The following is a 144,179-nucleotide window of genomic DNA, read 5'->3' as shown; positions in this document are numbered from 1 at the left end:
ACTTATAAGAAAATACATGCTTGCCCTAATGATTGTGTCTTATACTGGAAGGAGTATGAGGATTTTACCGACTGCCCTACTTGTGGGTTGTCAAGGTGGAAGTTGGCCAAGAATTCTAGGATAATTGAAGGAGTCCCTGCAAAAATTTTATGGTACTTTCCTCTTATTCCTAGATTTCAAAGAATGTTTCGGAGCAAGGACATATCTAAGGAGTTAATTTGGCATGCTAATAAAAGAGTATGTGATGCCTATATGCGACATCCAGCTGATGCACCTTGTTGGAGACTTGTGGATCATAATTGGCCAAATTTTGCTTCTGAGACAAGAAATCTAAGGTTGGCCATAGCAGCTGATGGGATCAATCCTCATAGTTTGATGAGTTCTACATATAGTTGTTGGCCAGTTATAATGATCACCTATAACCTTCCTCCATGGTTGCGTATGAAGAGAAAATATATGATGCTCACGTTGTTGATTTCTGGTCCTAAACAGCCGGGAAATGACATTGATGTGTACTTGGCGCCTTTGATTGACGATTTAAAAGAATTATGGGAAGTTGGTGTTGAAGCATATGATGCACACGGAGAAGAAAGATTCTTGCTTAGAGCTGTCCTATTGTGGACAATTAATGATTTTCTGGCATATGGAAACCTGGCAGGATGCACTGTAAAAGGATATCAAGCATGCCCTATTTGTGGTGAGAAAACTTGTGCAAAAAGGTTGAAGCATAGTAAAAAAATGCATTTACAGGTCATAGACGGTTTCTTCGTAGAGATCATCCTTATCGAAGGCAGAAGAAGGCATTTGATAGGACGCAAGACTTTACTATGGCCCCAAAACCACTAAGCGGTGATGAAGTTTTAAAAAAAGTAGAAGGAATTACATGCCGATGGGGAAAAATTAGAGCAAATCTTCAATCAAAGGAAAATGATGGTAAGTCCTGCTAGAAAAAAAAACGATATTCTTTGAACTTGAGTATTGGAAAGATCTGCATATTCGACATGTTCTTGATGTGATGCACATAGAGAAAAACGTTTGCGAAAGTTTGATTGGTACATTACTTGATATGCCAGGAAAGACAAAAGATGGAATTGCAGCAAGAAACAACCTAGTGGATATGAAAATTAGGGGAGAATTAGCACCACAAAAAGGGGAGAAAAGGACATTTTTGCCCCCAGCATGTTATACATTAAGCAAGGATGAGAAAAGAAGACTTTGTAATTCATTGTTCGGAATTAAGGTTCCCACGGGTTACTCCTCCAACATCAAAAACCTTGTCTCAATGAAGGACCTAAAACTGGTTGGTCTTAAATCACATGACTGCCACACCTTAATGCAACATTTGCTTCCAATTGCCATCCGTGGTGTTCTACCCAAGCATGTCAGAAATGCTATCACAAGGTTTTGTTTCTTATTCAATGTGTTATGTAACAAAGTAATAGATGCCTCAAAGTTGGATAATGTACAAATAGAAATTATGACGACGTTGTGTCTGTTTGAAAAGTATTTTCCACCTTCATTTTTTGATATAATGGTTCACTTAACAGTTCATCTCGTGCGTGAGGTCAAGTTGTGTGGACCAGTTTGGTATAGATGGATGTTTCCATTTGAAAGATATATGAAAACATTGAAAGGTTATGTGCGGAATAGAAATCGACCAGAAGGAGATGTACACATTATCAATCTGTTGGTTCTTATCAATCTGTACACTTGAATTAGAAGGAGCAAATTATCTATGTTATATTCTAAGCAGCATATACTACGTGTCATATATGAAAGTTTTATATTCTATGTTATATTCGTTATCTTCCACAGCAGCCTTTAAAAACTCAGTATTTTATTTTATTTTATTTGATACATGTACACATTTGTTTTAGTTATTTGACATATGGTGGATTATTGGGTCCTGATCATGAATTAACTTTGTATAAAGTATTGTAGATTATCTTTGTTGCAAGTATCAATTAGAAAGGGACTTTCTTTGGTTTAGATATTTTGCATTCCAAATTTAGCTTATTGGTAGTTCTAATCCCAAAATCAGATCACTGAAAAGCTTTCAAAATGCTTGATTTCCAGCTTTCAAAATTGCATCTTTAGACTGGCCTCGTAAGAGCTAGAGCAGATATTTGGAAAAAATAAATAAATCAAAATTGCATCTTTACCATTTCCAGCTTTCAAAATTGCAGCTTTATCATTTCCAGCTTTCAAAATTACATCTTTACTAATATATTATTTATGTGTTTTTACAGTTTACAAATCTCAAGTACTCCAGAGTTGAAATTGATGAAGTGCGGTTCGAGTGGGCTGAATGCATGCTAGATTACATTTGAAGTGCGGTTCTACCTTGATGTGTTGTTAAAAGAATGTTCTGCCTTGATTTTGATATCTATTAGCTAGCTTTTGATGTAAAAAGAATGTTTGGGTATTTTATGGATATTGTTGTAAGAAGATTATTTATATAATTTGTGAATATTTGTGTATTTTATGGATATTGTTGAATGAAGAATATTTGTATAATTTGTGAATATTTGTGTATTTTTTTATTATTGTCGATTTTTCATTGTTTCGGAAATCAAATTATTAAAAAATATCCATATTACATCGGTTTTCCACCGCTGCAAAATCGGTGTTATTAACTAATATTACATCGGTCGTTTACCGCTGCCAAAACTGGTGTTATTAACATACAATATTACATCGGTTTTACACCGTTGATGAAACGGTGTCGTTAAATGATACTACACCGGTTAATAATCGATTCGAAGATCGGTGTCGTTAAGTGATACTACACCGGTTTTAAACCGATGTCTAAAATGGCAGACCTTTTACATCGGCTTCATAGACATCGGTCGAAAATGAAATAGACACCGGTGGAAAATCGATGTCTATGGGGGGTTTTTGTTGTAGTGCCCTATGTCAAAATCATGCTCTTGGAGATAAACATAATCACGAGAATTCGTGGTTCTCCGTTCCCTTGTGGATCGACTTAAAGGCATTTGTGTTTGAGATGATTGAGGTACTTGCTCATCAATATGAGGCAATACTTCAATTTCAATGGTAGATTCCTCCAATTGTATTGGAGATATTATAGAAATATCTTGGTTCACTACGCTAACGGATGTGTGATACTCATAATGTGCAGTATGATAACTATACCACTACTGATTGCACTAGTAGTGGCCACAGGAGGATCACCAATGCTTTCATCAAAAGATACTTCCCTGACTTTATTACTCCCACTGTCCTCAATGAACTTGACATTTCCCATTTCGAAGAAGGATCTATTAGAGGGATCATAAAATTTATACCCCTAGTCTTCTCAGAGTAACCTACAAAATTGTAGCTAGCTGTTCTTGAGTTAAGTTTTCTTTCATTAGGTCTGTAAGGCCTAACTTTAGCTGGACAACCCCAGACATGTAAATGCCTAATGCTAAACTTTCTACCTGTCTACAACTCGAATGAGGTTTTAGTTACTGTCTTATTAGGTATTTTATTGAGTAGGTAAACTGTAGTCTTGAGTGCTTTACCTTACAAATAATCTGGTAGAGAAGTGAAAGTCATCATACTTCTTACCATGTCTTTTAGAGTTCGATTGTGGCGCTTAGCTACACCATTCTGACTAAGTGTACCAGGTATGATATATTGAGGCACAATCCCAACTCAGTAAGGTAGTTTGCAAAATGTCCTAGATGTTGTTCACTTGATCCATCATATCGACCGTAATTTCACCTCCACGGTCAGATCGGACGACTTTAATTTTCTTACCTAATTGAAGTTCAACTTCGTCTTTGAAAATTTTGAACATGTCCAAAGATTACGATTTCTCATAAATAAGGTACAGATAGCCAAATCTGAAATAGTCGTCCATGAAGCTAATAAAATATGTGTGTCTATTCCAAGATGCCTTAGGGAATGGTCCACAAATGCCCATATGTATTAGCTCCAAAACATCACTACAATGGCTAGCCCCCTTATTTCTTTTGTTAGTGGTCTTCCCCTTGATACACTCTATGCAGATATCAAAGTCTCATATGTCAAGGGAATCGAGAATTCCATGTGCTATTAACCTTTCTAAGCATTGTTTAGATATATGTCTTAAACGCTTATGCCACAACATGGAAGAATTCTTGTTAGTCAATTTACATTTCGTACCTATATTATGCATTATCACGTTGTCAACTGTAGGAGTAAAGGTGTTCAATTTATAAAACTTATCAACCAAGGAATCATTGCCAACTAACACTGAATTAAAGAAAATACTAAAAATTATATTTCTAAATGAACAAGAATAACCTTATTTGTCTAAACAAGAAATTGAAATTAAATTTTATCGAAAAGATGGTACAATAAATATATTTTCTAAATCCAGAAAGATATTGGTTCCTAAACAAAGCCTAAAAAGACCAATCGACTCGACATTAGCCTTCTTTCCATTTCCTGTATAGATGTATTTTTCACCATCAAGCGGAAGTTGGCTCCTGAGACAACCCTGCATAGTAACACTTATGTGAGTAGTAGCACCGGTATATATCCACCAAGTGTCAGTGAGTATAATAGCTAAATTGACTTCCAAACTAAAAAAGTTGAGAAAACTCCCAGAATCTACAATTTATTTTCCTTTTCCTTTGTTATTGATCCTCTTTCGTTTCTTCCTCGCACTTTAAGAACTAGATGCTAAGTGAACACTCTTAGATGTCTCAATCTTTAGTCTCTTTTCCTCTTGCACACATTGAGCTATGAGCTCATTCAATGTCTACTTTTCCTTTTGAGTATTATACGATATCTTAAAAGGAGTGAACCGTGCAGACAGAGACATCAAGACGAAATGCATTAACATACCCTCATATATATCGAGTTTTAGTGCTTTCAGACTTGTCGTTATATTGAACATCTTCACAATATACTCCTTTATGTTTCCTTTACCATTGTACCGCATGCTTACCAACTTCATAAGAAGTGTGGTAGTCTCGACCTTTTCATTTGAGGTGAATCGGTCTGCCAATTGCTTTAGAAAACTTCTAGCATTTTCTCCCTCAGTTTGTGCATGATCTGAATAAAATAATATCTTGTTCCATAATTGTAAGCTACCTTATACATATATCTAGCATAAAATTAATCTTCCTTTGGACTGATTACTTTTAGCATAGATATACGTCTACCAATACAAAATGTGCTAAACCTACCTAAGGTGTCTTCTTTTTGAGCTGACATAATAGTTCAGCTTAGTAGCACGTTATGTAGATAGACTCAAGAAAATTCTAGGAACTCAATTCGAATAGAAATTACTCAATCAATCTTAACAACATAAAATTAGACATATTAATCGATTGATACCTTATGGTAATTGATTGGTATAATCCAATCAATTATTCCAATCAATCCGAAAGCCTACTATATGCAACTACATGATTATATATAGAACTCTTCCTTAAGAAACTAAAATTTAATTCTATAATTAAATAGTATTATTTAATACTATTTAATCCCTTAATAATTACATCAAAATTTATTATATATATATATATATATATCTTACTATTTTATTAAAAATCTCCCCCTTTACTAACGAACTTTGGTGAAGCCTAAAATAAATTTACGTTAATATCCTTTTTTCTATTCACACTAAAAATAATTCCAAGCGAAACAATCAGTGATCTAGAGTTCGAGACTCAGTTTCGGCATATTATTATGAATTTTTCTCATCATTAATTTTCTTTGGTTGTTTTATATAAAAAAATATAGTTCTCTTTAGTCCCACATTTTAGAATTGACAACACTATGATCAAAGAAGCTTTTATAAATATTTTAGGCCGACAATGTTAAAAAATATACTTTTCCTATTTTTTTACTAAGATAAGTATAATATTAAATTAAATTATTTTTTTCCATAGGGAAGCCGTAAGGATGACACTCGAAAATCCAAACAATTCGAATTTTCAAAAAATCAAATAATTCAGATTTTCAAAAGTTAGGTACTTTACCATAATGACTCTACTTTAGTATTTTAATGCTAAAATACTTTAAGGGTGCGTTTGGTTGGGGGTTATCCCTGATAACCTTGGTTATCCATCCAAGGTTATCAACAAAAACCCTGTTTGGTTTAGGTAATCGATGATTCCTGAATAATGTTCTATGCCCGACACGTCAGCAAAAGGGGCATGCAACCAGGAATCGGAAAACTGAGGTTTTTCTTGATTCCGGGGTTATCAAATTTTTTTTACCCAAAATACCCTCGGATAAAAAAAAATGTGAAAAAAGTAAAATGTAAAGAAAAAAAATGAAAAATATAAAAAATAAAATAAAAAAAAATTAAAAAAAAACGTAATTTTTTTTTAAAAAATAAAAAAAATAAAAATGGTAAAAAACTTTAAAAAATAGAAAAAACATTAAAAAATTAAAAACAAATACAAAAAAAATAAAAAAAATAGAAAAAACGTAAAAAATTTTAAAAAGTAAAAAATAATTAAAAAATTTAAAAATAGAAAAATGTAACACACCCTAAAAAAATAAAAAAAACTTAAAAAAATATAAAAAATTTAAAATTAAAAAACATAAAAAAAAAATTAAAAAAATATATATAAAAATAAAAAACGTGAAAATATAGTAAAATATAATAGAGTTTAAATATTAATAATAATAATAATAATATTAATAATAATAATATTATTATTATTATTAATTAATATTATTATTATTATTATTATTATTATGTATAGTTGGTTTTGTAACTAAGGGTAATATAGTAAAATACTAAACTAGGTTATTTATTAAAACCTTCAAACAAACATGTTTTTGTTGCATTACCTAGATTGAACCAAACAACATTTGATTATATTTTATTCCCCATAACCTTGGTTATGTGATTACTTGTAATCACATAACCAAGTTATATATGATTATTTGAACCAAACGCACCCTTATAATTAATATAATTTCATTATAAATGGTCAATATAATTTCAATGTATTATATTACACACGCGACGTGTGTGCACGATCACTAATGTGTGTATATATATATATATATATATATATAGAGGAGTGATCTCCTGCGCGCTCGCACAGTGCACGACTGTGCGCGCGCGCTTGTTTTTTTTTTTAATTTTTTTAATATTTTAAATTTAAAAAATCAATTAAAAAATTTAACATTTCCTTATATAAATTTTTAATACCTTAATATATCCCCTCAACATATTACAATACTCAATAAATGCTTAAATTAATTTAATTTATTTTTTTTTAAAACCAAACACTATAACCTAATTGGGAAGCCTAAACCCTAGAGGTAAAATCTAAAAAAAAATAGCTTTAACACTATAACCAAAACCTGAACCCTAGAAATAAACTCTTAAAAAAATATTTTATTTTTTATTTTTATTTTTAATTATTTTTTAATTCATAAATTAAAAAAAATTAAAAAAAAAAGAAAAAACAGTTGTTATCCTGCATGACGTGCACAGTCGTGCACTGTGGCGTCGCGCAGGATAATAAATTTGTATATATATATATATATATTTTAATGAAATAATGTTTATATTGAAACAGTTTGTTATCAAATACTTTTTGACGTTAAAACAGTAAGAACAACTGTTTCACGAAGAAGAGATTGCATTAATAAAAAAAATAATCGATTAAAATTAAAATTTAATCGATTACTAATGAATCCCGTCAAGAGTTTAGACGGAATCGATTAAGAAAAATTTTCAATCAATTTATATTGATTCTAGTCAAGAGTTTAGACGGAATCGATTAAGAAAAATTTTTTAATCAATTTATATTGATTCTATTCGATATTTTAAACCCTACAATTGATTGTTTGAATAAAGTAATCAATTGAACTAATTTTATCTAAAATTAGGTTAAATAGTGATGATTTTTTTTTGTAGTCTTCGTATTCTCCACATAAACACAAAAAAACTAAAAAAAAAAAAAAAAAAAAAAAAAGTCTATGCTAGTTTTCTCTTATATGATTTTCAACAATTAAAAATTTATATTAAATAGGAAAACTTGATCTAACATACAAATAACAAATCAACGAAAAACTTAAACTTTATTGCCAATGAAAATGACGAAACAGAAACATGTGGTTATGATACCAATTAATAATTCTCGTAAAACCTAAATCGCATGGATTCTAAGAACCGTATAAGAATTCACATATAGGAAATACAAGAATATATGATGATGAATCTTCGTTTCATCAATTAAACATGATATAAGAAAAATAAATACATAAATATAATAGAGAACTTGATTGAAGAGTCATATTCTTATTTTTAGCGTCGCCGACTTGATTTCTGTGGAAGAAGATGTAGCGGAAAGGAAAGTCTTCCAAGGGGCTTGACAGATGATGGCGTCGTAAAACTTCTTGTCAATGGGAAACAGGAAATTATGTCAAGATTCCTTCCTAAACCTTGGGGACCAACCCTATATATAATGGACATCTATTATCAACCCATAAATAATAATAGATGCGAAACTATAAGTCCATATATATATACTGAACATCTATTATCAGTATATAGATGATAATGAATGCGGGACTATAGGTTCTACACATGAAATCCACATCCAATTACTCGAACCCCACTAGACATAAGTTAGATCACTTTACAAGATTCAGATCGTATTTATATGTGCAATTTATAAATAAATCCACCTAATAAAGATAATTATATCCAACAATAACTTATCCAAGTTTCAAACCTTCGAGGAGAGTGAAATCTTGCTTTTCAAGATCAAAGTGTTAATAGCTTTTCAGTAGAATGTTTTTTTTTCACCCACACATGTATAGTTGAAGTTGATATTCAAGTGGTAAATTTACATCACAAGATTAAGGGTTGATTTCTGTTGAATTAAAATGATCCTTCCACTTAGAAGGTCGATCGGTACTGTAATTTACCTTCCTTCATCTAACTATGAGGTCATGAGAAACGCTTAGGGTGAGCGTAATTAAATTTTTACATCACAGTGTTAATAAGCATAATCAAGCCTCTTAAAGTCAAATAGCTTTAAGAGGCTAAAAATTTTGTTGTTGCATAGATCTTAATTTTTTTCCCAAGTCAAATAGCTATAGTTTCTTCAACAAGCACATGAGACATTTCTCATATAAGATTTCGTTTTCCTCTTCTATCAAAAAAAACTTAGACATCCCTTTGAAGCTTTATGTAAAGTCTAACTAATTCAGTAAAAAGAGATAACCAGAGAGTAGAATAATAACTTGTATCTCCTTTATGAAACATCTAAATCTAGATAAAATGATTATGAAAAAGGCTACAAAATCTAATAAATTTATTAAAACTTGTAAAATTCACAACATTTTTTTTTTCAACAAAGACATCCTTGAAAAAAATGTGCCAATTTACAAACTCGTATCATACAGTACCAGTGTCATGCTCTTCAGAAAACATATTAAAAGGATATAAAATTATAGGAGTCAGATCAACAAAATCTGATAAGAAAAGGAACCACTGCCGGGAAACATCCTCCTTATTTGCCCTCCCATTTGACTGTCTTGCAATCACATAATTCAATCATATAAAATAAATTTTTTCCCTTTTGTAGGATAAAATACCAAAAAAACAAAAGTGCTGAAGGTAGTAGAGACTAGAAATCAATGGCCGTTACTTTAAAAATATGCCACAGCAGATGCTAAAACGCATTAGAATATTACTTGTTCCAACTCTGAACAACCTTCCCTCTGACTCTCCCAAGAACAGAGAAGGAAGAAAGCACCCTTCTTTTTTCTTCGAAAAGGATCTAACCTCCTTTTGACAAAAGCATGGCTGCTTGCGGTGAGATCATGAGCTTTTCCGAGACTTCATTCCTCACCATCAGTGGACCTCTTTTGCGCAGGGGGAATCACAAGAAGCACTGTCTTGCCTTCCCTGTTCTCTATCCCGATGAACCAGGAAGGGGGAGAAGGATAAGGCCTGCAAAGACCATGCCAACGCCAGTGAAAGCGGCAACCAATGAGGATGTGGTCAAGATGATGGCTGGGAAGCAGGCTAAGATGGATAAAGTCATGCTCAGGGCTGCGTTGACCGTGAGAAGGAAGCACAAAGAGGACATAAAGGAAGCGGTTGTTAACCAGCTTGATGCTCTTACAGATAGGATTGGCTGGAATGTGGCGTTGGAGCTCATCAGCACTGAGATCAATCCGAGTAAGCCTTGCGAAATCTTAAGATGTTTGTTCCTCAATCATAAACCACAGAGCTGCTTGATCTACTGCCTGATGATTTAACAAACAAACAAAAAAAGACAAAAAAAAGTCAGCTCTTTTTCATAAAAAAAAGTCAACTTTTTTCACAGTATATATTTGATAGTAATACAGATGTTCAGATAGAATTGTATCTCTAGAATAGTTCTTTTACAAACTAGAATATCATCCCTGTCCATAAGTTGTATATGCTTTGCTACCCCTCTAGAACAAACAACCATTCTCTGTATTCCAACCTCATAAATACTGAAGCCTTTTTCCTTTCTGCTTCCTCTTAACTGACAAATCTTGTTTCATGTCTCCCTTCAGAAATTTGCTTATTGTCCTTGGACTTGCTTTTGTAACTTAGGAACTAAAAAGCCAAAGACAAGCAGAGAAACGGTGATCAAGGATTGGTATGAGAAGAAGAATGCCAAGGGAGAGCGTGTAGTGTATACTGCACACTTCGAGGTGGACTCTGGTTTCGGTGAGCCCGGAGCAATCACAGTGATCAACCGCCACCAGAAAGAGTTCTTCTTGGAGAGCATAGTTGTTGAAGGGGAAGGCTTTGCATTTGGACCAGTTAATTTCCCCTGCAACTCTTGGGTTCAATCCAACAAGGACCTTCCCAGCAAGAGAATTTTCTTCAGCAATAAGGTCAGGAACAATTTTCTTGCTTGCTATTGACAGCCATTTGAAACAGCCTAGGCGTTGGCATGTATATCAACAATGACCTGTTCATATTTGCCAGGATTCTCAAAATCACAACAAAATCTTAAAAAGCTATTTTGTCCCTATTTGCCAGGATTTTTAGATCAGAATGAAGCACAACTAAATCTTAAAAGCTATTTTTCCAGTGTAGAGCAATTGCTGACATCCATGATTTATAACAGGAAGTATTCTATGAAAATAACAGGAAAATGATAATTGAATAAGCATACCCTCCATGTTTTCCATGCCAAAAAAATGACTGATAAAAAGATGAGATAATGTTGTTAAAGTTCATTAGAACGATCACATTTAAGCAGCTATAACTTTGCAATTGAAGAGATTAATCATAAAGAATTATCTTCTTGTGCAGCCATATCTACCGTCCGAGACACCGACAGGACTTAAGGAACTCAGGGAAATGGAACTCAATGAGCTAAGAGGGGATGGAAAAGGCATTCGGAAGTTATCAGACAGAGAATATGACTATGCAACATACAATGACTTGGGCAATCCTGACAGAGGATCTGAGTTTGCCAGGCCGACACTTGGAGGTGAGAAGATCCCATATCCAAGGCGATGCAGGACCGGCCGTTTGCCGACCGACACAAGTGAGTTCTAACTGTAACTTATTCTGCAATTTAACCACAAATTATTCCACAAGACAGGAAAGGAATGACAGCTATTAGTGCTAGTATGATCCTGCAATCATTGAGTGTGGTGATCGGTATGACAGAACAAATCGAGAATCCTTCAGGATATTTCTAGGAATGCTAGAGAAGCATATTGATCAATGGATTATTGACTTGATCCACCATGGATGAATGACTAAATTATTGTCTTAGAAAGCAACCTTTTTATTAGCAAGTGCATATCATCTAGAAACAACCATCACTTTCAGATATGTGGTGGTGGAAGCAACAACTAATGTTGATGCCTAATTCAGCTAATTTTATAACTTGAGATTCACAAAACCGGGTATTCAGTCACAATAATTTGATTCACTTCCTTCAGAATAAAATGTAGAGTCCATGAAGAAAATTTCCTTGATATTTTTGCATGTACCAATACTTAGGAAACAACTTACAATGAATCATCTCATGGTCCAGACATGCTAGCTGAGAGTCGAGTTGAGAAGCCACATCCAATCTACGTGCCACGTGATGAGGCATTTGAAGAGCTAAAACAAGGAGCTTTCACTGCTGGAAGGCTAAAAGCCGTGCTGCACAACTTCATTCCATCACTCATTGCATCCATCTCTGCTGATAACCATGACTTCAAAGGATTCCACCACATTGACAACCTCTACAAGGAGGGCCTCATCCTGAAGCTTGGCCTCCAGGAACATCTCTTCAAGAAGCTCCCATTCGTTAAAAAGATACAAGAATCAAGTGAAGGTCTGCTCCGATATGACACCCCAAGAATCCTTACAAGTAAGTGAAATAGCATGCTACTTTTTCTCAACTTATCTCTTTTTGACAGTCAAAGTAACTGTTAAATCAACTAAAAATAAGTGAATTGCAATCAAAAACAATCTAAGGATTGTTCATCAGTAGCTTTAATGAATTAGAAAAATGATTTTGGTGCATGAATTAAAATTTTCAAATGCCAAACCAGTATGTTTGATCATGGAACAAGAACCAGTTCTGATGCTCACTTGTGGTTTACTCTTTAGAGGACAAATTTGCATGGCTCCGAGATGATGAATTTGCTCGGCAGGCAGTTGCAGGGATCAACCCTGTCAGCATAGAAAGGCTTCAGGTAATCCCGTCACCCTCTTCAGTCTCACATAAGTAGGGTTTCTTCATCACTTGTATATTGAACTGAGTTGCAAACAATAACAAGGATCTTATGGCGCAGGCGTTCCCTCCAGAAAGCAAACTTGACCCTGCAGTTTATGGCCCAGCTGGATCAGCAATCACAGAAGCCCACATAAGCGGTCAACTCGATGGGTTGACAGTTCAACAGGTGAAAAAACTCGACTACCTGTTTATCCTTCACAGCATTTTGCTCACAGTCGACCCTGTCTCGTTGTTGACGCAAAAAGGCGGTGGAGGAGGCGAAGCTGTTCATGTTGGACTTCTACGACATATGCCTGCCATTCGTCGACAGAATCAACGTAATGGATGGCCGAAAAGCGTACGCGACGAGGACCCACTTCTTTTTGACTCCGATCGGAACGCTTAAGCCGATAGCGATTGAGCTTGGACTCCCTCCCCAGCAACCAGGCGCATCCCGTCCCAGCGTGGTGCTGACGCCGCCTCGTGACGCTACTTCCAATTGGCTGTGGATGCTTGGGAAGGCCCACGTCTGCTCCAACGACGCCGGTGTTCACCAACTGGTCAACCACTGGTATGTCTGCCGACTTAATTACTCAAACAAGCAGCAGCATCACATTTAACAGAAGTGATACCTGCTCCTGGTGCAGGCTGAGGACGCACGCCACCATGGAGCCTTTCATAATCGCAGCTCACCGGCAGCTGAGCGTGATGCACCCGGTGTTCAAGCTTCTGCATCCGCACATGCGGTACACGTTGGAGATCAACGCGCTGGCGCGGCAGAGCCTGATCAACGCCGACGGCGTCATAGAGTCCTGCTTCACTCCCGGCCCCATAGGCATGGAGATGAGCGCCGCCTTCTACAAGCACCTTTGGCGATTCGACCTCGAAGGGTTACCGGCTGATCTCATCCGAAGGCACGCCCTCTACCTACTATTCTACATCGCCAGATTTTTTCCGATCGGACTTTTGACAAGCATTTGCGCGACATTTCAGGGGCATGGCAGTGGCCGACGCCACGCAGCCGCACGGCCTCCGCGTCATCCTCCCGGATTATCCCGACGCCGACGACGGTCTCCTCCTCTGGTCCGCCATCGCCCGCTTCGTCAGCTCCTACGTCCGGATCTACTACCCGGATTCGGAAGCCAGCCGAGTCCGCTCCGACTCGGAACTCCAGGCGTGGTACCACGAGTGCGTCAACGTGGGCCATGCGGACCACCGCCACGCCTCGTGGTGGCCGCGGCTAGACACCCCGGACGACCTCGTCTCCTTGCTCACCACCCTCATCTGGCTCGCATCTGCCCAGCACGCGGCCCTAAACTTCGGCCAGTATCCCCTCGGCGGATACGTACCGAGTCGACCTCCGCTGATGCGGCGACTCATCCCCGATCCCGAGCGCGACGCAGACGAATTCAGAGCCTTCCTCGCCGACCCGCACTGCTTCTTCCTCTCCGCCCTGCCCAGCGTCCTGCAGGCGACCAAGTTCATGGCCGTGGTCGACACGCTTTCGACGCACTCGCCGGACGAGGAGTACCTTGGAGAGACAAGGGACGGCACCGCCCCATGGACGGCGGACGAAGAGGCCGCGGCGGCGTATAGGGCGTTCGCAGCGGAGGTGGCGGCCGCGCAGGATGAGATCGATCGACGGAACGCGGACACGAATCGGCGGAATCGGTGCGGGGCCGGAGTGCTGCCCTACGAGTTGATGGCACCGAGTTCAGGACCCGGCGTTACGGGACGTGGCATAGTTTGCAAAATCGCGATTCGGATCGTAGGATCGTACGATCCTACGATCCTAAGACCCAAAATCGATCCAGGATCGTGCAGAATCGAGTTTTGCAGCAGGATCGTAGCAGGATCGGTAGGATCGGTAGGATCGGAACAGGATCGGTAGGATCGTAACAGGATCGGAACAGAATCGGAGCAAGATCGGTGGAAGCTTTGAGAGGTCATAACTTTTGACTCGGATTGAACCACGTGGCCTATAATATATCAAATCGAAGCTCGTTCAGAGATCTTTAATAAATTTCAAAGTTTATCCTTAACCACCCTATTTCAAACCCAAAAAATATTATTTAAATCCTTTTCGGATGCCTAGAAGATTTTATCTTTTTTTATTATATTTTTTTCATCTTGTTAGGGTTTTAAATTATTTAAACATATATTTAATTATTTTTGAGTTAGTTTTTTATCAATAATATTCTGTCATTTTTCCCCCAAAATGATGAATTTTTGGATGTCTATTATCTAGTATTGTGTGATATCAACCAATCTTTAGAAGATTATTTTCGACGTTCATATTTGAATCAAAGGATCCAATAACTTTTGTTATGTACGTTAGGTGCTTTATTGGCCTTTAAATTGGATCATCTTATAAACCAAGGAAATATTTTTGACGTTGAATGTGTTATTATTATTGTGTTAATAGAAATTTTATATTCTTTCATTTTATGATATGAAAATATAAATATTATTACTATGTGAGAATAGTAGTTAAATTACTAGTTAATTTAAATTTGTACATGTAGTAATGTAATCTAAGGTGTTGAGTGTAAATGATTGCATATATATGCAAAATTAATTGTCTATTTATATGTAAATGAGTTTTTTAAGTATTTTTTCTAATTATTAATCATGTATGATAATATTTTAAGGGTTTTTGGTAGGATCGTACGATTCTACGATCCGATCCTGACCGATCCGATCCTGACCCTAAATCGATTCTACGTAGAATCGCGATTCTACAAACTATGGGACGTGGTGTACCCAATAGCGTGTCCATATAGTGGAAGGTAACACTTACCGGCATGTGGCTGGAACATCGGTCTTTGTAATTTGTTTGACAAACCAGTGCGATCTGAGATCGTAAAGCACCAAACCAACTGTTCGATGTGATCCTATACGTCGAATACCTATAAAAATAATTAAACTAATAAAATTTAATTATTATGAGAATAAATTAAAATCTAATTAATTACCACCTCCTCTGCTCCAGACAGCTCTTGCAGAAATTGTCAGGCTGCAAAAAGTATCATCTTCCAAGTTTATTGACTATTATTACGTGCGAATGGGAAGAGACGGAAGGGAAATAAGATTTTATTACGAATGAGATTTTAATTTTATATTAAAAGTTTTAAGGTATATGGTTAGTTTAAATTAATTTATATATATTGATGATGTTAATAAATATATAGGGAGAGATTTGTTTATCCATGCATATATAAAGATGTAAATTCAGAATTCAGATTATATTAAATTAAGTTGACTCGTGTGCTAGTACGATCTACGTGTGCTGAATACTAGATCGATCAGGGTAAAATTTATGAATAACAAATATTTTATCATATAAGCTTTTTTATTATTTATTTAAGTGTGTAATGGATGTATTAAATTAAAGATTGGATAATTTTACATGCAGCTCCTATTGGCAAACAAATCTTTACATGCAGTCTCCATCCATGAAAATCTTTATTTTCATTCCCAGTCAAACATCTTTACCTAATTGCCCATGATATTTTTAGGTAAAAAAAGTCTAAAATTAGTATAAATCCTCTTAAATTGAGTATATTAACTTAGAATCTAGTATATTTTTTTTATCAAATTGAGTACGATTCTTTTTTTCACCTCAAAATATACTCGATTTAGTTTAATGTGCTGAATTTAATAGGAATTATATTTATTTTTAGACTATTTGTACCGAAAAATATGAGGATTAATTTCGATAGAAAATATACTCGATCCTAGTATAGAGTACTAGATTATAGTGTAAAGTGCTGAATTTAACATGAATTATACTTATTTTTAGACTTTTTATACCTAAAAAATAAGAAAGACAATTTTGATAGAAAATATACTCGATTTTTAATATAAAGTACCGACTTTAAGAAGAATTATACTCATTTTTGGACTTTTTGTACTCAATTTTGGAATTTTTGTACTTAAAAAATTTGAAGGACAATTTAGGTATCAATATTTGCATGAGGGAGTTGAAACAAGTAATACTTTGCATGCAGGGAGTGGAAACAAAGTTTTTTGGACATGGGGATTGCATGTAAAGTTAACATTGTGATTGGGGATTTTTCTGTAATTTACCGTTAAAGATTATTACACAATATAAATAACTAAGTGAAACATTGACGTTTCACAACTCGACGAGTAATGATCATTAATCGATCATTAACGTTGACCATTCCGTGCTCACATATAAGGAGTCCACGATCATTAGCAAAAGAGGTTACACACACAGAAAAGAAGCAGTAGCTCTCTATCTCCGTCCCTCTCCTCTCTTGTTGTACAACTCTTGCTCGGTGAAGTGTTCGAGATAGCAGTCGGATACCATTCAGTTCGCTGTGACCATTAGTGTTGGGTGGGAACCACGGTTAACTATTGTATCATGAAAAATAGACGACTCGAGTAAACCTTGAAGCACATCCAGAGGTGGGGCGAATATATTTCAAGAAAACTGCAACCATCGCAGGATTCGGTCCATTCGACCGCTCACTCGCACAGCTGCTTGTTTTTTTTGCTCGGTCGACCAATTCTCGCTCGGCCTCTTCACTCGCTCAGCTTCTCTGCCAGCCTGACCACCTATTCGCTCATTCGTTCAGCCTCTTCCTCTGCTACACACCCGTCCGACCGCTCAATTTTCTGCTCAACCGACCGAATACTCGCTCGCACAACAACTCGATCGCTTGCGCGCTCGGCCGCTCACTCGCTCAGCAACTCAATCGCTCGTTCGCTTGGCCGCTTGCTCGACAACTTGACCGCACATTCGCTCGACCGATTTGCCCGTTCGATCTCTCTGTCGATCTACCCGTTTGATCTCTTTGCCTGCTCAATCAGTCTGTACTTAGTATTTGATAAATATCAGTCTCCACTAATAATTTAAAATTATGCTAAGATAATTTTGATAGATAAATTAAATTTAATTGAATGTAGTTTAAATTGAACTAATTTTTATGTCCAACCTATATTGCATTCTCGAGAATCATCGAACAGATCACTTTTTCTGACAAAAGAAATTTATCTTTCTGGCACATTTTAAAGAAGGGAAAATCATGAAAAAGGCATCTACAGTCTGTAATCTAGCGAGCATGTCGCACATTCAACTTTTATCTCTGTGTCGACGATCGACTTCTCCCCCACGACGTTCTCTGTAACATGAACATTTGCTTTAATTTCGGCTTCCTTTCGTGTGGGAGATCGCAACGAAATGTGATGTAAGGACTCTTGTATCTTGTTGACACTCTTCTCTACTGGTTCCATTGCTTGCGATATGATTGATGCTACATCCTTCACCACCTGCACGGAAGCTAACATCTCATTTCTAGCTACAAAAGAGTCGAAAGCTACAGCAGTGAACGGATTCTCTTCAAGAAGAAACAATGCCAATCAGATAAAACTCCCTTGTTAGGATTGGAGAACTCACATGCTCACCGCCTCCTAGAACAACGTCCTGAACACTCTCGGCGATTCGTGTTCGAGGAGATACAGCCTGTGCTTCCTTCTGCTCAGCTGCAGATGATCCATTCTTATCTAACGTAACTTCAGTCTTAGAATCTACAGATGCGAATCTGCAATGTTCAGAAACTGGCAGGTATTTGTAAGTTTCTGCAGAGAAAACAAATACATGGGCAACTGCTGCGATGGCCATCTGCAAAAAAGAAATTCGAACTTTTGTTTGAAGTTAATAAGCTTGTGGATCTTCATCTCATCAAGAAAATGAAAAAAAAAAACAATTTGCGACTTCAGAACTCACTTCAACACAAATAAGAAAATCCTGGATACCATTTTGAACTTTTCCTTGCTTTGGCAGAATGTCGAAGTCACATATCAAAGCTATGCCGATCCCTTGCCACCAAGTCGCAAACACAATGGCTTTAAAGCTTATGAACTTTGACAATGGTTTAATAGCTTGCAATCTATGATGTGTGACATTGTAGAACTTGATGAGGCAGTAAAGAGCCCACATCTGGCTAAAATTGATTACGATTGCAATGTATGGGTACCTACAAGCATATGAATTAGCAGGTGAAATGATGCGTCATCCTGTTGCGAGAACAAGTAAACAACTTGATAAGTTGCTATGTATAGGCGGCGATTAGGCAAGGAACAATAAGAAAGCTCTTCCAACATGAGCCATACCCATAGTACCACTTGAATTCTCCATCTCCATATGCTCCGAAAATCTCCAGAAGCAATGCCAAGAAGGCGCACAGAGTCTTCAGTATCATCTACAAGTACTTGCACATTTAGATGCCATCGTAAATAGGCAGAGCATGCAATTGCAGCAACTTACATATTGAACAACACCAAACTTTGCTATTGTGTATAAATATTTGCCATCCAAAGTTGGGCGAAACACAAAATCACCAAGTGAATGCTGGTGCTGAGCTTCTTTATCTTCTTCCTCAAGTAGTTTCTCAGAAATCTCTTTTCTAGCTGCATTGTCGAGTAGTTCAACCACCCTTTTTCCACCACCTACAATCATCACTTATTTAATATACATCTATATATGTATGATAGTGAGCAGAGAGAAATATGGCATGGAATTTCTATAGTCTGGTCAGTTTAATTTGGTCCAGTTTGCAGAGCCAAATCCAATTTCAGATTTGGCAATATTCCAGTGATGATCCAATGAGGATTTGTCTTCTCGCCTCGCGATGAATATTTGAAGATGTTCTGACCATGATGGCCAATATTCTATCACAGCAGAAAATTGTGAACCAAAAATGCAAGAATACAAAACATTTGGAATAACTAAAATATTAGAATAACAGAGGATCGTATCTTTTCCGGTTCTTGTAATCACTCTGCATTTTAAAATCGAGGGTAATTTCGGTGGTTTATAACTTTTTTGGCTGAATAAGCTAATTAAGAATCAGAAAATAACAAAGTAGAAGAAACCTTACCAAGACATGCAACCAAGTAGTGCCAGAAAGAATACAAGGCAAAGGCTTCATAGCAATTCCTCAAGATGTCACAAACTATTGAAAACCTAGAATTCCAAAGTGATATTATCTGGAAAACAGACAGTGTTTCTATGTTATGTAAGAAAGTGAAGCAGCAGAGATGACATAAAGCTCTTTGATGTCTGTAAAATGGACAAACTGCTTGTAAACACATCACCTTGCAGCTCTATAAGCAACAAAAGTGAAATGTACTAGTAATGGCATACTATGCTCAAATGAGTAACTTGGCTTTATTAATTTGATTGACCTAAACCACTAGAGAAAAAAAAACTGAACCCCATGTTATCGAATTTAGCCTTATACCATCCTTTAATTAGCTTGCAACATCAAATGAGGGACTAAATTGGATTGTCTTAATTTCCACCATTGAAGACTAAATATCCTGTGTCAAAGCTAGATGTATAAATCTTTGACAAGAATCAACCTTACAATGTAAGGCTCAATAGTGGCCTTGCCATCACAAATAATCCCCTCTAATTGGATGAACTCTGCAAGCTTAGGACCTATGCTACTCGGACGTGAATGAAAGAGAGGAAAGACAAGTCACACAAGTATGAGAGTGAGGAAAGATGAGTCCAAATAACACAACTTAGGACTAGGCTTATTGGATTCATGCACTTTCCTAAATGTTTTAACTTAACAGCAATTCTCTTTTAGTGAGATTAAACTAGCATCACAAGACAAAAAAATTGTTTGATCAAGTAATCAACCCATTAACCTATTAAACTTAATCATCGGGCAAAAATATGTTTTAAATCTAAATTAATAGTGACTAATCATTTAAACTTAATCATCAAGCAAAAATATGTTTTTAAATCTATTAGCCCATAACTAACCATGTGCAACTAAATTAAGGTGTTACATTGGTAGTCATCTATATTTTCCATTTGGAACATCAATTTGGTGTCCTATAAATAAGAGACAGAGACTGCAAGACAAGCCGAATAATAGTGATTTCGAGGACAAGCCAACTGTGCATGAAGATTACCAGTATAAAAACTACGACTTGTTGCAATGGTCAAGTCACCTATTTATTTTAAGTGTTTTATTCTTCTGTGTTGAACAAGATGCTTAAAACGAGAATTTGTATATTCTTCATTACATGCTACTGCAAGTTGCCACCATTCTTTCTCTGTTTACTCAGTGATTCAATAGAATACATGTTGATGAACAGAGGAGTCTATAGAGCAGGTGGATGATAAAATGTTTGATTGAAGATCAGATAACAGGCAAAACAAACATATAGCCACATAAGATCAGGCAATGCACTTGAACAGACCAGAGATATGCGAAGAGAAACACTTACAGATTCAGTGGCATATACAGGAACCATGAACAAGATACCAATGATCCATTTCTGTTCCTAGAAATATCAAATGCAAAAACATAGGCTAATTTGTTTTTTTTTTGGGAAAAAAGGCTTTGACTAAAGTACAAACGTAAAGGCATAAAACCTTGGCAATTCTAAACGTACATTTGAATTAAAAACAGAATTCAATTACGCCAAATGTCAAGAAAGAGAAAGCATTCGATTGCATGAAATAAATTCTTGAACATACGTAATGAAACATTGATCTCAAATGTCTTGAAGGAAAACATTCATTCTTTAAGGCACTTAACAATTTTAATATACTCCACAACCAATTGTTAATCAAATCTTTCTTGAAAATTTTAACCCGTCAAAAAAAAAAAAAATTATGCACAAACATATAACTACAAGCCTGAAAGCTTCATTACTACTAATGGGATCAAACAATTTTGTGTAGGACTGGACTGAAATTTATTAGGCTACTAGTTATGTCAAGTGTTACTAAGAAGAGGGGGAAAAAGAATAGCATTTTCAAGAAAATGAAAATTTGAAACCTGAAACAAAGAAAAGTGTAACTATTTCTTGGGCCAACAATGTGACAACTTACTCTCATGTGGTACATATTGTGGGATAGTGATGAGAATTTATAAGCTTACATGGGTGATATACAGTTAACATTGGCTTAATATTTCTATTAACTATTCATTTGCAGTCAATTCCTTGTATGCAAAATTATTATCATCTCTGCTCCTTTCTAGCTTGGATTGATTGCTTATTGCTAAAAAATTGATATCTTTTGAGGAGTGACTTTTGCATATGTTCTGATTCTGTCCAAAAACGGTGAAAACAGTTAGCTGGGATGTGACTCTGCGGTTGAACGTGTGAAGACTCCACTTCGTCCTGCAAAACCAAAAACGTCAGTGCCGGATCAGGAAGGAGTCTCGGCGTAGGTCCTCGGACGCTCAAGTCAGTCATCGACAACAGTAAAGCGTAAAGAAAACTGTAGCGGCAATAAGAACATAATCACAAATAATGCATACCTCCGCTGGTACATGGATTCCCCTTTATATAGTGCTCCAGTAGCGAATGCGCACACTTCCCAAAGCACGTGCACACTTTCCCAATGGTCCTATGAAAAGACAGGTCAGAAAAGTGTCCTTGACATTTTTCCTTAATAGGGCGTGCAAATCCCTGATATAACAATAGAAGCTTCCGCCGTACGATATGTCCACTGACCATGGCATGTTGTCAGCGGTACTAACTCCCAGAAAGATACGATGAGATAAATGAAGGGGTCCCACTGTTTGGCTGAGCGGGTGAGTAGCTCGGCCAGGATTCCTCGCCAAGTCGCTCTAGGCTATTCTTCTTCACGGTCAATCGGCTCAGTCGGTTGTTCCTTGTTCGGCCGGACAGGCGGTCCGGTCGAACTAGCCTTCAGTCGGTCGTCTCAGTTGTTCATCTAAACTCCTCGCTTTAGTCGTCCAGCTATCGGGGCTGCCGAGTAGGAGAGCCGCTTGGCTGGGATTCCTCGCTCGACCGGATGAGCGATCCAGTCGACCCGTTGCCACCCGCAAGACCAACTTTGATGACCTAGCGATTCACTGCCTTTGACCGCCTTGACTTTGACTTCCACGTCGATCGTTCATCCTATCCTTGACCAGCACTTGGTGAGCCCCTCTTTATCGCCGTATCATGCTCCAAAATCCATCCATAAGCTATCCATTTGTAATTACTCACATCCATGTCTGCTTCTTTGTTAGTGCCTTGTTATTGCTAAAAGATTGATATTTGAGGTGATCATGCTCTATCCAAACCCTCAGTGCATAAGTATGATTATGAAATGTTCTATAGGTACAGCGGAGGCCGGCAAGAGGGGGGTGAATTGCTGAAATCAAAAAATAAAACTACCCTCCTCGGATTTCAACTTAGAAATTAAATCAGCAATAAAATAATAGCAACTAAATTAAGGAGACAGAAAAAGAAACAGGAACAGAAGAGACTCAGGGATTTAACCTGGTTACAACCAATGAGGTTGTTAATCCAGGACAGTAGAAAAAGCGCAGTAAGAAAAATCTCCTTCTCTGAAGGCGGAGAAGCCTTTTACACTTTGGAAGCTCACTAGTTGCTTAGGAATTGCTTACAGATTGATTGCTTGAGTTGTTGTTGAATTCCTAGCTCCAGGGGCCCTTTTATAGCTCCTGGAAAGTCTATCCCGAGGGTCCAAGGCGCCTCCAACAAGGTTCAAGGCGCCTCCTGTTGGAGTGTATACTGAAAGCCTAAGCTTTGTAAACATTCATTATGAATAAAGAATCACATTTGGTCAAATTGTCTACATTTGTTTGTAGTTGTTCATATAATTTATATTGTAGATAACATAGTATGTGGTGTCACATGCAGAAGATGATGTTATCAGTACCTTATAAATTATAAACAGTAGCTCACGACTAAAATGGAAAGGAACAAACCATTAGAAGGTCGTAGTGTAATTAGGTATTAGTTTATCTTGACTATATAATTACACTAGTACACTCAGAGTGTATTGAGTAGGACCATTAGAGGTCGTTTCTTTTATACTGACTTTATAAAGGAACAAAGACCTCAGTTATTATGGAAGTGTGTGCTCTTAATCCTAATATAATAACAAGCACATATGTTTGATATTTATTTCTTTAATTTATCAATGGGTGAGATTTAGTTCGATGAATCAATAAACCCGATAAGTTGGGAAATGGTATCACTTATAGTGTGTGTTGTTGATTATAGAAGGAAACTGTGTCCTAAAGATACTAGGTTGATAATGTCCTCAAGAGGAGCTCATAAAGATTGTCATATTAAACCCTGCAGGTGGACTTAGTCCGACATGATAATAAGGTTGAGTGGTACTACTCTTGGACTTAGATATTAATTAAATGAGTTGTCAGTAACTCACTTAATTAGTGGACATTCGATATCTTAAACACAGGGAGACTAACACACTCATAATAAGAAGGAGCCCAAAAATGTAATTTGGGATTGGTGCGGTAGTTCAATAATAGTTCTATAGTGGAATGAATTATTATTGATAAAATTAAGTTGTGTGTTTGGGGCGAACACGGGATGCTTAATTTTATCGGGAGACCAAAACCAATTCCTCCTCTCGGTCCCTATCGTAGCTTCTTATTTATAGAGTTCTATACCCACCTATACCCACCTTCTATACCCACCCAATAGGGGCCGGCCAAGCTAGCTTGGGAACAAGCTAGGGTCGGCCTAGGTATAATATTGGGTGGCCGGCCCTAGCTTGAACCCAAGCTAGTGGGGGCCGGCCAAATTAAATTAAAAAGGGATTTTAATTTTAATTTTTATTATGTGGAAGAAATAATTTATTAAAGAGAATTAAAATTAAAATATCTCTCTTGTAAAAGATCTACAAAAGATTAAAGAAAGAGATTAGATCTCTTTCCTTATTTGTAGATTGGTGAGATATTTTATTTTCTCTTTAAAATTATTCACATGTTGATAAAATTAAAATTATAGAAATTTCCTTTTATCAACCATGAAGAGATTTTTAAAGAGAAATTTTATTTTTAAAATTTCCGGAAACAAATTAGGAAGTTTTAATTGTTGATTAAAACTTGTCTAATTTTTCCTTCATTGATGTGGCCGGCCATTGGTTTTAATTTGGGAAATTTTATTTTATTTTTCTCAATTAAATCATGTCAAGGAAATTGAGGAAATTTTATTGTAATTAAATTTCCTAATTTGCCTAGGCCAAGGAATATAAAAGAAGGGGTGAGGTGCCTTCATGAGATACAACATCTATTATTTCTCTTCCTCTTTTGTTCCTTGGTGTGGCGGCCATCCTCTCCCTCTCTTCCTCTTGTGGTGGCCGAACCTCTCTCTTCCATTGGAGCTCTTGTGGTGGCCGGATACTACTCGGAGAAGAAGAAGAAGAAGGAGAGAAAGCTAGCATCTCTTGGAGCTTGGTTAGTGTTTTGATTTTCTTCCTTGGTGAAGCTTCCTCTTTGTTGGCCGAACCTAGCTAGGAGGAGAAGAAGGTGATTGGTGGTTTCTCGTCTCGGAAGATCGTTGCCCACACAACGTCCGAGGTTAGAAGAGGAATACGGTAGAAGATCAAGAGGTTTTTCTACAAGGTATAACTAGTAATTTTTCTTTCCGCATCATGCTAGTTATTTATGGAAATAATACCAAATACAAGAGGCTTACGTTCTAGAATTTTGAATATGTTTTTCGATGTTGTGTTCTTTTGTTTTTTCTTTTCCTTGTGATTTGATTGTTCTCTTTGGTTAACCTAAAGTTATTTTAGGAAATTAAATATTAGATTTCTATAAAAGGTTTTGTCTAGTCGGTGGTGGTTGCTCCCATATCCAAGAAGGCCATGTGCCTCGCCACGTCAGTACGGGGAACCAATTATGGAAATTAATATTTAATGGAATTAATAACTTAAGGAGACTTGGGTCGAACGTGTTAAGTTCCGCAGGAGATCCAAGTCAAAACCTAAAAGAACAAATAGATTAAGTTTTGGATCAAACGTGTTAAGTTCCGCAGGCGATCCAAAATTTAATTTAAAAGAACACATGGTAGCTAGGAAAAGGTTCAGACCTTTGTACAAAATTTTTGTACAGTGAAACCTATAGGTTTTCCGAGTAGCAACCAACACCTCCAACCAAGTCAAGCGGATAGAACTCTATCCGCGCATAAACGGTCATTTTGACCTGCTTGGAGGTGCCTCCAACAGTGTTGAAGGCGCCTCCATTGTTGAAGGCGCCTTCAACACTGTTGAAGGCGCCTCCAATGTGGAGGTCTAGGCAGGCGCCTCCAGCACTTCTTTTAAGGCGCCTCCAAGTTGCTCTTTAGCTCCTTTTGACTTTGTTTCAGCTTCCGAAGCTTCGATAACTTGGGTGATTGCGGCCAACCGGAATAGGGCTCACCCGAACCCAATTCCCGGCCTTCTCCTCGAGCAGGTTTCCGTCCGACTTCTCATCCCTCGAACGCCGCGCACGTTCTTCTCGCTCCACCGGAGTACTCTTCCGCAGCTCTCTCGTCCTTCGGACGCACCGAGCCCGTCGGCTCTCTCCCCGTGCCGTCCTTCTCGCTAGCTGCGTCTTCCGCTCGACTTCCTGCGCTCCTAAGCTCCTACACACTCAGACACAGGGATTAAACACAACGCAGGACCTAACCAACTTGGTTGATCACATCAAAACTACCACGGGGTCTAACAATCTCCCATTTTTTGATGTGCATCAACCCAAGTTCAAGTTAGGGTTAAAATAGACATATATAGTAATTTAAAAAATTACTAAACTAACATATAAAGCATAAAATTTGCAATAAATAAAATTGCAGCACAATTTAGAAAAATATTAAAAAATTTAATTTTCCTAATTAAAATCTTCTCTCTTAAAATAAAAAAAAACTAATTTTCTTAATTCCCCCTAAACTTGTATTTCTCTCTCTCCCCCTTTGATCACAGAAAAAATGGGGTACCAATAAGAGAATATTAAGCATACTAAAAAGATTCTGAGCAAAAATGAATTTTAACAAAAAAAAATTTCTAAGTTAAACTGAATTTTTAAAATAAAATTCTAAGCAACAATGATTTTTTAGAAAAAAAATTCTAAGTTAAACTGAATTTTCAAAAAAAAACTTTCTAAGGCAAAAAAAAATAATCCTAAGTAAACTTTTTGACTGTTCCCAACAAGAAATTTCTAAGTCAAATGAAGTTATTTAGAATTTCTCCAGAAAAAAATTTTCTAAGTTAGAAAAGTTTCAAAAAAAATGTTAGATAAACTTTCAAAGAATTATTATATTCTTGTTTTTAATGCTTTTTCAGAAAGTTAATTAAACATTTTCTTTCAATACTTTAGCTTCCAGGTCGTGGCGAGGCACTAGGTCTTCTTGGTTATTGGAGCAACAATCACTTCCTTAGACAAAACTTCCATAAAGAATTTCAATGTTTAATTTTCTCACTGTAAGCTTTTAACTTAAAAGAGAAATTTAAACTAGCAGAGATTTTGGAACCCAATAAAGGTTTCTTCCTACAAGATTATTCAAAAATTTAGGGGGTACATAGTTTCTTAGTACTTTTCTAAGTTGACTCTGATGGTTTCTAATGTACCAATTTAATTTACCATAAATTCTAATTTTTGAATTTGGAAACTTCTTTAAGCATGCATCATTTTTCAATTTTTCAATATCATTTTTTAATTTTGTATTTTCTAATTTCAAAATTTCATTTTCCTTTTCAAATTTATCTAATTCTTTAGAAAGTGCTTTTATAAATTTAAAAGACTGAGTCGGGGTTAGATTGCGTACCTTACTTACCTGACTCGATGATGCTCCCCCTTCACTGCAGCTTTCCTCTTCTGACGTTCCTCCCCCTTCGTCGATGCTCATCTCTGAGCTGGACGTTTCTTCTAGCTGATGGTTGGCCATCAATGCTAGTCCCGAGAATTCTTCGACTTCCGATTCGGAGGAAGACGAATCATCCCACGTGGCCTTTAGGTTGTGTTTGGTTCGAGCTGGCTTCTTGCTCCTTTCCTTATCCTTCTGTTTGCTCTTCAATTTTGGGCAGTCGTCCTTGATGTGCCCTTCTTCGTTGCAGTTGTAGCAACGGACCGTCCTTCTCTTTTGACGATGTTTACTTGACTGCGATCTAAATTTGTTAGATTTAAAAAGCTTATTAAAACGTCTTACCATTAATGCAGCTTCGTTTTCGTCGATTGTCGCTTCGGAGTCAGGATCGTCTTTTTCGGCTCGTAGGGCAAAGTTGGGGTTTGACTTCTCTACTAGATTTTCTGCAAGTCGAGATTCGTGAAGTTCGAAGGTTGAAAACAATTGTTCCAATGTAATTACCTTGAGATCCTTAGAGATGTAGTAAGCATCTACTAAGGAGGCCCACTCTGGAGTTCTCAGGAAGGCGTTGAGCGCGTATCGAATTGAGTCCCGGTTCGTTACTTCTTCTCCAAGGTTGGTGAGTTGAGTGATCAGCTCTTTGATCCTCGCTTGGAGTTGTGCTACCTTCTCGCCTTGGTTCATCCGGAGGTTCGTCAACTGGGTCCGGAGGATGTCGCGTCGCGCCAACTTTGCTTCGGAGGTACCTTCGTGAAGCTCCAGGAATTTCTCCCAGAGATCTTTCGTGGAGTCGTAGCTTCCGATTCGACTTACCTCTTGTGGTGGCAGCACACTGAGCAGGTGGAACTCTGCCTTTCCGTTGGCGACGAAATCGGCTTGCTCCTTCTTGCTCCATGTGTTTTCTTCTTTGTCTTTCGGCGCTGCAAAACCATATTTCATTGTAATAAGAATATCAAAATCTTTTTTAAAAAATACCTCCATTTTGCGCTTCCATGTGGCGAAGTCTCCGTCGAACTTCGGGGGATGGATGTTCGCTCCGGCCATCGTCTTGATCATAGTGCTTCAGTTGGCGGTTAGTCCTTCTGAGGCGATCAGGCTCTGATACCAATTGTAGGTGCAGCGGAGGCCGGCAAGAGGGGGGTGAATTGCTGAAATCAAAAAATAAAACTACCCTCCTCGGATTTCAACTTAGAAATTAAATCAGCAATAAAATAATAGCAACTAAATTAAGGAGACAGAAAAAGAAACAGGAACAGAAGAGACTCAGGGATTTAACCTGGTTACAACCAAGGAGGTTGTTAATCCAGGACAGTAGAAAAAGCGCAGTAAGAAAAATCTCCTTCTCTGAAGGCGGAGAAGCCTTTTACACTTTGGAATTGCTTACAGATTGATTGCTTGAGTTGTTGTTGAATTCCTAGCTCCAGGGGCCTTTTTATAGCTCCTGGAAAGTCTATCCCGAGGGTCCAAGGCGCCTCCAACAAGGTTCAAGGCGCCTCCAACCAAGTCAAGCGGATAGAACTCTATCCGCGCATAAACGGTCATTTTAACTAGCTTGGAGGCGCCTCCAACAGTGTTGAAGGCGCCTCCAATGTGGAGGTCTGGGCAGGCGCCTCCAGCACTTCTTTTAAGGCACCTCCAAGTTGCTCTTTAGCTCCTTTTGACTTTGTTTCAGCTTCCGAAGCTTCGATAACTTGGGTGATTGCGGCCAACCGGAATAGGGCTCACCCGAACCCAATTCTCGGCCTTCTCCTCGAGCAGGCTTCCGTCCGACTTCTCGTCCCTCGAACGCCGCGCACGTTCTTCTCGCTCCACCGGAGTACTCTTCCGCAGCTCTCTCTCCCCGTGCCGTCCTTCTCGCTAGCTGCGTCTTCCGCTCGACTTTTTGCCCTCCTAAGCTCCTACACACTCAGACACAGGGATTAAACACAACGCAGGACCTAACCAACTTGGTTGATCACATCAAAACTACCACGGGGTCTAACATGTTCAACCTCCCAACTAAACTTACATGATGCTATATACATTCTTCAAAGAATATATATATATATATATATAAAATGGAGGACAAATGCACAATGGATCTCATTATCATCATCAAAAAAACAAGGGCGTATATAAACCTGCAAAATGGCATAAAAACATACACATAACTTACTGCAGGTTTTGAATACGATTGCAGGTGTTGCAGGATGAGTATTGTTGACAGCACCAATGCAATAAGAACGCAAACTCCGCCAACAATGACTGCCGGAGTGTGCAGATTTGCATACACTCCTTCGAAGTTGGAGATGCGATCAAATGCCATGCGCCACTAACAAGTAACCTAGCTGAGGCTCCAATATCTATTACCGAATGCCGTCTCTTGAAGAGACAGTCTCCTGTAAAAATCAACACTTATTTTTTCGTTAGCGTGATGGATTAATACGTGCTTGGTTTTGAGAAAAACATCGATCTTATCAACGTAAAATTTCGACAGGAATGAAATGAGGACGAAAAATACTCACCGCAACAGGGTGTTCATCTGCAGATTAAGTACCTCAGAAAGCGAAAATTGCGACTTAGCAGGACACTTGTTTTAAATAGAACTGGGGCTCCCCCGCTGTTAACACGTGGAAAAATAGTGGGCTACGTGTCAAGATATGAATGGTGGAGTATAATATGTGCCGCAGGAACCTTGTGCTTAGCGTATTTCAACAGTCGCGACTAACCGTCCATTGTTGTTCTTCCTGGCTCAAATCGACGGTTCTGATCACCTTTCAATTAGACTTCCCACTCGGCAGATGCTGTCCCATGATTCGCATCCAATCAGGACTGATCTCGCGATCTTGCTTATGTATTGGTGGGGGTGGGTCAACTCTCAAACTCGGCTTCCGCTACTCTCGATGGGGCGTCAAATCTCCGTCTTTTACTCGGATCGCAGTGCCAGATCCGCCGATTAGGAGAGTTCAATCAAGGAGCGGCCTAATACGCCGTCGTTGCGTGCAGTGCCACTTTCCTGTCTCAATTCGATCGATCTCTTCCTTCGAGAGATAAAGAAGCCTCCGTAGCCCCGGCTAGGGTTCTGATTTCTTGGTTGTTGGGAATTGCGATTTGGCTGAAGTTGCGATTGCGGCCGTTGGGTTTCGGAAGGGAAGTGGCGAGCGAAGCTGTTGAGAATACGGGCTGCCGATGCTATTTGCGGAAGTTTTTGAGCGAGCCGGAAGGGTTGGGGCGCAATGTCGTGGGCGGGGCCAGAAGATATCTTCCTCTCTACATCTCTCGCAAGCTATCTTGACAGTGAGTCGTCTTTTATTGCTTCATTGTTGTCTACAAACTGTTTTTAGGGTTTCTCCATTGTGAAATACTGTCATTCAACACAAAAGTGTGAGAGTGCTTAGGCTTCCATAGCTATTTTTCTAAAGAAAAAAAAATGACATTTGGAATATTTAGCTTTGATTGATTTTGGTTGGAATCATTTTACGAAGCAAAACTTTGTTCCGTATGATCTAATGAAGACACTGATATGTAAACTCTGCTCTGCATGATTGTATATCGAGGCATCTTATGAAAGTTGTATCCATGAGGCTATGTTCGATGTGTTTTTTTATATTTCGTATAACTTTCCATTCTGAGGATCCATGTGGTAGTTTTGTTCTCGTTAAATGGATTTGCAAATAATCTTTTCAATGAACAAACTCTTTTGAATTTCAACTCGAAGAGTGAACTTGATCATTCAGTGGATTAACTGCTCAACTAGTGCACTTTAGGATGAGAAGTTGGCTTAGAAATTGTTGGGTGAATAATTGGAAATGGCACATGATGTGGGATGAAGATGAAGCCATGTGGATAAGGGGGTTTGGGTATTTCATTGCTTTGGCTTTTTGAGGCTTTTCTGCCGAAGGAGGTTTTTCTTTTTCCTTTTCTCTCTCACAAGCGCCGCCTCCCTCCTTTTCACTGGGGCTCTCGGGCCTCTCGTCATCTCCTCCAACGGACCACCACCCTCGCTGCTGGCTAGCCCTGCCCCGACCAGTCTACCAGAGCCGACCGGCCAGTCTCCCAAGGCTAACCCGCCAGAGCCGACTGACTAGTCTCCAAGGCCAATTTGCCAGAGCCGACCGACTAGTCTCTAAGGCTGACCCGCCAAAGCTGACCGACCAGTCTACCAGAGTCGACCTACCAGTCTTCCAAGGCCGATCCTTCAGAGCCGACCAACCAGTCTTACAAGGCCTATTGGCTACTCTTCCAAGGTTGACTAAACAACACATGGGCCCCATATAGATTGTCAGAACATGTAGGTTGTTAGGACACATGGGTTGTTAGAACACGTGGGTTGTCCAAACACGTGCAGTGGTATGAGTGATATATCGTGATCCCCACAAGATCTACAAGACATGAGCGACATGACGCTTTGACATATGTGACATGACATTTTCTCTATTACAAATGTGACATCTAATTAATGCGGGGATTACAAAGTGTTATAAAAGGACTCTCCCCCACAAGTATAGGTATATTGATCATCCACACACAAACTCAACACTTGTCCATTGGCCATTTTTCATTTTTCTCCTCTATTGCACTGACTTGAGTGTTGGAGTGTATGTGCCACGCCCCCTGGCCTGCTTATTGACGTTATTCTTCCTCTCTTCTTCGTGTGTTTGCAGGCGCTTCTTGTTCGAGGTCTTCCTCCAATCAACACACCACCAACACCTCACCGGTAGCCCAGCTTTCACCAATTTCATACAGGATTAAATTTGTTCCATCTATTGGAATGTACGCTTGATCTGAAACGTGAGAATGGATGACATTGGAAGACTCGTTACCATTACCTTATCACGAAAAGACTTTGATATGTTGGTAGCAGCTAAAGTACAAGAGATTATGCAAAAACAACAAGTGACAAATACTTCATCTTTAAAAGTGCTCGTGACCTCAACCGAGGAGGCCCAATTCGCCAGAAAAGAATGCACCGACTCCTGTCATCACTTGGACATGACACAAGGCTCTCTGTCCACCCTTGCGAGATGCAAATTGGCATCCGAATCGCCCACATGAGCCAACACGAAGGGAGAAGAGAGCAGTGCAGGAAGTGAAAGCCGTCCTAGATCGGCTGTTGTGCCAAATTGACCCCTTCCTGAAGAGCACCGACGTTTTTGTGATTACCATCACTCCCATCATCATTCTACCAATGAATGCCATTAGTATGCTAAGAGGCTCCGTCAAATGACAGAGTTAGGAGAAACGAATAAATGATCACCCTCGCTCCCTTCCCGAAGGTCTCCTTCAAGAAAATAACATAGCAGGAAGATCCTAACTGACGCTCAAACCAAGCACCGATCGGCAGCCTTAGTCGGCAGCTTCAAAGTGGTGGTCGGCAGCTTCAAATTGGTGGTCAGCAGTTCCAAATCGACAATCGGCATCCCTCTTGGAATAAGTCTCCAATGGAAAAATGTATCCAATCCCCCCCCCGGAAAAAGTTCTTCAAAATTAGAAAATCCAATCGGCCTCATTCAGCGAACAAGGAAATTCCAATTAGAAGGAGCATTTTTGCCCAAATCTTATCGGCAATACCCAATCGACAATTCCAACGGAAATGCCGATTAGCATCAATTGGAAAAATCCCAGGAGCAGAAGTCAATCAGTTGACAACGACTTCAAATAGAAAATTTGAATTTGAAACAGCAACTTAGCTTCAATTGGCCGCTCGACATCAATCAAGTACTTAGAAAGCTTCTCAGCAATTTGAAACTCCATTTGGCTGCTCGGCTTCCATCTCCCATTTCCAATGGGAAATGCCAATTGGAAGGAATAATTGGAAAATTCAATTGGCAATGAATTCCAATTCAAAGAGGCAAATTTCGAAGTCAAATGGACAAAATCCGCCCAGCAATTCGAATCCCTCCAAGTGACCAAACTCAACTTGGGCAAAAATTCTAAGTGACCAAATTACAATGGCTTCAAAGTGGTCCAATTCCAATCACATCTAGAATCCGATTGGTTGCAATCCAATTCAAATGTGGCAAAAGATACACTCCATTCGTCACTTTCAAGATTGGCGTCCGATTAGCAACTCAAAGGACTGACTATTCAAGACTGGTCAATTTCAATTGGCAGTCGGGCATGACAGCTTCACTCGGCAACTAATTGCCAAGTCCAATTGATAAATTCCATTCGGCTAATCCAATCAACAATAGCTGATCGACAATTAAATTCTGAGTGGCAAATTCAATTGGCAGTCTTCAAATTCAATTGGCAACTCTCCATTCGACATCTCCAATTGGACAAATCTAACGGAATTCCAATCTGCTTCAATTGAAAAAGTCAATCTCCATTCGACAATCAGCATTGGCAAATGAAACAACGCTCCAAATTGGTAGCTCCGATCGGCCGTCCAATCGACAACTCCAATAGGCAGCTCAACCATCCCAAGTAGCTCATTCGTCCCTGCTTGGCAGTTTGAGATTATCAGCTCAAGTCATTTCAACAGATAAGTCTAAACTTGACTTTTACAATTTCAATTCAGAATATCTCTCTTTTATCAATGTAGAAAGTTCAGATCATGTCAGCCTTCAGGTCAAATACCATATCGTCCAACTCCAAGGCATTCACCATGTCTCCAAGCATCGATAGGCATTCGGGTTATACACCATGCTTCCACACTCCAAGGTGCCTCCAAGCTTCAAGGCATTTGGGTCATACACCATGCCTCCAACCTCTAATGCACTCAGATCATACATTGTACCTCCAAGCCCCAACGCATTTGGGCCATACACCTTGTCTCCAAGCACTAGGGTATTTAGGTCATATACGATGCCTCCAAACTCCAAGGCATTTGGGTCATACACCGTGCCTCCAAACTTCCAGGCTCTACTCCCACTGACTCCGAGCTAAGCTCCCACTAACTTCAAGGCTTAGTTCCATTGACTTCAGGGCTTAGCTCCCATTGACTTCAGGTCTTTGCTCCCTTTTTACAGTCGCTCGCTCGACATCGACATAGTTGCTCCCTTACGCTATCCTCCCCAAGCCTCTCGTTATCTCCTCCGACGGACCACCACCCTCATTGTTGGCTAGCCCTCCGTCGACTAGTCTGCTAGAGCTGACCTAACTGGCAGCTAGTCTTCCAATGCCAATCCACTAGAGCCGACCGGCCAGTCAACCAAAGCTAACCCGCCAGTCTCCTATGGTCGGCCTGCCAGAGCCTACCGGCCAAACTAGCCAGTCTTCCAAGGTTGATCCGCTAGAGCCAACCGATCAGCCTCCCAAGGTCGACCCGCCAAAGTTAACCAACCAATCTTCCAAGGCCAACCCGCCAAAGCGACCAGTCTTCCCGCCATAGCCGATCGGCCAGTCTTCCAAAGCCGACTCGTAGGTCTGACTAAACAGCACATGGGCCCCATATGGATTGTCAGAGCATGTGGGTTGTTGAGACATGGGTTGTTAGAACATGTGGAGGGTATGAGTGACATAGCGTGATCCCCACAAGATCTCTACAGTACAAGACATGGGTGACATGATCCTTTGACATCTGTGATGTGACATATTCTTTATTACAGATGTGACATCTAATTAATGCAGGGATTGTAAAGTGTTATAAAAGGTCCATCCCCCATAGACACACGTATGTTGTCCATCCACACACAAACTCAACACTCCTCCACTGCTCATTTGCCATTTTTCTCCTTTATATACTAACTTGAGCGTCGGAGTGTTATGCCAAGGACCCTGGCTTGCTTACTGACGTTCTTCTTCCTCCCTTCTTCGTGTGCTCGCAAGTGTTTCTTGTTTGAGGTATTCTTCTAGTCAACACACCACCAACACCTCACCGGTAGTCCAGCTTTCACCGATTTCAGACGGGATCAGCACTGTTGTATGATTGTTCAGTAGTCAACCAACCTAAGTTGCAACTAAGCAGTTAAATATTTGTTAAACTTGAATGTTACTGCTTTGCCAAAAAAATAAAAGAAGAAAACCCCAAAAGGGAGATGTAATCATTCATTCTATGCAATTGAAAGAATTCTTTATTGGGCAGCATACTAGTCCAAATGAACTCTCTAGTTTTGGCAATGATATGGAGTAATGCAGTTTCTCCACTAGATTGACAGTTAAAACATTTGTTGAAGATGTTATAATAATACGTTTAGGGGGCTCCGGTTTACATTTGCAACCATGTAGTATTAAGACCACGTCAAGTTCCTTGATACAATTCTATGGCTTGCTTGGCTGATTGAGTTCCTACTTGGATGCCAAATTTGTTGTGTGCTTGTTGCTATTGAATGTCATAGGAGCTGACTTAAGCAAAGCTTTCTTATTTCAGATGACAAGAAAAAAAATGATTGTTATGTAGTGCCTAGTCTGTGGCTTTGACTGTTACCTGATGGAAGATAATGGTTTATGTGTTCTTTTAATCTTAGTTCAAACCATTGGGGCACTAAACTAAATATAAGTTTCTGATTTTTTTTTTTTGCAGAAAAACTCCTTGTATTGTTAAGAGATGGGAGAAAACTTCTGGGTATCCTTCGTTCTTTTGACCAATTTGGTATCCATCTATCCTTTGTTGATAAGTATGTGCTAAATTAGCATTCACAAGCTGCAATAATATGCTGATTAATGACTATCTTCATGTTTGCAGCGAATGTAGTTCTTGAAGGTGCTTGTGAACGAGTAATTGTTGGAGACCTATATTGTGATATTCCGCTTGGACTCTATGTGATTCGCGGAGAGAATGTTGTTTTAATAGGAGAACTGGTAGTGATTTATTTGATTCCTAATTATTTTAACATGTTTGGCCATTGAATGTTGATCCCATTTTGTTTGCTTTTGAATAAGGACTCAGAGAAGGAGGAGCTTCCAACTCATATGGTTTGTGTTTCAGTACCAGAAATTAGAAGGGTAAGAACAAACTTATACCTCATTTCATTCAAAACTCGTGATGCATGAATCCACCATGCACGTATTCAATTCTCATTATCTTTAAATTGTAATATGTGTTGTTTCTAGGTGCTTCTGCATATGTTATTACTCTATTTTTATGGTTTCATGCATTGCTTGTTTTTTTTCTGCTGTTTACTGTCTTTTAGTTGTCGCAGTAGCATAGTTGGGTTAAATACTTCAAATTCCATATTCTAATGTGGTTGTTTCCTCGACAGCTAATTATTGTAGTATTCTCCATTTTCAGACACTTTTCTCATGGCAATGATGCTAATTAACTGACATTAGTTAGGAAAAGAATCTCAAAAAAGGTCATTGCAAGTTCAGATTTCAAATATGTACTATATATTTCTATTTATGCAAGTATGTATTTTGATGAAGAAATTTTTAATTTTTTATTTGAAAATTTCTCTTTTGGCTCTTGATTCGAATGAAGTTCCCTTATTGTTGGGCAATAACTTGGAGAAGTAAGAATTCGTACTGACAGTTATAAATGACTGCTTACTTTTTTGAATTGCTGTAACTCTCTGTTACTTTTTTGACAGTTATGTTTATTATGAAAATATCTGTGTTCTTTCCTCGAGGTAGATCTTGTGTGCTGGGTGCGCGGAGGCTTTAGATGACATGAGCTCTAGAGTACTCTTGTTGGTCTTAGGAATTTCTATGATCGTGAATTTATAGTAATTTTTTGTTTCCTACATCTTTTGCTTATATATGTAGTTTAAAATTAGTACTCAAATAACTTGTGCTTCAGGGATTAGGGAAATCATTGTCTTTAAAAGTTAAAACTTTAAAAATGCGAATTATTTGGCTAAAATTTATCAGGGATCACAAGTTTTGCCAAAGCTGTAGCTCTTGTATTATCTATCCTATTCCAGTATTGGAGTTATAAAATAGTTTACTTCCCATCTGACTATAAAAAATGTAACTATTTGATAATAAAAAAGCAAACTTGTATAATCAAATTCGATCCTTGAAAATGGTTATAATTGATCTCAGTTCAATTCCTAAAGCTTGGCGACTGTTAGATCAGAACTCATGCCCCATGAGATTAATTTTTATGACAATGTCTGCTGTTGTAAAATGAGTTTTCTGCCAGGTTATTATTTTTGCCATTGTTGTTGTCCATTATTGATGTAAATTGTAGCGAACTTTGCTAGAATAACCACTAAACCTCTTGTTGATGGCCAAGTTTTTTGCACTTTTTGCAGGCTCAAAGGGCAGAACGGGATGCTACTGATCTGAAAGGCTCCATGAGAAAGAGAATGGAGTTCCTTGATCTGGATTGATAGGGTTGTTTGCCCACCCATATAATCATCATCATTTATTGTGGTTAGTTTATCTCGCCTGGTACTGACTTGGAGACAACCTTTTTCTCATCCTTCATTTCTTTATTTCTGCTGATAAAATTGAAAACAGGTCTGTAGTACTTTTTTGTTCTCCTCCATTGTTTCTGATCAATGACTAAAGTTTCATTTTCCACCGATCTCTCTCGGATTATATTCCACATTGAAGTTTATAAAAAAAAAAAAAAATTACAAGACAAGGATTTCTAAAGGTCACATGCATTTGATTTGGATGATATCAAAGATAAGTTATCTCAAAATTCTAAATGGAAATTGATTTAAATAACTGCGAGCTTGCATACTATTTCGTTAGTGCCTGAACGGCCCCATTGATTTAATAAAAGCTGGAATAGTGGATCGACAACTATGATGAGCATGGCCGTTCTGACTCGCTGAATTTCTTCAAAGAGCCCACCCACAATAATTAAATACTATTCATGTTTCATTTATGCATTTAACAGATCTTGTCTTTAAAAGTGATACAAGTGGTCCAATTTCATATGCACACAAGTGGCGGTGAAAGAATGGAAGATGGAAGGAACCAAACGAGTCTGTGCCAAGACTGTCAGTCTCGTGGATGCTGATCTTCTTGTTCTGCTCGGCCTTCAACCAAAGGAAAAGGGAAAAAATCTAGCAACTTTTGTGTAGATAAAATTTAAGTCACTGATTGGAAAACAAAATAAAAAATTATTAAGTGGTGGGAGATGATACAGTCTCGATCCAGGTCGGTGTGGTCTGGTTCTCGGTTCCTTTTGGAACTCTAAAATGTTAATCTAGTTCAAAACTGATAAGTGAAAATTTTGAAAACTTTCTCTACAGCTCTCGACGTATTAACTGATGCCGATCTCGCCGCCTGTGTATGATTCTCTTGTGGAGGCGCAGTGTTTGCGCATATAATTTATGTGACGACGATGCCGGTGAAGAAGAGTTGGCCGCCGGAGCAGGGGGAGCTGGCGATCTCCGGCGATCGTTTGCGGGCTTTTGCGCCGTGTTGTTCCTGGTACTCATCGCTCGCCATCTTCTCGTAACGACACTCCATGCTGCAGAATGCCTTCTCTCTGCTCCAAGATCAGATTTTGCATCTCAATTAGTACGAAAATGATGTGCGATGATATGATTTGTCGGGAAAAACACAGTTTTTTGAGTTAATTTTCTCAACCTGTACATGAAGATATCTTTCCCGTGAAGTTTCTTCCTGCAGAGGTAGCAGTTGCTGAGGAAATCAGCAGCGCATGCGCCTCCCGCCGGCAAGTCGCGGCCTTGAGCCCTCGATTCGCCGCAGAACCCCACAACGAACCCCGCGCGGCCCGTAGAATGAGAAGAGACGCCGCTCACTCTCGTGGAACAGATAGCAATCGGCGCCGTAGCGTGGAGCTTCCTAGGGCTGGGGACGTCGTCGTTGAGGGCGACGGCGATTCCGAGGCCGACACGGCCGCGATCGCGATCCTGCCACCTCCGGCCGATCGGCTCGGGCTGATGCACCATCGCGATCGATCGGGCGACGAAAGGATGGGACGGATTGGGGGGGAGGAGGAGGAAGGGGAGGAATTGGGGAGTTGCCTCTCTGCTTCTTTAAAGTCTTCCACTTTGTTGTCGACTGACGTTGTCTTTTTCCCATCCCATCATTTGAGTACCCATTTTTTTACTGTCCACGGGAATCAAAACGGCTGCAACCTGTATTATTGTAAAATAAAAAAAATAATAAATAAAGAAATAATGAATCAGGTAACCTCCGAATTGAGTTCAATTCTATAATTTTTTTTATCCAGGATAAATCAGAAAACATGTATATAGAGATTCATCTTCACTATCAATATTTTTAGAGTCACTGTCTATTAAAAAAAAATCTTAATAATATACCATAGCAATCTCAAACTTTATAATTTTGATATATGACCTAACCATCACACCTAGCCCGTGGGACCGCAACATGCATTATAACGAGTCTATGATTGGGTGCGCAAAACCAGGGTCTTAGCAAAAAATAATGTGGGCGATACTGCTGGAAAATCCAGGCCGTCAAAGCACCCGATCGACGGTCAAGAATGAAACTGGGTATGGGAAAGCGACGAGGAGGCGTGCCGAGTCATCTCGATGGCGACCGGGTAATGGCGAGATGCTTCGGTGCCGGAAGATCATTGGTGGAGAGGTGGGTCCGCCTATAGTGACGGACACGCGTCCATCTCACGGCGCTGGAGTGGAATGTGGGGGGGCTTTCATGAAAAGTAGCGTGACTAAGTTGCCCTCTATCGAGATGATTGATTTTAATCATTGAAGCTTGATTGAGAAGCAACAATTGGAGGGCGTTTTGGTCATTTACAAGGGCTCCTTAAGCTAATAATACGAGGACAGGACCAAAACTGTCGTAGTGACGTGTGAGGTTGGAACCACCGGCGTAACACGTGCCGGTCTCTTGGGTCTAGCCCTGCGAAAGCCACGTGACAGTGGTGGGACCAGTGTTCTTCGATGGAGACGCACTATCTGTGGGCCCAGCGACGTTGACCGCTGCGGACCGCGGTTGGGCCCACTCAGTTCATAAATAATCTATTTTAAGATCGAAAAAATATTAAAGCAAAAATTAGAATGGTGCTCACGCTCTTTTTTATTTTATTATCAAAAAAAATACTTCATCTCTAATTTAGACGCCTCTCCCTAATTTACTATTTATCCAGGTTTGAGTTGTTTTAAGACCCATGTAAGACTGGTCCGGATGGGCGGACAGGGAAAAAATCAATGCATTTAAGTTTTACTTCTTTAAAAAAAAAATCAATATCTTGTTCACTCTTCCCACTGTTTTGCCGATCAACTCTCTCGTTCCTACCTTCGGAGCTTTCTTTATAAGTTTGTCTAAAGCTATCAGACATTCAAGAAAAAAAAAACTCAATAAATTTAGGTTTTGTATTTTTCAACAAAATTTAAACATTTCAAATTCTTCTCCTTCGAGATCTCTAGTTCATCTATAGTGTGCTCCCTAATGTATTTGATAATCTTCTATTGTTTATTTTTTAACTACTTGATATTGCCTTGTTTTGTTCAGTTCAGTTCTCATTCAAATGCCTAAACATAAAAGCACGTTGTAGTAGTTATAATTGTTAGAACTCTAAAGTTATTTTGATGTGATTAATAAATTACTCTAAAATTATTTTGGTATGATCAATAAATTACTCTAAAGTTATTTTGGTATGATCAATAAATTAAGTTAGGTCATGTGATGTTTTAACCTTGTGTCTAAGTGTGCAGGAGCTTAGGAGCACATAGAGTCGAACGGAAGACACAGCTAGCGAGAAGGATGACACGGGAGACTGCGTCTGAGGGATGAGACACTGCGGAAGAGTATACCAGCGAACGAGAAGGAAGCGTGCGGTGTTTCCGAAGGACGAGAAGTCGGAGCGGAAGATTGTTCGGGGAGCAAGAAACGTAGGTAGCGAGAAGGTCGGCACGGGGTGCGACCGAGGGACGAAGAGCTGCAGATGAGTACGTTAGCGGACGAGAAGGAAGCACGTGACGATTCCGAGGGACGAGAAGCCGGAACGGAAGTCTGCTCGAGAAGACCGAAATTAAGTTCGAGTGAGCCTTATTTCGGTTGGTTGAAATCACCCAAGCGAGCCAGAGCGGAAGATCTGGACCGAGGCGAACGGAACCGGAGCAGAGGGTCTGGACCAGAAAAAGTCAACTCTATTGACTTTCCTGGTCCGGGCGTCTGGAACCATTCCGGGCGCCCGGACCTGGAGTTTATCAAGATCGTGATCAAATATGATCTATGCGAGAAGGGATAAAGTTTTATCCCCTCCCAGGTACCTGGAACTCTTCCAGGCGCCCCGACCAAGGCTATAAATATAACCTTGGTCTAAGAAGCTATATCAACTCAAGCAATTAGCATTTCCAACACTTGTACGTTTTTTTTAGAATTTAGCTTCTATTTTTCTGTGTGTCATTGCTGTAAGAGGCTTCTTCGCCTGAAGGAGATACTAGTGGACATATTCCTTGGATTAACAACCTCCCCGGTTGTAACCAAGTAAACCCTTTGCCTCCTCTTTTAGTTTATTGCTTTTATTTACTTTATGCAAGTGTTATTCTGAGAGTTCGAGAAGGGTAGTTTCTTTTACTTTTGCAGGGCTATTCAACCCCCCTTCTAGCCGGCCAACGCGATCCAACAAATGGTAGTAGAGCAAGGACGCTTCAGGAGGACTAACCGCTGAACGAAGCATCGAATCAATGGCGGGACCAAGCATCTACCCGCCAAAATTCGAAGGGGAATTCGTTAGCTGGAAAAAGCGAATGCAGATATTTTTCAAGATAGACTTTGATTTACTTTTAATTATGGAATTCGGTTTTGTAGCACCGGAGGGCACAGAAAAATACCAGTGGACGAAAAAAGAGCAGGTCGACTATGTGGCAAATGGCAAGACAGAATTCCATCTGCTGAGCGTTCTTCCGTCACAAGAAGTTAATCGGATCGACAACTACTAATGGGACCGATTATGTAGCTAGAGGGGGGGGGGGGGGGAATAGCTCGGTGCGCTCGTCGTGCTCTTCGTTTCTTGTTTCTTTAAAGATGTGCAGCGAAAATACAAAGAAGCAAAATACACAATGCTAATAAGAGGATTTACTTGTGATCCGGCGATAAGAACAGGGACCCCCCCTCTGAGGGAAGTCAACGCCACGTGGAAGTCAAAGGGCCGAACGACCGACCGGAGAAGAGGAGACCGGTCGGCCAAACGGGGTCCCATCGGAGTCAAAGGCACCCGGCAAGGAGGCAGGGTTCCGACGCTCGTTGAACAGGATCGTACGGCCGAGCGGGTGTCCCACTCGGCCGAAGGCATAAGGTAGCAATACTACGATCAGTCTCCACAGAGCACACAAACGATCAAATATCCTAAGTGGACCAGCACGTATGACCAGCCGGACGCAAGGGGACTGCCGACCGGCCGAACACTCGGCATGTAGTAAGAAGAGAACAGGACAAGGAAACATCCTCTGACAGCGGGCATGTTCGAGGAGCAGGCCATACGCAGGATCTTATGACAGGGGTTCGCTGTCCCATCAAAGACGTGCTCGGACTGTAGCAGTAAGGGGTCAGGTAAGCTTTTCTGACAAGCCTATATGGAGGTATGGGCTGAGGACACGTATTCGCCTCGATCTGTGTGCGTTAGTCCCTTTCCAGCCCTATATAAAGGGCCTCACCCTTCACCGGAGGTACGCGTGCTATGATTTTCGGAGCCACTTCTTTGTTGTCTGCTTGCCTGACTTGAGCGTCGGAGGGTCGTCGCCGGGAACCCCCTCCCGGCCCGACTTCCTTGCAGGTTCGCCGGAGCGCCGTACGACCGGTCGGAGATCTCGTCAGCGACAAGGAGAGCGCCACGTGCCCAGTGTCCGTTGATTCAGCGATTCGGACAGGATCAATTTGGCGCCGTCTGTGGGAACACTCCTGAATCCGATCGGAAGCAATGGATGAAGCTGGACGACCGCACTCGGTGATGCTCTCGACAGAAGAACTAGACGCTCTGATCGAAACACGAGCAGCTAAGCTTGTGCAACAAAGGCAGAAGTCGCAGGCCGAGCGGATTGAGCAGCAAGCAACATCAGCATCAGGAGGCCGAGCGGAAGCACCGCAGGCCACGGTTCCATTTCATCGGGCCCTATTCCGCACGCCTCCAGAAGCAGCAGCAGTTAATCGTGATCGAGGATCTTCATCGGACGAAGTGCCAATACGAGACAATAGAAAAGGTAAGGCCCCCTGAGCGGATGTTTCTCCCGAGCGGATCAACCTTCAATTCTCAGAGGCTATTCTACAAGACCCTCTGCCAAAGCATTATGTGCCCCCGGCGATCGGTGAATACAATGGGACTACCGACCCGGATGATCATTTGGGTAAGTTCGACAACACGGCTACCCTTCATCAATACACAGATGGGGTGAAGTGTCGAGTTTTTCTAACCACCCTCTCGGGATCGGCTCAACGGTGGTTTCGGAGATTGCCGGACGGATCTATCTCAAGTTTCAAGGATTCCCGCATGACCTTCCTTCACCACTTTGCAAGCAGTAGGCGCTATCAGAAGACTAGTGTGAGTCTGTTTGCCATCAAACAAGAAGCCCGCGAATCGCTCCGAGCCTATATCCAGCGGTTCAACAGGGTGGCCATGGATATTCCAACGGCCACCTCGGAAACCATGATGAATGCCTTCACGCAAGACCTCGTGGACGGGGACTTCTTCCGATCGCTCATTCGGAAGCTGCCCCGGGACTACGACCATATGCTACACCGAGCCAATGAATACATCAACGTGGAGGAAGCCCAAGCGGCACGAAGAAAGTAAACTTCCATTGAGCGGGCTCTTCCTGCCGAGCGGAAGCCGCACAATGCTCATCAGCCGCCTTGAGGACCGAGGGCCGAAGCAATCCGCTCCCCCCATACTAGGGCCCATGTGCAAGAGGTAGCTGTCGGGCGACACAAGCAAAAGAAGAAATGGAGCCCAATGTTCTGCTCATTCCACCAGACGGATACGCATAACACCAGAGATTGCCGGAGTCTTCCTCTAATCGCCCACCCCGTTCCCCGGAGTGGCGGTCGTCGATCTCCATCATCCGACAGGCGACAAAGACCTCGTGAAGTCGAGCGGACGATACCCGACAGGCGACAAAGACAGACTCCCGAGCGGCATCATACTCCGAGGCGTGAAGACAATCCCCGGATGTCTAGGGAGCTGCCAAGGCCGTCTGCTCGGGAAGAAGAAAATAGAAGCAACACTGCCCAGGGTGAAATCAACATTATTCCTGGGGGGCCGACCGGAGGCGACTCCAACCGAGCAAGGAAAGTGAGAGTCCGGCAGCTCCAGATCCATGCGGTCGGCTGCAGCCAGGAACTGGCGAGCGGACCCGAAATCAGCTTCGGGCCCAAGGACTTGGAGGGAGTCGAAGTGCCGCATGACGATGCTCTCCTCATCAAAGCGGTAATAGCCAACTACACTATTCACCGCGTTTTTATTGACACAGGAAGCTCGGTCAATATCATATTCAAAAAGGTCTTCGATCAATTACAAATTGATCGAGCCGAGCTGCTGCCCATGACAATCCCCCTCTACGGGTTTACGGGCAATGAAGTTCTGTCGGTCGGACAGATCCGACTGGCTATTTCGCTGGGAGAGGAGCCGCTCAGAAGGACGCGGATTGCAAACTTCGTCGTGGTGGACTCTCCGTCGGCATACAACGTCATCTTGGGACGACCGACTCTCAGTGAATTCCGAGCGGCCATCTCCACCTTCCACCAGAAAATCAAGTTCCCGGTTGAAGACAAAGTGGGAGAAGTACAAGGAGATCAATTAGCAGCTCGGCGATGCTACGTCGAGATGGTCCGAGCAGAAGCCAATTCCGCTCGGAAGACGCCACGGATCGAGGTGAACGCTATAACTGAAAAACCTCCCTCTTTGGTTTATGAAGAAAAAGGGGAAGTGCAGATTCACCCGACCCGATCGGAGGCCACCACGTTCATTGCGGCCGATCTGGAGGCAAGCCAGAAAGAAGAAATGATCAAATGCCTCCAGAGAAACTGTGATGTCTTCGTCTGATCAACGCATGAGCTGCCCGGAATTTCATCGAGTATAGCGCAGCACAAGCTCCACGTCCGACCGGACGCTCGACCGGTGAAGCAGAGAAAAAGGGACTTCAGCGCTGAACAAAGTGCAATCATCTGAGCGGAGGTCGAGAAACTTCTGCAGGCCGGCCACATACGCGAGGTCCAGTTCCCGAGCTGGCTGGCGAACGTGGTACTAGTCTCCAAGCCGGGGAACAAATGGAGAGTGTGCATCGATTTCCGGGATCTTAACAAGGCGTGCCCTAAAGATTTTTATCCTCTGCCCCGGATCGATCAACTGGTGGACTCCACAGGCGGTTGTGAGTTAATATGCATGCTCGACGCTTATCAGGGCTACCATCAAGTGCCGCTCGCCCGAGAAGATCAAGAAAAAGTCAGCTTCGTTACAACCGACGGTACTTACTGCTACAATGTGATGCCGTTCGGACTGAAGAACGCTGGAGCAACTTATCAGCGCTTGATTAACAAAGTGTTCAAGGAGCAGATCAGGCGAAATCTGGAAGTATATGTGGATGACATTCTCATCAAGTCCGTCCGAGCGGTCGACCTCTTTAAAGACATGGAGGAAACTTTCCGAACGTTATGGAAATATGGAGTTAAGCTGAACCCTCAGAAGTGTCTGTTCGGAGCAAAAGGCGGACGTTTTTTGGGATACATAGTGATCGAGCGGGGCATCGAGGTAAATCCCAGCAAGGTGAAAGCATTACAAGATATGCCGCCCCAAGAAATCTGAGGGAAGTGCAGTGCTTGACCGGTCGGATAACTGCTTTGTCCAGATTCATCTCCAAGACAGCCGACCGGAGCTTACCTTTTTTCAAAATCTTGCGCAAAGCCACTAAGTTTCACTGGGACGAAGAATGCGATCGGGCGTTCGAAGATCTGAAAACATACTTGAACTCTCTGCCTGTGCTAGCCAAGCCAGCCATGGGTGAACCACTTTGTATCTATTTATCTTCAACTGAGCAGGCAATCGGCTCGGCACTAGTAAGGGCGAGCGGAGAAGAACCTGTATATTTTCTAAGCCATATTTTAAAAGATGCTGAATCTCGCTACACTGGGCTCGAGAAGTTGGCTTTCGCTTTGGTCCTCGCCGCTCGGCGACTCCGTCCCTATTTCTTGGCTCATACTATCATCGTCCGGACAAATAGCCCATTGGAAAGAGTGCTGTTAAATCCAGAAGCGTTCGGGCGGCTCATCAAATGGACAACGGAGTTGAGCGAATTTGACATTCAATACCAGCCCCGTTCGGCGATAAAGGCTCAGTCCTTGGCAGATTTTATCACCGAAGTGCAAAGGCCAGAACCCGAAACCATGTGGAAAATATTCATGGACGGATCGTCCACTCGGCTCGGAAGCGGGATTGGCGTACTATTACTCTCTCCTCAAGAAGAAAAGATGCACTTATCCGTCCGGCTGGATTATAGAGCTACAAATAACGAAGCAGAGTATAAGGCCCTTATAGCCGACTTACAGGCCGCCCGGCATGTGGGAGCCGGACGGGTGACGCTGCATTCGGACTCTCAGTTGGCCGCTCAGCAGCTCTCTGGTACTTTTGAGATTAATAACGCTCGGCTCAAACTCTACGCTGAAGCCTTTGAGAAGCTTAAAGCCAATTTCAAAGAAGTCATTATCCAGAAGATACCCCGAGCGGAAAACCAAGCGGCCGATGAGTTAGCCAAACTCGCAAGTTCAATAACGTCAGTCGTCATCCAGCAGCCAATTGAACAAGTATCTTTGGTGGCGCACGTCGACCGGATGGAGGACCTCACGTTTCTGAGCGATTGGAGGACACCCATCATGGAATTTCTCCGCTCGGGTGATACACCACCCGATCGGGATGCTGCCTAACTATTAAGAAGGAGAGCCGGTCGGTTCACACTCATTGGGGACCAACTCTACAAGAAGACTTTCTCTCGCCCGCTGTTGAAATGCGTGAGCTCGGAAGACGCGGCATACATCCTCCAAGAAGTGCACCAAGGATCGTGCGGAGGGCATCCGGGCGGACGATCGCTGGCTAAGAAGATCCTGCTGGCCGGATACTTTTGGCCAACCCTGCAAGCGGATGCCGCTCGGACCTTCGCGACGTGCCTTTCTTGCCAGAAGTACCATAACTTCTCCCACCGACCGGCGGAGGAAATGAAAGCAGCTACCGTGTCCTGTCCCTTCGACCAATGGGGAATGGATATTGTGGGTCCGTTTCCTATGGCGACCGGGCAGCGGAAATTTCTACTAGTGGCGGTCGATTACTTTTCCAAATGGGTGGAGGCCGAGCCGCTAGCCAAGATCACCGAGCAGATGGTAAAGAATTTTATCTGGCAACACATCATCTGCCTGTTCGGCATCCCTCGTCGACTTGTTTCCGATAACGGGCGGCAATTCGCGGGAAAGTTGCTCGAAGATTGGTGCAAAAGCTATGGCATCGAGCAACACTTCACGTCCGTGGCGTATCCCCAAAGCAATGGTCAAGCCGAAGTAGCCAACCGGAAAATTTTTCGCATTCTGCGCTCGGCTCGACCATTTGGGAGGAAGCTGGGTGGATGAAGTGTCGGGCATCCTATGGGCCATCCGAACAACCCCAAAGGAAGGAACGGGCGTCACGCCTTTCCATCTGGTGCATGGTGGCGAAGCGGTTATTCCTGTCGAAGTTGGCGTCGAGTCCATCCGGATCCAGAACTATGATGATGACAACGCCGAGCGGAGGAACATGGAGCTGGATTTGGTCGACGAAGAGCGAGCCAAGGCGTCCGTCCGGCTGATGGCATACTGGCAAAGAATGAAGCAGAATTACAACTAGCGCATGATCCCTAGGGCATTCCAAGTGGGCGACCTTGTCTGGAAGAAAGTAAAGCCGGTCGGCGACGTCGGCAAGCTGGAGGCTCCTTGGGCGAGCCCCTTCAAAGTCATCGAAAAGCTCCGCTCGGGTGCTTATTATTTGGAGGATGAAGACGGACGACGGCTAGATCGACCATGGAGAGCGAATCATCTCTAGCCGTATCGAGCTGGGTGAGAGGTGCGCTGATGTAATTTTATATATGTTTTGGTCTCCTGTGTCCTTGTAATGCAGGAAGTAGAAATGATTAAAGGATGACAAATGACTTCACCGAACTGCAGTGTTCAAATTAGCCTTAAAGACCGTCGAGCTCCGACGTTAAAAATCGAGAGACGAGCCGGTGTCTATAAACCCTCCGAGCGGAAGATCGTCGAGCTCCGACGTTAAAAATCGAGAGACGAGCCGGCGTCTATAAACCCTCCGAGCGGAAGACCGTCGAGCTCCGACGTTAAAAATCGAGAGACGAGCCGGCGTCTATAAACCCTCCGAGCGGAAGACCGTCGAGCTCCGACGTTAAAAATCGAGAGACGACCAAACCCTCCGAGCGGAAGACCGTCGAGCTCCGACGTTAAAAATCGAGAGACGAGCCGGCGTCTATAAACCCTCCGAGCGGAAGACCGTCGAGCTCCGACGTTAAAAATCGAGAGACGAGCCGGCGTCTATAAACCCTCCGAGCGGAAGACCGTCGAGCTCCGACGTTAAAAATCAAGAGACGGGCCGGCGTCTATAAACCCTCCGAGCGGAAGACCGTCGAGCTCCGACGTTAAAAATCGAGAGACGAGCCGGCGTCTATAAACCCTCCGAGCGGAAGACCGTCGAGCTCCGACGTTAAAAATCGAGACGAGCCGGCGACTATAAACCATCCGAGCGGAAGACCGTCGAGCTCCGACGTTAAAAATCGAGAGACGAGCCGGCGTCTATAAACGTCCGGCGGAAGACCGTCGAGCTCCGATGTTAAAAATCGAGAGATGAGCCGGCGTCTATAAACCCTCCGAGCGGAAAGCCGTCGAGCTCCGACGTTAAAAATCTAGAGTCGAGCCGGCGACTATAAACCCTCCGAGCAGAAGACCGTCGAGCTCCGACGTTAAAAATTGAGACGAGCCGGCGTCTATAAACCCTCCGAGCGGAAGACCGTCGAGCTCCGACGTTAAAAATTGAGAGACGAGCCGGCGTCTATAAACCCTCCGAGCGGAAGACCGTCGAGCTCCGACGTTAAAAATCGAGAGACGAGCCGACGTCTATAAACCCTCCGAGCGGAAGATCGTCGAGCTTCGACGCTAAAAATCGAGAGACGAGCCGGCGTCTATAAATCCTCCGAGCGGAAGACCGTCGAGCTCCGACGTTAAATATCAGGTCACATTAACTAAGATAATAAAGTCGACTGAGGGATCGTTTTGCCGAGCGGCCAAGTAACCAAAGGTACTTGGCGAATAGCTTGTGAAAAATTCCATTTGCGAAAAAATATACATTCATTCGAGCAGACTATCCACGCGAAATATTTCATAAAAACCCCTTTCGAATACAAGAAAGGTGGGATGAAAGGGAGAACTACGAGGAGAAGCAGGCGAATATAAACGGTAGTTAGCGAGCCGAGTGGACAACACGCATATGGATTAGCAAAGGGAAAGGCATAACATTATAGAAACTAAGGCCGAACGACCAAATTACATAAAAGGTAGTCTTCGCCTGAGCGGTCGAATTACATCTAAATTTCTTATTCAAGATAATCGTACAGATCCTTAGGGATATTGTCAAGAAGAGCCACTTGATCTGCGGCCGGGATGGCGGCGGACTCGGGAAGTTGCCCCTTGGACTTCAAATATGTCATCGTGACGGTCATAGCAAGGTCAAACGCAGTATACATCCGCACGCAGACCTTCTCCAAAAATTCGGCCGAACGGATGTATTTCTGTTGCAGGGCAGCGACTCGGCTTGGTTCGGCCTCCTGGTATTCTTTAAAGGCCGGTCGGGAAGCATCGACGGCTGCCTTGTGCTCTTGTAAAGCCGCCTCGAGCTTTGCCACCTCGTCCGTTCGGGAGACCTTTTCTTTGGCCAGTTGGTCCATGAGCTCCTTCACTTTCTGCTCCAGCCCCCGAGCTTCGACATTCTTTTTCTCCAGATCGGAGATGGCCGTGTTTTTCCGAGTGGTGGCCAAGGTTATCTTTTGGTCGAGCGTCTTGACTTGCCGCTCGAACTCACCCAAGGCATGGGCCTGATCGGCCGTCTTCTTCTGCTCGGCCGCCAGCAAAGCTTGAGCCTTCTTCATCTCCTTCTGCAACTCGGCAAACGAGGGGCCTTGAGAGCCGGACGGACCGCTTGCAGCCTTCAGTTGTCTCAATTCTGCGTCCACCATCGCCAGACGACTGCAAACGACGATCTCCTCCACCCATCTCTGTCACGAGCAAGGTGTTAGAAGTCGATCGGAAATAATGCGTAACGGGCTATATGAAATAAACTTACCCCCGTGGCCTGTTGCATATGGTTGTTGGCCAGATTACTGAGGGGGATCAGGGCGACGCGCGCCCGAGCATCGGCCCACATTTCGGCTAAGGGCCCTTTCATGGTAATTGTGTGCTCGGGCGCGGTTGGGCGATCGGCCTCGGGTAGCAATTCTTCAGTCGGAAGGTGAAGTGTAACCCGGACAGTGCGGCCATGACCGGGGGTTGTCCGAGCGGATGACGGGAGAGGATCGGAAGCTGGCGCCGAAATTTGAGATAAAATTGTTGAACGCTGGACTTGACGGGGAGCGGGCGGAAGGACGCTGACTGGAACGGCCTCAAGAGGGTCCGCCTGCGCGTCCAATTGAGATGGAGTCCGGTCGGAGGAAATAGCCTCGACCTCTGGAGCCTTGTCGCGAGCGGTTGCAGTAACCCGCTCGGATGGTTGGACCGCAGACGTGGTCGATCGGAGTGGAGTCTCCACTCGGCGCCTTTTCTGTCGGGGAGGCTGCTCTCCTGCCTGAGCGGAACCTTCCTCTTGGCCAGTTGGTCCTCCGCTGGGGGTGGCTCCGCTGGCCACGTTCTGATGAGAGGCCTGAGCGGCCGACGCTTCCTGAGTCTCGCTCTCCCCTTCATGCGACCCGACCGGTTGGATGCCGAGCGTCTCCATTTCTTTGGCTGCCGTGACCTCGAGCACCGCCGCCCTCTTCTTCAAGATGCCAGCCATCACCGACTCCATGACGATGTTCGCTGCAAAGGAAAACAGAGAAAATCAGTTAGCAATTAAAATGAATTCACCAAGTAAAATTCTTACCGAAGCCGCTCGGGAGGGGGGTTCTGATCGGACTCAGCCCGAATATGTACATAACCCCTTCTGGAAGGAATTTGATGATGTCGACCCGCAGACCGGCAAGCATATTGGCAGCGTGTAGATAATCCGGCTGGGTCTTAAATCTTTTGAGCTATGGGGAGGTTGGTGGTCCGATCTGCCACTTCGTCAGGAAGGGGGCCCGCTCGGGCATGCGGAGGTAGAAATAAAATTCCTTCCAATGCTTATTGGAAGAAGGAAGTTTATTGAAGAAAACTAGGCCGAGTCGAGCCTGGAACATATATGTTCCCAGCTCGGACTGTTTAGGGTAATAAAAATAATAGAAAACCTCCGGTCAGAGGGGGATATTGTGGATTTTGAACAGGACAACGACGCCGCATAAAAGGCGGAAGGTATTGGGGACTAGGCTTCCGAGCGGAATGCCGAAAAAGTTGCAGACGTCAACAATGAAAGGATGAATGGGAAATCGCAGACCGACTGTAAACTGGTCGCGGAAAACACAAAAGGCTCCACGCGGCGGTTTATGAGGCCGAGCGGAGGGACCGGGTAAGATGACTTCGAAATCAGAAGGGATGTCAAAGTTTTCGATCAAAAGATCGGCGTCGCGCCGATCGAAGCGTGACTCCATGGTAGTGTACCATGGGCCTAGGGTTTGGTCTTCGGGTTGAGGCGATTGGGCCATTATCCGAGCGGACGAAATCAAAAAAGACGATGGCAGAAGATAAAAGCAAGATGACAACGGAACAGTATCCCGAAGATGGAAACTTGGGAAAGAAATGCAAAGAAAACGCCGGAAACAAAGAGGGAAAGAAAGAGAACCTTGCAACGAAGAGGAGGATCGAAGAAAGAGCACCGGAGATCGCCGAAACCAGAGGAATGAGATCGCCGAAAAGCTGGAACGCGAGAAGTTGGGAGGCACGCAAGAGCAAGAGTGCGACGAAGGAAGAAAACGGAGCTTTTTATAGGGTGGAGCCCGAGCGGCCTCCACCGTTGGATCCAGGTCGCGAGAATCGGAGCACTCATCGTGCCGTTCATTTCGAACCGCCTCGATCCCATCAGAACACCACGCCACCGCCGTACGATGACGACAGCATCACCACGTGGCATTCAACCACTGGAACGCATTTAATGAGCGCGTGCTAGACCTTAATGATGGAGATTGACGGAAAATTCGAAGAGATGCTGAGTAATTGTGGCGTTGACTGGCGTTCTGGATGCCCCTGGTTTCCGAGCGGATGGTAGTTGCAGCACGCCGTTCGGCCCAACTGACGGTCCAGTCAGTCGGACTAATCGCCTCCTTCGATTAGACTTGAAGGGAAGGCAAGTGATCCGACGATAAGAACAGGGACCCCCCCTCTAAGGGAAGTCAACGCCACGTGGAAGTCAAAGGGCCGAACGGCCGACCGGAGAAGAGGAGACCGGTCGGCCAAACGGGGTCCCATCGGAGTCAAAGGCACCCGACAAGGAGGCAGGGTTCCGACGCTCGTTGAACAGGATCGTACGGCCGAGCGGGTGGCCCACTCGGCCAAAGGCATAAGGTAGCAATACTGCGATCAGTCTCCACAGAGCACACAAACGATCGAATATCCTAAGTGGACCAGCATGTATGACCGGCCGGACGCAAGGGTACTGCCGACCAGCTAGACACTCGGCATGTAGTAAGAAGAGAACAGGACAAGGAAACATCCTCTGGCAGCGGGCATGTTCGAGGAGCAGGCCATACGCAGGATCTTATGACAGGGGTCCGCTGTCCCATCAAAGACGTGCTCGGACTATAGCAGTAAGGGGTCAGGTAAGCTTTTCTGACAAGCCCATATGGAGGTATGGGCTGAGGACACGTATTCACCTCGATCTGTGTGCGTGAGTCCCTTTCCAGCCCTATATAAAGGGCCTCACCCTTCACCGGAGGTACGCGTGCTACGATTTTCGGAGCCACTTCTTTGTTGTCTGCTTGCCTAACTTGAGCGTCGGAGGGTCGTCGCCGGGAACCCCCTCCCGGTCCGACTTCCTTGCAGGTTCGCCGGAGCGTCGTACGACCGGTCGGAGATCTATGTCAGCGACAAGGAGATCGCCACGTGCCCAGCGTCCGTTGATTCAGCGATTCAGACAGGATCAACTCGGTATCCACCTCACAAGAGGTGACTAATCAAAGGATCCACGCACTCACACACCCTCCACTATGAATAACACTCCTTTATGGTAACTACTAAAGGCGGAGAAGCCCTACAAGTTCACACTACAAGAAGAAAAGGAAAGGGAACAAAATACAAGCAAAAGCTTACAAGTTTGTACAAGAAAACTCTAACCCTAGATTTCTTCTTCCACTGTAGATCCGCCTCTTGACTTGGAAATGCCTCCAAGAACCCTCAAGATCTGGTGGTGAGAACTTTGTGGAGTTGCTGTTGAAGCGCTGAAATGATCGGAAGTGAACAGTGCAAGCTCTACCGAAGGAATCGAACGCCTGCAGCTAAATATGATGCCAACGGTTGGATCCCGATCGATTGGATTGCTCCCAATCGATCGGGGAGGCTTTGGATCGATCGGCTGATCGATCCAGAGCGCCTCTGTGCTCTCAGAAATTGCTTGGATCGATCGGCTGATCGATCCAAGGCTTATCATGCGAAGATCGCACTTCCCAATCGATCCACTGATCGATTGGCGGCTCTTGATCGATCGGCTGATCGATCCAGAGCTGTTCTGTGCGATTGCGCACTCGTCCCAATCGATCCACTGATCGATTGGGAGGAGGCTTGTCGCGAAGACTCATCCAATCGATCGGCCGATTGATTGGGCATGAGCCAATCGTTCGGCTGATCGATCCAGCTTATGATTTTCTCCCAAAATCAAGTCTAAAGCCTCCTAAACCAACATCTGGTCAACTATGACCTGTTGGTTCATCGTGCCTAGCATCCGGTCACCCTTGACCTGCCAGGACTCCCTCACCAAGTGTCCGGTCAATTCCTTTGACCCACTTGGACTTTTCTCCTTGTGTCAAATATCCAGTCAATCCCTTTGACCTACTTGGACTTTACTCCTCGTGCCAAGTATCCGGTCAATCCCTTTGACCTACTTGGTCTTTCCATTGCCCAGCTTCACTCACTGGGACTTCTAACTGTCTGGCTTCACTCACCAGGACTTTCTTCTGCCTAGCTTCACTCACTAGGACTTCCTTCTGCCTAGCTTCACTCACTAGGTCTTTCACCTGGCTTCACTCACCAGGACTTTCTTCTGCTTGACGTCACTCACCAGGACTTCCATCTGCCTAACCTCCCAGTTAGGACTTTCCATTTGTCTGGTTTCACTCACCAGGACTTTCACCTGGCTTCACTCACCAGGACTTTCACCTAGCTTCACTCACTAGGATTTCCAGTCAAGTATCCAGTCAACCTTGACCTACTTGACTCTCCTTCACAATCTCTCCACATGAACAATTGCACCTGCAATCTTCATGTATTGTCTACGTTTATTGTCAAACATTGAAACCCACACATCATGATTCGAGCTTGACTCAATTCAAGCTCAGTCAACACGGTCAACCTTGACCTAGGGAATATTGCACCAACAACTACGACTCAGCAAAGGAACCGTGGGAAAAGTTCCTTGAGCTGTACGAAGGAACGCCCGAAGCCAAGCTCTCAAGACGGGATTTACTTCGCAACCAACTCACCAACCTGCGGCTTGAAGAAAATGAAACAGTCGCACATCTGCACTCGAAGATTAAGGAAATCATCACCGAACTTTCGAATCTCGGAGAAAAGGTAAGTAACCGAGATTTGGCACTCAATTCATTTCCTAGAAATTCAAAATGAGCATCATTAGTAGATGCATTTTATATTTCGAAAGACTTAGAAAAAATTACATTAGAAGAATTATTTTCCACATTTGAAGTGCATGAATCAAGATGTGCAGGTACGAAGGAGCCCAGGCAAATCATCGCCCTCAAAGTATCGAGAGACGAACCTGAGTCAGAGTCTTCCCTCGACACGAGGAAATGGTTATGATGGTAAGACGCTTTAAGAAGTTATCTAATTCTAGAAAAACAAACAATCCGCAGGGTAGAAAGAAAAGGACGATCCGCTGCTACCACTACAATGAAGAAGGGCACGTCAAGGACAACTGCCCCAAGCTAAAGAACAAGGACAAAGACAAAGGCAAGAAGTTGATGTGCGTAAATATTATGATGGTTTATGTATGTTTTTACACATATTTACTTGCTTTATACGTACATATTTTTTATATGATCACCTCTTTTATCATGTACTCATCATATATACTCTTTTGTACGGATATCTGCTCGTTGTTTGGTTTTGTGTTGACAGGGACAACTTTCGAAGCGAAAACAACGTTTGTCGACGCATCGGAGCGAGCTAGAGAACACGGTCGTGCAAACCTTGCACGACCGTGTGGCCACACAGAAGAGGAGAAGTGCATGGTCGTGCGACCAACCCAGAGACGGATCAGAACACGCTCGTGTGACCCTGCACGGCCGTGCCCCCCATGACCGAGACCAAGCAGCATACGACCGTGCAACCCTGCACAACCGTGTCCCCAGAAGTCAAGTCCCAGCATCACATGACCGTGCCAATTGGCACGGCCGTGCAGCACATCTAGAGCCAAGAAATGGCACGACCGTGCCATCCTTGCACGACCATGCCACCGCGCCGCATCCTAGCCTATAAAAGGGATTTTAATCTTTTTTCCGAGGGGGAGAGTCGAGAGGCGAGCCGTCAAGAGGAGAATCATTTTGGTGTCGTTCCACGCCGTCCAGGACATCGATCCAGCGACCTTTCTGTAGGTCCTTTTAGAGGCCGGCAAGAGGGGAGGGGTGAATTGCCCTACAAAATAAAACCAAAAATCCTTCTCGGATATTCAACTAATTTAAAAGAACTTGTAATTAAAAAGGCAGAGACTAATTAAAACAGAAATAGACACAGAGGAATTACTTGGTTTGCAATCAGAGGATTGCTAATCCAAGGCAAAGAAGGCGCACTAATCGATTCTCCTCTGGGCGGAGTAGCCTCTTACAGCGTTGAAAGCACAGAAAGAAATAACACAAATGAAAGCACTGATTACAAGTAGTTGTTCTTGATTCATTATTGCTTCTGGACCAAGGCTATATTTATAGTCTTGGTCCGGGCGCCTGGAAGGGTTCCGGGCGCCCTGAGGGGGATAAATTTTATCCCCCAACGGTCGGATCGAGTCAAAACTCGATCCTGTTGAAAAGTCGATTTCGGGCGCCTGGAAGGGTTCCGGGCGCCCGGAGCCCTAAGGTCAACATAAGTTGACTTTTCGACTCCGGTTCAGCTCGTCTCGATCCAGCTCATCTCGGTCCGGGTCTGTTCGCTCCGGCTCCGTTTGCTTGGGTGATCTCGGCCTTCCGGAATAGGGCTCTCCTCGAGCAGCCTTCCTTCCCGGTTTCTCGTCCCTCGAACGCCGCGCACGTTCTTCTCGTCCGCCGGTGTACTCTTCCGCGGTCACCTCGTCCCTCGGACGCACCGAGCCCGTCGACTCTCTCCCCGTGCCGTCCTTCTCGTTAGCCGCGTCTTCCGCTCGACTTCCTGTGTTCCTAAGCTCCTGCATACTTAGACACAAGGGTTAAACAACGCAGGACCTAGCTTAACTTGTTTGATCACATCAAAACACCTCGGGGTTCCAACACTTTCATCACCACATCAACTCCAGTAGCAAAGGATTGGATTCGAAAATCACTCATCGTCATTGGATAAACATACTTCTTCTTTCTCTCTTTGTTTTTGAGGATTGTATGTTTAGATTCACTATGTCTTCGGGTTTTTCTCCGGCGTCTATAGAGTAGAGTCTGTGTTCTAGGATGAGGGAGTAATTGTGAATTGGATTTGATGTAAGACTCATGTTACACTTATATTCATTGGATGATTTTGCTTGCTTTGTTTTGACTACTCGATCTCTTTGTCGTGTTGATTGATTGTGTAGGAATTGCCAATCTCGTAGAGGGAATGCCTTAGATCGTACACCCAAGGGGCCCTAGTGACATGGGTAACCCGTTCACGGACATCTAGGATATTTCCTTGAAAGGAGAGGCGACTCCTCCACAAGGAAGTAAGAGACCAAACTAAGCTTCTTAATTTTATCCTTGATAACATCAATAAGAGTCGTGTCCTTGTGATCTACCGAGGCACCCTAGTGACAGAGGTTAACCGTAACAGGATTTCATAGGGATCGTCTTTGTTTGGTGCTCAAGGATAGTTGCTTTAGCTTCCGACAAATGCATGCTGATGGACAATGAGTATAGGATAGTATGAGATATATCAATACCACCACAATGAAACTGAACTCCTATAATTCTTCATTAACCAGGTTGATTTCTTCTCGTTGCTAGTTCTCATTCCCCGCTTTCTAATATCTTTTCTTAGATTACTTACAACCATCGATAGTGTAGTTAATCCTAAGTGTGTCATCACTAGTGCTTATAATCAGTCCTTGTGGGTTTGACAATCTTTTATATTACTGACGACGAATCCGTGCACTTACGGAATCGTAACAAGTTTTTGGCACCGTTACCGGGGACTGCGTCTATAATATTGGTGATAGTCATATTAGATTAGACTAGACTTTGTTTTCTTTTCCTTTATCTTTCCTTTAGTTTGCATTTAGAGATAAATAATTTTATTCTTGTTTTTCTTTATCTTCTGCATTTTTTTTTTTACATTTTGCATTTTATTCCATATATTATTTTTGCATTCAAAGCTAACCTTGCAGGAGATTCAATTACCCTCCATGTCTGTTTACTTCGCGCTCCCGGTCTATTCGGATAGGACATGATGTTAAAACCCTTAAAAGATTATGGAGCACCGAAGTCTGCTAAAGAGCTGGGACTCATTTTGTTTCCAGAAATCCTTGCAAAGAATTTTATGCTCAGACCATCATTCATCTCTAAAGTGCAGGAAAATCAGTTTGGGGGATTAAATTCAGAGAATCCTTACTTGCATCTCCTAGATTTCCACAGCTATTGCAACACACTGAGAGTTGAGGGGGTTCCGGCTGATTTAATACAACTTATAGTTTTTCCATTCAGTCTCAGAAGTAATGCAAAGGTTTGGTTCAATACTCCGCAGCCGAGAAGCATCAGGGCGTGGGATGAATTAGAAAGAAAATTTCTAAACAGATACTTTCCTCCAAAAAGAACTGCTCAATTGAGAGATCAAATTCTGCACTTCAAGCAACGTGATGAAGAAGCATTGCATCAAGCTTGGGATAGGTACCTGTCAATTCTATATCAGTGCCCACATCACAGTATTGAGAGTTGGTTGGTTCTTCACATATTTTACATTACACTCTCGTTCCAGAACAAGAGCCTTCTGGACACAGCAGTTGGGGGGGGCACTCATGAAAAAAAGTTTGGATGAAGCACAAGAAATAATCCATATGATGATGTCAAATCTCAACGAATGGTTAGGACAAGATGTGCTAAACTTATCTATACACCCGATCAAAGCAGAAGAGGATAAGGAAGTGTTGATGGATGAAAATAAATCAAGACACATAGAGAACGAGGTTCAGGTAGAATTAGAGGATTCCATCAGTGTGCAGTCCAAGGATGTATAAAAAATATTTCCTTGGTGTGGAGAGATCTTACTAAAATCGTCGGGAGGTTTGATATCTATCTCAACATCATGTGTAGAGGATGACTTGGATGATAACAATGATATTGAGGGAATGGTTCAAGAAATCGAGGGAGCGCCAGAAGAAGTCGTGGTAAACAAAGAAATACGGCTACTAGAACAGGAACTAGCATTGCCTGAGATTGCACCACCTCAAGTGGAGTTAAAACCTCTGCTGCCTAACCTTAAATATGTTGGTTGCTACTCGAAAAACCTAATGGTTCCACTGTACAAAAATTTTGTACAAAGGTCTGAACACTTTCCTAGCTACCATGTGTTCTTTTAAATTAAACTCGGATTGCCTGCAGAACTTAACACGTTTGATCCTAAGTTTAATTTATTTGTTCTTTTAGGTTTAGACTTGGATCTCTTGCGGAACTTAACACGTTTGATCCAAATCACCTAGGTTATTAATTTCATTAAATATTAATTTCCAAAATTGGCTTCCAGGACTGCATGGCGAGGTACATGGCCTTCTTGGATATGGGAGCAACCACCACCGCCTAGACAAAGCCTTTTTAGGAAAGCTAATATTTAATTTCCTTAAATAACTCTAGGTTAACCAAAAAGAACAATCGAAGCACAAGTTTGAAAAGAAAACAAAAGAACACAACATCGAAAACTAATTCGAAACCTAGAATCACATGCCTCTTGTATTTGGTATTTTTACAAAGAAATAAAACTAGTATGATGCGGAAAATAATTACTAGTTATACCTTTCTTTGTGAACTTTTAATGACCTCTTGATCTTCTACCGTATTTCTCTTCTAACCTCGGACATTGTGTGGGCAATGATCTTCCGAGATGAGAACCACCAAGGCACCTTCTTCTACCTTCCTTCAAGTTTCGACCAAGCATATCTTCTAAAGGATGAAGAACTTTTTCACCAACCAAGCTCCAAGGGATGCAAGCTTTCTCTCCTTCTTCCTCAAGCTAGATCCGGCCACCTCCTCAAAGCTCCAAGAGATAAAGGATTTCGGCCACACAAGAGGAAGAGAGAAAAGGAGAAGGGCCGGCCACACCAAGGAAGAAAAGAGGGAGAAAATAGAATAGAGTCGTTCACCATGAAGCATCCTCTACCCCCTCTTTTATAATCCTTGGTCTTGGCAAATAAGGAAAATTTAATAAAAACTTCCTTAATTCTTTTGCCATTGAAAAAGAAAATTTATTTAATTAAAAACAATTTTCTTCTCATCAATACATATGGCCGGCCACCATAAGCTATAAACAAGGAGAGTTTTAATTAATTAAAATTTCCTAATTTGTCTCTAGAAATTTATAAAATTTCTCCAATAATTTAATCCCTTCATGATTGGCTAATAAAAAGAAATTTTTATAAATTAAAATCTTTCTTTTAAACATGTGGATAAAAAGAAAGTTATCTCTAAAAATTAAAATCTCTTTTAATCTACAAATAAGGAAAGATATCAAATCTTTTCTTAATCTCTTGTAGAAACTTATAAAATAGAATATTTAATTTTTAAACTCTCTTTTAAATCATGAACATGATTAAAAAGGAAAGTTTTCTTAAAATTTAAGATCCACCTTTTAATCAACAAATAAGGAAAGATTTCAAATTTTAAACTCTCTTTTAAACATGTAGATGATTTACAAATAAGGAAAGTTTTTACCAAAAAATTAAAACCATCCTTTTAATCTACAAATAAGGAAAGAGATTAATCTCTTCTCTTAATTTTTTGTAGAAAGGTATAAAAGGAATTTTTTAATTTTTAAACTTTCTTTTAAAAGCATGGTATCCACATAAGAAATAATTTTAATAAATATCCTTTTTAATATTTTAGTGGCCGACCACCTAAGCTTGAGACCCAAGCTTTGGCCGACCACCAACTTGGCTCATCCACTTGGTCTTGGCCGCCCCTAGCTTGGGTTCCAAGCTAGCTTGTTCGGCCCTATTGGATGGGTAAGAAGGTGGGTATGTGGTGGGTATAAATCTCTATATACAAGAGGCTACGATAGGGACCGAGAGGAGGAATTGGTTTTGGTCTCCTGATAAAATTAAGCATCCCGTGTTCGCCCCGAACACAACTTAATTTTATCAATAATAATTCATTCCACTAGAGAACTATTATTGAACTACCGCACCAATCCCAAATTACATTTTGGGCTCCTTCTTATTATGAGTGTGTTAGTCTCCCTGTGTTTAAGATGTCGAATGTCCACTAATTAAGTGAGTTACTGACAACTCACTAGAAATGAGTCCAAGAATAATGACACGCGCAAGCTTGTTTGCATCACTTACAAACCAGTAATGGAGACCATGGGATTTACTTAAAAATCCCTCTCCCACTTAGTTATTTATAAATGAGGAATTTTAACTATGTTAGCCTACTAAACTTGTAAACTATGTTAGCCATATCCAAGATGCAAACAACTCTGTTCTAGTGATCCACAAACAAGCTCATCTCTTAATTTAAGCTCAAGCTCATCTGTTCCACAAACAATCTTTGTAGATTGGTGAAATCATTATATAGCTTGAAACAAGCACCAAAGCAGTGACATGAAAATTTTGATAATGCCATAAAGGGATGTGGATTCAATATCAATGAATGTGATAAATGTGTCTATATGAAAGCCACAGAGAGTGACTATGTCATCTTGTGTCTCTATGTAGACGATAAACTTATCATTGGAAGTAATGATAAGATAATACAATCCACAAAAGTTATGTTGAGCTCAAGATTTGATATGAAAGACATGGGTCTAGCTGATGTGATTCTAGGAATCAAAATTCTTAGAACAACAGAAGGACTTGTTCTTAATCAGTCTCATTACGTGGACAAAATTCTTAAGAAATTCACCAAGGGTGATACTGGGTTGGCACGAACGCCGATAGATACGAGTCAACATCTATCGAAAAATCGAGGTGAAAGTATCTCTCAGATAGAGTACCCTCGAGTGATTGGAAGTCTGATATACTTTATGAGTTGTACACGACCAAACTTAGCCTACACAGTAAGCAAACTGAGTAGATACATGAATAATCCCGGTGTTGAGCACTAGAAAGGGATAACAAGACTTGAGGTATACTCGTGAATATGGACTGCATTATACAAGATATCCTGCTGTGATCGAAGGATATAGCGATGCAAGTTGGATATCTAATATAAAAGACTCTAAATCTACGAGAGGATATGTCTTCACTCTAGCAGGTGCAGTCATTTCCTAGAAATCTTCTAAGCAAACCATAATAACCAGATCCACGATGGAATCTGAGTTTGTAGCTCTTGACAAATGTGGTGAAGAGGCTGAATGGCTACGACAATTCTTAGAAGATATTCCACGATGGCCGAAACCTGTGCTAGTAATTTGCATACATTGCCAATCAGCAATCGGTCGGGCACAGAGTCATCTGTATAATAGTAAGTCTAAACATATACATCGTAGACATAATACCATTAGACAACTACTCTCAACGGGAGTTATCACTGTTGACTATGTGAAGTCAAAGGATAACCTAGCGGATTCGCTAACCAAAGGATTAAATCGAGAGTTAGTTGCAAGCTCCTCACGAGGAATGGGCTTGATGTCGTTGTTAGCGATCAGTGTAGAGGACACCCCACGTATGCTGACTGGAGATCCCAAGAACTAGGTTCAAAGAAACAACTAATCTGCACTGACTAGACACACTATGGGGAATAGCCCAATGAAACAGTGACTAGACCAAGGTATGTCGATGGTCTTTTAATGATCAAGAAAAGTAGATGACAACTCTTAAGGGATCACCTATGTGAGAAAGAAATGTGCTTGCTTCAAAGAGAATTGGGGGCACAATTCTTAGAGCTTCTCATAGAACTAGGCGTGTTCATGGACAAGAACGAACACACTTATGAGAACTGAGTTGTATCAAGGAGAGTCTTGGGGTGAGATTTGTCACTGCTTACACGGACAGCAGTATAGTTCGAGGACATCGTGTCTACTATCAGCCAGTAAGCAACCAAATCTTCACAAGGAAAAGTTCAAAGGGTAAAACCTACCTATCCTATACTTAACTCAACTGCTGAATGCTATCACATACCCTATCTCTATTCATCTGGGGGATTGTTGAATATAAGTGAATGGAGAAGAGGTGCAAGAGGAAAGAGATTCCATTGTGAATGAGACTTTAGTCTCACATTGAGAGTTTCATGGCATGATAGTTGGTTTATATCGATTCACATGTATTGAGGATGTGAACAAATGCATAAGGAGAGGCTCTCTCTCACACATGGGTGCGCAGGGGGTGCAAATCCAGAGCCCGGATTGCACTGAACCATGTCGACTAGTGTGCTGGAACGACCTGTGCGCGCCGAATGCCGGATTAGTCGGGGCAAAATTCGCCCAAGTGGAACAACAAACGTTTTGCCACGTAAACCTTTCGCTGATGTAACGAATGCATTAAGTTTGAAATTAATGCAGAATCTAAACGTTCGAGTAATAATGAGTGAAACAATAGACGTTTCACTGCTCGGCTAGTAATTGTCATTAATCGACCATTAACGCTGTCATTGATCTGAACTCCTATATAAGGAGGTTGCGATCACAGACAGAGAACACACACGCAGCGAAGCAAGCAAAAGTTATCCACCTCATTCCCCTCCTCTGTCGTGTTATTCCTACTCGACAAAGTGCTCGTGATAGTGATCGGGTGTCACTCAGTTCGCCGTGACCACTAGTGCTTGGTGGGGATCACGGTCAAACCGTTATATCCTGAGAAACAGACGATCCGAGTAAGCCTCGAAGCACAACCGGAGGTGGGCGTCAATCTGTTTCAAGGAAACTGCGACTCTCGTAGACCTCAGTCAGTTTTCCGGATCGGTCTCTTCATCCGCCCGGTCGGCCTGTGTACTCGCCCGGTCTGCCTTTCGCCAGATCTGTCAAGACCTGCTCTGTCAAGACTTGCTCTGTCAAGACTTGCTTTGTCAAGACCTGCTCTGCCAAGACTGCTCTGTCAAGACCTGCTCTGTCAAAACTTGCTCTGTCAAGACTACTCTGTCAAAACTACTCTGTCAAGACTTGATCTGTCAAGACTGCTCTGTCAAGACTGTTCTGTCAAGACCTGCTCTATCAAGATTACTCTGTCAAGACTGCTCTGTCAAGACCGCTCTGCAGACCTACTCAAGTCGCTCTGTAACACAGACCTATAGCTCGGCTATCTACCCACTCGGCGACTAAGTCCGCTCTTCTGTACATAACAAAAAACAGCCCCTGCTGACAGCCTGAGATCATCCACTCAGGTCATCTCTATTGTAAATTGAATTTAAATTCTGTATAATTTTAAAATTCAACTAACTCTCCAAAATTTCTGGTAACATATTGTTTGGTCCAAGAGTATTCACTTCCTATTTTGTTTTAGAATGCTTAACTTTGCCATTGTAAAAAGCTTGATCCATAAATCAAATATATTTTGTTTAGAACAGCATAGTGGACACTAATTCATCACCTATTCAGAGCAACACAACATTGACTGCTAGTCCAAAGTAAAATGTCAGCAGTGCTCCAAGCGGCGTGAACAAAGCAATTTCAGAATTTTTGCATATACAAACTAAATAAACGTGCTTGCATTTTACTGGGGCATGATCTGTAGGGGAAAGTTCTTTAGAACAGCATAGTGGACACTAATTCATCACCTATTCAGAGCATCACAACATTGACTGCTAGTCCAAAGTAAAATGTCAGCAGTGCTCCAAGCGGCGTGAACAAAGCAATTTCAGAATTTTTGCATATACAAACTAAATAAACGTGCTTGCATTTTACTGGGGCATGATCTGTAGGGGAAAGATGAATAATCACCCAGCATATATTAATTCAGAACAATATCAAAACTGAAAATGGACCTACGGTACAGAGACTCTGATTAGTAATCAGACGATACTAACCGCCTTTTGCCAACATGTGTTTTAAGGCAAGGTTTGATTACTTGTAAGGTGCGAACAGGATGGATGAGTTGTGGCCGCCGAAGCCGAAGGAATTAGATAGTGCTACCTTCACATCTAATCTCTCCTTTTCTTGACCCACTAGCAAACTTGCATCCTGAATTTAACAAAAGAAATTCCACATATAAGTCTATAATAGTATTGATTGATAACATATTTTTTGAGGCACTACAGATTAGTATCACATCTACTCTATAAAGCATATTGAATACCTATTTTGATCCTTTACACGGGGTGTATTCTACAAAGGTCCCTACGGAGAGACCTTTCACAGGATATCAAATAGATGGTCTTTAATTATCTGGAATATAAAACTAAGTATGGGTTAATATATAGTTTCAAATAGATCTCTATTTATAAATAAAACCAGGTTTCCACAGGGAAGCCTAAATGGATAAGTCCAATGTCCACATGTCTAGTTGCCACAGTCGGCTACTACAAACACCGTCGTCATTCATCAACCACCCGAAACCATTGAGCACACATATTATCACATATGCAAAGCCCTAGTCACTGCTCCCCTCATCCTTTGCCCCAAATTGCCCCTTCCGCTACTCCCATTGCAATCAAGGGCACCAAGGACCAAGGTTGTTTTTTGTGTCTTAAGGAGTGGTGCACCCTTAGGGAGGAGATGCGGGGGACAAAGAGGCGGGAGAGGAGAAAGGGAGAGGAAGGTGAGAACAATGTGTTGAAGATGACCGAGATTTGCATTTCCACACGAATCTCTTAGAGGAACCAGTGGTAGTCACCATAAAAGTAGGAAGGGATAACAAGGTACAAGATCATGACCTCACTATGGGCAATTGTTCGTCAAGAATTGTTCGAAATGCATGGTGTGATGCATAGACACACCAAGGAACTCGAGGTTAATACTAAAGAGGATGTGGCCCGTAACCCCCAACCAAACAACTTCAACGGAGAAGTGGGAGATGGGGAAGTTGACGACGGTGGTGCCAAAGGGGGTGGCATAGTATATGTGCGTAAACAGTGGGCGATGTGCACAGAGTTGTGAATCAGCTTGGATTATTCTGTTGGGAAGTTTGAAGGTTGATTATCGTTCAATATAGGAAGGAGGGGCGGGGCGTGAACCAATTGACGGTGACAAGGATGTATCGGCAGAGGAAACAGACGAAATCCTGGATATCATCTAGCATTCTAAAATCAGCCAGCAAAAGGATCTTGGAGTAGGTGGCCAGATCAATGACCTAGTCGTGGATCTCAATGTTTTAACAATCTTAGGTTTTAAAATTGTCCTGTTTTTTTGCTAGCAAAGAATCTGACCATATCCACTTCACGTCCAGCATAGGGGTTATACTAGGTGACAACTGGCCACACCCACATGGATGTTAGGCAATCACTTTAATGGAGAGATAGAACAGAGTAATGGCTAATACTATACTATACTTTAACTCGAAACTATTATGATTGGAAATCCAGATAAGTTTCGAATTTAAAATATTAAAGAGGATATACCACAGTTTTCTCAGGATTATCCAGATTGATATTGGGATGGATCCAACCTGTCCGAATAGCCTGCAAAATCACCAAAAACCCAAAAATAAATAAATAAATAGCAGCAAGAAAGGCATAGAGGCATCATATATTTATCTATCTGTTCAGATGCCAAGCACATTTCTGAAGAAAAGAAACGACAGGACATATTTCTGAAAAAAAAAATAGAATAGCACAAGCCACTAAAATGACATGTTTTTCTTTAATTTTTTAAGGACAGTGTCATATGAACCTGCGTGGGAAAAAGTTGCTTTTTATAACTCACAACGAAGGTCATCGGATTTGCACATGTATCCAATGTGATAATATCACGATCTTCTGCAGTCTGAGCACTAAGCTAAATAATAATTACATAAAATACCTTAAGTTGAGGAATTCTGAGTGTCCACGTCTGAAGTTTGCTACTACAAATTAAGTGAAGAGTTAATACTATAAGAAAGACAATGAAAATGCAACTACAGGCAATCCTCCAAAAATAACCAGCTGTCCAATAGGAACAAATTGTGGCATCTAAAGTTGTTAATGTGTCTGGGCTGACACAAGTAGAGCCTGCTCAAACTACGACTGACTTGATTTCAACTATGTCAGGAGATCCAATGCGGAAAATGCCCAGTGAAATTAGCGGGGCACAGAGTCAATTGGTAGGCTCTGCTATTGTATAGCCCGTACTATGAGGCAGCCATTTTGTATTTATGTGGAAATATGCAAATATACAAATAAAAGCACTAAAACAGAAAGAACCTCAGAGAAAACACTCAATGTATATTCCTTTTTATATTCAATGACTTAATACATGCTCATATATTTATAGTTATTAGTTTATAAGAGATAAAGATGAAATATACGATAAGATAAGATATGATAAGATATGGTAAGATAAGATATGATAATATAGTAAGATAAGATATGATAAGATAGTAAAATAAAACATGATATTTTCTACTCCCGTCAAGCTGGATGGCATATGTTATACATCCCAAGCTTGCCTATTAACCAGTCAAAAATAGGGAGAGCTTTTGTAAGAATGTCTGCAACCTATTGTGTGGTAGGTACCTAGATGCCACAATTCTGTGAACTTTAAGGTATGCCTTGAGTTAGTACTAATCATCCACTGTGGGCATCTATAGTGGATGCCTATAAAGTTTCGAGAAATTTAAATAAATTAAAATTAGATGACTTATTTTGTGAACTTAGAACTCTACGAACAAACTAACTCAAAACAGATGGAGAAAGGTGTGACTTTTCTTGCAGGTTCATCACAGGAAGACAAATCCAAGAAGACAAAGAGGAAGAAGACATTCCAAGCCACCTGGGACGAATCTTCCTCAGAAGAATCGGACACCAAAGATCGAAAGCAAGCAATCTACCTCGCGCTTATGGCAATCGGACCCGAGTCCGAAAGTGAGTCAAATCAAGACGACGAGTCCAAACATAAGTCAAGCCATGAGTCCATACTGGTTTATAAAGGTTCCAATGAGGTATACCTAAATTTGTCTGCTAACTTTTTCAAAATTATTACATGCATGAATAGGAAATTGTCTAGATATGAAAAATAAAATGAAACACTCCTTAAGGAAAATCAATACCGTAAGGAACAAGTTATAATTCCCAAACAAGAAACACTAACTCAACTCAAGTCAAAAACCTTGAGGAAGAAAACTCCAACCTAGAAACTGAAGTAATTAATCTAAAAGACCTACTAGAAAAATTCACAACCATATATGATACTCGAATCGCAACAAGTTATATACTTACTACAAATCCGGACTCAAGTCCAGCTCAACAAACAAAACTTTTCTCACTAATAAGCCAAAATAAAAATTAAACTAAAGTTTAGGTGCCAAAAGCTTGTCTAACCAAGCAAATAAGACCAAACCAATATTATATACTTAAAAATAAAATACACTACCTAAAAACAAAACAAGATAAACCTAATAACTCAGATCCAAAAATAAACTACAAACTCAAATCTAACTTAAGCTCTAACAAATCAAATCCAAACTTAAGTTACACATTTAAATCTAATAAATCAAATCCAAACTTAAACTATAATCAAGTCTACTACAACTACAAAACAAATCGACATAAACCTAAACTTAAAACAAACGTTAGTTCAATAATTCAGGGGAGGCACCAAATTAGTTGACACCTTCAAAACAATAGTCTACCCAGTTGAGTAAATAGGTTTAGACTATAAAGAAAATTTAACTCTTATTCAACCATAGTACCACGGTGGGGGCGAGATAATAGTATGTTAAGAAAACTTGATCTAGGGAGTAGTGTGGTAAGACATACCCTTCTTAGTCTACTTAGTTAAGTGAAACTAACCAAAACTACCTCGTCACATCCTAAACTAATTAGACCAGGATTTTTCAGTAAGTTAATTAAATGAATAATTTCATTAAAAGACTTTGTCTTAAAAAGTGGTCGTTGCTTCAATACCTAAGAAGACCCTTGTGCCTCGCCACTACCTGGAAGCTAATTTTTGAAATGTAAATTTAATTGACTGAATCTAAATTTATAACTAATCATCTCACAAAATTATAGGATACCCTTAGTTGAAAACATAAGTTGAGTGAGATGAATAAGGGTTAATTTAAACTTTAAAATTTTATTAACTTCAAGATTAAATAAATTAAACTTTTGAATTAAATTAATTAAAATTTTCTAAAAATCATTTTAAAATTCTTTCAAAATTTTCTCTTAAAAATTATTTTAAAAACCCTTTAAAAATTATTTTAAAAACCCTTTAAAAATTATTTTAAAAAAAACCTTTAAAAAATTATTTTACCCTTTTAAAAATTATTTTTTTAAAAAAAACCTTTAAAAAATCATTTTCAAAGCCCTTTAAAAAATTATTTTAAAGCCCTTTCAAAAATTATTTTAAATCCTTTTAAAAATCATTTTAAGATCCTTTAAAAAAAAATTTAATCAAATCCTAAATTAATTAAACTTCAATTAAAACTTAAAAATGAAGTAAATTAAAATTAAATTAAATTAAATTAAATCCTAAATAATTAATTAATTAATTAATCTGAAATTCAATAATTATTAATCTTAATTTACTATATCTATCTTAATCAATTCTAACTAACTCAATTAAATCTAAAATAATTTAATTAAAGATTAATAATTCAATAATTATTAATCAATTCACCTAAATCTTAATTAATAACTAATCATTATCAAGCCAAAATAAATAATTAATTAAATAATCCTAATTTAATCATTCTGAAAATTAATTAATCACAATTAATTATTAAAACGTAACCTTTAATTTAACTTAAATTAAAATTTAATTAAAAGTTTAATTTAAATTAAGACTTAAATTAAACTCAACTTAATTCAACTAAAATTAATTAAAAAATAATTTAAGTTAATTAACTCTAAACAAATAAGTACTAAATTATTGAATTGAGTTACGTAAATAATAGTTAATTAATATTGATAATAATCAATCCAACTTAATTTTAAGTAAACTATCAATCCAAAAATAACCTTATTTGTTAATCCGAATTAAATGAACTTAATATGAACTTAAACTTATTCTTAACTTAATTGATAAAACATTAGTAACCAATTATTTCATTTAGCTTGAAATTTAATGCTAATTTAATTAACTCAATCCGAGATTAATTTTTCAGGAATAATTGATTAATGATTAATTTAAATAATTTTATATCTATTACAATTAGAATTAGAATGGATGAAGAGAAAATATTAGCTTTTCAACATAATATATTTTCTGAAAATTAGTATTTCCAACACTAGTCCCTTAGACACTTAGGTAGAGCTCCTTGTAGATAACAAGGGTAACTAGAGGTGTCAGGTTAATGGGAAGTGTCAATTTAAGGAGAATGAAGTGTTCTGAAAATATATTGAGCAGGTTAATTAATATACCTTAAACAAACCCAAAACTTAGTATCAAATTAAGGGGAAGAAAATGTTTTAAAAATATGTTGAGAAAGTTAACTAAGTGTCAACTAAAAGGGGAGAATATATTTGAAAACTATTTGTTTAGAAAAATATTTTTCTAAGCAAATAATCCTCTTATCTGAAAATTCTTATCAAATTTGTTTGTTAAAATTTTTCTACTTGAAAACCATTTGCTTAGAAAAAATTTTCAAAATTCAAACTTTTAAAATTCCCTTAAAATTACTTATTCTAAAAATGCTTTGAAATTCGTGTAACAAAATATTTTGAAAATCTTATCTTCAAAAGGGCTGAAAATTTATATTTATTGAAAAACTTTATTTTGAAAGAAATTAAAAATATTTTGAAAATATCTTTGGGAATTTTGAAAAATATATTGAAAATATTTTTCCTTAAAACCACTTTTGCAAAGTTAAACATTGAAAATTCATTTGAAAAATTGTTTACAAGATTTATATGCCAAATTTTCAATACTTATTTATAAATTTTTAACATATTTGCAAAACTATATATTACACTCAACTCTCTTATTGGTTTTCTGAATGTAACACTTAAACTTTACTTTAATTCTTTTTTATATATAACAAAAGGAGAGAGTAAGGGTAAGGCTTAAAGTTAAGAAAATCAAATTATATATTTCTTATAACACATAATCTTTTACTTAGGGTTTAGGACTTAATGTATATTTTTTAGGACTTAATGCATAGTCTTTTACTTAGCCAAAAATGACTTTATTTTCCTAACTTTAACCTAAGTTGACATTACATCAAAAAATAGGAGATTGTTTGTGCGGGCTGAACTAATAATCAAACTCAGATTTTTTATATATGACAAAGGTTAAAGTTAGATTATATTATTATCTAATCCTTTTACCAAGTTTGTAGGATATGAACTTGATGGGTCTAGAGGACCGAAACACCAAGCTAAAGCCTAGCTAGGTTGATAGCTGGCATGAAGTCTAGATTGGTTGAGATTTGGCAAGAGGAAGACTAGTTGGGTTGATAACTGACTAAAGTCTAGATTGGTTGAGATCTGATAGGAAGTCCTAGTAGATCAAGGGACTTGACATCAATGAAGTATGCGATTAGTAAGTGGAGGTAAGCAACTGGAGGAGAGATCTAGTGAGAACGCATTCCCAATTGAGGGAACAGTAGGCGTCGGTCCGACCTACGATTTTAGCGAAACTCAAAGTCAAGATCAAACAGTTCGGAGACCGTCAAATATATTGCTCTTGTTATGCTAACTTTATGATACAGGAAAGCAAAAGGCTGAAAAAATGGTTTCAGACGTCCGAAGGTGGTCCAGGCGCCCGAGCAAGGGGTGAAGCTAACGAGCGACCAACTGACATGGCAGACGCTAAGTGGACAGCATACGTCAGGGTCTAGACGCCCGGACCGGTCCAGGCGCCTGGAGATGGATAAAAGTTTCGGAGATAAACTTTCGATGAGGTGCAACCACATCAACACTTCAGGTGCCCAGGGGTGACCTATAAAAAGGATTTCGACTAGCAACTCCAGCATAATATTCGCTCCGACTTTCGTTCTTACGTGCTGCTCTGACAACCGATGATCAAACAATTGTGTTTATACTTCTTTCTTGGTAACATTTATTTTATAGTTCGTGTACTCAAATTTAATAACCCTATTGTCGAACTGATAGTGATTGCCCAACGAAAGCACTCAACGAGTGCAAGTCTTGGAGTAAGAGTTGTCAAAGGCTCCAAACCAAGTAAAAATACTTGTATTACCGCTTGTTCTTTATTCTTTCTTCTTTCTCTTTTCCGCTGCGTTTGTTTTAACTCATTATAATTGAAAAAGCGGTAAACGCTATTCAACCCCTCTAGCGTCTTTTCAATCCTACACAACAGACTGCTTCTTACTTCGCCAAGTGATCATATTTCTAAAAGAATAATAACCCGAAGTAGATCTCTGATCATTCAGACACCCCGCCCAATCAGCATCAACAAATACTTCAAGATTTCTTGTGGTGTTTTTCTTGAACATTAACCCTCTGCCAGGAGTTTCCTTTAGATACTTCAAAATTCTGTTTGCAGCATTCAAATGACATTGATATGGTGCGTGCATAAATTGGCTAAGACAACTCACCGGAAATGCGATGTCAGGTCTGGTGTGTGCAAGATAAATCAATCTGCCAACGAGTCGTTGAAACATGCCACGATCTACTGGTGAATCTTCTAGATGAGTCTCAAGCTTTATATTTGGATCCATGGGAGTATCAACTGATTTACATCCCATTAACCCAGTGTCTCTTAGCAAGTCAAGAATATATTTTCATTGTGAGATGAACATTCCTTCCTTGCTTCGAGCAACTTCCATTCCAAGGAAAAATTGTAGTTTCCCAAGATCCTTCATTTCAAATGTTGTTGCAATATGTTTCTTGATCCTTTCTATCTCTTGAAGATTATTCCCAGTGATTATAATGTCGTCTACATAAACAATCAATATGGCAATCTTATCCTTTACTCTATGGTGAAATAGAGTATGGTCAGTGTGAGTTTGTTGTAATCGAACTGTTTAACCATCTTGGCAAACCTGTCAAACCAAGCCTTAGGAGACTGTTTTAGAGAGCCTTCTTTAGACGACAAGCTGAGACTTCTTTATTCTTGTTGAACCCAGGTGGCAGATTCCTGTACACCTCTTCCGCTAGATCACCAGAAAGGCATTCTTAACGTCCAGTTGGTGAAGTGGCCAATCTAAGTTTGCTGCAAGAGATAGCAATACCCGAATAATGTTAATCTTTGCCACAGAGCGAAAGTCTCTTGATAGTCAATTCCGTAAGTTTGAGTATACTCCTTGCCACGAAACGGGCTTTGTATCTTTCAACCAAACCATCGCTTTTGCACTTAATCGTGAAGACCTATTTGCAGCCAACCGGGTCCTTTCCTGCTGGTTCATTAACTATGTTCCCTGTACCATTTTTTTCTAAGGCTTTGATCTCTTCATGGACCGTTGTATGCCAATGTTTGTGTTGAAGAGCCTCGTCAATATTGGTCGGTACTGTTGTTTTTGAGAGATTGGTTACCAAAGCACGCATATATCTAGATAGATGAGAGTATCCTAAAAAAATCTGAGATAAGATGTCAAGTGCACAGACAGGTACCTTTGCGAAGTGTGAGTGGTATATCCAATTATGGCAACTTAGTATCATTAGGAACAGAACTTGAGCCAAACAAGTGAGGCACTGGAGATATCAGATCAATTAAGATGTTCCCAATTAGTTAGAGAAATATGAGGTAGGGTCAGAGACTCCCCCTGGTAGAAGACTTCGAATAAAAGGATTGATGTTCAAAAAAGGTGACATCTCTAAAATATTTTCTTTTTGAAGGAGAATAACATCTATAACCTTTTTTGGTGGAAGAGTATCCTACAAAAACGCTCTTATGACTTCTAGGATCTAACTTAGACCTAAGATGATTATGAATATGAATGAAAACCGAGCATCCAAATATGCGTAAAGGAAGATCGGAAAAGATATGAGATTTTAGAAAACATTCTTGAAGAGTGAAAATCGGGATTTTAAATTTTAACACCCAATATGGTAATTAATTTATCAAATAGCAAGCAATTCAAATAGCATCATGCGTTTATGTAAATTGCAAGAAAAAGTAGTGTGTGAGCAACTTCTAAAAGATGACGAACTTTTCTTTTAGATACACCATTTTGTTGTGGTGTATCGACACAAGAGCTTTGATGAATAATACCCCCTTTTTGAAAAAAAATATTTAGTGAGGAATTAATATATTTGGTTCCATTAGCAGTTCGAAAAACTTGGATACGAGAGTTAAATTGCGTGAGAATCATATTATAAAATTGCTCAAATACATGTGCAACTTCAGATTTTTCACTTAAAAAAAATATCCAACAAGCACAAGAATGATCATCAATAAAGGAAATAAACCACTTTTTATTTGAAATTGAAGAAATTCATGAAGGACCCCATAGGTCAAGGGAAAAAGGTTTTGAAGCGTGATATGAATGAATGGAAAAAGGAACCCTAGTGTGTTTAGCTCAAGATTTAAAATTTCAACCCGTGCCGAGATTTCGATCTTGGACCGGAACGATACGATTTCAATACCGTATCGTGTCGTACCGATATAGTTTCGATATTTTTTAAATATAAAATATATTAATTAAAAACTAAAATATTTAACATAAATATTTAAAAAAATAAATAATATAAAAAATAATCTTTTAAAAAAGGAAAAGAATACGGTACCGATATAGTTTCGATATTTTTTTAAATATAAAATATATTAATTAAAAACTAAAATATTTAACATAAATATTTAAAAAATAAACAATATAAAAAATAATCTTAAAAAAAAGGAAAAGATATGAAAATAGATAAATAAATAAATAAATATATTATAATTTTTAAATTAAAATAAATGAAATATAAATTAATTAGATAATTTTATTAGGGTTTAATAAAGTCTCTTTAGATTATCTCCATCATAGCTAGGAGTTGATTAAAATAATTAACCTAAGTTTAATTTTAAAAAATCTAAAATCCGACACCACTCACGAGCCCGCACGACTGCGGCATTGTCGCGAGATTGCACAACCAGCCATGGCCGCGGGGATTGCGTGATTCCTTTGGTGCGACCGCGTTGGCCGTGCGACCCCTTTGCAACGACCGCAAGGTTGCACGATGCCTCCGCGGCGGTAGCGAAAGGATTATGCAACCCCTCCACTATTATTGCAGGGTCAAGCGACCCCTTCGCTGTGACCACACAGTCGCACAACACGTCGCACCTGTCGCGGGTCTGGTGTCGGGGTCGTGTCGGTGCCGGTCATCGAGCGGAACGAGAATGTTTCGCCCGTTTCGACCGTCTCGGCACGACACTTTAAACCATGGTTTAGCTAATTGATAGATTTCACACACGAAGTGATTCGAAGAAAGAAACAATGAAGGAAATAAGCGACACCTATAAGAGAAACTAGGATGGCCAAGGTGGTGATGGAGTAGTTTTATTTGGTGGTGGTGATGGGAAGAGATTGAACCACGAACAACTTGACAACAACGTGCTTGAGAGTTAGCACATAGAAAGTAGTGCAATCCAACCACCTCAGCAGCATGCCCAATCGTCCTCCCCTAATCCCGAGTTTTTGGAAAAAAATAATTAGTCACACAATCAGAATCCCGAGTCAGTTTACTAATTGAGAGCAAGTTATATGACAACTTAGGAACAAATCAAACTTTATGCAGCAAAAGATTGGGACTAAGAGTCACAGTTCAAATTCCCACTACTGGTGAAACAGATCTAACCGCCAAAGTAACAGTACGAGTACCAGAATATCGATTGTATGAAGAAAAAATAGTACGAGCACCCGACATATGCACCAGAATCAATAATCCAAGATTCACCCAATGTGGCTGACTCATTCATAGTAGAGGAGGAAATATCGTGAGCCATCAAGGATGTAGAGGATGAGAACATTTGACCAGTCTGATCAAGTTGGGTCTGAGTGAAAGTCAAAGATGAGGAGGACGCTGCATCGGATTTGCCTGCAGTCGGAGGCTTGGATACATCACTCTTGCATTGGTTGGTGGGACCCAATCTACAGGTTTGTTGTGAAGCTAGCAGGTTTCTTTGGTGTGGTGGGGATGGTTACAATGATCACACCAAAGAGACTTGCAAGTGTCATGAGAGTTCGAGTACCGAGCAACCATGGCAGAGGCATCGGAGTTAATGGATGAAGCAAAGGCCATAGAGGAGCCACCAAGCATGATGCGGCAGCGTTGTTCTTCACGACGAACCTCTGAAAAATAGCATCAAGACTCGGGAGCGGTTTAATGCTTAAGATGTGACCACGAGCATCATCGAGAATAGGATTGAGTCCGCTCAAAAAATCATAGGTTCGTTCTTTTGCAAGTAATTTGCGATAGATCTTGTTGTTGGCGGTGTCAGTCCAGGCTCACTGAGTAAAGAGATCAAGTTCCTGCCAGAGTTTGGTTAGAGAACTAAAATATTGAGTGATTGTACTGTCATCTTGACGCAGATTTATGAAACGATGTCGCAGATCGAACATTTGTGAAGAGCCCTCCAAATCTGAATAGGCAAAGGTGACTGCGTCCCATATTGCTTTCGCAGTCTGGTAGATGAGATAAATCTCAGCAATGGCATCATCCATCGAGTGTAGGAGCCACGACATTACCACGGAGTTCTGGATGTCCCAATTAGCAAAGGAAGGGTCGGTTGAAGATGGCTTGGGAATAGGACCATTAAGATAGCTGGCCCTTCCCTCGAATGATAAGTTGGATGGATCTAGACCATTGAAGGTAATTCTAGCCAGAGAGCTTAAAGCTAGTGATTTAGAAGGGTAAAGAATTATCAGAAGCAGTGGGAACAAATAAAGGGTTTGATTGACCAGCGTTTGAAGACATGTTAGAATCATTCATCCCACTCACTCCCAAAAACCGAGTTTCCTCAGCAAAAGAATGTTTTTATCACTCTGATACCATAAAAGCACTAAAACAGAAAGAAACTCAAAGAAAACACTGCAATGCATATTCCTTTTTGTGTATATTCAATGAATTAATAAGGCTCATATATTTATAGTTATAAGTTTACAAGAGATAAAGAAGAAATATACAATTAAGACATGGTATGCCAAGATATGATAATATAGTAAGATGAGATATGACAAGATATGATAAGATAGTAAAGATAAGATATGATATTCTACAACAAATTTTAGTGGCAATCTGAAATTCCAAACATTAATATACTATGGCATACCAGAATTCCAACTTTAGAGGAACACTAAATTAACTGAGGGCAAACATTAAAAAAAATCTATTTTTTTTAAAGTATGATTTTGTTTTAGCATATGATATAAAGGTGTAGGTACGACCCCTCCCGGCCTCCCCTTATATACATGTGCACAAGGTGGGAAGCTAAACAAAACTTGTTTCCATCATCAAATTTAGCTTTCCCTTCAGTTGCTATTGTTTGGAACTACACAACATTTTGTAGTGGCTTATAACTTATTAGCTCTCTTTCTAAATGGCTAACAGAGGTCCGTAGCTGAGCTTCTTCCTTCTGCAACACCTGACTTTCTTCTTTGAGAGAGTAGAAATATTTTATTGAAACCTTTGATAGTAAAGAGACTATCATAAATTACTCCAAGGTTATTTGCTAACTCCGAGACTTTGGGTTTTGTTGTTTTAGCAAGATCTAGGTATTCAAGGTTTACGGTTCGGGACTTGTTGTCTCATTCTCTTATATTTTGCTCAAATCTTTCAGACATAGGCGATACATCAGATATGCATACTTATAGCTTAGGAATTCATAAAACTTTCATGCTCACCTAACTGGTAACGGCTCCGTCTGGAGGCTTATGCACACGGCAGTCTTTTGCATTCAGTTAACAAATTCGGTCGCCTTATCGTATGTCTACCGATATATATCCCTAGTCCTCAAGGAGTAACCTCTATTAAGGCCTTCAGGCTTACCGTCTTACACACTTACTAGCCTTGCGAGATTCCGGACCAAGGATGTTTGACGAGTCTCCACCTTTCAGCCCTTGCGATTAACTCCTTGTGAATAAGTGTGAGCTTGAATGCAAACCAGATCTATTGGTCTTTTAGCCATATGTCAGCTGGCGATAAAGCTAAGCCATATCTAAACTCAATCCAAATGATCTTTGCAATGATTGAGAACACAATCCATATTTTTAGACACGTTAGAAGCATTTAGTACAGTTAAATATTCAATACTAACTCAGGAGTTTATATTATTTGTTTTTTCATACAACCATAATTAAAATTCTGAGTTAAATTATGTTAATCAATTTAGCCCACAAAACTTTCTTTAGAAATTAAGAAGGATTTGTTTGTTTATTCTTCTAAAATACTTTGTCATGGTTGCTTAAGCAACGCAAATGCTAATGACGTAGAAAGAATGGCTTTGGCCCAACCAACTGTAGTTAGCCTACTCATAAAAGTACTTTCTCATACTTGATATATTTATAAGAGTCATAAGGTGGTTTAAAATCCATCAAAATTTAAAAGATTTTTTGATAACTAGTAAAAATCATAAAGGTTAAGGGACTCACTTGAAAAGTTCCCCAGTTCCTACCCTATGAACTGTTCAACAAGTGATAGATCTTATCCCTAATTTGTAATTATTAAATTTTACACACTACCGCATGAGAAGAGGAGCCTTGGCGCAACGGTAAAGTTGTTGCCATGTGACCAAAAGGTCACGGGTTCGAATCCTAGAAACAACCTCTTGCAAAAAAGTAAGGTAAGGCTACGTACAATGGATCCTCCCCCGGGACCTCGCATGGCGGGAGCTTCGTGCACTGGGCTGCCCTTTTACACACTACCGCATGAGCCCCAATAATGGCTAAAATAAATAGGCAAATCGAAGCAAAGTTTTATTAGTGAGAGTACAAGTACTTGTGTCATTCTCACATTATTGAAATGCCTCTTAGGGAATGTGTGTCTACTGTCTATTCGACTCTTAGTGAATGTGTATCAATATCATACCATCAACAAGATTGCCATGAGCTATAGCATGCATTAAGTATAGGTTCTCATATCTAGACTAAACAATATTGTAGAAGCATAGTTGTTCGCTAACTTTATTAGTGGGAGGAGTCCTTGAATCATTTTCACATTAGTGACATTAAAAAAATAACTCCAACGGAATGTGTTGGTAATCATACCATCAACAATATTGCCATCAAGTATAGGCTTCTCATATCTAGACTCAATAATATACTTAATTGTAGGAGCACAGTGGTTCTCTAAGTTCGACTTGCATAGTGTAACACCAAAGTGGGATTAGGATAGAAGATAAATGGAAGATCTTCTTTAAGACACAAAATGGGTTAAATGAATAGTTACTCATGTCCTTTAAATTTTTTGAACAACCCAATCGTGTGTGATTAATCGTGTCCCAAGACCTTTTATATGGAAGTAATTGTTGGTGCAGCGGTGTCGACAAGAAGGGAGGGGTGAATTTCCTGCAAATAAAAAATACCCTCCTCAAGACTTTCAACTCAAAAATAATAGCAACAATAAAATAAAGTAAAATGACATAAAAGAAAAAGAGACTCAGCGAGTTGACTTGGTTACAATCAAGAAAGTTGTTAATCCAAGACGGTTGAACAGGCGCACTAAGAAAGTCTCCTTCTCTGAAGGCGAAGAAGCCTTTTACACACTAAAAGCTCTTATAAGTTGCTAGGAATTGAATACTGAGTTGATTAATTAATTCCTAGGTCCAGGGGTCCTTTTATAGCCTCCTGGAAACTCTATCTCTAAGGTTGAGGTTGCCTCCAAAGACCATCCGAGGTGCCTCCAATGTGAAGACCGGATAGAGTTCTATCCGATTGCAAACGGTCACATAGACTGTGTCTGAGGCGCCTCACATGCTCTTGAAGGCGCCTCGGACAAGTTGAGGGCGCCTTCAGCACTTGTTGAAGGCGCCTTCAGCACTTGTTGAAGGCGCCTTCAGCACTTGTTGAAGGTGCCTTCAGCACTTATTGAAAGCGCCTCTAGCTAGCTACTTTAGCTCCTTTTGACTTCTTTTCTCCTTCCGAAGCTCCGATTGATTGGGTGATTGCGGCCAACCGAAATAGGGCTCACCCGAACCCAATTTCCGGCCTTCTCCTCAAGCAGGCTTCCGTTCCGACTTCTCATCCCTCGAACGCCGCGCACGTTCTTCTCGTCCACTAGTGTACTTTTCCGCAGCTCTCTCGTCCTTCGGACGCACCGAGCCCGTCGACTCCCTTCATGTGTCGTCCTTCTCGCTAGCTGCGTCTTCCGCTCGACTTCCTGCGCTCCTAAGCTCCTGCACACTTAGACACAAGGATCAAATAACAAGCAGGACCTAACCTAACTTGGTTGATCACATCAAAACAACCACGGGACCCAACAATCTCCCCCTTTTTGATGTGCATCAACACAAATTCAAGTTAGGGAAACAAACAGACAAATAGTAATTTTAAATACATTACCAACCTAACATTTTAAGCAATAAGGTTGCAATAAAATAATTTGCAACATTAAGTTAAAAAACATTTTTTTAAAATGTTAACTTCCCTCAAACTCCCCCTAAACTTGTACCTATTTCTCCCTCTTTGATCATAGCAAAAAGAATGAGGTAAGACAATTTTATGAGAAAAAGGTAAATACACATTTCTAATTTCAAAAGAAATTTTAACCAAAAAAATGTTATTTGAGAATCTTTCTTTTAAAATGTTTGAAAAACTTTTTAAAACATTATCTAATTCTAATTTTAAATGTTTTACCAGAAAGTTGATTAAACATTTTATTTCAATATTTTGGCTTCCATGTCGTGGCGAGGCACTAGGCCTTTTTGGTTATTGGAGCAACAACCACTTCCTTAGACAAAGCCTCATAAAGAAACTCACTGTTTAATTTTCTCGCTGAAAGCTCTAACTTATAAAATTTTAATCTAGCAAAGATTTTGGAACCCAGTATAGGTTCCTTCCTACTGGATTATATAAGAACTTAGGGGGTACATAATTTCTGGGAATTTGTCTAAGTTGTCCCTGATGTTTTCTAATATACCAATTCAGTTTTCCATAAATTTTAAGTTTTAATTTTGGAAATTTATTTGAGCATTCATTATTTTTTAATTTTTCAATTTGCATTTTCAAACTGTCATTCTTTGATTTAAGTTGTTAAATAACTCTAAGGGGCATGATTTTTCTAATTTCAATTTCAATTCAGCATTTTCTTTTTCTAATTTTGCTAGATCTTTCGTAAACACCTTGATAAATTAAAAAGACTGAGTAGGGGTGAGAGCACGTACCTTACTTACCTCACTTGGTGATGCTCCCCCTTCATCGTCGCTTTCCTCTTCTGATTCTCCCACTTGATCTATGCTCATCTCTGATCCCGAGTCATCTTCAAAGAGATGGTTGGCTATTAGTGCTACTCCTGAGAAGTTTCGGCTTCTGACTCGGAGGATGAAGAATCATCCTATGTAGCCTTCGGACTCTTGCATTTGGAGGACTTTGGTCTTTGAGACTTCTCCTTAACCCTTTTCTTTAACTTTGGGCAGTCATCCTTGATGTGTCCTTCCTCGTTGCAGTTGTAGCATCGGTCCGTCCTTCTGTTGCGTTGATGTTCCCATACTGTGATTTGAATTTGTTAGTCTTAATGAACTTATTTAATTTCCTTACCAACAGTGTTGCTTCAGTTTCATCGATCGACGCTTCTGAGTCAGGATCGTCTTTTTCGGCTTGTAGTGCAACATTAAGATTTGGCTTCTCTACTTGCTTAGGCTCTGCAATTCGAGACTCGTGAAGTTCAAATGTAGAAAATAAACTTTCTAAAGTACTTACCTCAAAGTCTTTAGAGATGTAGTAAGCATCTACTAAGACGCCCACTCTGGAGTTCTTGGGAATGCGTTGAGCGCATACCGGATAGAATCTCGATTCGTTACCGATTCTCCAAGATTGGTCAGTTGAGTTATCAGCTCCTTTATTCTTGCTTGGAGTTGCACTACCTTCTCGCCATTGTTCATCTGGAGATTTGTCAACTGGGTCCGGAGAATGTCGCGCCTTGCTAACTTCGCTTCTGAGGTGCCTTTGTGGAGCTCCAGAAATTTTTCCCAGAGGTCTTTGGCGGAGTCGTAGCTTCCGATCCAACTTACCTCCTGGTGCGGCAGAACGCTGAGCAAGCGGAACTCAGCCTTTCCGTTAGCCACGAAATCAGCTTGCTCCTTCGTCCAGTTGTATTCTTCCTTGTCTTTAGGGGCTGCAAAACCGTATTTCATAATAAGAAGAATATCAAATTCGGTTTTAAAGAATACCTCCATTCGGCGTTTCCACGTCGTGAAATCTTCGTCGAATTTCGAGGGATGAATGCTTGTTCCGGCCATCTTTGTGCTTCAGTCGGCGGTTAGTCCTTCTGAGGCTGTCGGGCTCTAATACCACTTGTTGGTGCAACGGTGCCGGCAAGAGGGGAGGGGTGAATTGCCTGCAAATAAAGAATACCCTCCTCAAGACTTTCAACTCAAAAATAATAGCAACAATAAAATAAAGTAAATGACAGAAAAGAAAAAGAGACTCAGCGAGTTGACTTGGTTACAACCAAGAAGGTTGTTAATCCAAGGCGGTTGAACAGGCGCACTAAGAAAGTCTCCTTCTCTGAAGGCGGAGAAGCCTTTTACACACTAAAAGCTCTTACAAGTTGCTAGGAATTAAATACTGAGTTAATTAATTAATTCCTAGGTCCAGGGGTCCTTTTATAGCCCCTGGAAACTCTATCTCTAAGGTTGAGGGCGCCTCCAAAGACCATCTGAGGCGCCTCCAATGTGAAGACCGGATAGAGTTCTATCCGATTGCAAACGGTCACGTAGACGGTGTCTGAGGCACCTCACATGCTCTTGAAGGCGCCTCGGACAAGTTGAGGGCGCCTTCAACGTAATGAAGGCGCCTCCAGCACTGCAGTCAGCGCAGGCGCCTTCAACACTTGTTGAAGGCGCCTCCAGCTAGCTTTTTTAGCTCCTTTTGACTTCTTTTCTCCTTCCGAAGCTCCGATTGATTGGGTGATTGCGGCCAACCAAAATAGGGCTCACCTGAACCCAATTTCCGGCCTTCTCCTCGAGCACGTTCTTCTCGTCCACCAGTGTACTCTTCCGTAGCTCTCTCGTCCTTCGGACGCACCGACCCCTTCGGCTCCCTTCCCGTGTCGTCCTTCTAGCTAGTTGCGTCTTCCGCTCGACTTCCTGCGCTCCTAAACTCCTGCACACTTAGACACAGGGATCAAATAACAAGCAGGAACTAACCTAACTTGGTTGATCACATCAAAACAACCACGGGGCCCAACAATAATCAGTAATCTACTTTAATAACCAATTAATATACAACAAGACCCACAACACCCACTTAGAGTACATTCAAATCCTTGAGACCCTTCAAGTTGAAAATTTATACATTGATCCAAAGAAATGCTAATTTTACCCTATTCGAGCCACTTGAGATATTTTGTGATACATTCAGAGTAAGGATAGGAGTACCTTAAGCCACGAAGTGCTTTCTTTAGTGAATAACTAGAGATTAGAATGTTATTCTACTTGTGACAATTTTACACAATTATCCACATGCATTGAGGTATTCACGGTACTATTTTCTGCCACATGAATTCATACTACACTCTAACCACAAGGTGCTTAGTTTTGTCCAATAACAAAAGAAGTTGAACACTAAATACATTAGGTGATTAAGTATAATTTTCTCTTAAAGTGCAGACCTTGAGGGGTATGCTTTTATCTTAAAATGTCAGAAGGGATAACAAATTGTTATGTACTAAGAGGAGTTATAGTCACCATAGAATACAGAAACCTAAATTGGGTTTATTGCCTCAAGGATGAACATGTCCTGATTTAGAGTTGAAACTTTTTAGGAAGTTAAGAGGGGAACTATCATAATTGGGTTGACTTTGTGATTAGAGACAACTATCTATTTTAGAATACACATTTGTGTATGCCTCAAACGTCTCATAAGGACTTTCTAGTATGAGAATTAAATGCAACTAGACACAGATGGTCTTGTGAGACGGTTAAAGCTAAAACATAGGTTTTTGCATGTTGCCCACTCCCCATGACCTCTAGAAAGATATTAAAGGACTTTGTTTCTGGATTCTCTGCGCTGATTAGATTCATGAGTCCATCTTAGTGGTGGTCGTAGATAAATTCTCCAAAATAGCTAACAGCATTCCATGTAACAAAATAAACAACGTATATCATATGACCAAGTTATTCCTTACGGAAATTATTAAATTGCATGGGTTACCCGCATCATAATGCTGTCAAGTTTATTAGTTACTTTTAAAAATCCCAATATAAATTGCTTGGTACCCATCCCAAAGTTGCATCGACATTTCATCTCTAAACTGACAGATAAATAGAGGCAGTCAACTGAAGCTTGAGATACTTGCCTAGAAGCCTAATGAGAGAAAAATCAGAGATTTAAGATTCTATTTTATTCATGCTGAATTTGCCTATAATAATTCCATTAGTTAATCTATATGCAGATGTCCTTTTGAAATCATTTATGGTCTATAGCTTGGTAACCCATTGATTTGATTCTTCTATCTGACACTTTCTACTCATAGTCAATTGAGAGTTTTGTTGAGAATATTTTATTAAGCACATTCAAGAAATTCAGGCTAGTATTAAGAGAAAATTTTCACTAAGCAATGAAACATACAAAATACTCATTGATACATTTTCTATTGCGAGAAAAATTGACACTAATGCTAATATTATCGATTTGCCAATTGAATTAAACATTAATAAAATTTTCAATGTGAAGGATTTGTCTGTTGATTTGCTAACAAATCATGCTCCTAGAACTTTGATACCTACTACAAGTTCTTGGTGCTTTGACCAACCACTATGCACTTATGTTAGGTGCCACTAAGTTTGATCTATGATTTGAAATTTCATAGTGTGCAGGATGGAACTGTCAAAACATATCGTTCCAATAAATTGCTGAAACTCAATAAATTTCTTGCTTCGTTGCCATTCAATGAGGTTTTGATGGAGGAGAATGAATATAGTAGATGAATTTAGAAATTAATTTTAGGGTTAATTTAAATTCAATATTTTTATAGTTGTAAATTAGGCTAGGTTCTTTAAATATCATCAGGAAAGCTTGAAATTTACCTGTACAACAGCAACTGCTTCCACTGCACCAGCAGCACCCAACAGGTGACCAGTCATGGACTTTGTTGAGTTCACTCTCAACTGCAATTTCAATAATTCATGCATGATTTTTATCACACCTTACAGATCTTGCCAAAATAACTAATAAGAGCTTGATATTCTTTTAAATCACACACCTTAGGGTTCTTGCCAAAGCAACGAATAAGAGCTTCAAATTCTTTTAAATCACCAGCTGGTGTCGATGTTGCATGAGCATTTATGTAGTTAACATCTTCTCTGGATATTCCTGATTCTGATAGTGCCTTCTCTATGCACAGCACAATACCCGTACCTGATTTAACATAGGATCATTAGAATGTTTTAAAAAACACTAGAGGCATCATGCCATGTTTGCATTTTGAAAATAAATATGTAAGTTACCTTCAGGATGTGGCTCTGTCATGTGGTAAGCATCACAAGTGAAGCTTCCACCTAAGAACTCAGCATAGATTTTTGCTCTTCTTTGCTGCAAGATGAAAGGAAATATAAATAAAAACAGCTGCAAGAAAAGAGATGGAATTATGAATTAGAAAATACAAATGAATCATCCTTCTAACCTTAGCATGGTCTAGTTCTTCCAAAAGTAGCACACCAGCCCCTTCCCCCATAACAAATCCATCACGGTCCTTAACCATTAGTAAACAAGAAAAAAGAATTAGGTCTACCTTGGTCAAACCAGGATATTTATTTTGTTAGAATACCAAGCATATGGATGTTTTGATTTATCAATTTATCAGAACATTCTCAGACTAAACTGCAATAATACGTATGAAATTTCAAACTGAAATTAAACCGAACCCAATAAACTTTTAAATCAAAGTGAACCAATCAATATATTTTCAATGTGAATCAAACTAAATTGAAATCTGCAAATTATAAAACTGGGCTGAACCAAATCTTAAATCGAAATTAATAAGCTTATAAAGAAAACTGAATCGATTGATAAACTTCTAATCAAAATGAACAAAACCAACCAATATATCAAATTTAATGCATATATATATAACAATCCAGTTTATCTTTTTATTGTTATCCCAAGACAAAATCATAAAAAAAAATGATTGTAAAAAACCAAAATTTTAGTATCACACCCTTTGTATTTATAAGTGTATCTTTAAGTTTTTTTAAAATCATTATAGGGCATATGCTCTACCATGGCTGTGTTTGGTTTTGTCTATGGGGTTCATGCAAAACAAATAAGCCAAAGTTCATAAATATACAATATTATATACTTCATTAGAAAATTCTAATATTGTTTGTTTAGTAGATGATTTGTTGTCTAGTTCAACAAAATATTTGTACATAAACATTTACACTCATCTAATCCTCCTATATACTTTGATCAATAGATGATGTGTGTAAAAATACAATCCGAGAGAAAATAGGTGTCTCTAAGAGTGATTGAGAATATTTCTCCCAAGTATTTGTGGTCTCTACTTCAACATCACTCTTCAAATATCCTACTATTCAAATATCCCAAATCTCACAATGAAATATCTCACCAACCAAATATTTATGGGTCTCACCCATCAAATATCTCTCTCTCAAATATCCCCAACTTCACAATTAAATATCTCACCTTTTGGTTCAAAAATATTAATTAAATTTAAAAAAGTTCAAAAACATTAATTAAATTTTTAAAAAATGAAAAGAAATGGTAGCCCACCTTTTGGTGGGCCCCACAAAAGAGAAATCAACGGGCACAAACTTGTGCCCGGTGATTTTTAATTCTCCTAAAAATATCCCCTCCAATGAAGGATATTTGAGAGGGGGGATATTTGGAGAAATATCCCCTCCAAATATCCTCCGTTGGAGATGCTCTAATAGATGAGAACAAAAGAAAATAGCCTGAGCTGATAATGGACATATTTAATTTTTTAAAATATTTATATAGTTGATTTTATAATTAGAGTGGAAGATTTAGAAGTAGAGAAAGAAAAAAAAAACTTAGTTCAATGTAATAGGCATTCATTTAATTGATTTGAGTATTACTACTAGTGTTGCATAAAGCTCAATGGATGAATAAGATCCACTTCACATAGTCAACAAATAATTGGGGCATGCACAACTCTATTCTGAATAAAGCTACATGAAAAAAAATATTGAAGTACAGTATTAAAACATTATTAGTTTACATACTGCAGCCATATCACAACAAGAACAGTTTATGGGTGTGTAAAAAAGAAGAATAGGAGTGAAACACCAAAACACGATCAAGACCCAATAAAGTGGCAAGCAAAAGTTACCCAGGATCTAAGTTTCTGGTTTAGGGAAAATTCAAAGAAAGAAAGAGAACTAGTAACATAAACATACAACATCCCATGGGCGTGATGCTTTGGTCGGATCAGTATTTCTTTGAGAAAGTGCTCTACATGCTACAAAACCACCTACTCCTGCAACAACATGAGCATGCATATAGCTAAGTGTGTTGAATATAACCAGAAAAGAAGTTGGCTTAGGATGAGCTGTCGCACCAATAGGTATGATGGCAGAATCAGATCCACCACAAAGCATCACATCCTGCAATATATAGAAAGCAGGAATATGAACACGAACTTTAAACTTTGTTAATAAACAATGGTAGAAATGGGAGACTTACTGCTTCACCTCTTATAATATGATTTGCTGCATTTAGAATACAGAAGTTGCTAGTCGCACAAGCAGTTGAAATTGAATAATTAGGACCCATCCAACCCTAAGTATAAGAAACACAGGGAGGTCAATTAGAAGTATTAGACATATTTCTAGACATTTTCCATTTCAAACAAGGATAACTGGCCAAACCAGATCCATCGCAAGCATAGCAGATCCCATATTTGTAGTTGCAAAAGGTACACAGAATGGATTCATCTTCTTGTATGAAACTCTCAAAGCCTCGATTGCATCATTAAAAACCTGAAATTTGAAATGCAGGATATGATTTTTAAGGAAAAATTATGTAAATGCCATAAACAGCACAGAATACTGTTTAAGGGTACAGCTGGCATCAATAATTTCTTATGGACATTAGTAAGTGATAAAAGATGGGGTTTCTCCTTCTCAGAGGTATGCTAAGGAAGCCATGGGACTTCTCATTCTGAGATATATGCTAAGGAAGATACATACTTTCATTCCACCCATTGCAGACCCAATCAGCACACCGCATCTTGTTTTCTCAAACTGGCTCATGACTTCTTCTGTGACTCCACCATCCTCTAGTGCCTTTTTCCCTGCGGTAAGTAAATAGAGCATGAACTTATCCATCCTTCTTGAAAACTTAGGGGCTACCCACCCATCTGCAGAAAAAGATTTGATCTCCCCTGCAATTCTCTACAAAATAGTCTGTTATTAGAGACACTAACAATGCAGTCTGATATAAACCTTCACAGATTACTCAATTCTTGAAATAGCATCTTGAGATATTTTACTGCACTGTTTGTGTGATATGGAACTTTAAAAATTAATTGCGTAGATACAAAAATACCGTGGGATAATTAGAGCAATCAAACGTCTCAATCTCACTTATGCCACTAATGCCTTCAAGAAGGTTATTGTAGAAGACGTCTGGATCATGGCCAAGAGGACTAACCACGCCCATACCTGTGACAACAACCTTTCTCTGTTTCATACGCTTACTTTTCTTCTCGCCAAGTTCTATAGTTGGTTCCAAGGCAACTGTCATTGCTTGTCCTGCAACATGGTTTGAATATATTAGTGACTATTGAAAATATGCACACTCATTGTTCCATCGATCAACAAGATTTGCCAATTAGGCAAATGACATACATTGGAATGGAGTTTGCCCTCTTCTAAAATAAAGTAACTTTGCCCATTGTAATAAAGCCACAATTCTGCATGTCTTTTGGAACAAAATCATGATAATAATCCATGAGCAAGTGCTGATACTGGAAGAACTATGAAATCTGAAAATCCTTAACGAACCTAATTGAGCATCCAGTTTAACATTCAAGTCTTAGTCTACTTATACAAATGTGCAAACAACTGAAAGAGAAACAATGCGCTTAAACCCAGCAAGGTTCACTTGCTCAGTTGCTTTACATGCCAAAAAAAAAAAAGAAGATCGTCCTCACTACTGATATCGTCCCTAGGTTAAAATGTAGCCAGGAGTTCCTCATCCAAGCAATGTCGCACCAAATCCTGTGCCCAAATCTCCATGTACATCAACCAATCACAAACCCAGATCCCATTAACAGCATTCTAGTGACTATCAACACGTATCTAACAAATTAAGAAGGTCAAGATTTATTATATGGGATAATAACAAACTACTAGATCGAGTATTGGACTTGAGTTAACATCAATCAAATAAATAAATCAGTGCTTGTCGGTTGCGAATACCAGATGCGGCGGGGTAGTGGGCGATCCTTCGCCACGTTCGGTTGGACACGGTCTTCAGAACCCCAAAGAAGAGAGGGCTGCAGCCATCGCGGCGGAGTTCTGCGACGCCGGAGGAGCGGAAGTCGCATACGCAGGGGTCGAAGGAAGTGGAGATGGACCGGATCTTGGATCGTCGGAGTATAGAAGGGGAGGATATCGGCGCCAGTCTCCTCCGGCAAGGCCTGGCGAGAAGGTCCTGGTCGCAGGCAGTGGCGGAGGACACCGACGCCGCTGCAGCGATCCAGGAGCCTAGGGGCAAGGCAATGGCCACGCCCGCCATTCCAGAGAGGCGACAATTTCGAGGGAGGGAGAGACGGAAACGATCGAGAAGTAGAAAACAGAAAAGAAGAGAGAAGATGGTTTAGCTTATATAGAGAGCAGGAGGGGCTGGGGATGACGGCGAAGGAGCGTACTCTCGTTGGCCAAGTGGAGGAGAGAGGAACAGTACGAGAGACAAGGGCTCCACTTGACAAAATGATAGAAAATGGAAGAGTTTTCTGAAAATGGTGCGAACCTTTATTTTCTCAGAAAAACAAATTGATGCATAGAATTTATGTGTCCTGTATTTTGCCCCATTATCCCACAAATAAAATCTTTTTTAAAAAAAAATGTCACATAAGGGATTTAATTTGCAAATAAAATACTAAAGAAGGAGCTATTTCAAATTCTGAACGAGTTTTTTTTAATTTCCATTTTTTGAATTTTTAATTTCATCCAGAAAGTTTTCTTTTTTATTATATTAGATGGACTTAATTAAGTTTATTCAAATTAAATTATATTTGAATAAAATGAATTTATTATTTTACATAGGACAATTACCTAAAAATAGAGGAATTTTTGTTGAATTTAATCTGAAAGAATCTTCTAGTCCATAAATACTGGATCATCCCTTGATCCAAAATTTATATTGATAAGAGGTAATGTCCTTATCTGTTTAACATGTGGAGAGCATGCCTCTCATCAATCCACCTTTTTTTGTCCTAGAACAAATCAAGATGATCCAATTTTAACATGTGGAGGATCTCATCCCGAAACTAGAGTGATAATTAGAATAAGTTAATCTCAAGAAATAAAATATAGACACTATTTTACCTTTTGGACCTGATTTAAGTATGACATTCAAAATTTAACTGAACTAAGAAAAAAAATTATTAAATATAGTATTTTTTTTTAGATCATACGAATAATGAGCATCTCAATCCATCAGTAGAATTCGATGAAAATGAGGATGTTCCTACTTGAATGATGCTTCTGAATATTCCTAAATGACCCTTTTGAGTTTAAATATGCCGTGTCTTAGCATTTCCCTTTAGTTGATTGACTCACTTAAATGCATGAAATAGCTTTTTGGTATCAATTGTAAGTATTTTATGATAATTTTTAATATGATTAACCGAGTTAAGTTAGATTATATTATTTTTAATATCTTATATCTAAGTGTGCAGAAACATAGAAATACAGGAAGACGAGCAAAAAACTTAACTAACGAGAAAGACGGCACGGGAAAGAGTCGACCGGCTCGATGCGTCTGAAGTACGAGGTACTACGGAAGAGTACATTGGCGGACGAGGAGCGAGCGTGCGGCGCTTCCGAGGGACAAGAAGCTGGAGCAAAAAATTGCTCGAGAAGATTGGAAGATGGGTTCAATTCTGGATGACCGAAATCACCTAAGCGATCGAAAAATGAGCTAGATCAGTCAACTGAAGCTGACTGATCCAGGCACCCGAACCCCTAGGATTGCCCGGGGGCACCTCGACTTGGCGACGCTACGGATAAAAGTCAACATGGGTCCGAGCGCTCGGAGCTGTTCCAGGTGCCCGGACCAGAGAGGTTTTATCCAGATCGAGCTGTTACGATCCGTTGTGACGTGGATAAAGTTTCATCCACACTCAGACGCCCGGAGCAAGGCTATAAATATAGCCCTAGTCTCAGTAGTTTAGAACAATACTTGTAAACAAATTCTCTTTTTGTTCTACTACTCTGTTTGTGAGTTGTCAATGTTGTAAGAGGTTATTCTACTCAAAGAAGATTTTAGTGAGTCTCATTTGTCTTAAATTAACAATTCTCTGATTGCAAACCAAATAAAATGATCTGTCTCTTCTCTCTTTTTTATTAATTAGTTTATTATTAAATAAGTGTGTCTTAATTTAATTTAAAAAGTCGAAAAGATTTATTTTTAATTTTAGATAATTTACCCCCCTCTCCCCTCCTCTTGCCGATAGTAAGAGACCAACATCAACCTATCATCCAATTGTACCAAAAAGCTTACAAGTGAGACAAACAATATGGAAAAAGAAGTTGCCCAATTGAAATTTCAAGTGATTAGAGTTATTTTCTAGTTGCCATAGCAAACCTAAAATGTATAATTTATCGGTTTTTTACCCTCAATTATTTATGCTTAGTACTTAATGAGATGAAGTTTGTATGATATCATGGACTTCTCGGTTTAGTTTCTTATTGCTTTAGAATAAACAACTCAAGTGAATTTATATTTGAATAAACAACTCAAGAATTAAAATAATAGCATCAAAGTTGCAACCAATTAAAATTAGTAACGGATACAAAAAGTGAGTAGCTGATTAAAATTTTCCATTGTTCAGTTCCTCTAATGCTTTAGAACCCCTTTATATAGGTTTGGTTATTCAACAAACACAAATGGATTGTTTTAATACGATGAACTCCGAGCCCTCTCTCTAGTGGATTCTGCTACATTTGTACTGTAATTGAGAGAATAATATAATTCAAACCTCAGATGAAAAATGATAAGCAATATTTGAACAGAGAGAGCACAAGTTTGCAGAGTTTAGTTCACAGTAGAGAGCTGAAAATGGAGAAGATTGCAAAAGTATCATACAGACAAGGAACTCTAATGAATATTGCCTGATATTTCATTATAATAGCAAACGCAGACAAATCATCACTCTGCTTCTTGTGTTCAGAGCTGAGAAGCAGCTCCAAATTTCAACCATCTGAGCTATGTTCCATGAATGGAAAGAGCATGTTTGTACTCGACTCTTCAGGCATGCAAATCATGAGACCGGATCGTCTGGACCGCTTTTTGCGATTCAGGGAATGATCACTTTGCATGTATTGATGAAGATGAATGATTCTCATCTATTTTATAAGGGAGGACTATCCATCCCACTAATACATACAAAGAGATCATCCCCTAGACTGCAAAAAATAGTCCAGAGCATCTGCTCTTGCAAATCATGCATTACTCATACCACGGGTTGAGACCTTCAATCATGGTCTAGGAACAAATGGACATTGCAATCCATCAGAATTATAAATGTCAAAATCATTTAAGAGTATGCAAAACACATCCTAATACACGAAACTCCATCAATACGAAATTCAAAGTCTATTATACGCGGTCTTACCTTGCTTTGCAAAAGACTATTTTCGAGACTCAAGAACCCGTAACCTCTAGGTTACACGGCACCAACTTTATTGTTGTACCAAGACTCCCCTTCAATCATTTAAGAGTGCAAGAACACAAAATCATTCCATGTATATACAGATATTGCAAAACTATTTTTTTTTTCTAGTGGGCAAAAACAACACCTACCACACATCAAATAAACACTCGAGTTTCGAATGATACACATTAGTGCTACCCACACACATCCAAATATATTGAAGCGCTCTGATCGTCATGGTTGGAATGCAATTCAACAAATGCTCCCTGATAAACATCATGTTTCGAATCAATCTAAGTTTATTGATCAGTTTGGCATTTACTATGTCGAAGGGATTCTTTCATTTACACCAACTTAGACATTGCTGGCTGACCCAGCCTTGGTAGCACCTTGCAGTTGCTCCATAGGAGAACTTGTGATGCTTCCAACGGATCCATGTGTCTGTGAGCTCAGTTGTGGACTTGATGGGCCAGGCCCAGGATTAACACTATTGTTCATTTGCTGCAATGCACCCGAGCTCAGCTGCTGGGGACTCATTGCATTTTGTTGGCTCATTTGTTGAGGACTGATCTGCTGATGCTGCATCAACATTGCTGACGGAGAGCCCACCATTGGTGGGGAGCCAACCTGGGTCTGCTGCAGCGGTGAACTTATTTGTTCCTGCTGCTGCTGCGGTGGCTGTAACTGCTGCTGTTGTTGTGGCTGCAACTGTTGCTGCTGCTGAGGATTTAGGTACAAGTTTGCTCCTGGTACTTTAGGAGGGCCCATAGTTGACATTGGATTCCTTTGCAAGGGGTTCATGTTTGCTCGATTCAATGCACCCAACATAGACAGACCTGGTGAGGATGGAAGCATCTGGTTCGAACTCCCTGGCATGCCAGTAATACCAGATTGACCATATAGACCTGCTCGATTTTGCTGTGCCATCCTTAACTTGGATGCCATCACAGCCTGTGCATGGGTAAAAGAATTTTGAGGAAGTCCTGCACTGAAATTGGAAGCTGACACCAGATTCATTTGGTGAGAACTTAGGTTGCCCAAGCCCGACATAGTGCCAATGGGAGAAGAGATAGCACGCATGCCACCCATCCCTACCACATTGTTCAAGTTACCAAGGCCCATCACATTGTTGCCCATGTTTCCCATGCTCATGGCTGGGTTAAGCCCCATCATCATTTTCCTAGGAAGTTGCTGCTGCTGTTGCTGTTGCAATATCTGAAGCTGCAATTGCTTGTTATTTACCATCTGGTTGGTTCCCATCTGCAGATTTGAATTCTGACTAATCATCTGCTGTAGAGGATTGGTTGAGAGCAGTGTTGATGACCTCTGAAGTTGTGCAGGTTGAAGCTGCTGTTGCTGTAGCAATGGGGGTGTATTTTGCTGCATCTGCTGTGGTTGCTGTTGTTGCTGCAGCTGATGCGATTTCAGTATAGATTGATCTACCTGCTGCATCCTAGCAGACATGAGAGTCCCTGCAAGATAACCCTGCGATACTGCTAGAGTCTGACTGTTGTTAGCAGCTGTCATCATCCTTGCATTGTTGGAAGGAAGTTGGGAAGAATTCATGGGCCCAATTGCATTGGCAACAGAGAAAGCTACTTGTGATGGTTGACCACTAGCTATTTCTGACGGTTTCATTTCAGATGTAATACCAGACGTAGAGGTAACCGTCATCATTGGTGTACCTGAAGGTAGGCTACCTGGAGAAGCAACCATGCGGACGGGTATAGATCGTATTTGATCTTCAGCCTTCTGATATCCATCATGTTCCATCTGGAGAACATGAAATATAGATGAACATGTCACTAAAGAAAGGAAATATTTCAATATCTAAATTTTTCTGCTCATACTTACCAGTTGAACAAACTGTGCTGCAAGCAGATCTGCAAGGTTCTGATCATTGATCAAAATTGTGATGTTAGATTTCATAGGAACTAGAGCAAAACGTGAATGACACAGGACTTACAGTTGTAGGTAATGTTAGCTGATAATCTTGAACCTTAGAATCATCCATGTACTCGTACTGCATTGATACAGTGCCATCAAAGGGCTTCTCAGTCATGATCAATCTCATGGAAACTAAAAAAAAAAAAATTCAAGTAAAAAATTTAAATAGTATCAGCACAGAATATTTTGGAGTTTTTTTTTCTGTTAAAGGGAAGAATGTTCAAGCGAGGAAAACCTTGAAACGCCCGCTCATTGCGCACAAAGCTGATTGTTCTGTCCTTGGGGGTATTAATTGTCCCACCAATTACAGATTTTGCCAACGGTTTCTTTTGATCTGTGAAATCCTCGGCATTGGATGAATCAGATAGACAAATTGCAAGTTCCTGAGTGGAATGTCGTGTTGGTTCTTTTCCAGGATAGTCATCAACTTTATTCTTCTTGAGATTAAGTTGGTGTCTGATACCAAAAATGAAAAAGTTAGCTGCTGATTTGAATTGTCACTTCAAGCCAAGTAAATACAGGTACCGAATTGAAGTTGCTTAGATCTAAAAAGTGGATGTTAAATAAACAACAAAAGCCCTAAGGTAAGGAAACATGCATGTAGCGCATCTACTAAATTTTCTCCAGGATACCAACGTATTTTGTAAACAAGAAGAAAACAGAGTAATAAACATTGACATACTGTATTTATCCGAGGTAAATTGCCCTCACAACTTCCAAGTGGCAACTATTCAATTAATGATTTTGACATACTAGACATTAAAAAGTCTATCAAATTCAGGTGTAGATGAAGTTCTTCCACTACAGTTTTGAAATAAGGTGTTATGATAATATGATTCAGTTTTGAAATAATGCACATCATGTGTGAACAGGGACTTAAGAGAACTATGTTGATTTGATCTAATTCAATACAATTCAATATTGTTAGATAAAAATATTATATAGAGTATCAGGCATATCAAGTCTTATGAGTGTCAGAATTAGTTATCTTTAAGAGCTAAAAACACTAGTAATATCATCCTCCCCTAATGGGAGACCGCAAGGTTCAATGAAGATGAGGCATCCTCCCACATCTCTGTCGAAGCTTGTGACCTCAAAATTCATCTACAACAAACTGAACTAAAACCAAGTGAACCCATCCAAACAAAAAAAAACAAAAGAAGGTTTAGAGAAAAATGAGAGAAAGGGTTCAAAGAAAAGAAGATGATAGTGGTGGATGGAACAAAAAGCGACAAAAGAAAAAGGAAAAAAACTGATATTCAAGTTTACTCTTTCCACTCCACTTCTCTTTAAGCATCCTTAGGATCACTTTCATAAATCATCCTTTGTTTCTTTTCTTTTCCTTTTTTGCTCCTTTATTTCTTTTCTTTTTCCAACATCTACTCCTTTTAGAGTAAAATGGCCGGAAATTAAGTCTACTACCAACATTTCTCTATCTCCGAGTGAATTAATCTTAGAACCCTAATCTCACTCATTTCTGCAGCAAATTTCTTTGCTAGTTGAAACTAAGAAAAGGTTAGTGATGAGTATTATTTATGCATGCCTTTTAGTACTATTTTGCATATGTTTTGTGTTATTTCATGAGCAAGTCTTGCATTCATATATCTTCTTGTTGTTGCTTTCTATATTTTTAATTCAGAGAACTACTCCTTGTACTTCTAATTGATAAAACGAGATTGTGAAGCAGAAATAAAGCAAAAAGCCTTGGAACAGGAAGTTATAAAAAGGAATAGACTCTAGTCATACTCTACGACACGGGTGCATTCCTTCGGATGGATTCAGAGGCAAAAATAAGAGGAAAAGAGGTCTGCTCCACACGGTCATGTCATTCTGAATCTTACCTTCAGATGGCATGGTCATGCTACCCTGGCACGGCCGTGCCAATCTACACAGAAGATTCAGACCAGCTCACATGGTCGTTCCAGGGTGGCACAGTTATGCCGGTCTCCATAGGAAAAAAAAGCTTCGTATGACACGGTCAACGGTCATGGCGCGAGGAGATAGATCTGCTACTGAGTGGTTTCTTAACCGTTTTTTAACGGTTATTTGGGCTTATAAAAGAGCTATGAAGCCACCTAACTAAAAGAGGTCCTCCCTTTGAGGGGGAAACCCTAGGAGCCAAAGAGGAGGGAGCCGTCGCGACCATCCAAAGCAAGGAGACGATCCAAAGACATCAGCAAATTTCTAGATAAGCATCTCTTCCCTTTTCACTCTCAGATTTTGATTGTAAGGATGTTTTCTCCTTTTTCTATGGATTGTATTCTCTGTTCTATGGAGTAATCTCTAGATTCTACGATTAGGTAGTAATTGCGATGTGATTGTTGACATTTTGTTCTAAGTAATTGTCTTTCTTCTATTGCATGACATGTATGTTCTATGTTCTTCTCTAGTTTGTGGATGTCGAATGTTTTGGATGTGGTGATTTGATCGCTTTGTAGAGGGGAGAACCTAGATTGTGACTGTGGAGCCCTATTTGACAAGAGTAGTCCTTTTAAGAAATCTTTCTAGTATTATCGTCTTGAATGTAGGTGGATTAACCATGAGGTACTATCATTCTTAGGGCTTAAAGGGGTGTGTCCCAATTCATGGTCTTGAGTGAGGAGGAATTACAGTCTTAAAGATCCATTGAGCCCTCATGACAGGGTAGTCCTTTAAGCAGACACTAGGGGTCTTCTTACGAAGAGACATTGAATTTGGATAGATATCCTGGTTTAGTCTTAGGATTGATGCACCTACATAAGAACATACGTAGAGATAGGAAGGCAAACAATTCTTAGGATGTCAACAAGCATCGTAGTGAACCCGAAGTCCTAGAATCACCTCCCCAATTCAGTTCTCTCTCATTGCTCTCTGGTGTTCATCTCTCTCTCTCACTCAATTCTCTCTCAGTCTCTTTCTCTCTATCGTTCGTGATTTCAACCAACATCTCGATCATCTAGATAACTTGCTTCACGATTTCAACTAGTATTCAACAACAATCTCTATGGATTCGATATTTTATTACTTGATGACATTTCGTGCACTTGCGGATTGATACAACAAGTTTTTAACACCGTTGTCGGGGATTGTTAGCTTGATATTAGTTGATTAAGTGATTTAGTTAATCTAGATTTCTTTGTTGCTTTTCATTTTGCATTTTCTTTCAATAACTCTATTTTGGTAAGATACTGCGATGGATTCATGTTTATGCACTGGTCTAACGTTTCGAGAAATCTTCTGGACTCTGAAATTAACAGGACATTCCATCAAAGACACAATCTACAAAATAGTTAGCCACCAAGCAAACCTAAGAGACACTAATTGCAAACAAAGTTTTGAAAGATTATGTCGCACCAAGCGCAATAGGTCTTAGGACTAGCATCATAAGACCGGCAATTGAGGCAAATAACTGAGTTAAAGCCAACCGTTATCCAAATGGTACAGTAGAATTAATTTGGTGGAGGACCGACAGAGGATCCCAGCCAACATTTGGAGATTTTCTTAGAAATATGCGACGCCATGAAGATAAATGGAGCCTCTTTTGATACAATTAGATTACTCTTGTTCTCCTTCTCCTTGTGGGGTAAAGCAAAAGCATGGCTAAATTCTCTCCCATCTGACAGTATAGTGACATGGGAGCAATGCGAGCAAAAATTTCTAGAAAAATTCTTTCCTCCAAGTAAGACTACCCATATGAGGATCTCAAGTTTCATGCAAAAAGATAGAGAATCTCTCTATAAAGTTTGGGATAGATTCAAAGGTCTACTACGGCAATGCCCTCACCATAGACTTGAAAAGTGGCTAGTCATCCATATTTTTTACAATGGAGTTTCCTATCAAACAAAAATGTCCCTTTGACTCCGCATCGGGCAAAGCTTTAATGAACAAGGGGTTGGATAAAGCTGACGAAATTCTAGAGAGTGACATTAAATCACCGTCAGTGGGCATTTGAAAGAGGCAATCCAGTAAAAGTTGCAAGTAAATATGATGTGAATACTTTAGATTTAATTTTTGCAAAATTGGATATATTGTCAAAGAGATTCGAAACGATTAGCGTAAACTCCTTGAATGAAACTAATGTTGGTTGTGAGATTTGTGGAGATGTTGATCATGCGAAGGAAGTTTGTCAATTTGAAGCTATTACTGCTCAATTAGCTCAAATTGAACAAGCTGACGTCATAACCAACTTTAATGCAAGGCAAAACAACCCATATTCGGGAACTTACAACCCCGGGTAGAGAAATCATCCCAACTTCTCATACCGAAACACTCAAAAACAGGGAGGGCAAGGGAGTTTTGGAAAAGCAAGTGGACCACAACTTTCTCCTCAGCCGGATAGACTCGATAGGATTGAAAAGATGTTGGAGAATCTCACGAACAACCATTCCCAACTAACCGATGAATTCATCCAGCTGAGAGGTACGGTTGTTAAATTAGAAAGTCAAACTGATATACTTAAAACTCAACTCATGCAGATCGCTAGCTCTTCGTCAAGGAAACCGGGGACATTTCCAGGGAAATCAGAAGTAAATCCTATGGAGCATTGCAATGTAGTATCCAGAGACAAATAATTGATTGAACATCAACCACCCACACGAGTCCAAAAAAATAAGCAAGCCCCTAGAAGTGAAGCAACATATTTTTCCTCTGAAAACGACCGCATTCAAGAGGAACATGAACAGAGGAAGGTTCCACTCCAAGTTCTCCACCATTGAGAACATATGTACCTCCTGTCATGCTCCCTCAATGATTTGTTAAGGCCAAGAAAGATGAAGAGTATGACAAATTCTTGGAAAATATCAAGACGCTATGCATTGAGATACCATTTCATGATGTTTTGCATCAAATGCCCAAATTTGTCAAATTCATTAAGGATATTATTTTGCACAGATGGAAGAAGAAAGAACATGAGACAATTGCACTAATGGAGGAATGTAGTGCGTTGATCTTGAACAATCTACCTCCAAAGCTCAAATATCCCGGGAGCTTCTCGATTCCGTGTATGATTGGGACAAGTAAGATAGAGCTTTCTATGATTTTGGGGCAAGTGTAAGTCTCATGCCCTATTCATATTGTAAAAAACTTGGTTTGTATGACTTGAAACCGACCACAATGGCGCTACAATTAGTCGATCATTCATAGATACCCTTTGGGTATTCTTTTGTTGTCCTGAAAATGGAGGATCTAAGAATCCCTATTATTCTAGGAAAGTCTTTCCGTGCTACTGCTGGAGCAGTGATTGATGTAAAAATCACAAGCTCTCTTTAATAGTGGGTGAGGATAAAACTAAATTCAATTTATCTGAGGCTTCTAACGCATTGTTGGTTAAGAATGAGTTGTGCGGAAGAGTTGATGTGAAGAAAGAGCACCGAACGTAGCACTAAGTCCGGTTGGTCAAGAAAAGAGATTAAAACGCAAAGCAGCGAAGTACATCATCCCAGTAGACCCTACCCAGGGTCGGGTATGGCTCGGACCCGTGCCGGGTCTAGCCCAGACCCGGCCCGGGCCCATAACCGGGTCAACGGGCCGGTTCCGATTCTTTTGGTGAAAACCCGACGGACCGTCGGTTAGTCGCCAATTCAACCAATTTTTTTTTTTACGGTATGAACCGTCGGTTAATCGGCGGTTCCTAGCCGTTGGAACCGTCGGTTCCTTGTCGTTGGGGAGGATGGAGGGTTTTTTTGGGTATTTTTTTCAACGACTAGGATCATTTGACCGTTTTGTTATCAATGGCTATGATTTAGTGTCTGTTACTATCCAAACTTTATAAATAGAGAGTTATTTCATCATTTTCACACACATCTTCTCTACTCTTATTCTCTTAATCTCAATTTCGTATTCTTTATACGCTTTCGTTTTCAATTTTCAATTATAATGGAAGGAGGCCGTGGAGGTGCATCATTTCGAGCTCGGAAGGGAAAGGAAATAATGAATCCGCGAGAAGACCCAACATTCAATCCACCGATGATGAGATTGAGCACCTTCCAAATCCGACACCCGAAACACAAGGAAATACCAATGCAATTACTTCTAAGGTTCGGGAACTTCCTCCACTAAAGTCTTCTATTTTTACTAAATATTTTGAGGTCACTCTTCCGTCTAAAGAAATACGTGCAAAATGTAAGCACTGCAATGCTTCCTACAAATTCCAAGTCGGCGGCAGCTATGGGTCGTTGAAACGACATATAGAAACGAAGCACTCGACAGAATATGGACTCGACCGTTCTCAAACACAATTATCAAGATTTTCTTTAACTAGCGGTAGTACCAATTTCGATTTATTTTTATATTCAGATAATAAATTAAGAGAATCATTAGCTAAATTTATTTTCGTAAAACATCTTTTTTTTAGTTTTGGATCTAAATGCACATTTGAAGATTTTTGTAAAGAATCTCTTAATCCATGTGTTATACGTGTTCCTAGAACTACACTTACTCGTACAATTAAAAAATTAGTAAAACAAGGAAAAAAGAATTTAATTGATGAATTTAGTAAATTAGATAATAAAGTTTTTTTATGTTCCGAAGAGTGATCATTGGCAAACACATTCGAATATGGGTGTGACTTGCTATTGGATCGATAACTCTTAGAACCTCCAAAAAAGATTGTTAGCTTATAAAGTTTTTGATGAATTACATAATGCTCATAACATCGCACAATTATTATGTTTAATTTTAGAAGAATATGACTTAACTCATAAAATATTTTCAATATCATTAGATAATGTTAGTTCTAATACCGCTTGTATAGATGATTTAAAATTTGTTTGTCAACCTATTATTGGCAGTTTATTTTTTCATATTCGTTGTGTATGTCATGTTTTAAATTTATGTGTTCGAGATGGATTAAAAATTTTAGAAAGTTGTATAAAATCAATTAAAATTGTAATTTCTTATTTATGGTCTCATTCATCTATAATGAAACAATAAGGTAGGTTTTGTAAAACTAATGGAATGAGACCTACAAAATTTCCACGTGATGTAACAACACATTGGAATTCAACATACCAATTATTACAAGATTCATTTGAATATAAAGAATTATTATGTTCATTTTTTGCACAAAATACTAATACTAATATATATTTATTTTCACAACAATGGAATATTTGTAGTAGCATTTGTGAAAATTTTAAAGTATTTAATGATGCAACCGAACAACTTTTCAGTGTTTATTATCGCACTACTCAATTAGTTTTAGAAAATTTTCTAATATAGTATTAGTTTTAAATGAACATATTAATAATGAATAGCTATGAAAACTAAATGGGAAAAATATTTTTATTTTATTCCTGAAATTTATTTAATTGCATTTGCTTTAGATCCTAGATTTAAATTAGAAGTTTTACCAGAAATGTTAACTTTATATTATGACGCTTTAATTCCAATTAAAGATTCTTCTTCTCCTGATCCAGTTAATATTATATATAATGTTAGAATTTATTTATATGATATTTATAATCAATATTATATAAAATATGGAATACAAATTAATGTTTCTGAAATACAACAAACTACTAATAGTAATTTAAAACTTATAAAAGCACAACTTCTATTAAAAGAACGGACAAAATGTCTACAATGATCCCCAAGTTCCACACGGGAACTTGAGAATTATTTTACGACTTCTTTTGATTTTAATGAAGCAGATAGCGAAAATTTCGATATCTTAAAGTGGTGGTCACAGAAGGCTCAAAGCTTTCCCATCCTCTTCGTGATCGCCAAAGAAATTTTAACTTGTCCAGTTGACACTGTTGCTATGGAGCAGACGTTCAGTGCCGGCGGTAACATATTAGATGAACGACGATCAACTTTGTCTCCCAACTCATTGTAAGCCCAAACATTACTGGACGATTGGACCAGAGCGGAGAAAAAAATCCAAGGAATGCAACTTTCAGATGACGAAGTTGAAGATTTTGATACTGAAGGAACGAATACGACAGGAACGGGAACTGGAAGTGAGTGGCAATGTAAAGGATAAAAATATAAAGAACTACGTGGGCTTTGATTCTCCTATACCCTAAAGGGATACATAGGCAACTTAAATAAGTGCAAGCCCTTTTTTTACAATAAATTTTAATTTTTTATTTTTTATTTTTTATTTTTTTAACATAATAATCTTGAACCGTGGTGAACCGTGGCGAACCGTAAACCGAACCATAAACCGACGGTTCCGAACCGTGAACCGGCAATTCCGAATCGTGAACCGTAATCGTCTTGGGCGATTAAGGTTAAGGGTCGACCTGCCTAGAACCGTCGAACCAGCAGTTCCGAATCGTCGAATCGGCGGTTCCAAACCGTCGAACCGGCGGTTCCGAACCGTGGTCAAGTCTACATCCCAGCATGAACAAGGATAAAAAATGTGGACATTGGTCAACCTTGCCATGAAGGAGGGGAGCACAACCCCCTCAAGGAAAAGGCACTTAGTTGAGTCAAAATAAGGTCAAGCTCGTGACATGACCTTAAACGAGCATTTCTTGAGAGTCAACCTAAGTTTCATTTACTTTTCATTTTAGATTTCTTTTCTTTGTCTATAATTTTGTTGCATTTTCATTTGTTTTCAAGGTTTGGGCACCCGCGAACGAGCTACGGCAAATACAATAGGCATGGGAGGAAGAAAAGCGGTGCTTTGTTCAAAGTTATTTAAGGCGTAAGGCACCTAAAAGCGTATAGGTGCTATAAAGTCTGAGGCGCAATACGCAAGGTGAGGTGCACGCCTTACCAAAATAAAGTGCTCGCCTTATCAAAGTAAAGTGCTTTGCGTATAAATTTTTATAATTTAAACATATGTAGAAAATTTCTACTAAATTATTTCACTAATAAAACTATAGTTGGTAAAACATTAAACAGTAATATAAATATAAAATTCATTAGTAAATAAATATGTTATACACAATTCTTAAAAAAAAAAAATCAAATATCAAAATCATCAAATCTTCATCATTTTCCTCAATCATATCATTATCATCATCATCACATGTTCAGATTTGTATAACTGAATTTTCATCTATTTCCTCAAGATCAAGTGACAAGACAAGCATGTTGCCTATCACAAAGTGCACACTTAAGGCAACAAAGCGCAAGAGGGTTGCTTGGTTGCGTCTTGCGCCTAGACGCAACGAGGAGAGCACCTTTAATAACTATGGTTTTGTTCACTATGGAAAAGCACACGGTCTTGCCCTATAAGCATAGTCGTTCTTGCCGCCATATAAGGCTTCTGTGCCTACTGACATGACTATGCTATCCTAGCACAGCCGTGCCAAATCTAGCAGAGAGCAAGCACGGGGCATATCACCAAAACATGACCGTGTCACCAAAACAACGACCTCAACCGAGCTAAGGAACTCCAAAGTAATCCTAGGATATAGTATTCGGTTAAAACCAAATCAAACTGAACCGAATTAATCGAATATCAACTCCTTTGTCCTTGCCTTTGTCTTCTCCTTTGTCCCTGTCCTTATCACCACCAACTCCTCGGCGAAGCCTATTAAACATCTTAAAGATGGACGGTAGAAATTTCAAAGAGAGAGGGTGAAGGAAGAAGAGATTGCTTAAGAGAAGAGAAGAAAGATTCTCTTAGGAAGAGAGAAGAAGCTTGGATAAGAAGAAGAGGACTCTTTGGAAGAGAGAAGAAGCTTAGAGCAGAAGAACGAGGACTCAACTGAATTAAGGAACTCCAAAGTAATCCTAGGATAAATGGGGTATTTGAGATTCATGAAAGTATCCCATCCTATCCTATGGAACATCCAACTCACATCCTCTTTAATTCCTAGGGCCTCCATGGTATGCTCACAATATAACGAGTGGCAACAATCTTTCTTTTGGCGAGCATTTCATAATGTTCCCTATGATCATTATTGCGGAGAATAATACCAAAAGAATTGACATTACCCTCGTCGAGTATTTTCCACTTGCCTTTATCAACTCCTTTGCCCTTGCCCTTGTCTTCTCCTTTGCCCTTGTCTTTATCACCAGCGCTCCCACCAATTCCTCAGCGAAGCCTATTAAACATCTTGAAGATGGACGGTAGACATTTCCAAGAAAGATGGTGACGGAAGAGATTGCTTAAGAGAAGAAAAGAAAGATTCTCTTAGGAAGAGAGAAGAAGCTTGGAGAAGAAAAAGAGGGCTCTTTGGAAGAGAGAAGAAGCTTGGAAAAGAAAAAGAGGGCTCTTTAGAAGAGGGAATACGGGAATATTGAGGAGAAATTTTAAGGCTTGAGAAACTTGGAGAAGTTAGCCTGAAAGAGGAGGAAGAAGAGGTTGATTGGGGAAGAAGAGGTGGTGCATGGGCGTGTTGGAGAAAAACATGTCTGTGTGTGGGTTTAAAAACCCTAGATCATCGCAACACGGTCATGCTAGGAGGGGCATGATAGTGTCAACCTTCTATGGTCGCTCTTTTTTTTTCATGGGCTGGAGACATGGTAGTGTCTTGGTGACATGACTCGTGCTTGCTCTTGGCTAGATTTGGCACAGCCGTGCTAGGCGGCACGACCGTGCTAGGCTGGCATGGCCATGCTAGGTTGGCACAGCCGTGCTAGGCTGCCACAGTTGTGTAGGAGGCACAGAAGCCTTCTGTGGCGACAAGCATGGTCGTGCATGTAGGGCACGGCCGTGTGCTTTTCCATAGTGAACAAAACATCACTTTTCTTCCTCCCACGCCTATAGTATTTGTCGTAGCCAATTCATGGGTGCCCTGGCCCTGAAAACAAATGAAAATGCAACAAAATTATAGACACAGAAAATAAATCTAAAATGAAAAGTAAATGAATACTTGGGTTGACTCCCAAGAAGAACTCGTTTAAGGTCATGAGCTCAACCCCTGTTTTGACTCAACTAGGAGTCTTTTCCTTGAGGGGGTTGTGCTCCCCTCCTTTATGGTGAGGTGGACCAATGTCCACATTTTTCACCCTTGCTCGTGTTGGGATGATGTACTTCGTTGCCTTGTCTTTTGGTCTCTTTTCTTGACCAACCGGACTTGGTGCTACATCCGATGACCTTTCTTCATGCTCTTTCTTCACATCAACTCTTTCAATCCTACACAACTCATTCTTAACCAACAATCCATTAGAAGCCTCAGATAAATTGAAATCGGTTTTATCCTCACCAACTGTTAAAGAGAGCTACATAGTTTATCTCTTTTCTAGTATCCTCTTTTTCTCAAACTTTAATTAGTCTGTGTCTCTAACAAGCTCATCTCTCATAGGAATATTGATCTACTTAGTGTCTCACCCAAAATTAACTACTAGTTCATGAGCATATGCTAGAGGCATAATCTCCCTATTTCACCCTGCAAGCCTCTACCAAGTCATCTCATCCTCACAAACTCATAAAACTGAAATATCTTCAATTTGAGGGGGAACCAAGGAAGATAATAATATCAAGTCCTGTGAAGGCTGAAGATCATTCAACAACCATAGTCTAGGAAACAACCCTTCAAAGATCAATCCAAAACCAATATGTTCATGTTGTTGCACTAATATTGTGTTCTTGTTTTTATAGCCTTTAAGTATCTTAATTAGTTTTATCAATTATTTTGTAGGATTTTTATAGTTTATATTATATGTTAAACAAAGATAGTATCTATGATCCAACTTGAGAGGAAGTGTGAAATAAACCATTATATATGACCTAGTTGAAACTTGAAAGCATATCTAATATTATGCCTAAGCTTAATTAAACCAAAAAAAACTGGAAAATCAAACCTTTTATCAATATTAGTCAAATCTTTTATCCTTCTCTACGACTATGTTGATAATAGTTTCTTACATTGGATGATCTTTACCTTACTTTCAATGAAATAGAAATTTTTTAGTTATCAATGTACAATATGAATTTGTTTAATTTTACTATGAGAATCAGCTTGCTCCATTAATAATATGTGCTATTAAATAAAGTATGATATTATTTTTAGGATGTAAAAATTATTTCAAATAAGGTAGGAGTTATAATTTCCATCTAAATCATATAATTCACAATTTACGAATTCAGGATTCTCAATAGAAACCTCAAATTGAAAATCTTAATATAAAATATCAGTATTTGTATTAGTAGCATGGCTGTGTGGTAAGGTTTTGGATACCCACAAGTGTATCATAGACTGGTTTACAAGGAAAACAGAAGAGGAGGAGAGGAAAAAGCTTACACATAGCTTGAGAACCTTCATTGTCATCATCGGTTGTAGTTGAGAGATGAAATACTCCATCTAGGAATATGATTAGTGAGGCTCTTAATAACTTGGGGTTTTTTGAGAAAGAATCTCATAGACGAGCACCTATGATATTTTGATGAATTAAAGTTTATTTTCCATTATCTTTTGACAATCTTTTATCAAATATAGAATTTTATGTGAATATTAATATCAAAGAAGACACCTATGATATTTCTACTTTCTTGATTTTTTTACATGTATTATTTGTGACTAACAATCGATGTTTTATGATAAAAGACTAACTAATAATAACATATTTGCAAGGTTTTACAATTGGCAACAATGAAAGTCAAAATAAATTTCCAAGGGGTAAATATTAAAATACAGAAATCAACAACTTTGTATGCATATATGTGTATATGATGAACCCTTATAAAAAAAATTATATGCATACCTTTGGGTTATTGCATCAATTTTCATAAATCTATCAACAACGACTTGATCGCCAAGAGGAGCAGTCCCAATTGAAGGACTGTTAACAGTTAGGGGAGGATTCATATTGTTGACACTAACAGGAGATCCAACTGCACTCACAGTTTGTGTCTTGGTCATAGAATTTGGTTTGCGTTTAGCAGTCCCTGAGGTTTGATGTTGTCGGTGAAGAGAGTCACTAGGACTAGAAGTCACAGAAGGAGCACCAATTGTAGCATTAGAATTTGCTATTAGCTTATCTTTTTGAACACCCAGAGCAGAAGCTGTTGCAATGCCACTGAACTGTCCACCTGCAGAACCGCTGGAAATTTCTCCTGATCTTGATGATACTGGTGACTGGACCATGGGCCCAGACGAGACTCTTGGACTGGGCACCGATTTTCTTCTCTGAGATGTATCATCCTTTCCCATATCCTTTTCAGGTACTGATCTGACATTTTGCCACTGCATAGGAGTTGGAGGATGGTTTCTCATATATGATTGCTGTGGCAACTGTGCTCGCGATTGCTGTTGATCAACAGCACTGTTAACAGAGAGTGCCTGAAGAGCTTCTTTAGATCTCTCTTGCTCTTGTCCGTCTAACTGTTCTTCCTTGGGAACATATCTAATACCTTGGTGATTAAAGTAGAAAGAAGCTCCTGGATCTTGGCTAGGTATATTATTTACAACAGCTGAAGAATACCTCTGATTGCCTAACGTAGAAGCATACTGACCCCCCTTTGCATCTAAATGGCAATGTAGCATTTGGTTCTTCCATTGCAAATCTGTTCCAGTTAATCCTACCAATTGAGACCCCGTTTGTTGCTGCTGTTGCTGAATGCTATCCACCCCTACTGAAGTTTGTTTTGGTCTCTTCATGCCAATAAATGATGTCAACTGAGCATCTGGATTCTCTCTTTTCTTGGAACGAGGGGAATTATTGACTGTGTCAGGATATGAACCTATCAAGTTCTGTGACGAAGACATATTTGCATTCATCACAGAAATATTGGCTGCAAGTCCAGGTCCACGATCCTGTGAACTAGTAGGCGAGTTGATAACTGTTTGAAGCTTGGCCTGAGTGGGCAAAGTAAGTTTCGTGCTCTCCTGTCCAAAATTGTTAGATCTCATTGATGGAACCCCACCTGATAGATGTTGCATTTGAATAGTTTCATAAGCTTGTTGAAGTGATGCATTTCCTATTTGAGATCCCGTTTCCCCAGCCCCACAATTAGAATTGTCAGATATCCTATCAATGAAGATTTTCTTTTCAGGATGTTGGTTATTGGATGAAGCAGTCACTTCAGCATTTTGCAGCATTCTCTTCTTTCTTCCAATACCAAGATTGAGCTGTGTAAAGAAGAGGAAAAAAACGGATAACTAGTCTGTTTCTCATTGGTTGCACAACATCATGTTCAAAAGTACCTTAGTAACAATAGGATCTTTCCAGTCTCTCTCCAACTTTGGAGTAGGATCTAAATAAAGATGTGAGTTCAATGCTTTCACTATTCGTGCCTCTACTTCCTGTAGAACAAAAGACATTAATTGACAACTCAATGGCAGGATTTCTGTTAGGAGATAATGTCAAAAGCAATTCACCATTAGGTCACTGTATGTCCAAGAATCATCAGCTATTAAAGAAATGTCCTTAATAACATTTTCCAGTGACATCCTCAAACGCACTTTCTGTACAGTCGGAGTCACATTTGCAGCAGAAACATTACTTCCTTGTTCAGAAAAGCATTTTCTATAGTCTCGTACCTGCCATAGAGGACTTTGTCAAGCAACTAATCAAGAAGATAATGCTAAGTTTAATGATGGCATCTTTAACCTTTTTATATTTTGCTGAAACAAAAGAGTTTATTAAAACTAAACAATGAGACAAAATGATGATATAATGCTCACCACAGTGAATTGGACTTTATGTTAATTGTTAAGAAGGTAAAGAGTAAAGAATTTCCTTCTAAAATATTTGACACCATAAAATAATCCCATCATTTTCAGTCAATGAAAACACAGAGGAGAAATGACACCAAATTTACTAGCCCTGGCATGAGATTGTATCTTGTCAATCATTAGTTATTGCTCAGCATTGATAAAAACAAACTGACAAATCAATTATGCTTATACAATAGCACATGCAACTAAAGTCAGCTCTATTTTTGGAGTCGATGTGTCCAACTGATAGTACAATAACAATATACATAATTCATAATATCCCAGTGAATTGATGTTGGCTATTGAGCCCCCATATAAGGGCTAAGGCAATACATGAAACAGACAATTCCACATGTTCATATTTTTCTAAGAAAGAAAAAGTCAAATTTTAGTGTCCTACTAAAGATTTGGACAACAAAAAAATGAAATTTTAGCAGCAATTAATATTAAACAGTTGTCATTAAAAGTATTTTCAGTTACAAAATCAAAGATAGATATATAATGAAATACTTTTTGTCACAAAATGTTCTTACTCTTATATCATTTAGTGATGATACTGTAAAACAGAATGTGGACTTATGACAAAAAGTTCATTAATGTCACATTTTGTGACTGAACAAATTAAACTATTTTTAACCATGGAATTAGACTGATGAACGCAATACCAAACTTATTGTCACCAAAACTGTTAGTGACAAATTCATAGGTTTTAGTTGCAATAGTGTTGCTACGATGAAGCAGGAAAAATTACAGGGGAATTAGGAATCTCTTGAGATACACATTCTCAAAGGGATTATCAAGAACTTATACTGGCACATTAAACTTCAACAATAGGAATGAGTATTGTGACACGCATTTGGAGGTTAAGAGATGTTACTTATGTTTGCAGCAAAAATAGTCTGGTAAGATGGGTTGTAATGGGTGGAACTTTTTACAGTCTCTCTTCCATGTCCTTTCCTCTGTAATTTCCTATTTTATTGCACCATATATAGTTTTCTATGTCACTTTCTCTGTTATTTCTCTTATATGTAAGTAACTATATGTATAACCTGTTAGGTTGATATCCCTAGGTGATTGTTGAAAAAAAAAAATCTTCATTGTTTTTCCTAAGATAACCTACATATATATTTCAAGATAAGTATACTATTCTTTTTTCTTAAGTATGACTACTACTAATTAATTTCTAGACATTTTTGAGCAACTTTAATCTTCTTCTTATATATTTTAGATCCATTTAAATCAGAGGTTTAGCATTTAATTTCACAAGGAAGCTGCAGACATGGCTCTTTTATTGATCCATCCTTAATGGAGCTTACTGATCAATCCTCTAACAGATACAACAGAAAGGTGAAACACCAAATGCATAAAAATAAATAAATAAATCAATCAATCAACTTGCACATCCCACCTATTCATTAAAATTTAATCATAGCAAAAAAATCTCAAGGATAAAACTGAATTAGCCATGAACGTTGAAGTTTGAATAGTGTTCCTGTTTAGTCCTTCAATTATAAATAATCTCAATTTAAGCCCTGAATTTAATGAATGTTGAATTTATAGGCAAACTTTAAAGGTTGCATTTGGTAGAGTGGTGAAAATATGTTTCAGAGAATATGTAGGTTGTCTTTGCCGTGAAGGTTCAAAAAATCATGTTTTCCTTTTTTTGTGAATTTTTTCCCCAAAATTAAACAAAGCTATAAGGAAGCATTTTCTGTGAAAGACAAAATTAACCCTTCAACAGTTAAATATTATGTATAGTATTCACCCTAGTATTCTACAAAAATCTAGTATAAGCAACATCTTCAAGATACCATCCCACTTTATCAGTCACTCCGCTTCGACCATAACTCCCTTGCTTTAAACTATTTGTTTAAACCTAGCCAACTAGCTTTAATTGTTGTTAGTTTCAATTTGCACAATAATTAGATCATATAAACAATAAATTGTTGTCCAAACTTCAATTGTATCCTATTAGATTGAGCTAATTATCTTGAGTGCATTTTATGTAGTTCATGTTTAAATCAATGAAGAGTTATTATTAGTATAAATTCAATTTAAAACAAATATTTCAATTGTTTATTATTTACATCGACACTGTTTTAACCAATGTCATTATGTCTCAAAACGTTGTTTTACTATTTCAACTTTAAACAATTATGCTCGCATAACACTGCCATTATAGCTTTGTTGAACACCTCAATACTATAAACTACTTTACAACAACTTTTTACAAAACACATGCGAGCACAAATTCTTTCCCATGCAAATTTTTACAAAATGTAAGGCATTGGTTTTAACTATAATAAAGTGGTTGTTATTTTGTAGATAAAAGATCCAAAATAGATGCATAGACCAAGAAATCACCAATATGGGCATCATTTATAGATGGAGAAATATCAATTATTGTGGAACAACCAATAGGCATAATTATGACTAATTGCCAAATTACATAGGGTAATAGGAAAAACAACAAAAAATAGAAACTAGGGAACATGCATACAAACAACTAATTGGGCGCTTACTATGTCACCCCAAATGAAAAGAAGGATAATGGTTCCAGCTGTTAATTGTCACTCTAAAGATCTAAGCTACTAAGATTATAACTGCAGTGCAGCAGAGTAAAACTACCAACTTATTCAAAAAACAAGTTATAAGCATCTGAGCTTAAGAATGCTATAAAAGTCAAATACTGCTTACCTCACAGACAATAGTCCCACGATAGTACTTGCAAGGTATCTCATCAAGTATGTCACCTGGCAACCACCCTGACTCAATTGCCTACAAACATCATGCAAACTTAACTTTAAAATAGAAAGAAAGAAAAAAAAAAGTATGTGACAACCAGAAAAAATTTAAAAATTTGAAAAAAATAGAACCTTCGTTGTTTGTATATAAATTTTTCTAAAGAAGTTTCCTGAATCATGATCCAAAATCACCAATTGTTAACCTTAATTTAGAATTGTATTAAGTCAGGTAGAGTGTGGACAGTCAAAGAGCTCCAAAATTAGCAATTATAATCAGATGACATATTGGAAATAGGGTCATGCAATTTGTTAATGATGATACTAAGTCAATCTTCACCTATTAAAAGGAAAGTTAACAAATTGTATGCAAATAAACATCAAGATGTTAGCATCTCTCAAAATTTTGGAATATAACAGGCAGCATCCATCATCCAAATTGTCAATGACTAGTTTATAATGTTAGTTTATAATGTTTTAAACATAGAAAGATTATTTGTGAAGTTGCATAATATAATTGATAGAGGTAGATGGAGCTACCTAAGATTAAATGACCTAGGAAATTTCTTGTAACATGGTATCAAAGTTGTCATGATCATCATTGTTTTATCCTCACACATGATTAAATTTGTCATTGATTTCTCATGAGATTCTACCTCATCACACAATCATGACACCTCCAACATCAAGCTATTGCTTCCCTTATGTAAGTTCCTCTCATGCAGCTTCTCTTTGTGGAATCACACACATAACCCCCTTCCCTCATGTAAGTTGCTGCTACCCTAACACAAGCTGTTACTTCATATCACCTCTCTGTATTTCCTTCTTGCTGAAAAGATGTTCCACTCTGTGGATAATTACTCAACCAACAGTTTACACAGTTTCCTTCCCTTGGTTCAATACTAGCTTGAGTGCTACATATGCTATTAGAATGTCATATACAGAATCAATATTTACTGCAGCTGCAATGTCCTAAAGTACATCCCAATTCATGACACCCTTAGCTTATAGAGATACTTCTATTGCATGTTTGACGTACACCTATGGGGAAAATACCTAGATACCAAATTTAGGGTTTCTAAGCTTGTGGGCAGTTACATTTCTGATATGACTACAGGGAAAAAGATAGAGTTCAATTCCCTGGTACTCCTCTCTAAATATGTTACATTGTTGATCAATGTAGAAAAACACTTCAGAACTTGCATAATATAATATTTATAATTAGGTCCTCAGTGTCTGCAATACTCCTCCTTTAGAACTTTATTAGCCAATATCTTAACTGATCATCAGAGCTACCAAATTATGGGATAATTTTATTGAATTTATTTTGTCCTCTCATGAAACACATATATATTATATACACACACAATCCTTATAAGCTACTCACCGATCCATGCGCGACTATGACATGGCAAGTCAAGTTTTTTTTTATTTTTTCTTTTATCTTTCGTTTCCTCTCTTGCAATGTTCCCTTCTCCAAAATTAGGTTTTCGTTTTCGCGGGCCGAGTGAGCTTCTCCAGCATAAGCACGATTGCAAGCGACGTTGTCCTCGCCGAGACGTCATTCCTCGCCGAGATTAGGTTTTCCCTTTCCCTCGCGAGACGCCGTCTTTCACAGGGAGCTATCATCCCTCGTCAAGATGTCGTTCCTAGCCGAGATGTCATTCCTCGCCGGGTAAACGCCCTTCGCGCAAAGGGGTCTTGCCATCCTCGTCGCGAGACGTCGTTCCTTGTCATGCACGGCCAGCCTTCGTCCTTCGCCGCCAGCCTGTGGGCATCGCCGCAAAACGCAGTCTGGTATGATTCGAGTCCGTCCTTCCTACCATATTTGAGAGTTCCAGAAGGCACTTTGAAATTCATTAGGATTACTGTTGTTATTTTACAACAGAATTTACATCATTTGAACCCATCGGAATTTACATGATTACCTTATTTGACAACATTTGTTATTTTTCTGACACTATTATTCTGTTTGGCTGGAAGCCATAAGGTTTACATGGGACAATGTCCATTAAATCCTACCCTTTGACAAATAGAGTGGTTGTTGTTCCCGGTAAAGTGAATCAAGGAGCAAGTTAGTCAATCCTCAAAATAATGTTGGGATTATGTTTTTTCAAATAGAGGTTGTTTGCATATTATACCTAGCCAAATCCTTCTGGAACCTTCAAAATAATGCCACAGATTGTCCATTTTACAATCTTTATCACTTTTCATAGACACTTGTCATGCTTATTAAATACACTACCGCCTATGTTTCACTTCTAATCATTCAAAGGGTTTTCCTTTCATTTGCATGTCATTTACCAAAAATAAATGTTTAATTTCTCAATGTTATCGAGAGAGAATTTGAGTGTCCTAGGTTTTAATTTTTGTCATTGACTAAGTTTTTCATGATTTGATCAGCATCTACAAGTTCTATAAACATGTATTCATTAGTTATGCTTCGATGGTCAAGTAGCAGTTAAGTTTGGAAAATGTCAAGTTTGTGATCTTCTATAGAGTTATAATATTCGTATAACGTAAATTTTAAATCTTAAAGGATAGAATCAAGCCTAGTACCAGCAATGTGAATAAGTTTTTATTTTAATAACTTTTATTATTTTGATTTTACAATTTGTAGGAAACTTGCAAAACAATGTTTCCTTATATCAAAAAATGGTAAGTCGTTTCATTTTAAGTTCTTATCTTTTGTTTATACAAGATTCTAAATGTTGTCTTAATATAGGAGAAAACATATATTCTATTTGTTGGACGTGAACCGGGTATTTATGACACGCGGGTAAAAGCATCTAGCCAAGTTAATGGATTTAAGGTAAGGGCATTATACAGATCTTTCAAAAGTAGACGGGAGGCAGAAAGAGCTTTTCAGACACACCTAGATAAAAAAATCTACACCAACTTCCTTATATCGAGTGGAAATGAAATTTCATGTGCATCTTCAAGTTCAAGATCAAGTTCAAATTAAGGAGAAAACTTTCAAAGTCTAAAAATAATAACTAAGTTGAAAGATGCATTGGAAGAGATAAAGCAACATTTGGATTCTCTACAAATTAGTGATAATGTTTGATATGTAATATGTTGATGAAATATGTATTAGCGAATTCATGTCCAATTAGTGATGATGTTTGGCATATAACATGTTGATGAAATATGCATTTGTGAACTCATGCACAAATGCACAGTTGATTTAACAATTCCAAATTGTCATCCAATCATGCTCATCTCCTTCATTGCAACCTGATTGATTTTAATTATGGTGCTTTATTGTACCACATATCACCTGCTTTAGTTTAGTCACTATGTTTGAGTGATGTATATGGAGCAATATATTGACTAAACTGAACATATGATATGTGGTACAATAAAGCACCATAATTAAAGTCAATCAAGTTGCAAGGAAGGAGATAAGCATGATTGGACGAGAAATTTGAATTGTTAAATCAACCGTGCATTTGGGCATGAGTTCACAAATACATATTTCATCAAGATATTACATATCAAACATTATCACTAATTTGTAGAGAATCCAAATGATGTTTTATCTCTTCCAATGCATCTTTCAACTTAGTTATTTTTTCAGACTTCGAAAGTTTTCTCCCTAAATTTGAACTTGATCTTGAACTTGAAGTTGCGCCTGAAATTTCGTATTCCACTCCATGTAAAGGAAGTGGGTGTGGATATTTTATCTAAGGGTGCCCGAAAAGCTCTTTCTGCCTCCTCTCTACTTTTGAAAGACTAGTGTATAGCGAGCCCTTAAAGCCATTAACTTGACCCACGTCATATAAATACTCAATTCACGTCTAACAAAGACAATATATGTTTTCCCGTATATTGAAAATAACATTTAGAATCTTGTATAAAGAAAAGATTGAACTTATAATGAAATGACTCACCATTTTTTGATATAAAAAAATGTTGTTTTGCAAGTTTCCGGCAAATTGTACAACCAAAAGAATATAAGTTATCAAAATAAAAACTTATTCACATTGTTAGTGTTAGGATTGATCATATCTTACTAGGATTTAAAATTTAGGTTCGAAGGAAGATGATCTCTTATGAAATTCTGGGTAAGATGAAACAAGTAAGCTCTCAATAAAATAATTATCAATGAATTTATGACAAATTGTCAGTAGCTCATTGTAAGTTAATCTCGACTATTCAGAATCAAGTATACAAATATTATAGCTCTATGGAAGATCACAAACTTGACATTTTCCAAGCTCAATTACTACTTGATCATCAAAGCATAACTAATGAATACATGCTCATAGAATTTGTAGATGTTAATCAAATCATGAAAAACTTAGTCAATGACAATATTAAAACTTAGGACGCCCAAATTCTCTATCCCGATAACATTGAGAAATTAAACATTTATTTTTTGTAAATGACAAGAAAATGAAAGGAAAAAACTTTGAATGATTAGAAGTGAAACATAGGTGCGAGTGTATTTAATAAGCATGACAAGTGTTGGTGAAAAGTGATAAAGATTGTAATATGGGCAATCCACGGAATTATTTTGAAGGTTCCAGAAGGATCTGGCTAGGTATAATATGCAATAAACCTCTATTTCAAATAACATAATCCCACATTATTTTGAGGATTGGCTAACCTGCTCCTTGATCCACCTTAATGAGAACAACAACCACTCGATTTGATCAACCAAAGGGTAGGATTTAATGGACATTGTCCCATGTAAACCTTATGGCTTTGAGCCATACAGAATAATAGTGTCGGAAAAATAAGTCAAATAAGGTAACCATGTAAATTCTGATGGGTTCAAATGATGTAAATTTTGTTGTCAAGACTTGAATCATACCAAACGGTGTTTCGCGGTGATGCCCACAAGATGCCTACAAAGGACGAAGGCGGGCGGCAGGCAACGAGGAATGGCGACTCGCGGCAAGGGCGGCGAGAACCCTTTGTGCGAAGGATATTTTCACGGCAAGGAACAGTGTCTCAGCGAGGAACGACGTCTCAACAAGGGATGGCGACTCCCTGAAAAGGATGGCGTCTCGCGACTCACGAGGAAAAGGGAAAACCTAATCTAGGCGAGGGACGAGGGACGACGTCTCGACGAGGACGGCATCGCACTCAGGTGGGAAAAGCTCGCTCAACCCACAAAAACAAAAACCTAATTTTGGAGAAGGGAATACGTCGCGAGAGAGGAAAAGAAATATAAAAAAAAATTTTAAAAAAAACTGACTTGGCACTTACCACATCACAATCAAGGAAAAGAACGATAAAAGAAAAAAAATTAAAAAACCTAACTTGGCACCTACCACGTCACAGTCGCGCAAAGTCGCACATGGAACAGTGAGCAGCTTATAAGGATTGTGTGTGTGTGTGTATATTACAGCTTAGTTGTCACATTATAAATTCATTAGCTTGCTAGGAGTATCTGCTATATAATTGCTTCAATATTAGCAAATTAGTATCTAATTCATTCAACTACTTTATATTAATAAAATTATAGTATTTATTAAGTATAGTATTTATAATATATTTTAATTAATAATAAAATATTATTTATTATCTATTAGTAATTTTAAAGATATATATTTAGTTGAACAAAATAGATTATTGTTTTTATTAAATAACAATAGTAGTAATATTATATTGTTAGCCTAATAATAAATCACTGATAACATGACCAATCTAATTAATTACATCTGTTATTCATTATTTATATTGTGTTATGATGCTATTCCATACATAACATGTATCCTAATGTGTTCAATATGATTCGAATGAATGAAGATGTGTTAGTGTATTGTGCAAACCTCTCAATACAATCTATAAATCTGTTTAATTTTACTTCTTTTGACTACAACTACAACAAACGAAATGACATGTTTAGGAAGGCAGTCCATACTAATTAAAAATATTTTTTATTTGTGGCATTTTCAGTCAAATTTTCCACAATTTTCATATCTTTTGAATAGTTTTCATCTTTCAAGACATTTATTTTCAAGAAAGAAACTGAGAAAAGAAAATGAAACACATTTGCGAGATTTAAATGGCTCCTCTCAAATGAATGTCTAGGAAATACTTTAGATCATATCCCAAAATTTGAAATTTGCAGAAATAAAGAAATGAAAATGAGTTATCTATCCAGAATATTAGGTTGCATGCTAGATAAAACAGACAAGTAGGTGGGCTTGTGTTTTAGCCCAAGCCAACAGTAGAGTAGCTTTTGTCCTTGTATGATTGCATTTATGCTGCAATTTGTAAACCAAAAAACTCACATCAACAAAATGTCATTTGGTCAATCTTGATAAAATCTGGGCTTCATGTTCATAAAGTAATTGAATAGAAAATATTGCACTAATCTCTGCTAGATCAAAATAATGTCCATATGCAAACAAAGCAGAAAGGAATGAAAAAACCATTGTTCATACATACAGAAAATAAGGTCTCGGATGCTCTATCATATGGATGTAATGACTTTGCATCCTGAAGCAGAGTCTGACAATTCTCAATCTGACAATATCAAATTATATCAGGATAATATCACACTAAAACAGAGAGATTAGCATGGTGTTTCTTTAGATTTATTTCTCATATTAGCAAACCTCAGTAGGCTTTCCAATGGAGTATCCATCCTGATAAAGGTTCAAGATAAAGGACACCTCATGTTCTGCCAAAGAATTAAAATATACAAGGAAAAAAAATTAATTGAATAATTTTTATTTCTGAACTGAAACTACATATAATATATACCAGGCAATAAATTATTGATGCCATTTGCAGCCTCAACTATTCCAATCTGCATAGTCACATTACAAAAAATTAGAATATTAAGGATAAATTAAAGCACTCCCCCAAAAGGAGTAAGGCAAGATCAACACACTGTTTTTAGTAACAGAATTGTATCCTGATATGCTTACAAACCTTTACAAGCTTGGCAAAACATTAAAAAAAAATGGAAGCTACATGTGACGGATGAACATAGTGACTAAAAGCAAGGGTATAGGATCTGAAATTTTCCAACATAGACACAAAACAGGCTGTCTTAGAAAATTGGTATTTGCTTCTCAAGTGAGAAATGTAGCTCAAATAGTATATAGAGCCTAACTCCCCCACTAAACCTCGTTAGTTAGTAGACACACTTAATATATCATAAAAAATTTACTCCATGTGAGATGTAGGATAATCTACCACGAATAAATTGTGAAATTTACGCAATAGAAAATTTAGTAACAAATAAAACATAAAAAAATAGATATTAATAAAAGTTGTGGCAAGTTATTATGATTTCAAAAACTATAAGAATGATAGTACCATGAAAAATATCAAACAAAGCGTGAGTGTCAATCATTTGAGGTCATCTATACATCTTATCTAGTTGTTGAATTTTACATAATGTTTTTTTACTAATTTATAGATCATGTCACTTTTAATAGAGTTAGGTAGAGAATTCATTGGTTTCTCTGTTCCTCTAACCTTCAAACTTAATTGATTCAACCTGACTAATTGTAAAATTTATTGAACAGTTTAGGGTGTATCAGTATTTTTGTATAATTTCTCGCTATATATAACCCACCATAAATTTTGTGTTCTCATCTCTACTAACCTATCTTTTGTACGAGTTGTTTTTGAACACTTTAACCCATAAAATATAATTGTCCATACCACAATACATCAATTCTTTTTTATATCAAGGGACATATGATGATATTTTAATTACTCAGTTTTTATCCTATTAATAATCCCTCATTGATAATAAATTTAAGATATCAGAAACTTCTGCAGAAAATATTGTTCATCCAATTTAACTATCCCGCCACTTCTTTGGTAAAGATTTTATTTTCAGGCAAAACAGAAAGTTAGCAAAGGGCTTCATATCCTCGGGGATTTAATGCCTTCAGTATGAACCACTGTCGGAGCCACATACTGCATCTCAAAACAAAAATATCAACTCCCTAGAAACCTATGCTGCAGCCAGTGCCAGAAAGCTAAGATAGAGAAAGGAAATTTAAGTACTTCAATATACAAGATGAGAATATAGAAGGCTTGAGATAAAAAAGTACAACATTATGATTGTTTCTTCGAAATCGTTTGAAAAATGTCAAACAGTTGCAGCATCTTTGCCAGCTTTAAAATACTTAATATAGCCTAATGTGTTTCTCCTTCAATGCCAATTTTTTTTTACGGAAGCAACTCATTGCCAAAAAGCCAAGATAGAGAGAGAAAATTCAATTCTTCAAAATGAGAAAATAGAAAAGCCTGATATAAAAAAAAAATACAACACCATGATCATGCCTTGGCTTTCATCTGCAAAATGTCAAATAGTTACAGCATTTTTGCCAACACTAAAGTTCTTAATATTGCTTGAAGTGTTCCTACTTCAACGTCAATTCTTTTACGGAAAGGCAAGCCTCCATTTCCGCAAAGACAAGTTTCAAACTCAGAATCTTAGCAACCAAGTCCAAAGCTTTCTAGAACCTTTGCTTCAATGACAGTGGTTTTGTATCGTGGATTTTTAATATTGAGGCGAAGCAGTATTTACTCCACTCAAAACGGACAAGTATATTTTTTTTTGTGTTATAGTTTTTTTATTGAGGTGAAGCAGTGTGACAAAAGCATGATATCCATCAAATTTAAATTAAATATACATAATAAATTTGGCAAATAATATATAGGTATTTGAATATGAGTAGCGTACTTGATATACAGTCTCAAACCAATCTCATATCGGTGACAGGGCATACCACTACACAGAAAACTATCTCATACCTGATAAACGGGGTATCTGAACCCAAATTAAGCGGGTCAGGTAGTCAGTCATGGGCACCAAAAAATCCTGCCGCACTGTCACCCCTAATTTCGATTTATCCAACACACGAAGAAGAGAAATGCAATGGAAAACTTCATCGCTCCGGATGACAGGGGAAGAAGAATTAGAAGGAACAGTTATCTACAAGAGATTAAAAATCACATTCCAGCATAAGAGCGAGCTGGAAAAAAAATCGTATGCCGTAGTGGAACTAAAACTCAGCATCCTGGGTCTTGTTGGAGTTAGACCAAGAAAATGCACAAGTAGTCGATATTACTAAGAAGATTGCTGAGCACAGAAGAAGCAAAATTTACGATTGAAGCCCAACAAGAACCAAACTTCAGACAATAATACTCCCCTACGCAAATCGATATCTTCCCACCAGCCATGCAATTAAGAGAATAGAAATACGATAGCAAAGAAAGCCTGACCTCACGGCTCGATCCAGCTCCGTCAAGGACATGCGAGCTCTCCTCAGAGCCCTCACTCGTTTGGTCGGCCTCCTCCGGCGCAAAGCTCGGTTTCGGATGATACCGCTTCCCGATCTTTGAAAGCTTGAAGGAGATCCCCATCTCCACGATTCGCCACCGCCACCCTTTCTATCGACGCGTGATCGGTGAAATCCGGCAGCGAGCCTAAACCTCGATGTACTAGTAAGGTCTTCAGAAGTCAAGGAGATCCTCGGCGCCACTTGCCGTCGGGCACTGAAGGAGATCCTTTCGGCCGCATCTCCCGTTAGGGGAGAAAATCGCCGAACCAGAGACGAGAGTACATGGGTGGCGTTCGCGTTTGGGTCGAGGTAGGGTGAGCGTTTTTGGTTTTTAGTTTGTATTTACTATTAAATACGTGCTGATTAATTTAATTTTTCAAACCCTGTGTATTATTCTATTTTCAATTTAAACATGGATAAATGTAAAATAAATATCATAAACGAGTTTATTTGATTTAATGAAAATAAAATCCAAACTTAATTTATAAGATTTGTAGAATCCAAAGTTCTTGAACTAATTAAATTTAAAAAAAAAAACAAACCTTGAGCTTCCGTGTGATTTATATTTATAGTAAAGTGGTGTGCAAAGAATTTACTTTCATGATTTTTTTTATAAGTAAATATTTTTATTTCAATCAGATATAATTGTGTAATGTTTACCTGGGCATCATATACATAGTGTTAGATCTAAATAGACGTTCAAAGTTACATCAATTAACACATAAATAATCTAACAAATTAAAAAAAAAACATACATTTTTAGAAATTCAAACAAGTAAATGAAACTTTGATATTTAATTCCAATTTGTTATTACTTATCCAATGACTCCAATCAAATAGCTGATTAAGTCAATTTGTAAGAGACCAAACTTATCGTGATCTCGAGATTGGTTCGGGTTTACTTAATAATTGATGTTTCTTAATTTAGAATTTTTTAATAATTAATAGAGTATGTTTTTTAGTTGGTATTAGATATTTAATTTTTTAAATTGATTAAGTTTAAAGATGACTGGTTCAATCCCTAAAAAATTTTCAGGGACTTTCATGATAGAATAGTATTATTAAAAAGTTTAATGCAGTAAATTATTGTTATTTTTTTTATGTTTACTCAGTTTTAATTTAATGAGAGTATAAATAATATATGCCTGCTTATCTAATTAGGAATACAATTGACCTCGATTTCATAAGTATTAATTAATTTATCTAATTAGTTCTATAATTCAATTATTATAAATATTATTATGATGGACTAAGAGAATTTCTTATGCTAATCTAAGGGCTACTAGCATAGTATTTTTAAAGAACTATTAAAACCTTAGTTTAAAAACAAATTTATTAATTTAGACACAATGATTTTCAAAAAACTACTTTTATTTACTTCTAATCATCTTTAAGTGTTAAAGTAAACAAAGAGTTCAAAAGCATCAATAATAAAGGATGATTAGTTAAATCATTTTTTCGCTCTTGTATAATCTTTGTATATCTCGGAGAGATTTTAAAGGTATATATTTTAGGATTGTTATTGTTACACGATTAAAAACAAAATTTATCGTTTAATAATTTTTAAATTATTTAACTGTCCATAAAATCAATATGCTAGAAGGTGATAAAAAAATGCATAATTTAAAATTCTAGCACCATTTAACAAGTTATGCAATCAATTTAATATTTTAAATTAAATATAAAGAAAGGGGCAACTCTGCATTGTAAGTGAGTACATGTTAAATCAATGAGTAACATTTATAAATAAATTAAATCCTGAAACTAAGGAATGTCATTTGTCACGACCTTCAACTTAAGAAGCTTAGGTAATTTATTGAAATATTTAGAATGTGTTTGGTTTGTGAATTTTTTATTTTCATTTTTTGAAAAATGCACGTTTCTAAAAAATAATATTTGATTTGTATTTTTCATGTCTATTTTCTAAAAAAATAGATAGCATTTTCTAGAAAAATAGAGAATGTCTAAAAGTCGTTTTCTATTTTATATAAAACACACGTTTTCCAAAAAATAAAAATGAAAAACACGTAAACACGCCCTTAAATTTTTAAATTTATTAAAAGGCTCATGTTACTTTATTATTTATTAAATAGTACATCTTTTTACAATATTTTTTCTATTCTACCCTCCTCTCCTGATAAATTTGATTACTTTTCTTTTTATTTTCTTTATCATTTTTCTCTTTTCTCTTTCCTCCTATTTAATTTATTTTCTTTCCTTTCTTTACAATGCTCTTCCTATGCATGCATATATGATAACATGAACTTAAAAATCCTCTTAAGAAGCTGATTCTTTAATCAATTCTTCTCTAAAAATGGGTACAATTGAAGCTCTCTAGATCCATGGATTTCGACCAAAACTTACTGATGGATTTAGAGAGTTTCGATTGCATCTATTTCAATTCTTGTGGATTTCTAGAGTTGCAAGGAGTTCAAATATACTATCCACTGTTTATTTTGACTTCTCGGAGGTGTTATTTCTGCGGCTACAAGAAGTTTAAATATGCTATCCATTATTTATTTTGACTTCTTAGGGATATTAAAATGTAATAAGGAAGAATCGCAAAAAATCTTCACGTTAGGCTCAATATGTATAACACATGGTTTGTAGAATCGCGATCCTATGCATGATCGATTTAAGATCAGGATCAGGATCAGATCGGTCAGAATCGGATTGTAAAATCATAGGATCCTAATAAAATCTCTTAAAATTTAATTTAGTATTTAATAGAATAATAAATTGATGAATGACTATAAATTAATTTGATATTTTATCAAAATTTTAATATTACTAATGATATTAATAACAATAATAAATTAATAATATATATATAATAAATAAATAAAATATATCTAGAATTTTTTAAATTGAAAAAAAAAAAAATATATATATATATATATATATAATGTAATAATTTTATTAGGGTTGGAAGGAGATTATTTAGATTATCCTATTTAAGACTAGAAATTTGTGTAAAATAATTAATTAAATTTTTAATTAAAACCTAATCTTTTTCACCTTATTGACTGTATCAATCTTTTTTATCCCCATTCCTCACCTGTGGCGATGTCAATGCTCTCCCTCAGTAGCGTATCCATGCTCTGTTGTCGTCGCCACCGCTTCCAGCCTTCCCGTTGCCGGTCAACACCTTCTGGCAATTGGAGAACAGCCTCCACTAGCCATCGAAGATAGTTCCTATCGTAAGAAATTAGCCTAAGTTTGTGCATCCCTTTGGTAAGCCACCGGTGGTGCCTCCTCCACTGTCGTTGCCCACAAACCCATCGACGAGGACGACTATACGTGGTTCCACTGACGAGGAAGTTTCATTGGAAGGAGAATCGTTTGCAACGTTAAACTCGTGTCAATCCTGCCTATTTTATATGATACCATCGATTTTATTCCGACTCGACTACAAAATCATTTCTCAGCCGACCCGAATCAATTTCCTACCTCCAGATCCTAGGAACGTATGATCTTACGATCCAAATCACGATTTTATAAATGTGGGGATAACATATTTGAACTCTTTGCAACCCTAGAAATCCATAGGAACTGAAATTTGTACAATTAGATATCTCTAGGTCCATTAGTGGGTTTCGATCGAAATCCACTAGGGATATAAATGAACCAAACGGTTCGCGAGTTATTCAGAGCTCGGTTCGATAAAAAACTCGTTCAAGTTCATTCGTTTATCTTATCGAGCCGAGCTCGAGCTCGATTTCGAGCTTGACAGTTTTATCGAGCCGAGCTCGAGCTCGAGTTTAAGGATATTCGACTCGTGAGCTCGCGAACATATTCGTTTGTAGGCTCACGAGCCAAAAAAACGAGCCTTAAAACTAGCTCTAAAACAAGCCAAAAATGAATTCTAAAACGAACCTTAAAACGAGCTTTAAAACGAACTAAAAAATGAGCTATAAAATGAGCCCGAGCTCGCTTAACGAATTAGGTTCGTTAACTATGATAATCGAGCTAATAACGAGTCGAGCTCGAACTGTTCGCGAGCTTGATAATTCCAAATCGAGTCGAGCTCGAGCCTTGTAATAAAAGTTCGATTCGAGCTCAAGCTGAGCTCGAGCCTGAATATAACTTAAACGAGCCGAACTGAGCTGAATATTAGGCTCGGTTCGGCTCGTTTACATCCCTAAAATCCACTAATGGACCTAGAGAGTTCCGATTGTATCTATTTTCAATTTCTGTGGATTTTTTAGGTTGCAAGGAGTTAGATGGTGCTATCTATTGCTTACTTTTGGCTTTCAAGGGTGTTAAAATGTTTTTAGAAGAATCAACATGCAAAACAGAGGGAAAAAAATAGGAGAGGAAAGAGAAGAGATGTTGCATGCATAGGAGAAAAGAGAAGAGAGAGAGATGGAGGAGAAAATAAAAAAAAATAGTCAAATTTGTCAGGAGGATAGAATAGGAAGAGCGCTGTAAAAATGTGTGCTTTTTGATAAATAACAAAGTAGCATACGTCTTTTGGTAAATTACCGAAGAAGCTTCAAAGCATTGCATATGTAGATATATTTACCTTCCTTTGTATTCATGGGCTTACACTAGGGAATCGCTAAAGTAACAGAGCAATCTTTTTTTCGAAGCATGTACCCTACCCCAGGACGTAGCACAAACAGTAGGCACATGATATCTTTGGCATAATGATTAGGGGTCAATTCTTAGGAATCGATGACCTGCGATTTACCTCACCATGTGCATAACACTTGTGTGTCTATATTTATGTCCCTCCATATCCATAGAGTCAACAATAAGGGGTCATTATGGCGACAGATTTACCTTTTTCAAAGCATGTGTCCTGCTCAAGGCGTAGCACAGACAATGAGCATATGATATCTCTCGCGTAATAGCCAGGGGTGATTCTCATGAACTATTGACTTGGTGTTTACCTCATCATACGCCTAATGCCTACATATTTGTATTTATCTCATTTTATATATGTAGGACTGATACTAGTGAATTGTTAAGGTAGTGGATCTATCTTTTTTCAAAGCATGTGCCCTTAAAGGTATAATAGCGGAATTAAATAGATAGAGATTTGTCACTTAAAATTGAGGGTCGAATTTCATGACTGACGGGATATAAATCCCTATACCCTAAATCACTCACCCTCATTTGTTTGTCTCCTCAATTACCATGATTCATCTCCTCTGTATTGTTCCTGGGGTGAGCTATCGAGGACGCTGGAATGAACGCTTCGCCTTTTTGCCACTTCAAAGCAATCATGATGCTGGGGGAAAAATCCTCTACTTCCTAGTAATGTAACAGTCGACTATAAACTGACTCTGTGATTTACCTCCCTTCATATAACCTATGGACAGACTATGAGGAATGTCTGGGATGAGCATAATCACCTTTTGCTACAATTCAAAATATCATGGTGTCTTTTGATTACAATGTTAGTGTTCGGGTTACAAGGTTATAAATAAAGTCTCACATTAAAAACATGGAAAAGATCATGAGTTTATAAGGGAACGATATTTCCATTAGTATAAGACATTTTGGATAGAGCCTAAAAATAAAATCATGAGGGTTTAGCCCCAAAGTGAACAATATCATGGAAGATTTAACTGTCGACTATAAACAAGAGTTATGGTCTAATCCAGATATGTAAGTAGAATATTGACCGCGAATAAAGGAAGTGGGGGCTTCTGTGTTGGTTAGACCGAGGGGCAGGAAGATTAGGTGAGTCGAGGATGCCTGTGATTCTTGGTTTGAGGGGGGAGGGGAATTGTTAAGATTGCAAGGTTACAAACAAAGTCTCAAAACACATGAAAAATATCATGGACTTATAAGAAAAAAAAATATCTTCATTAGTATAAGACCTTTTGGCTAGAGTCCAAAAATTAAATCATAAGGGCTTAGACCCAAAGTGGACAATATCATATCATTATTGAGATATCTAAATTCTTTAAATTTCTTCAGTCCTAATAATTAGGTCATCTATGATGGTTAAGATTTTATATGAGGTTTTTTATAATTTTTAATAGAAAAATAATTTGTAGAAGGAAAAATCTCAGGGAAAAGTTCAGGGATGGACACATAAAATTATGGACCCACAAAAGTGAAAATGATGAATCATGAATTTATATGCCTACCCTTGAGCTTTTCCCTTTGCATAACATTACTTTTTTTAATAATCATCTTAATGTCAAGTTAAAAACATAAAAATCTCATTCCTTTTTAAATAAAAAAAATTCCTATAATTTTTTTGCCCCTACATTATTAATTTTATTGTATATCATTAATTATTGGTAGGGACGTAAACAAGCCAAGTCGAGCCAGCTTTAAGGTGTTCAAATTTTTTTTTATAAGGTAATCGAGTCAAATCAAGATAAGCTTAAAATGAACCATGTTGTTAAAATATTTGTTTAAATTTGGCTTGATTTTTTTTAATAAATTTGAGTTTAGTTCATTTAAATGTTATCGAGCTCTAAATTTAAATTTGTTTTATTGTTTAAAACTTTTATAGTTTAAATTTGTTTGATTAGTTATTGAGCTTGATAATACAAATTTATTTGTTTATTTTAAAAGTTTATTTATTTTTTTGAAAATTTGATAAGAGTTTTATTGATGAATATAATTCACGAATATTGTTCACTAACTTTGTTCATGATCCAAGTGTAATTAGGACGTCACATGGATAAGGGAGGTTAGTAATCTTGTCGAGGTAGTGGTTAAAATTAAGGGAAAACTGAGTCAACTCTGACTCCTTGACGTCCTCGACTCCTTAGTGCCCTCGATTCCTTGGTACTTTCGACTCCATAGTGCCCCCGTCTCCTTGGTGCCCGCCCCTTTTGCGTCTTAAATAGGGATTCCAGACTATTTTAGGAAAAGAATAATATTCAGACGAATATAGGGATTTTTGACTATTTTATAAAAAGTATAATGATCGTGTGGATTTTAGGATTTTTGACTATTTTATGAAGAGGATAACGATCACATAGATATCGGGATTGTAAACTATTTCATGAAATGAATAACAAATTGCACTAATTTCAGAACACATAGGGAATATAGGAATAGACCATCACTTTATAAAGGTAACCTGCCCCTCTGAGCTCTTAGGTACACGTAAAAGAGCATCCAAAACCCTAGAGCAGCTCTTCTTTATTCTTCCTCCTCCACTGCCATTGAAATCGACTAGAGTGTTGGAGTGACTATATGTCGGGGAACCCCATGATCGTCATTCTAACTCTCTTGTTCCTTGGTCTTCTTCTATCCAAGCTCTAATGGATCTCCTTGCCAATCCTTGTCGTCGCTAGACGATTAGCAGCAAGTCAGCATATACACCAACTCACCGGTAGTTTTTTCATCGGCATTCCCAGGTAGGATCAGTTCATGAATGTTGTTCACAAACATTAAAGATCTTAACACGTATGTGTTCAAGGTTGCTCATTTAGTTAAATAAGTTTTTTAAACTCATTTATTTAATTGATCTTATGTATATTGAACAAATATAAACAATATCTTACCAAGCTAAACACTATATTTATTTGAGAAGCGTTCGATTCATTTATAACCCTAATTATTAACTCTACCTATATTACCAATTTTAAAATAAAAGAATAGATTTTAAATTTTGCTATCAATCTTAAATTATAAATCTTAAACTTTACATCTGGCTATTTTTTTTAACTTTTAAATTTCATAAATTTCTTTAAAAATCTTCCATGGAACATGCCCTTAAACTAATGACCAACAATCCATCTAAATGAATAAGCTTTAGGGCATCTCCAGTAGTCCTAGATATGAGATACCCTTGATGGATTATGACAAATGACAAAATGATGACAAAGCTACACTGATAACAAAGATGAAATTATAAAGTAAAATAAAAGAGAAAAAAACAATCGAAATGTGAATCCAATATCATTTAAAAAAGGAAAATGTTTTTTTTTTTATTTTTATCGAAAAACAAATCCTTCAATTGGGTATAGACCCGACCCCGGGTTGGCCCGAGTCGAGTCTAGCCCGGACCCAACCCGGGCCCGTAACCGGGTCGAAACGAAACTGGCCCGGTAAGTTGTGGGGTTGATTCCGATTATTTTGGTGCAAAATCAGCGAACCACCAGTTAACTGCCAGTTCGGCCCGCCAGTTCAACCATTTTGTTTTTGTTTTTTTTTAAACAGTTTGAATCTCCGATTAACCGCTGGTTCCTATCCGTTGGAACCGCCGGTAACCAGGTTAGGTATTTTTTCAACGATTAGAATCATTTGATCATTTTTTTATCAATGGCTATGATTTAGTGTCTGTTACTACCAAAACTCTATAAATATATAGCTCATTTTATCATTTTCGCACATATCTTCTCTACTCTTAATCTCAATTTCGTATTCTCTACGCGCTTTCGTTTCCAATTTTCAATTACAATGGAAGGAGGTCGCGGAGGTGCATTATCTCGAGCTCGGAAGGGAAAGGAAATAATGAATTTGTGGGAGGAGGACCCCAATATTCAATCCACCGATAATGAGATCAAACATCTTTCGAATCCGACACCTGAAAGTACCGATGTAATTGTTGGCATGAGAAGCATCCGACGATCGAACCTGTGTTTTGATTATGTCAAAATAACCAAAGTTAAGTTATCTTGTTATCTAACAAGGTTCAATGAGTTTGCAGGAAAATCCTAAGTGTACTTAGGCAAAAGTCCTAGTTACGGTTATGCATGTGGAAAACCCTAGGGGTGGTAAACCTAGGTCATAACGGGTGGTAACCTTAGGCGGAAAAGTCTTGGCGGGTCAAAGACTTCGGGCAAAAATCCTAGGGTCAGGGACTCTAGGTGGAAAGTCCTGGTGGTCGCGGACCAGGTGAAAAGATTGGACGGATCGTGGAGTGAACGTCCAGCAGAAAGTCATGGAGCCTCAAGCGCTGAGCAGAAAGTTCAGTCGGTCTGGAAGACCGAGCTGGCAACAGGTAAACTTTTCTGAGAGGAGTAAGTGAGGACGCGTTCCCCGGCGAGGGAACAGTAGTCGTCAGTTCGACCTAGAGTTTCGACGAAACTCAAAGTCAGAACCGGATAGTCAGAAGCTGTCATAATTTCATATTATATATATATTATCTTTGCTTGGACTAACTTTGTTTTACAGAAAAAAAAAAGGTGTTGGAGAAAGTTGGTTCGGGTGCCCGGAAGGGGTTCGGGCGCCCCGAGCTGGTCCGGGTGCCCGGAGTCGGTCCAGGCACCCAAAACCCAAAAGTTATCGCCAAGTTGATATGGCACGCGCGGAGTGGCCGAACCACATGGTCCAGGTGCCCGGAGGGGTTTCGGGCGCCCGGAACTGCCTATAAAAACAACCTCCACCAGAAGCTTCAGGACTACACAACGAATAACTTTCGCTTCTTCGAGCTGCTCAGAAAATGCCTCCTCGTTGCTCAAAAGCTGCTCCGACAACCATCACGCAGAAGATTTATATTTCCGAGTTGTTGGTATTCTTTAAAAGTTTTCTTATTACTTGTAATCAATCATTGTACTTGTACTTATTCCGGATTGATTAGTGATTGCCCATCGAAAACACTCTTACGTGCGGACCTTGGAGTATGAGTCGCTACAGGCTCTGAACCAAGTAAAATTTTAGTGTTTGTGTTGTGTGTTGTGTGCTTTCTTTTCCACTGCGTGTTTTACTTTGAGTTTTCCAAAATGAACGAAATAGCCACGAGCGCTATTCATCCCCTCCTCTCTAGCGCTTTCGATCCTACAATTGGTATTACCATATCAGAGCGGGGTCACTTCGAATTGATGAAACTACAATTCAAATAATTTTTTATGGTAGTTTTTAATTTTTTGGAGTCGATCGGAATTGGTAAAATTGCCACCTTCCCATATGTTTTTATTGCAATTGAAATTTTCCCTCGAAACTAGTACAACACCACTCGAGTTTGCACATTTATTTTTTAATCCCGCACTACTAATCCAAGACCAAGTCTTGGAACAAAGTTTCTTATTTTTTTTTGTACGAGATTTTACTTCTACAATGGCCCGCCAAGAAGGCTACAACACAACCTGCCCGCCTCTCTTCTCCGGCAAGGACTTCAGCTACTGGAAGGGCTGAATGGATTCTTACCTCCAAACCCAGTTCGAGATGTGGATGATCATCAAAATCGACATCTCACTCCCACTTGATAGCTCGGGAAAACCAGTATCATGCGAGAACTGGGACGCAAGTATAATAAAGAAGGTCGAGGCCAACGCCAAAGCAACGTATACTCTTCAATGTGGTCTAACAAAGGAAGAGCTGAACCGAGTTGGTCCATTCTCAAGCGCGAAAGAACTATGGGAGAAACTGATCGAGTTGCATGAAGGCACCTCCGATACGAAAGTAAGTAAGCGCGATCTAATTTTAGATAAGTTATATAACATAAAAAATGTAGGAAGGTGAGACGACTAGCCAACTTCACGCGTGGATACAAGATCTACCGAACAGACTCCATGGGATCGGATAAAAGATGGAGAATTGAGACATAATAAGGTACGCACTCAACGCCTTTTTGAGGAATACTTTGTGGGCATCCATGGTAGATGTTTACAAAGTATCCAAGGATCTTTCATCAATTAAATTAGATGAATTATTTTTCGAACTTGAATTGCACGAACAGACTAATGCATGTCCGGTCGAGAAAGGTATTTTTGTTAATTGCAGGTACAAGCAAAGCAAAGGAGGCTACAAAGAAGCATCAGATTAAACCTGAGTCCGAAGATGAACTGGACTCAGAAGATGACGATGATGAGATAGCAGCCGAACTCGTCAACCTAGTACGCAAACTCTACTAAAAGAAGAAGGGATTCACAAAGAAGGACATCAAAACGGTGATTCAATCCAAGAAGGTACAATCAAGTCCAAAAGTAAAGTTTGAGGTAACCTGCTACGGCTGCAACCAAAAGGGGCACATCAAAGCCAATTGTCCGAATCAAAAGGAAGCAAAGAAGCAAAGGAAGAAGAAAGCACTACAAGCAATATGAGATGAGTCTTCTTTAGAAGACTCTGATGAAGAACTCGAATAGACGAGTTTCCTCGCATTGACGGCCTGGGAACAACTCGAAGAATTAGAAACCGAGAGCGAATCAGAAACTGAGTCCGAGCGAAGCCACGGATCCATATCCGTTTATGAAGGGCCTAAACCCATTGTAAGTATTTATCAATTACGTAAACTGCATAATTTAGTTAGTTACCTTATGCGTAAATTAGTCAAATCTAACCTCTGAGTCAAGTCACTCCAAAAAGGAGGTAACAATCCTTAAGGAGGAGACTAAATTGAGTCCTTTAACCGAGTCAGTTCAAATTGAAAGTTCAAATCAAGTCCAATAACTTGAGGAAGAAAATTCCAATTTGAAAACTCAAGTTAAAGAACTCAAAGACACGTTGGAACGATTCACTTTGGGTTCCAAGAATCTTGATCTGATTCTTGGAAAATAGCGAGCTGTTTACAACTGATCCAGACTTGGATTTAAGGCTAAACATAAATTCAGATCTTATTTGTCTCTAGTAAAACACTCAAATAAAAACTTAGTCCAAACATGGGTCCCCAAGTCAAACTTGATTAATCAAGTTGAACTTGGTCAATATTGGATCCCCAAGGATCAGATTCATTATCTTGATACATCTTATCGAGGCTATGATCCAGGGAAAGCTAATAAAAAGATCATTTTTATCATAAAATATAATTATCTGATATTTGATTTACTGCTTTTTATTATTCATACTTAGACTAGGCTAGATAAGGACCTAGACATGATTTACACTTGACTAGTCAGACCTAGGGGTTTCAAAAGGGAAATTAAATGTTCAATTTCTTTGAAAAGTTTTGTCTATAAGTGGTGGATGATCCCATACCCAAGCAGGCCTAGTGTCTCGCCACAGCCTGGAAGCCAATCTTTGAAATGAATATTTAATGGACTGATTGTAAAACCTGAGTCTAATTCAAATGTAAATCAATCCTTAGATGATAATCTAAATTGAAAATTAAATTAACCATCTCACAAAACTATTAAGGTTACTTGATTGAAAATCTAGAAAAGGGTTAGATGGACCTAGGATTAAAGTAGTTAACCAAACACAAATTAATTAATTCAATTAAATTAACTTAATTAATTTCAAACAAATTTCAAAATGTTAATTATTTTCAAATCATAATTAAATTATAATTAATTTCGACATTATAATTAATTTCAAAATGTTAATTATTTATCATAATTAAATTATAATTATTTTAAATTATAATTAATTTCAGAATTATAATTTCAAGATCATAATTAATTTTAATAAAATTTAAAAATCATAATGATTTGATTATTAATTTTTCAAATCATAATTAAATTTTAAATTACTAATTCTTAAATTTTCAAAATCTTAATTATTTTTAAAAGATAATTTATTTTCAAATCATAATTGATATGTAAGTTTATAATTTCAAACCTAATTAATTCTCAATATATTTTTAAAATCTTCAAAATGTTAGTTATTGCCAAATGCTTAAACCTAATTAAACTTATATTTTAAAATTTGGAATTTAAACTCGATGAAAATTCAATCTTATATTTTAAATCTCAATTTCAATATTTTTAAATATTGATAAAATTAAAATAAACTTAACTCCGTCTCACACAAACTCATAAGTTGAACATGCTTGATAACATAAAATGAGTGGGATGGAAAATTAGGAAAATAAATAATAATCTTTATGCTTTTTGATTTACATGCTTGGAGTCTAGGATTTCCAAACTAAAACTATTTAATTAATTTTTTTTACATTAATTAAGGGGGAGTGAAAGAGGAAATTTAATTTTAAAACTATTCTTGAAAATACAAAAATTAAGTATTTAGTAAAGTATTTTTCAAAGAAAATTTTTACTTAGCCAAGTTTTTTTTTAATATTTTTAAATGCTAAGTGTTTATCAAAATCTAAGTACTTAATTAAGCTTTTATAATTTTTTTTTAAAGCTAAGTACTTAACTAAGTTTTGATCAATTTTTTTTTAAACTAAGATTTTATCAAATTTTTTTCAAGAAATTTTGTTTAAAGTTAAATATTTTATCAAAATCCTTTTAAAGCTAAAGTTTTTATCAAAATATTTTTAAAACTGAAGTTTTTTTTCACAATATTTTAAAAGCTAAAAGTATTTTTGGTATCAAATATTTTTTGAAAAGGCTAAGTACTTAACTTAGTTTTATCAAAAATTTTAAACTAAACTTTAATCAAAGCCCTTTTTAAGCGGAGTACTTTGAACCAAGTCTTTTTCAAAATCTTTATGAAGCTAAATTCTTATCAACTTCTTTTGAAAGCTAAGTATTTGACAAAATAATTATATTCAAAGCCAAAAATTAGCTATGTTATTCTTTTAGAAAAGTTAAGTATTTTCAAAGTATTTCTAAATTAGGTCAATCTATGTCAAAGCACTTATTTTCAAAAGCTAAGTTTAGCTAAGTTTTTTTTAAATGTTGACTCACTTTCAAATGCTTAAAAATTAGCTAAGTTTTTAAGTGTTACCCTTCAGGGGGAGCTTAAAGTTAAAAGAATAAATATTTTTTCTATGTAAAATAAACTTCTCTCTACTTAGTATTATTGTTTATTTATGTCAAAGGGGGAGAGAAAAATCAAAGTTAATAATTTAAATATAATTTTTATGAAAGGGGGAGCATAAGGAAGTTTTTTTCAAATCATTGTATTTATGCTCATGCTTAAATTCATTTATTATTTTGTTATATTTTACTTAACTTTGAACCGTGTTGCCATAATCAAAAGGGGGGATTGTTGGTGCTGGAAGCATCCGATGAATGGTGTAAATGAGCCAAGCCGCTCGTGAGCTATTCGAAGCTCGATTCGATAAAAGCTCGTTTGAGCTCGTTTAATGAGGCTCGTTAAGATAAACAAACCAAGCTTAAGCTTCACAATATTCGGCTCGTTAGCTCGTGAACATGTAAGCTCATAAATCAACTTTTAAATAAAAAATTAATAGTTTTGATATTGAATTTATAAATTTTACACTCTACTTATGAAAAACATAGACAAATATATTAAATTTATTTATTAGAATAAAATTATAAATTTTAACAAGAATATTATAATTTTTCAAAATATATAATTTAGTTTTTAATGAATATTTAAATTTATAATTTATATTTATCAAGCTCGTTTAGGCTCGATAAAAGCTCGAATAAGCTCGTGAGCCATGAATATATTCGTTAAATAAAGCTCGAGCTCGACTCGATTATAAACGAGCCAAACTCAAACATCTAAGAGTTCGGCTCGGCTCGGCTCGGCTCGATTACACCCCTACCGATGATCGAACCCGTGTTTTGATTATGTCAAAGGGACCAAAGTTAAGTTGTCTTGTTATCTAAAAAGGTTCAATGAGTTTGCAGGAAAGTCCTAAGTGTACTTAGGTAAAAGTCCTAATTACGGTTAGACAGGTAGAAAACCCTAGGGGGTGGTAACCCTAGGTCCTAGGGGGTAGTAACTCTAGGTGGAAAAGTCTTGGTGGGTTGAAGGCTTCGGGCAAAAACCCTAGGGTCAGGGACTCTAGGTGGAAAGTCCTGGTGGTCGTGGACCAGGTGAAAAGACTGGACGGCTCATGGAGCGAACATCCAGCAGAAAGTCCTGGAGCCTCGGGCGTTGAGCAGAAAGTCCAATCGGTCTGGAGGACCGAGCTGACAACATGTAAACTCTCTTGAAATGAGTAGGTGAGGACGTATTCCCCGGTGAGGGAACAGTAGGCGTCGATTCGACCTAGAGTTTCGATGAAACTCAAAGTCAGAATCGGGTAGTCAGAGGCTGTTATAATTTCATATTATATGTATATTATCTTTGTCTGGACTAATTTTGTTTTGCAGAAAAAAAGGTGCTGGAGAAAATTGGTCCGGGCGTCCGGAACTGGTTCGGGCGCCCCGAGCTGGTCCGAGCGCCTGGAGTCAGTCTAAGCGCCCAGAACCCAAAATTTATCGCCAAGCTGATGTGGCGCGTGTGGAGTAGCCAAGCCACGTGGTCTAGGCGCCCGGAGGGGTTCCGGGCGCCCGAAACTGCCTATAAAAGCAACATCGACCAGAAGCTTTAGAACTACACAATGAACGACTTTCGCTTCTTCGAGTTGCTCAGAAAACGCCTCCTCGATGCTCAAAAGTTGCTCTGATAACCATCGCGCTGAAGATTCATATTTCTGAGTTGTTGGTATTCTTTAAAAGTTTTCTTATTACTTGTAATCAATCTTTGTACTTGTACTTATTCCGGATTGATTAGTGATTGCCCATCGAAAACACTCTTAGATGCGGGCCTTGGAGTAGGAGTCGTCACAGACTTCGAACCAAGTAAAATCTTGGTGTTTACATTGTGTGTTTTCTTTTCCGCTGTGTGTTTTACTTTGAGTTTTCCTAAACGAACAAAATAGTCATGAGCGTTATTCACCCCCTCCCCTCTAGCGCTTCTGATCCTACAACAATTACTTCTAAGGTTCGGAAACTTCCTCCTCTAAATTCTTCTATTTTCACTAAACATTTTGAAAAGGTCTTCCGTCGAGAGAAATGTGTACAAAATATAAGTACTGCAATGCTTCCTACAAATTCCAAGCCAGCAGTGGCTATGGGTTGTTGAAACGATATGTAGAAATGAAGCACTCGACGGAATATGGACTCGATCGTTCTCAAACACAAATATCAATTTTTTTTTCAACTAGCGGTATAGTACTGATTCCATTTTATTTTTATATTCGGATAATAAATTAAGAGAATCATTAGCTAAATTTGTTTATGTAAAACATCTTTCTTTTAGTTTTGGATCTAAATGTACATTTGAAGACTTTTGTAAAGAATATCTTAATCCATGTGTTAAACGTGTTACTAGGACTACACTTACCCGTACAATTAAAAAATTAGTAAAATAAGGAAAAAAGAATTTAATTGATGAATTTAGTAAATTAGATAATAAAGTTTCTTTATGTTCCGAAGAGTGATAATTGGCAAACACATTCATATATGAGTGTGACTTGCCATTGGATTGATAACTCTTGGAACCTCTAAAAAAGATTGTTAGCTTATAGAGTTTTTGATGAATCACATAATGCTCATAACATAGCACAATTATTATGTTTAATTTTAGAAAAATATGGCTTAATTCATAAAATATTTTCAAATCATTAAATAATACTAGTTCCAATACCGCTTGTACAAATGATCTAAAATTTGTTTGTCAACTTATTATTGGCGGTTTATTTTTTCATATTCTATGACATGTTTTAAATTTATGTGTTTAAGATGATTTAAAAATTTTAGAAAGTTATATTAAACCAATTAGAATTGTAATTTCTTATTTATGATTCCATCCATCTATAATGAAATAATGGGGTAGGTTTTGTAAAACTAATGGAACGAGACCTAAAAAATTTTCACGTGATGTACCAACACGTTGAAATTCAACATACCAATTATTACAAGATTTATTTGAATATAAAGAATTATTATGTTCATTTTTTGCATAAAATACTAATACTAATATATATTTATTTTTACAACAATAGAATATTTGTAGTAGTATTTGTGAAAATTTAAAAGTATCTAATGATATAACTTAACAACTTTTCAGTGTTTCAATTAGTTTTAGAACATTTTTCTAATATAGTATTAGTTTTAAATGAGCATATTAATAATGAATATTTATCTGTTTGCATCTTGGTTATGAAAACTAAATGGGAAAAATATTTTTATTTTATTCCTGAAATTTATTTAATTGCATTTGCTTTAGATCGCAGATTTAAATTAGAAGTTTTACAATAAATATTAACTTTATATTATGACGTTTTAATTCCAATTAAAGATTCTTCTTCTCTTGATCTAGTTAATATTATATATAATGTTAGAATTTATTTATATGATATTTATAATCAATATTATGTAAAAAAATGGAATACAAATTAATTTGTCTGAAATGCAACAAACTACTAGTAGTAATTTAAAACTTACAAAAGCACAACTTTTATTAAAAGAACGGACAAAACATCCATGATGATCCTCAAGTTCCACACGGGAACTTGAGAATTATTTTACTTCTTTTGATTTTAATTAAACAGATAGCGAAAATTTTGATATCTTAAAGTGGTGGTCACAGAAGGCTCAAAGTTTTCTCGTCTCTTCATGATCGCCAAAGAAATTTTAACTTATCCAGTATCAACTGTTGTTGTGGAGCAGACGTTCAGTGCCAGCGATAATATATTAGATGAACGACGATCAACTTTGCATTGGTGCAATATTCCCTAGGTCAAGGTTGACCTGGTTGACTGAGCTTGGATTGGTTCAAGCTAGAGTCTTGATATTTGGGTTTCGATGTTTGACAATACATGTAGACAACACATGGAGATTGTAGGTGCGATTGTTCATATGGGGAGATTGTGAAGGAGAGTCAAGAATGTCAAGGTTGATTGGATACTTGACTGGAAAAACCTGGTGAGTGAAGCCAGGTGAAAGACCTAGTGAGTGAAGCTAGGCAGAAGAAAATCCTAGTGAGTGAAGCCAAGTGGAAAGACCTAGTGAGTGAAGCTAGGCAGAAGAAAATCCTGATGAGTGAAGCCAGGTGAAAGACTTAGTGAGTGAAGCTAGGCAGAAGAAAATCCTGGTGAGTGAAGCAAGGTGAAAGTCCTAGTGAGTGAAGCTAGGTAGTAAGGAAAGTCCTGGTGAGTGAAGCCAGGCAGAGGAGAAGTCCTAGTGAGTGAAGCTAGGCAGAAGGGAAGTTCTGGTGAGTGAAGCCAGACACAAGAAATCCAGATGGGTCAAGGTTGACCATACATCTGGTGGAAGTCCAAGTGGGTCATAGAGGACCGGACACTTGGTGAGGGAGTCCTAGCAGGTCAAGGGTGACCGGATGCTAAACATGATGTACCAACAGGTCATGGTTGACCGGCTGTTGGTTTGGGGGACTTTGGACTTGGTTTTGGGAAAAAACAGGAGTTGAATCGATCAGCCGATCGATTGACTCATGCCCAATCGATCGGCTGATCGATTGGGTGAGTCCCCGCAACAAGCCTCCTCCCAATCGATCAGTGGATAGATTGGGGAGAAGTGTCGCGCGAAGTGAAAGCCTCCCAATCGATCGACCGAGAAGGAGCGTTTTCATAGTGGAGGGTGTGTGAGTGTGTAGATCCTTGGATTAGTTACCTCTTCTTGAGGTGGATACCAAGTAAATCCCTTGTGTTAGCGTTGTGTGTTTGTTTTCTTGTATTTCTGCTGCACATCATTGAAGAAGCAAGCAACGACGAGCACGAGATCGCGACGAGCTATTCACCCCCCCTCTAGCTACATTTTCGGTCCCAACAAGTGGTATTAGAGCAAGGTTGCTCTTCACCGGAGTCATCGTCGGAAGGGGCAAAAAACTAGAGGGTGAAGAAGTTGGAACAATCCTACAAGTCGAAGACTTAATCAAAAGGCTCAACTTCAAAATGGAATTCCAAGATGGACTTGGATTCAACACAAGGGTGCCTCCACCATATGTATCTACAAGCTTCGATTCTTGAAAATCAAGGATCGAGAATTTTCTTATGATGGAGATAGAGCAATGGTTTGCTTTAATGGAAGGCTTCGAAGCTCCAAAGAATTCAAAGGGCAAAATCCTCAAGAGGAGCAAGTGGAGCCAAGAATAAATCCAAAGGTGTGAGACTAATGATAAAGTGACCAAGCTTTTAGTCAATATATTGCCGAGCAACATCTTGGAGAAAATTGGAGAATTTGAAGATGCCAAAGAGCTTTGGAGCAAATTGGCCAAGCTTCATGAAGACCCCTCCACTGTACAAAACCAAGACAAATCCATAGAAGGCGACTCATTGGAGCAAGACCAAGAGGAGGAGGACTCCGAAGCTAAGAAATGCTCAACTTTCGAAGAAGAAGTTCAAGAAGTTTCATCTTCAAAGTAATACAATGAAAAGGGCAAAGAGGGAGCATACTCTTTATTCCATATACAAGATGAAGATGAAAAAGCCTCCACCTCTAGGATTGAGGGGGAGCGACTTTCGGTGACACTGGATCAAGAAGAAGGAGAAGCTTCTATATCCGGGTCAAACGGAGAAGAAGACAATGCATCCTCCAAAAATCAAGAAGCATTAAAAGGAGGAGCAAGTGTCATCCCTACATGTGAAGGTATAAGTATTTCAATTAAAAATAAAAGTCATATCATATGTTTTGAGTGTAGGGAACATGGGCATTACAAGAGCAAGTGCCCTAAATTGGCCAAGAAGAAGGGCCAAGTGGCACCAAAGGACAAGGAGAAGCCCAAAGAGAACGCTCCCACAACAAAGAAGAGCAAGGAGCACATTGTGTGCTTCTCTTGCAATCAAAAAGGGCATTATAGAAGTCAATGTCCCAAGGGAAAGAAAGCGGTCAAGGCTCAAGGAGGAAACATGAGTAAAGGGGGAGCCTCCAAGGTAAAACGAAAGATATCATTTATTGAACCTACTCCTTTAAATAATAGTAAAAAGCATGCTAATTCCATTTTTTATCATTTTAATGCTATTTATCATAAAAATAGGGAGCATGATAGCATTAAAGAAAAACATATGGCTCTCCATGCTAAGACTACCACACCTAGGGTTATGAAGTTAGTAAAAGTTTAGGCAATAACATGACACTAAGGACCATAGTTATAAGTCTATAAATAAAAATGCTCAAGGATTTAAGGAAAAATCAAAATCTAAGGATTTAATGAGAGAAAATCAAGTCTTGAGGTCAAGACTTGATAAATTAGAAAAGACCCTAAAAATGATGGAAAATATCCTAAAAGGGCAAAATGAGCAAAATCTAAGTTTAGCACAACAATGATCATCTAAGGGTCATAGAGGTTTGGGATACAAACCTAAAACCAAAAGGGTGTGCCTTTTTACCATATGGTTCCATATAATTATGGAACCAACCCTAGGTCGAATGGTCAAGTCAAAAACACAAGGGAAGTCATCCCTAGAAGTATTTTTGCAACAACAAATGTGACTAAGACTTCTAAAAAGTCTAAGAAAGTCACTAAGAAGGTCACAAGGGAAGCAATCCTTAGGGTTAACCTAGAAAATGTGACCAAGGCCTCTAAGAAGTCTACCAAGGTCATTAGGAAGGTATCTAGGGTGGTTATCCCTAGTGAGTACCTATAGCATTCAAGGAGCACCAATAGGTTTTGAGTTCCTAGGAGCATTTTCTCTAACCCTTAGATGGGTTAGAGAGTGTCAACTCTAATTGAAAGGGTAGTTAACCCAATCATGATGAAGTTGACACTCTAAGAGCATTTTCAAAGTTATTGTTAACCTTTGAAAAAGATACGGATTAATGGCTTACTCTTGGAAAGAGTAAGATGTGCCATAATGTGAGAAGTTTGATTTTAAAATTAAATTGGCACATTTGAGAAAATCATAAGAACTACAAAGTTGAGATTGTGGTATGTTCTTAGGAAATTGAAGGCAACTTAAGCCTTAATTTAATTTGCTACTCTTGAAAGAGTAAATTGTGCCAAAAAAAAAATTGAGGAATATATTTAATTTAAATTGGCACAAATTAGGAAAAATAAAAGAAATGTCAAAATTCGGTTTTGACATGTTCTTAGGACATTTTGGGTAATATAGGATTTAAACTTTAAATTAGCTAAGGTTTAAGGATACTTAGATAGTTATTCTAGGTATTTTATTTATGCTAATTTGCCATGCTTTGTTTGCCCATCATATGTCATGACATCATATTGATTCTTGCACTCATGACTTATTATGAAAAACACAAAAAAATACTATGTCATGTCATACATACATCATGTAGTTCTAAGAAATTTTTCTTTTGAAAATTATTTATCTTTGATGTATGTTATATCGCATCATGCATGATTTTTAAATTCCTTGAAATTAAGGAAAAATGACTTTTGTTAACAAGTAACATCCTTGGTGGATGTTCATAATCTCAAAATGCCTAGATAGATATGTATGATCCCTAGATTAGGGCAAAACCAAAGTTTCATCTCACTAAAAACTATAAGGTGACGTGTATGTGGTTTCGTACACATTAAATACAAGTGAGAGGTTAGGATGAAGAACAAAACTCAAGATGTTGATTTAGTGCATTTTTATGAGTTTTAGGTTCATCAAAACACATAGTTATGTGTTTTCCAATCATTGGAAAAGCTAATGTACAAGTCATGTGCATTGAGCCCAAAGAATATGATTGGATATTGGTTTTGAAAATAATTTTAAATATATTTTGGAAAACCTTGATGAAAGCTATCTTTTGATAGTAATCATCATTGAATAGTTGAGCACAAACTTGGAAGAAAACACTAAACTTATTATAAGTTTCTAAGTTTGTGTCAATCTTTGAAAATAGAAAGTATTTTCATAGAAAACTATTTTTCCTTGATAGTATATGCCCTAAGGAATGTCTACATGAATTTTCATGATTTTTCGATTTTTGTGAAATTTTAGGGGAGTTTATGAAATTCACTGAAATAAATTTTCAGTTTTTCAGAGCTCCAATCGATCACCCGATCGATTGGAGTACCTCAATCAATCGGGCGATCGATTGAGAGGAGTTTTCCCGCGAGCAGAAGCTCGCTGGATCGATCAGCCGATCGATCCACGCAGTCTGAATCGATCAATGGATCGATTCAGCAGGACTCAATCGATTGAGACCCAATTCCAATCGATTGGGGATGCTGATTTTGGTTGGAAAAACTTATTTTCAACATTTTAAACCATTTTTAGTCTATAAAACCATTCATAACCCCTTAAAACACATTTGTATACATTTAGGGGGAGTTTTCATGATGAAAACAAGGATGGATTGGTTAAGGGAGACTAAGTAGAGGTTTAGGTTGAGGTTTGTTTCAATATTGAATTTTTGAACCTCAAAACTTCTAAATTTGGGTTTCCTAAAGGTTTAGGGATTTCAAGTCATTGTTGGTGCAATAACAGAAGTTACGTGCATGTCTTTAGGGGGAGTTACTCTTTAAGGACATGAAAATATATTTTTCATACACCTTGGAAGGTGGTTAACCTTCTTTAGCAAAAATGCTCAAGGTTGGGCATTTGAATATAATGGAGAGTGGATATCTTCATTATTCAAGTGGTGTATGTTCACGGATGAGCATTTGATGACAATGAAGGGTATGAGACATTCATTTAAATCGTGTGTGAATATACCAAGTGGTATATGCTCAAAGATGAGCGTTAAGAATAATGAAGGGTATGAGACCTTCGTTATTGTGTTGTGAACAACAAGTGAAGTTGTCAACAACGTTGGGTAACTTTTTAGGGGGAGAGTTTTTGATGTGTGCCAATAGGGGGAGAATGTGTGGTTAAGTTAGGCCTTCATTACCTAAGAGGGAGTTTGCCCTCTAGAAAAGGAGGAGAATGAAGGAAACCATCATTCTTACATTGACATGAAGGAGAGTTGAGGCTATGAGATTAGTCTAACTTAAAGGTATTGTTAAATATCAAAAAGGGGGAGATTGTTGGTGCAATATTCCCTAGGTCAAGGTTGACCTGACTGAGCTTGAATTGGTTCAAGCTCGAGTCTTGATATTTGGGTTTCGATGTTTGACAATACACGTAGACAACACATGGAGATTGCAGGTGCGATTGTTCATGTGAGGAGATTGTGAAGGAGAGTCAAGAAGGTCAAGGTTGACTGGATACTTGACTGGAAAGACTTAGTGAGTGAAGCCAGGTGAAAGGCCTAGTGAGTGAAGCTAGGCAGAAGAAAATCCTGGTGAGTGAAGCCAGGTGGAAAGACCTAGTGAGTGAAGCTAGGTAGAAGAAAATCCTGGTGAGTGAAGCCAGGTGAAAGACCTAGTGAGTGAAGCTAGGCAGAAGAAAATCCTGGTGAGTAAAGCAAGGTGAAAGTCCTAGTGAGTGAAGCTAGGTAGTAAGGAAAGTCCTGGTGAGTGAAGCCAGGCAGAGGAG

At 38.6% G+C, this 144,179-nt stretch overlaps 6 protein-coding genes, 1 long non-coding RNA gene and 1 other non-coding gene across 15 annotated transcripts; 2 read left to right on the top strand and 6 right to left on the bottom strand.

Annotated features, from left to right (window-relative positions):
* The first annotated feature begins 9,604 nt into the window (after nt 1-9,604).
* Nucleotides 9,605-14,738, top strand: LOC122024231 (probable lipoxygenase 6). Its single transcript, XM_042582797.1, has 9 exons — nt 9,605-10,162; nt 10,568-10,854; nt 11,279-11,516; nt 12,015-12,338; nt 12,581-12,666; nt 12,766-12,873; nt 12,953-13,257; nt 13,334-13,600; nt 13,680-14,738. Exons 1-9 carry the CDS (start codon nt 9,781-9,783, stop codon nt 14,575-14,577), a joined length of 2,895 nt encoding a protein of 964 aa, XP_042438731.1. The 5' UTR covers nt 9,605-9,780; the 3' UTR covers nt 14,578-14,738.
* On the bottom strand, nt 10,092-13,448 carry LOC122024232. 4 transcript variants are annotated; one of them, XR_006123377.1, is made up of 7 exons: nt 13,319-13,448; nt 12,892-13,254; nt 12,563-12,811; nt 11,993-12,396; nt 10,663-10,931; nt 10,455-10,570; nt 10,092-10,230 (listed from the first exon to the last, which is right to left on the bottom strand). It is a non-coding gene; the product is annotated as an uncharacterized LOC122024232 (long non-coding RNA). The 4 variants fall into 4 exon arrangements; XR_006123378.1 differs by having other exon boundaries at nt 10,656-10,931; nt 12,563-12,793; XR_006123376.1 differs by having other exon boundaries at nt 12,563-12,793.
* A 2,983-nt stretch (nt 14,739-17,721) lies between the features above and the next one.
* LOC122025099 (protein LAZ1 homolog 2-like) lies at nt 17,722-29,688 on the bottom strand. Its single transcript, XM_042583858.1, has 8 exons — nt 29,473-29,688; nt 20,961-21,017; nt 19,595-19,703; nt 18,982-19,163; nt 18,828-18,916; nt 18,442-18,691; nt 18,112-18,336; nt 17,722-17,984 (listed from the first exon to the last, which is right to left on the bottom strand). The coding sequence occupies exons 1-8, from the start codon at nt 29,620-29,622 to the stop codon at nt 17,754-17,756; spliced, it is 1,293 nt and encodes a 430-aa protein (XP_042439792.1). The 5' UTR covers nt 29,623-29,688; the 3' UTR covers nt 17,722-17,753.
* A 471-nt stretch (nt 29,689-30,159) lies between these two features.
* Nucleotides 30,160-38,560, top strand: LOC122023379 (sm-like protein LSM1B). 4 transcript variants are annotated; one of them, XR_006123103.1, is made up of 6 exons: nt 30,160-30,593; nt 35,764-35,832; nt 35,926-36,041; nt 36,130-36,185; nt 37,436-37,556; nt 38,032-38,560. XR_006123103.1 is itself a non-coding variant. In XM_042581454.1 (6 exons), the coding sequence occupies exons 1-5, from the start codon at nt 30,533-30,535 to the stop codon at nt 37,511-37,513; spliced, it is 387 nt and encodes a 128-aa protein (XP_042437388.1). In that variant the 5' UTR covers nt 30,161-30,532; the 3' UTR covers nt 37,514-37,556; nt 38,032-38,560. The 4 variants fall into 4 exon arrangements, 3 of the variants coding, with proteins under 3 accessions (XP_042437389.1, XP_042437388.1, XP_042437387.1); XM_042581454.1 differs by having other exon boundaries at nt 30,161-30,593; nt 36,123-36,185; XM_042581455.1 differs by lacking the exon at nt 38,032-38,560 and having other exon boundaries at nt 37,436-37,710.
* Nucleotides 38,238-39,167, bottom strand: LOC122023378. Its single transcript, XM_042581451.1, has 2 exons — nt 38,730-39,167; nt 38,238-38,628 (listed from the first exon to the last, which is right to left on the bottom strand). The coding sequence occupies exons 1-2, from the start codon at nt 39,053-39,055 to the stop codon at nt 38,469-38,471; spliced, it is 486 nt and encodes a 161-aa protein (XP_042437385.1). The 5' UTR covers nt 39,056-39,167; the 3' UTR covers nt 38,238-38,468.
* Nucleotides 39,168-64,404: 25,237 nt separating this feature from the next.
* LOC122025729 (3-oxoacyl-[acyl-carrier-protein] synthase II, chloroplastic-like) lies at nt 64,405-89,812 on the bottom strand. Of its 2 annotated transcripts, none has more exons than XM_042584589.1 (14): nt 89,328-89,812; nt 88,453-88,658; nt 88,095-88,298; nt 87,774-87,884; nt 87,589-87,684; nt 87,464-87,509; nt 87,303-87,382; nt 85,547-85,615; nt 85,371-85,455; nt 85,127-85,281; nt 84,951-85,031; nt 66,305-66,364; nt 64,816-64,928; nt 64,405-64,663 (listed from the first exon to the last, which is right to left on the bottom strand). In XM_042584589.1, exons 1-14 carry the CDS (start codon nt 89,644-89,646, stop codon nt 64,606-64,608), a joined length of 1,683 nt encoding a protein of 560 aa, XP_042440523.1. In that variant the 5' UTR covers nt 89,647-89,812; the 3' UTR covers nt 64,405-64,605. The 2 variants fall into 2 exon arrangements, with proteins under 2 accessions (XP_042440523.1, XP_042440524.1); XM_042584590.1 differs by having other exon boundaries at nt 64,775-64,928; nt 89,328-89,811.
* A 2,840-nt stretch (nt 89,813-92,652) lies between these two features.
* Nucleotides 92,653-121,596, bottom strand: LOC122024993 (protein PHYTOCHROME-DEPENDENT LATE-FLOWERING). Its single transcript, XM_042583746.1, has 12 exons — nt 121,224-121,596; nt 118,737-118,782; nt 118,589-118,653; nt 118,419-118,496; nt 111,970-112,050; nt 108,934-109,095; nt 108,760-108,858; nt 107,318-108,684; nt 94,971-95,191; nt 94,755-94,867; nt 94,643-94,681; nt 92,653-94,561 (listed from the first exon to the last, which is right to left on the bottom strand). Exons 1-12 carry the CDS (start codon nt 121,362-121,364, stop codon nt 93,143-93,145), a joined length of 3,831 nt encoding a protein of 1,276 aa, XP_042439680.1. The 5' UTR covers nt 121,365-121,596; the 3' UTR covers nt 92,653-93,142.
* On the bottom strand, nt 98,402-98,505 carry LOC122025850. The gene has a single exon (XR_006123875.1). It is a non-coding gene; the product is annotated as a small nucleolar RNA R71 (small nucleolar RNA).
* Nucleotides 121,597-144,179: the final 22,583 nt, after the last annotated feature.

This window comes from Zingiber officinale, chromosome 9B, assembly GCF_018446385.1.
Source record: "Zingiber officinale cultivar Zhangliang chromosome 9B, Zo_v1.1, whole genome shotgun sequence".
NCBI lineage: Eukaryota > Viridiplantae > Streptophyta > Magnoliopsida > Zingiberales > Zingiberaceae > Zingiber > Zingiber officinale.
The sequence above is the reverse complement of the archived record's forward strand: the minus strand, read 5'-3'. Positions and strand labels throughout refer to the sequence as shown.

What these genes read in the sequence shown, in the direction of transcription:
- LOC122024231 (XM_042582797.1), top strand. Translation starts at nt 9,781, where the DNA reads ATGGCTGCTTGCGGTGAGATCATGAGCTTTTCCGAGACTTCATTCCTC. An exon ending in CCGTTTGCCGACCGACACAA is followed by an intron (nt 11,517 to 12,014) that starts GTGAGTTCTAAC and finishes CTCATGGTCCAG; the next exon opens with ACATGCTAGCTGAGAGTCGA. An exon ending in CACCCCAAGAATCCTTACAA is followed by an intron (nt 12,339 to 12,580) that starts GTAAGTGAAATA and finishes TTTACTCTTTAG; the next exon opens with AGGACAAATTTGCATGGCTC.
- LOC122025729 (XM_042584589.1), bottom strand. Translation starts at nt 89,646, where the DNA reads ATGGCGGGCGTGGCCATTGCCTTGCCCCTAGGCTCCTGGATCGCTGCA. An exon ending in AAGAACTAGACCATGCTAAG is followed by an intron (nt 85,456 to 85,546) that starts GTTAGAAGGATG and finishes TTCATCTTGCAG; the next exon opens with CAAAGAAGAGCAAAAATCTA. An exon ending in ATCCTGTTCGCACCTTACAA is followed by an intron (nt 64,664 to 64,815) that starts GTAATCAAACCT and finishes TTTCCCCTACAG; the next exon opens with ATCATGCCCCAGTAAAATGC.
- LOC122023378 (XM_042581451.1), bottom strand. Translation starts at nt 39,055, where the DNA reads ATGGTGCATCAGCCCGAGCCGATCGGCCGGAGGTGGCAGGATCGCGAT. An exon ending in AAAGATATCTTCATGTACAG is followed by an intron (nt 38,629 to 38,729) that starts GTTGAGAAAATT and finishes ATCTTGGAGCAG; the next exon opens with AGAGAAGGCATTCTGCAGCA.
- LOC122024993 (XM_042583746.1), bottom strand. Translation starts at nt 121,364, where the DNA reads ATGGGGATCTCCTTCAAGCTTTCAAAGATCGGGAAGCGGTATCATCCG. An exon ending in CATCAATAATTTATTGCCTG is followed by an intron (nt 118,654 to 118,736) that starts GTATATATTATA and finishes ATTCTTTGGCAG; the next exon opens with AACATGAGGTGTCCTTTATC. An exon ending in AGCTAACATTACCTACAACT is followed by an intron (nt 94,682 to 94,754) that starts GTAAGTCCTGTG and finishes ATCAATGATCAG; the next exon opens with AACCTTGCAGATCTGCTTGC.
- LOC122023379 (XM_042581454.1), top strand. Translation starts at nt 30,533, where the DNA reads ATGTCGTGGGCGGGGCCAGAAGATATCTTCCTCTCTACATCTCTCGCA. An exon ending in TCTCGCAAGCTATCTTGACA is followed by an intron (nt 30,594 to 35,763) that starts GTGAGTCGTCTT and finishes TTTTTTTTGCAG; the next exon opens with AAAAACTCCTTGTATTGTTA. An exon ending in CAGTACCAGAAATTAGAAGG is followed by an intron (nt 36,186 to 37,435) that starts GTAAGAACAAAC and finishes CACTTTTTGCAG; the next exon opens with GCTCAAAGGGCAGAACGGGA.
- LOC122025099 (XM_042583858.1), bottom strand. Translation starts at nt 29,622, where the DNA reads ATGGCATTTGATCGCATCTCCAACTTCGAAGGAGTGTATGCAAATCTG. An exon ending in AATCGTATTCAAAACCTGCA is followed by an intron (nt 21,018 to 29,472) that starts GTAAGTTATGTG and finishes TGATATTTCTAG; the next exon opens with GAACAGAAATGGATCATTGG. An exon ending in AGTTTGGTGTTGTTCAATAT is followed by an intron (nt 18,917 to 18,981) that starts GTAAGTTGCTGC and finishes AAGTACTTGTAG; the next exon opens with ATGATACTGAAGACTCTGTG.